At 52.2% G+C, this 105,985-nt stretch overlaps 6 protein-coding genes, 1 long non-coding RNA gene and 1 pseudogene across 22 annotated transcripts; 4 read left to right on the top strand and 4 right to left on the bottom strand.

Moving 5' to 3' along the window:
- The first annotated feature begins 1,688 nt into the window (after window positions 1-1,688).
- Window positions 1,689-3,407, top strand: LOC110348224 (uncharacterized). The gene is made up of 3 exons (XR_002393257.2): window positions 1,689-2,060; window positions 2,793-2,909; window positions 2,982-3,407. It is a non-coding gene; the product is annotated as an uncharacterized LOC110348224 (long non-coding RNA).
- A 4,855-nt stretch (window positions 3,408-8,262) lies between these two features.
- On the top strand, window positions 8,263-38,523 carry Rasa4b (RAS p21 protein activator 4B). Of its 6 annotated transcripts, none has more exons than XM_087196306.1 (21): window positions 8,264-8,418; window positions 12,904-12,960; window positions 14,065-14,178; window positions 14,539-14,600; window positions 15,461-15,590; window positions 17,890-17,971; window positions 18,618-18,749; window positions 18,967-19,058; window positions 20,756-20,873; window positions 21,071-21,221; window positions 21,444-21,508; window positions 21,885-21,997; window positions 22,223-22,415; window positions 22,564-22,701; window positions 23,389-23,533; window positions 23,762-23,931; window positions 27,587-27,724; window positions 30,315-30,450; window positions 32,135-32,255; window positions 34,876-34,940; window positions 38,419-38,523. In XM_087196306.1, the coding sequence occupies exons 1-21, from the start codon at window positions 8,354-8,356 to the stop codon at window positions 38,424-38,426; spliced, it is 2,295 nt and encodes a 764-aa protein (XP_087052432.1). In that variant the 5' UTR covers window positions 8,264-8,353; the 3' UTR covers window positions 38,427-38,523. The 6 variants fall into 6 exon arrangements, 5 of the variants coding, with proteins under 5 accessions (XP_021110107.2, XP_087052432.1, XP_004840166.3 ...); XM_004840109.3 differs by lacking the exon at window positions 38,419-38,523 and adding an exon at window positions 35,028-35,494; XM_087196307.1 differs by lacking the exon at window positions 32,135-32,255.
- On the top strand, window positions 38,425-43,224 carry Polr2j (RNA polymerase II subunit J). The gene is made up of 4 exons (XM_004840113.2): window positions 38,425-38,522; window positions 40,410-40,499; window positions 42,001-42,175; window positions 42,781-43,224. Exons 1-4 carry the CDS (start codon window positions 38,470-38,472, stop codon window positions 42,814-42,816), a joined length of 354 nt encoding a protein of 117 aa, XP_004840170.1. The 5' UTR covers window positions 38,425-38,469; the 3' UTR covers window positions 42,817-43,224.
- Lrwd1 (leucine rich repeats and WD repeat domain containing 1) lies at window positions 43,182-50,311 on the bottom strand. Of its 5 annotated transcripts, XM_013070522.3 has the most exons (16): window positions 50,126-50,311; window positions 49,362-49,596; window positions 49,166-49,282; window positions 48,107-48,247; window positions 47,829-47,873; window positions 47,661-47,741; window positions 47,056-47,178; window positions 46,868-46,982; window positions 46,373-46,482; window positions 45,901-46,108; window positions 45,345-45,417; window positions 45,113-45,253; window positions 43,996-44,084; window positions 43,708-43,863; window positions 43,521-43,633; window positions 43,182-43,441 (listed from the first exon to the last, which is right to left on the bottom strand). In XM_013070522.3, the coding sequence occupies exons 1-16, from the start codon at window positions 50,203-50,205 to the stop codon at window positions 43,301-43,303; spliced, it is 1,968 nt and encodes a 655-aa protein (XP_012925976.1). In that variant the 5' UTR covers window positions 50,206-50,311; the 3' UTR covers window positions 43,182-43,300. The 5 variants fall into 5 exon arrangements, with proteins under 5 accessions (XP_012925976.1, XP_012925977.1, XP_004840168.1 ...); XM_013070523.3 differs by lacking the exon at window positions 47,661-47,741; XM_004840111.4 differs by lacking the exon at window positions 47,661-47,741 and having other exon boundaries at window positions 47,769-47,873.
- Window positions 50,312-50,382: 71 nt separating this feature from the next.
- Window positions 50,383-64,989, top strand: Alkbh4 (alkB homolog 4, lysine demethylase). Of its 3 annotated transcripts, XM_087196310.1 has the most exons (4): window positions 50,447-50,575; window positions 53,259-53,432; window positions 54,906-55,103; window positions 56,406-64,989. In XM_087196310.1, exons 3-4 carry the CDS (start codon window positions 55,044-55,046, stop codon window positions 56,991-56,993), a joined length of 648 nt encoding a protein of 215 aa, XP_087052436.1. In that variant the 5' UTR covers window positions 50,447-50,575; window positions 53,259-53,432; window positions 54,906-55,043; the 3' UTR covers window positions 56,994-64,989. The 3 variants fall into 3 exon arrangements, with proteins under 3 accessions (XP_004840610.1, XP_087052435.1, XP_087052436.1); XM_004840553.4 differs by lacking the exon at window positions 53,259-53,432 and having other exon boundaries at window positions 50,383-50,575; window positions 56,406-57,213; XM_087196309.1 differs by lacking the exons at window positions 53,259-53,432; window positions 54,906-55,103 and having other exon boundaries at window positions 50,383-50,575.
- Window positions 58,546-70,091, bottom strand: Orai2 (ORAI calcium release-activated calcium modulator 2). Of its 4 annotated transcripts, none has more exons than XM_004840114.4 (4): window positions 69,926-70,091; window positions 68,140-68,248; window positions 66,130-66,367; window positions 58,546-61,359 (listed from the first exon to the last, which is right to left on the bottom strand). In XM_004840114.4, exons 2-4 carry the CDS (start codon window positions 68,145-68,147, stop codon window positions 60,826-60,828), a joined length of 780 nt encoding a protein of 259 aa, XP_004840171.1. In that variant the 5' UTR covers window positions 68,148-68,248; window positions 69,926-70,091; the 3' UTR covers window positions 58,546-60,825. The 4 variants fall into 4 exon arrangements, with proteins under 4 accessions (XP_004840171.1, XP_087052437.1, XP_087052439.1 ...); XM_087196311.1 differs by having other exon boundaries at window positions 66,130-66,532; XM_087196313.1 differs by lacking the exon at window positions 68,140-68,248 and having other exon boundaries at window positions 66,130-66,532.
- Window positions 70,092-72,044: 1,953 nt separating this feature from the next.
- LOC101722952 (heterogeneous nuclear ribonucleoprotein A3 pseudogene) lies at window positions 72,045-80,664 on the bottom strand (annotated as a pseudogene). The gene has a single exon (XR_015445465.1). The product of XR_015445465.1 is annotated as a heterogeneous nuclear ribonucleoprotein A3 pseudogene (transcript).
- Window positions 80,665-80,840: 176 nt separating this feature from the next.
- Prkrip1 (PRKR interacting protein 1) lies at window positions 80,841-105,739 on the bottom strand. Its single transcript, XM_004840117.4, has 6 exons — window positions 105,541-105,739; window positions 104,741-104,819; window positions 104,311-104,411; window positions 96,803-96,888; window positions 95,370-95,437; window positions 80,841-82,171 (listed from the first exon to the last, which is right to left on the bottom strand). Exons 1-6 carry the CDS (start codon window positions 105,664-105,666, stop codon window positions 82,062-82,064), a joined length of 570 nt encoding a protein of 189 aa, XP_004840174.1. The 5' UTR covers window positions 105,667-105,739; the 3' UTR covers window positions 80,841-82,061.
- Window positions 105,740-105,985: the final 246 nt, after the last annotated feature.

Consider the following 105,985-nt stretch of genomic DNA (forward strand, 5'->3'; position numbering starts at 1 on the left):
GTACCGGGGATCGAACTCGGGTCCTTGCACTTGTGCAGCAGGTGGCGAAACCACTGAGCTAAATCCCCAGCCCTTTCAGTTTTTATTTTGAAATACAAATTTCCCTACCTTGCTCCCTGCCCAGGCTGGACTCCAACTTCCAATCCTCCTGCCTCAGCCTCCCAGAGTGCTGGGATTACAGGCAAGTGGGCACCTGAGAACCCGTCACCCACCCTGTGCCTTTCTTTGGCCACCTTGGCCAGCACTGAAGACCATTCTCAGCTCCCCCAGGGATTCCTGGGGACAGATTCCTTCCCTTCCATGCCACCATAGTGTAGGGTCAGGAACACCCCGCTCTGCCCTGTGTTTGCATTCTGATCTCTCCCCCTCTTTCCTTGACTGTCTGTGGTGGATGAACTAATGGTCAGCTTGTAAGACCCAGCTGAACTGAATAGAGTGGTCTGGGCATGGAAGATCCACCTGAGGTTTGTTGCCAATAGCTATAAAAAGAGAACTGGCGGGGCTGTTGATTTTCTATTAGAAGCTTGCTGCAGGTGGTCCGATGTGAACTTGCTGAGGAGGAGATCCAGGCCTCACTGTCACTGAGAATGGCTGCTGTTCTCATCAGGGCGCTCTGATCTTCACTGTGAGCATCATTTCCTGGCTCCAATGTGGATCCCTCAGCCTGCTGGCACAAATCCTTCACCCCTCCAGCGTAGATTTTCTGGCTTCCACCACTGCCTTTGGGCCTTCTGGGTGCAGATCCTCAATACAGACGAGTGTGACATTGCCGTGGGCTCTAGGCCTTCAGCCGGACTTGCGTGGCACATTGCTGTGGGATCCAGGCCTTGGGTGGATTCTTTGGGCCTCTGGTATGTGGCTAATCTCTTGCACTCCTCTGCATCTGACTTTTTGGGTAAATATCATAAAATAATCCTGTAAATTATGTGTCCTATATTAAATGTATTCCCTTGCCAAAGCCCTGACTACAATACTGTCTTTCTCCATGCTTCTCTCTGTGTCTTTCTCTCCCAGCATGGTCTTCTCCATCTTTCTAGGGAAGCTGGGAGACACATTAGGAGTGGGTGACTTTGTCAGGGTGTGGAAGGGCACACAACACCGGCATTTACTTCCAGAGTTTGGGTGTGGATCCAAAACATCAAGGCAGGGCCTATGCAGGGGTGGCCTTGTCCCATGGGAGGGAAGTCAGGAAAACAGCCCTGCTCCAGCAGGGCTAACCAGGGTTGTCCCTGAAGCACTTGCATCTGAAGGTGCTGTTTGCAGCCACCGTCGGCCCACTTTACAGATTAGGCAAACGAGGCTCGGAGAGGCTGAGTATGTTGCTTATCGTCACACAGCAAATTCTATGGTACTAGTGGAGCCAGGATTTGAACACTGTCTAGCTCCAGACTCCACATTCTTTACTGTGGGCCTGTTTTTGTTTTGTTATTCTTATTTTTCTTGGGCTAGGGAATAAACCTCAGGGCCTTTGCACTGAGCAACATCCTCAGCCGTTTTAAATTTGTATTTTGAGACAGAATCTTGCTAAATTACTAAGTTGTCGTCCAGGCTGGGCTTGAATTGCGATCCTCCTGCCTCAACCTCTCGGAGTGCTGGGATTACAAGTGTGTGCCACCATATCCAGCTTGTAGGCCTGCTTAAAAATGCTCTCTGTCTAACTGTCGTGGTGGTGGGATTAGGATCTGTGGGGCAGCAGAAAGCTGGGGACAGAGGTCTATCTGGCCTACAGGTGCTTCTTGGGCCAGCCCTCCCGGCTCCTCACAGTCCTGACTTCTGGGCACAGGGCTGTTACTCGCCCCACAGCCAGCCGGGCTCCCTGTGTCCTGGGCCCATCCAGAGCCCTGGGACCAGCACTGGCACTCAGAGCCGGCCCTGGCCTCTGTGGGGCTGCTCTCCCGCCTCAGCACTTGTGCTGGCCTCCTCTCCTCCCTGCCCCTCGCTCCTCTGCCGATACCTTCGGTCCCTTCTCTCAGGACCTGCTTCCTCCTGGACATCCCTCTGGGCCAAGGCTGGACACCGTAGGACCGGCACCAGGAGCCCCTGTCTGATGGGGTCACCAGGTGGGTGGCAAGGAGTCTCCTCTGCATCGGGGCAGGTTTTCTAGTAGGATAAAAATCCTTGCAGTCTGAGGAGGGGAAGGGCATTGGCTCCAAAATATTAAAACTGCAAAATAAAATTGAAAAATATTTACTTAAAATTTTTTAAAATGTTTACTTAAATGTGGTCCAAATGTAACCTGGTGTCAGCTTCACCCACTGTTACGTTTAGCATTTGTCGTTGCACATGGAAACATTTTGTAGCTCACAGCTCACTTTGAAAGAATCCCAAGATTCCCAGGAACACACGATGTTTGTGGAGAAATCCAGGCCAGCAGCAAATCAAATGAGTCCCTTGTACCTAAACATCTTTAAAAGCTAAGGTACAAAATCTTTTTCAAACATTTTTACAGCTGAGATATATGCATAAAGTTGGGGACAGAGCTCCAGACAGAGGTGTATTGCTTTAGGGTGATAAAAATATGTAGCATAAAATTCACTATCTTGTTTTCTTTATTTTTCATCCCTGGGGCTTGGGCTTTGGGCTTAGAAAACAACCACTCAGACCAGTGGCATTTGGATCTCGGGAAACTGAACAAGTTGAAATTTTACTATTCTAGATACCTCATAAAACTGGAATGGTGCAGTATCTGTCTGTTTTGATGACTGGCTTATTTCACCAACCATCATGTTTATCTATGTTGTAGCCTGGGTCAGGATTATCTTCCTTTTAAAGCCAGAATATGATTCCACTAGGTGCAGGTGGTGCATTCTGCTTACCCAGAAATTGGCATTTGGTGATTTCCTCCTCTCGGCCATGGTGAAGAATGACGCAAGTACAAATGGCCTTTGGAGACCCTGTTTTCAACTCTGGTATGTATACCTAAAAGTGGGATTGCTGGATCATACAGTAATTCCATTTCATTGATTATTTATTTATTGCAGGACTGAGAATTGAATCCAGGACCTTTGCACTGAGCTACATCTTGACACCTCTGCCCCCAACCCTTCACCCTTTTTTTTTTTTTTTCTGGTACCAGGGATTGAACTCAGGACCTTGCACTTTCGAGACAGGCGGTGGAACCACTGAGCTAAATCCCCAGCCCCACTCCTGTCTTTTTGAGACAGGGTTTTGCCAAGTTGCCTAGACTGGCCTCAAACTTGTGATCCTCCTGCCTCAGCCTCCCAGAGGGCCAGAATTACATGCATGCATGCACTCAGGGCTTTTTTTTTTTTTTTGATACAGGGGATTGAACTCAGGTCCTTGAGCTTGCAAGGCAGGTGGCAGAACCACTGAGCTACATCCCCAGCCCTGCACCCAGGGTATTTTTAAATGTTTACTGGAGCAGAGTGTGGAGCCCTGACCCACACTAAACCAAAAATAGTGCTGTGTTATGGGTAAGGAGTGGAGCACACAGGCTTGACTTTATTTTCTCCAAGTAAAGCTTTATTTTTGTCTCACTCAATTTTATTGTGATTGAATCCTCACCTTTACCCCAACCAATTCCACGTCTGGTCCTGTGCATGTGGGAGCATTGAGAAGCTCACCCTGGTCTCTGAGGCTCTTTCCCATTCCCGGGCAGGGGCTGGGCTGGGGCAGCTGCTCCTGGAGGTGCCAGCAGGCTTCTTCTGATGTCAAAGAGCAGGATTCCTGCAGCTCAAACCTGAAGTCTTTTTCTCATTGTTATCGTTCTTCCACGAGCTCCAAAACCACACACTGATGAGCTGCAAGAGATGCCTCCTGTCCCACGCCTGGTGCACTGTGACCTTTGTGGGTCAAGATACTAACATCTGCCAGGCGTGGTGGCCCACGCCCATGATCCCAGCCCTGTAGGAGGCTGAGGTGGGAGAATCGAAAATTCAAGCCCAGCATGGGCAATTTAGTGACTTAACAACACCTTGTCTCAAAATTTAAAAAAAACACAAAAAAACAGGGTGGTAGCTCAGTTTGAAGGTCCTGGGTTCAATCCCCAGTACTGACAAAATACCTGGGTAGTGGTTGTGTAACTCTTATATTTTAGAACTGCTTTGGCACAAAGATGCGTACTATCCAGGATCATTACATTTTTGTTACTGTTGTATTCTTCTTCCCCTTCTGGTTCTAAAAGAAATGAAAACATTTCTGTGGGTCCCTAAAACACATAGGCAGGGACATTATTCTGCCCAAGTGGGTGAGGGGCACAGGAAGTGGGAGGCAGGAAGCAGCCACAGGATAGGATTTCAAAATGTGCCACGCATGGTGTTTCCAAAACCTGAGACCCTGCCACTAGCTGGTTCCTGTCAGTGTCCCCAGTCACATGTGGCACGAGCCTCCTGTGCCTGCTCTTGCATGTTTTCAGAACAGTCTCCATCATCCCCATACCCCACCTCCTGCTTCTGCCTCCACATTCCGTCCTGTCTTAGCTGGTTTGCTGTTGCTATAACAAACACCAGAGACTGAGTACTTTATAAAGAAAAGAGGTTTTGGTTAGCTCGTCATTCTGGAAGCCTGAGATTGAGGGGCCACATCCGTGAGAGCCTTCTTCAAAGTTCCAGGATGGCCCAGGGCACATACCTTGAGACCACGCAAGCCAGCCAGAGACTGCTCTCTTTACTGCCAACCTCCTTTCCCAAAACCCATTTCCCGAGATCCACGAGCAGTGATTCCATTCATGTGGGCAGAGCTGCCCATAGGTCTCACCTCTCAAACACCATTAGCAGATGACTTTGAGATTCAGTGCCAACTTACGGCGGGGTGCAGTTGCCCCTGCCTGTAACCCAGCACTCGGGAGGCTGAGGCAGGAGGATCATGAGTTCAAGGCTGGCATGGGCTAGAGAAATCCTGACTCAAAACAAAAAAAAAAATTGCGGGGGGGAAACATTCAAACTGTAGCATTTCCCCATCACCTAGACCTGGTCCTTCCAGAGCCGGTCTTGGGAGACCTGGGAATTCCCTCTCTCCTCCTCCTTCCTCATTCATTTCTCTTGCCTCTCCCCTCTTTTTTGCAGTTCTGGGGATTGAACCTAGGGCCTTTGCACTGAGCTACATCCCTAGCCCTTGTTTTATTTTAAGACAAGGTCTAAGTTGTCCAGGCTGGGCTTGAACTTTGACTTTCCTGCCTCAGCCTTCCAGAGTGCTGGGATTACAGGTGTGTGGCTGGCTCTTACCTATCCTTTTACATCCATCCTTTTTTGGTACTGGGGATCAAACTTGGGACCTTGTGTACATCCATCCTTCTATTCAGCCTCTTGAGTGCAAAGATGCTGGCTGTTCTCTGGGTTCCCACTGCCCAGGACAGGGCCTGGCATACAGTAGGTATTCAATGAGAGCTTAGTAAATTGCTGGGTGATTCAGTTGGTAAATGAGGGCATGAATGAATGAGGGAGGGGGGACAGGAAATGAGAGCAGTGGTCTCCTCAGCAAAGGGGTCCCCTCTGCAGGGAGGCTGTGGACAATGCTGGAGCCAGAGCTGAGCTCTGGTCCTGGCACCACCCACTGACTCAGCCTCCCCAGAGACCGGTTTCTGGGAACTGGTCCGGTGCTTGTCTCTGGCCTGGCTGGTTCTGTGTTCTCAAGGTTCTGCCCTGGGAGTCCTCATGCTTAGGGCCACATGGAGGGAAGGGTTTTGTGTCTCTGGGGGCTGGCAGGATGGCAGGTGCCACAGGCAGAGTCTGGGGATACCCCTCCCCTCTGAAGTGGACCCCGCTGCAGGACACCTGTGTTCACGGGCACAGGTTGTCATGCGAATCAAAGGAGGGGATTATGTGGGCGCTCAGAGTCCAGGTGACATCCGTGGCTGTCATCTGGGTGTGACATGGAGACAGTCTAGATCCTGAAGTGACTGAGCTCACTCTTCCAGGTGCCCAGCAGAGGAGCCCCTTTCCTTCCCAGCAGCCCACTGTCCACCTCCCTGCTGACCACTAGAGCTGACTTTTGGCCCCATGGTGACGAGGGGTCAGAACTCGGGTCCTGTGTCTGGTGTCCTTGGGAGACGAGGGGCCTAGCACCAGGCCCCTTTCTGTTTAAATTAGAGCCAGTTTCTGTTGCTTGGAAGCAGAAACAATGGGAACATGGGCAACACAGCTCAGGAGACTGAGCGGCAGCCCCGTGGACCCGAGGGGAGACTCGGTCTGTTCCTGTCCGCTCTGTGCAGCCTGAGCACAGTAAGGGCTGGCCCCCACTACAGGAGCCACACTCGAGAAAGGCTGATGACACATCGGTGGGAACAGTGAGCAGGTCAGTGCGGCCTTGGACTCATCCTGGGTTGGAGTAGAGGAGGCCGAAGGCTCTGGGGGAGCCACTGTTTGTTGGTGGACTGGTCTATGGGAACAACCACCAAACTGGGACATCAGCAAATCCTCTAGAAGCCCCACATGTAAGTGTCTGCTGGGTGGGAATTTACCTTCAATGACATTCGTTCACATGTAAGACATGAGATCCTCCTGCCTCAGCCTCCTGAGCTGTGGGATTACAGATGCACACAACTATACTCGGTTCAAGCATGCTTTACGTATGGATATACACAGCTCCCCAAGATAAAAGAAGAGAAAGTGTAAGTGTAAACAGTAACGACTGTGTATAAAAGAAAAACATGTCTGCTGATGTATTATAGGCAGAGACTGTCTCCCGACAGATGGACAAGGGACTGGGTACAGTAAATGCCTCCAGGAAGGGAATGTGGCTTCGAGACAAGAGATATCTATCCATCCATCCATCCCATCCATCCATACCCCACACATACTTTTGTGGTACTTGAGATTCAACCAACGGCCTCATGCATGCTAGGCAAGTGCTCTACCACTAAGCCACATCCCCAGGCCCCTCCTTTAAAAAAAATTAAGTTGCCCAGCATGGCCTCAAGCTTGTGATCTTCCTGCCTCAGCCTCCCCAGTAGCTGAAATCACAGGCATGCACCACCATGCCCTGCTGAACCTTACTTTTTTTCACTGTAAGCACTGCAAATCTTCAACATGTTTGAGTATGGTAAAGTGTGTGTAGTGTACAAATAACAGATAAAGGAAAACAGACTAGGACAGGAATAGAATCCCCCTCCCACCGCACGCAGGTGTCCCTGCTGCTGCAGATCCTAGATGCACCGGAAGTGGAAGATGCACCGGGGCCAGACAGCAAGGAAGTGCCCAAGTTGGATCCGAAACCCAAGTCTGGGAGAGGCGGAGGCTGGGAGGGAAGCTTCCTAGGCCACTTGCTGCTGGGTTCAGAGCTGTGGCCTCCAGACCAGGCAGGCAACCTGGGAGGTGGAGAACCCCAGACCCCCACTCTGTACTGAGTCTGGTGGAAGCCACCGCCCCAGGAGAAACCCCCGGGGTACGGTGTCCGGGGAGGCCCTCCTGGTCCTGCCTGGGCCATCCGTGTGACCTCCGGACCCCAGCAGGTCATCTTCCGGCTGAGGCCCTCAACCAGGTACCCACCGCGCAGGGAGCAGGGGAAGTAAATGAAATGACGAGGAGAAAACTCTCAAAGCAGGTGTTTAAAAAAAAAAAAAAAATCCAGACTTGGCTCCAAACCCTCAGGGACTGCCCCTTAGGCTCTCGCTGCCTCCTGGATCTAACACGAGCGCTACATTAACGTCACGTGATCTCACATTCTTTCGACTCACACCTACTCAGGGCTAATCATGCAGATTCGGTGGACCAGAGCGGTTCTGGCACTGTGGGTGTGTGCTTCTTTTGTTTGTTTTTTGTTACTGGGGATTGAACCCAGTGTCTTCAGACTGAGCCACATCCCCAGCCTCTTTTTTTTTTTTTTTTTTTTAATTTATTTTGAGACAAGGTCTTGCTAAATTGCCCAGGCTGGGCTCGAATTTGGGATCCTCCTGCCTCAGCCTCCCATAGCGCTGGGATTACAGGCCTGCGCCTACCTGCTTCCTTTTGCAAGGCCCCGCCCCCGCCCCCGCCCCCGCCCGGGCCTCTGTGTCCTGGAGCAATCAAGCAGGCCGCCCCCGCGGCTTGCCCAGAACTTGCACTGTGATCACGCTTGCCGCCTCCAAGGTTTCCACGGATTTCCCAGCCCCACCAAGCCCCGCTGGCGGGCCTCGAGCCCTCTGCGGGTAGGCACCTCGGTGCAGGTCCCACCCACCCCGCCCCACACAGCCAATGAGTGACGTGGTGCAGGCCGGCCCCGCCCACGCGGGGAAGGCCTGCCGCTGATTGGCTCTCCCCCGAGCAGTGTTTTCCCCCCTCCGCACGTGGGGCGGGGGCGGGGGGGATGGAGTGGAAGCGATTCCCCGCCCCCGCGCTCCTCTCCTGTCAGCGCCACCCGCCGCCGCCGCCGCCGCCGCCGGGAGTCCGCTGTCTTGTTCCCGCGTCGCGGAGCCGCGATGGCCAAGCACAGCTCGCTGTCCATCCGCATCGTGGAAGGGAAGAACCTGCCTGCCAAGGACATGTGAGCGCGCCAGGGGTGGGCGCCCTAACTTTATGGGGAAGGACCCTGCCCCTCTCGACGCCTGACCTTTCCGGGGTCCCCACGGCCCGCCCACAAGGACAGCAGAGGCGAGGGTGTGACGAGTGGCTGGGAAAATGGGAACAGTGAGATTTGCTGCAGACACTGGACAGGAAAGAGGGGTTGCAGACCTGCAGGGGCTCAGTGACCCGTGGTTCAGAGAGGAAGGGGCTCGACTAGGGCAGGGCCTGGCGCGGGTGACATCGCAGGGAGCAGGCCCTGAGTGTGGCTGGAAGGGGCAGGATCCCCCTAGAATCGAGGTCGCCTCAATGGCTTCAAGCCCAGCCATCTGAAGTGTGCACCTGAGACTTCGGGAGCCAGGGGCTTTCCCGGGACTTCCTGCCTTGCACCTGGCAGTGTGGGGGTGGCAGAGCATGGGTGAGGTTGGAGGCCAAGACGGCACCGGCAGAGTGGGGCCACGGGTGGTAGTGTGGCTGTACCCATGCTTTGCCCGAGCCATGGCCTCAATCCCCACATCCATCCAGCACCCATGTCTCACCATTCCTGTGTGTGTGTAGTACTGGGGATTGAACCCAGGGCCTTTGCACTGGGCTATATACCCAGCCCCCACCTCCCTATTTAATTTTGAGACAGGGCCTCCCTAAGTTGCACAGGTTGGGCTCGAACTTATGATCCTCCTGCCTCAGCCTCCCAGTGTGTGCTGGAATCACAGGCGAGCACCACCACATCTGGCTTACCGTTCCATTTTACAGATGAGAAAACTGAGGCTCAGAGGCCTACAGTGCTCTCTCCAAGGGGGCAGAGCAAGGGCATGAGTCTGGGGTAACAGGCGGTAACATCTTCAGGCCATCCCTGGCCCTGCAGGATTAGGAAGCAGAGCTCTTAGGAAGAAGGGGTCCTTTGACCCCCTTCTCAGTAGGTCCCAGGCTGACCTGCCTGTGGCTCCCCCTCTCGGCTGAGCCCCTGCTTTCCTTATGTGCAGCCTTAGGCAGCTCCTTGCTGGGGAAGCCTCAGCTTCCCTTTCTGTCACCTGGGGTTGGGGGGGGCGGTCTGACATCTCCCTAGGGAGTGGTGGGAAGCACAGTTCTCTGGGCATGCTGGCTGCTCAAGGGAGGCACAAGGTCCAGAGTCCAGCAGGCTGCAGTCTCCCTGGCCGCGGGGCCCCCAGCGGGCCTCCGGGAGACAGACAAGTGGCCGCCAGAAGGGGGGCCGGGAGGGGGCCTGAGCATCTCTCAAATGCATGCACCGCTCTGGAACAGTGGCCCCAGTGAGCTTCCCAGCACACTCAGCACTCAGCGCCAGGAGTGGTTCTAGTTCAAGGCCCCCCCCCCCCCCGCCCCGGCCTGCTGAGGCCAGCTCAGCGGTTGCCATGGCAATGGTTCAGGAGGGCCGGGCCATCTCAAGGTGGGTTTCTGTGATGGCAGAGAGGGTAAAGCTAGGGAGGAGTTCTCCGGAGTGGGAAGGCAGAGGAGCTCCAGGGAGGGTCGCAGCCCCCAGGCCCAGCCTTAACCACCCCCCACCCCACTCCTCCCCACCCAGTGCTCTGTAACTAGGTCATCTTGGCCTCCTCTGGCTGGTGGTGGCTGGGAGGAACGGCCCCTCCGTCTGTCACCTCCCTCCCCAGCCCTGCAGCAGCTGGCTCTGGTGCCTGTCTCCAGGGCGCTGAAGCTCTTGGGCTGGACCTACCTGGGGTGCCAGGAACCGTGCCCTCTGTCTGCACAGCCCAGGGAACCAGCAAGGGGACTTCATCCCCTGGACAGCACCCCCCAACTCTTCCTGCCCTCTTCCCTTCTCCTCACCCCCTTGCCCCCTCTCCCCTGCCTTCCCCATGGAGATGACTGTATGCAGCTCCCCTTGTCCACTATCACTTAAGCCACTTCCTAAGCCCCAGCCCCCACATTTTGCCAGTTCCCCTCACAGCCCGCCTTTGATGTCCTCCAGAAAACTCCTGTGCATCCTTCAGGATCCTTCTCAAACTTCTCTCCTTTCCCCGGTACCCTCGGGCAGGTCCCTGGCTCCCATCCTGTCCTTGCCCTGCAGCCTTGGGGAGGGTGGAGGCCTCAAGTGTAGCATTTGACCTTTCAGGGACTGGCACTCACTGGTTAGGGACCTGGGAGAAGAGCAGTGAGGGCCTTCACAGTTTGGGCTGGAATTAGCTCTCTAAGGCAGACCTGTTTGCTTACAGGGGCCCGCTGCCTGCAAGCTTGCTCTGGGGCTGCTTAGGGCTGAGCCTCCCGATCCGTGCAGGGGCTTGGGAGGCCTCATCTTGTGCCCATGGCAGGGATGGAGAGGAGCCCACCTTACTGTGCCTCAGCAGCCCCAGGCTTATCTGCTGAGCAGCAGCAAGTATGGGGAACTCACTACTTCTAGTGTTGGGTCTTGACCGAGTTCTGAGGAGCGAGCCCTGTGTACCCAGCTGTCACCTGCCTCCTGCCACTTCCACTCCAGGGTTTCCATTCCTTTTTGAGGCTCGGAGCACCCCTATGCCCCTGCTCCGCCCCTGTCTCCCATTCCTGTACCTGGCTCAGCTGGGCAGGAGCTGAGTCCCACAGTGACCAGTGACCCCTGGCTCCCATGCCCAGGGCTATTTCAGGGTCTGCCCTCTCCTTCCTCCTAGACACTGCCAAGGCCCTAAATATAGAGGCCAGACCAGGCCAGTGGTGACTGGGTATTTATTTATTTATTTCAGTACTGGGGTTAAACCCAGGGCCTCCCACCTGTGCTACATCCCCAGCTTTTTTTGAGACATGAGGTTAAGTCGCTCATCTGCCCGGGCTGGGCTAGAACTTTCCATCTTCCCGAGCAGATGTGTGTGCCCTGTGCCGCCACACTCTCAGCCCTCTCTTGACATGCCCCAAGCCCTGCTGTCCTGCACACCTGGGTCCTGTTCATTCACCGGGTGGGAGCTTAGCCCTGGGCCATGCTTCGCTGGAAGGAGGAACCGGGTGGGAGCTTAGCCCTGGGCCATGCTTCACTGGAAGGAGGAACCGGGATTCCTGGCCAGAGCCCCAGGCCAGGAGGCTGTAGCAGGGCAGAGGGGATGCTGTTGAGGGTACAGCCCAGCAGGGTCCCTGATACCTCAGCTGCCACTTAACCTCTCCCTGCTTCCCAAGAGCTCCTTGTACAATACATGATCACCTACTGGGTCCTGCAGCCCAGCCCAGCTCAGGGGGTGCACAGAGGCCCGTGCTTCCCCTCCCTGCTTTGGCTTTGGGCTGGGGTCCCAAACGGTGTTCCCAGGAGGCTCCGTGGAGGAGGAGGCCTTTGGGTCATGGCGCACAGTTGGAGGTCTTTACAGGCAGTGCTCACATTCACTGAGCGCCCCTCCCGTGACATCTTAGGGACCCAGGGCAGCTGGGCTCACAGTTCCCACTTTACAGAAGCCAAAACAGCCTTGGGGGAGATTTCCTGTCTGTGTCAGGAGGGCTTTTGGAGGTGGAACCCCGTAGCATCTTCGGGAAGAGCCCTCTAAAGGAATTGAGAAGTAGAAGCTAGAATTCCCCAGCTGTCTGCATGTAAATGCACTTCCTTTTTATGGAGGTTGGGCTGGAGGGACACTTCTAGACACATACACGCACACCTACCCTGCCTGGAGCCCCTCAATCCCCCCGAGTCCCACCACCCTGAGATAGGCAGACCCCAGAGACCTGGGCAGCAGGTTGCTGGACTCCTTCGTTTATTCCTTCATTCAGTCATTCACCCAGTAAGCACTTAGGGGACCGGTCTTGTGTCAAGCCCTGTCCTAGGCCTGGAGGAGCCAGAAATGGTCTCCACCCTCAAGTAGGTGAGGGAGGCAGCAGGTGACAGCCTCACGCTTCAGTTCCCAGTCCCAGGATGGGGAGAAACAGTGGGGAGAGGGATTTGGGGGAGCCCTTACTTCCTGACTCAGAGGCTGGGGGTTTTACCTTTTTTCTTTTTTTCAACTGTACTAGGGATTGAGCCCAAGGTGTCTGCACTGAGCTACATCCCCAGTCCTTATTTTATTTTATTTTTTTATTTTGGGAAAGAGTTTTGCTAAATTGATAACTTGCCCAAGCTGGGCTGGGATTTGCGATCTTCCTGCCTGCCTGTGCCACCACTCCTGGCTCAGGGGAATGTTCTTAAAAGAGGGTGCAGGGACAGCAGAGGTAAAGGCTCGGAGGGGCTTGTGAGAGTCTAGACCTTGGAGTTCAGGGTGGAGGTGCCCAGGGATGCCTAGGCTGTTGCTGGGACACAGTCTTAGGGTGGGGCAGGAGTGGGGAGAGTGGGCAGGAAAGAGGAGCAGCAAGTGGTGCCTGTACCTGAACTCCTGCCCATGGATGAGGAGCACCTGCCTCCCCCCACCCCGCTGAGGGTGGGGCACATATTCCAGCCTGAGGAGCCTTGGGGCTCCAGCCTAGCACCCCATGCTGCAGCCTTCACTATCTTCTTCTCTGGGGTCCTGGGACCCCCCCCACCAGCCCTGCCCCTTGCCTGTCTGTCCTACAGCACCGGAAGCAGCGACCCCTACTGCATCGTGAAGGTGGACAGTGAGCCCATCATCAGGTAGGAGCCCACCCGGGCCTGGGGCCGCCTCCGCTCACCCAGCCACCTGCTGTTCCTGGAGGAGCTAGGCAGTGACCCAGGCCCCTGTGTGCCCGGATGCACCCGCTAGGAGGTGACAGGGGCCAACTGTGTGTGGGGGTGCAGTTCGGTGGTAGAGTGCTTGCCTGGTGTGTGCGAGAGCCTGGGTTCCGTCCCCAGCCTAAGGAAGGAGAGACCGGCCTGTAACATCTTGCTAATTACCGACCTTAATGCCCATCCAGGCATTAGCTCTTGCCTGCTGGGCGCCCGGCCAAGGGCCTCTCACCTGCCTCTGTTCATCTCTGCAGCCTTTGCACACCCCCACCCCCTGAGAGACAGATGATGGTGATTAGTCACCACAGCTATCATTTACGGGGCGTCGGCTCCGCTAGGCCAGTGCTGACCCTTTGCTGGCCCGTTTCATTCATTACAGTGAGCTGCACACGTTGTCATTAAACCCCACCGACAGACAGGAAACTGAGGCTCAGGCTGAATAACTTGTCCAAGGTCACACACTCAAGTAGTGGCACAATCAGAACTCAAGTCCCTTTTCCTCTGCCTGGCGAGTCCCACAGTGATTACCCCTCCGGCTGTTCGACCCTTCTCCTCACCGAAGGCAGCAAGTGGGGTCAGGGCATGGTAGCTCTGATCTTAATACAGATGGAGAAACTAAGGCCCCAGAGCCCACATGACCTGCTTGAGCAGCAGCAGGGGTGAAGGTGACCCCCTGCACCTTCATCTGGGCCCTTGGTGGCTTCATCTCCCCCAACGCATGTCCTACTGAGGCCCATGCCTTAAAGACTGATCTTGGGGCTTTGACTAGAGCTAGGTGAAGCCAGGGGGCCAGGCTTGTGGTCTTAGCTCTTCTACTGTCCTGCCCTGTGACTTGAGGCCAGTGCCTCCTAAATGTGGCCTTAGCTTCCCCAAGTGTAACATGCCCCATGCCCCATCTGCCCAGGGCAGAGAGGAAGAGCAGGAGCTGATGGATGGCTCCTGGGGATGGTGGGATCTGGGGTGGGGAAAAGCACCTCACAGCCAGTTGTTGCTGGGGGTGGCCAGGGCAAGTGCTGAGCTCCCCTCTTGCAGGACGGCCACTGTGTGGAAGACCCTGTGCCCCTTCTGGGGCGAGGAGTACCAAGTGCACTTGCCGCCCACCTTCCATGATGTGGCCTTCTACGTCATGGATGAGGATGCTCTCAGGTGGGTGTGTGGCCCAGGTGTGGCCGCCTGTGCCCCCCTGCTGCCTCTGGTCCCTGGGAGGGCTGTCACTGTGTGTGTGTGTGTGTGTGTGTGTGTGGACTTATCCACACGTGTGCCTGTGTGTGCAAACAGGCGCAGGTTTGTGTGGAAGCTTGAGCTGTGGAGTGACCCCCAGAGGGTGTGAGCTTGGCACATGTGCGGGCACGCATGCTGGTCCGAGTGCAGAGCCGCCCTGTGCCTGCGAGTGTAACAGTCCAGGACCGACAGCAGCATCATGGCTGGAGCTGCTTTGTGAGGGCAGGGGCCCCTGAGCAGTGGGAGGGCGTGCTGGGACCCCCCTGACTCCGCCCCTGCCCCCAGCCGGGACGATGTTATCGGCAAGGTCTGCCTCACGAGGGACACGCTGGCCTCACTCCCCAAGGGTAAGATCCCCTCGAACTCCCAGGCTCTCTGTCTGGCCTCCTGGTCCCCAAGCCCAGGGAAAGCCTTCTCTGGGCTCCAGGTGGGGATTGCACCTCCCTAGGGGGAAGAGGGGCTGCTAATGGTGGGATCTGAGGTTCCTGCAGACAGGAAGGGTCTTCCTGTGTGCCTTGCTAAGGTGGAGGGAGCCCTCCCAATCGGGGCCTGCCTGGGGCCCCGGGGCCCATCTGTCCTGGGCCTGAGGGGCTGGTGGCATTGGTCCAGGCTGGCAAGTCCCTTGGATTCTTCCAGGAACGCTCACCTTGCCTTGCTGTATGACCTTGGACAGGTCTTTGCCTTCCCTGGGCTCTGTCTTGGAGCCTGGGGACCCTCTTGTCAGCTCCCAATGCACACCTGCTCCTGTGTGTGAGGCTGGGCCTGGCATGGGAGCTCGGCGGGCTCTGCTGACTCACGGAGCCTCTGTCCTGCCATCCCTCTGGGGTGCAGGCACCCCAGTGATCATGTTCTTTGGCCTCCCTGGAACCTTCCCAGCCTGGGCATCAGGCCCTGCTCCCAGCAGCCCCGGCAGTGCTACTGGCCTCCTGTTTTGAAGTGGGGAAACTGAGGATAGAGAGGGCAGCCCCATGATGAGTTAGGGTCAGGGCATCAAGTGCAGCACAGCAGGACAGTGGGGCACAGGCCAGGGACCCAGATTCAGATTCTAATCCCAGCTGTTCTCACTGCTGCTGCTCTGGGCCTCGCTGTCCCCAGTGATAGCACCCCTTCACTCATAAGTGCTCGGGAGGGTTCCTGGAGTGGCAGAGGCTGGGGGTAGAGGATGTGTGGGGGACCAGCCAGGTCCCCCTGAGCCGCAGCCCTGCAGGTTTCACCGGCTGGGCCCACCTGACTGAGGTTGACCCGGACGAGGAGGTGCAAGGCGAGATCCATCTACGGTTGGAGTTGCTGCCAGGGGCCCGGGGCTGCCGGCTGCGCTGCTCTGTACTGGAGGCCAGGTGAGGAGTGGGGCCTGGGGAGCTTCCTCCACTTCTGGGGCCTAGGGCCTCTCCCCACCAAGAGAGGGTCTGGGAAGTGGGTGTGTTCGTGCACACCTGTTATCCCAGCACTCTAGGGGAGGAGGCAGGAGGATCCCAAGTCGAAGCCCAACCTGGGCAGCGTAGTGAGCCTATCTCAAAGTATAAAAAAGGGCTGAGGATGTAGCTTGGTTCAAAGGCCCTGGATTCAGCCCTGGTAAAACACACACACACACACACACACACACACACACACACACACACACACACACACACACACACACACACACACACACACACACACACACACACACACACACACACACACACACACACACACACACACACACACACACACACACACACACACGGCCCAAGGAGCTTGTCCTGACTCAGACCTGTTTGGGGACCTCTGTTCAGGGACGTGGCCTTTGGGGAGGGCATGCTGTTCTGATGGTGGAGCTGCAGGTACACAGGGCATGGGGCACGGGGTGCAGGGGACCCTGAATTGTGTGAATACAGCTCCACTGCCTTCCCCTGGGTTAACCCCAGTGTAACCCTGGGGTGCATGTGTGTGCTCACACGTGTACGGATCCTTGGGGGTGGGGTGTAGGGTGAAAAGAGTTGCTGAAAGTCTCCAGCCTGGGGTTGGGGCAGTGGCTTCCATGGCTCTGTGGGCCTGAGTCACCTATGACAGGGCCACCCTCAGCCCCCAGGGTATTTTTAGCTACAGCCCCACTCCTGTCTGGGTCAGGGTGTGAGTCATACCTTGTCCGTGAGAGGCGCCTTCCCTTCAGGCTCGAGACCCCCTCCCAGGCCCCCCTCCCAGCCAGCACCCCTGGGGCCAGTACCCCTCACCCTGGCACAGTTACCCGTCCAGGAGGAAGATGTCTCCCCTGCACATGCGGAGTGTGGGGTGGGTGATGGATGTCTTGAGCGTCCTGTCTCCTCCCCACCCTTTACTTTCTGTCTGAAGGCGGGGTGGTGGAAACCTCGGAGCTAGGGCAGAGCGGCAGTCCCACCCCCATGCTCTCCGGCCCAGCCCTGCCCTTGGCTCCCTGTTCTCAGCCTTGCCTGGCACCGAAGTGTCCGGGGCATAGGTGTGCACAAGTGTGCACACACTGCGGGGCCCTGGCACCATGGAGATGGGACTAGAGCACACTTGCCCCAGCCTCCCCTCCTCCAGGACCTCCTCTCTGCCCTCTTCTCTCAGCACCGTCGGGCACACAGTGGCAATCTGGCCTCTCCTGAGGAGCCCTGGCCTCTCCTCAGGGCGAGGGGAAGGGGGACTTGTTCCCTGTCGTCCTTGGCCCTGAGAGCCTGCTGGGACCTTGAGAAACTTCATTTGAGAAACTTTCATTGAGAAACCTAAGAAACTTCATTTGCTGTAAAGGAAGCAAAAACACTTTCTCCTGACCATTCTTGGTCAAACTGCCTGAAACCAAACCTTGAAGGTTTTTTTTTTGGTACTGGGGATTGAACTCAGGTCCTTGCACTTGCACAGCAGGAGGCCAAACCACTGAGCTAAATCCCCGGCCCCTAAACCTTGAAGTTTTAATAGTTGGGTGTGTGTGTGTGTGCGCGCGCGCACGCGTGTGTGTGTGCAGTGCTGGGGATGATCTCAGGGCATCCTGCGTGCTAGGGAAGCATTGTACCACTGCAGCCTCAGCCCCTTAGACAGTTTTAAGGGAGGGAAGAAAAAGCCAGGCGTGGTGGTGCACACCTGCCAGCACTCTGGGAGGCTGAAGCAAGAGGATCACAAGTTCCAGCCCAGCCTGAGCAGCTTAGTGATTTAGTGTGACCCTGTCTCAAAAAGGGGCTGGGAATGCAGCTCAGAGCATAGGGCTCTGGGTTTGTTCCCCAGTATCTGGGCAGGGGGACGGGGGCTGAAAGGCAAATGAGCAGCTTAAATTAAAAATATGGAAAAGGAGGGCTGGGGATTTAGCTCAGTGGTTCCGGCATCTGCCTCGCAAGAGCAAGGTCCAGAGTTTGATCCCTGGTACCAAAAGAAAGAAAAAAAACCCCAAAAAAATATGGAAAAGGAAATGGTCAGAAAATAATAGAGATAAAGGCAGGGTGGGCTGTGTTGCTTTTCCTCAGGGGGCTGCTGGAGCCGATTTGGACTTGGCAGACACCCACCCCTAGCGGGGACACTCCTGGGTTAGCGCTACCTCCATAAACCTCAGAGGCGGAGGGATTATCTTCTCCATTACACTGAAGGGGAAACTGCCAGGGGCCCCAGGCGACAAGCGGGTAATCTCTGTCCCCATCATGCCACCAGGGACCTAGCCCCAAAGGACCGGAATGGTGCATCTGACCCTTTTGTCCGAGTGCGCTACAACGGCCAGACACGGGAGAGCTCGGTGAGGGGGCTGGTGGGCTGGGAGGGGGCACGAGCCCCGGGGACCCTCACCCGGCCCTGTCCTAGCTGCTCACCTCCTCACCCTCGCCTGCACGGTCGGGGATCAGGTTGGAACCACAGTCTTTCGGAGGAGCCCTCTGGCTCCAGCCCTCTTCTTGCCTAGCCATCCTGGAGGGGCAGGGAGAGGCACAGACAGCTGGAGCGGGGGTCACCTGCACGGCCCAACAGCTCCCCTCTCATCACTTCAGGGAACAGCCTGGGCAGTGGGCACAGTTGCAGGTGGGATTGAGATATAGGTTCTCAGTGGAGCTGCTGTTTTGCTGTGCCCTTGGACAAGTCTGTTCCCCACTGTGGGCCTCAAATTCCCCATCTAAAGCTGGGCCTGGTGGTGTACACCTGTAATCCCAGCACTCAGGAGGCTGAGGCAGGAGGATTGCCACGAATTGAAAGCCAGTCTGGGCTACATTGTTCAAGGTTCAGCTTGAATTACCTAGCCAGACCCTGTCTCAAAAAATAAAAAGAGTCCCTTTATGAAATGTGTGAACTCCTCGCAGAGCCAGTGGAGGTGTTTTGGGGACTCTGACCTTACCTGGGCTCAGGGAGCCTAGTGGAGTGAGTCCTAGTCCCACCAGCCCCTCTCTGGGCAGGTGGTAAAGAAGTCCTGCTATCCACGCTGGAACGAGACGTTTGAATTTGAGCTGGAGGAGGGGTCCACAGAGGTTCTGTGTGTGGAGGCCTGGGACTGGGACCTGGTCAGCCGAAATGACTTCTTGGGGAAAGTAAGCAACACCCCACCCCCACCCCTGCATGCAGGCTGCACCTGCCACAGCTGGTGTCCTCAGGGACCTCCCTCCATTTCCCCTGAGGACACTCAGGCAGCCTGGCCCTCCCAGGACTAGCAGCGGTGCCCCACTGCCACCTGGGCTCAGGGGCCCTTGGAAGGTGCCCTTCCGCCTTAAGAGGTCAGCGTCCCCACCCTGTCCGCCTTGCCTGCAGGTGGTAGTCAATGTCCAGAGAGTGCGTGCAGCCGAGCAGGAGGAGGGCTGGTTCCGGCTGCAGCCCGACCAGTCCAAGAACCAGCGGGCTGAGTGAGTGTGTGGCTTGTCAGCGGGCCCGGGGTGGAGAGGGTGAGGCTTGAGAGTTGGCGGCTGGTGGGGTCAGGGGGCAGGGGTTGGAGGTCAGGCATGTGGCCCTATGTTTCCTGCAGCCCTTGCTTGGCAGGCCAGTACCCTTCTCATGCAGCTGGGACCCACCTGTCTCCTTTTCCACAGTCCCACTGTATCAGCCTTGTCCTCTGAGCTCCAGGACCATGCTAGTCTGGTTCCTCCCTTCTGGCAGGTTTAGAACAAGCCCTCAGATGCTTTCCGTCCAGGTTCCCTGCAGACCTCAGAGCCAGGGTTCCCTTCCCAGGGTCATTGTCTCTGAGCATAGCTCTGATGCTCCTTCCCCGAGATTCCCCAGGAATAGGGCTGCCAGGTGAAAGATGGGACCCCCAGTTAAAACAGTTTCAAGCCAAGTGTGGTGGTGTGCACCTGTAATCCCAGGTGCTCTGGAGGCTGAAGCAGGAGGATCACAAGTTCAAGGCCAGCCTGCGCAACTTAGCAAGACCCTGTCCCAAAATTTAAGAAAAGGACTGGGGGGTGTAGCTTAGTTAAAGCACTTGCCAAGCATGTGTGAGGCCCTGTGTTCAATCCCCCGGGCTGTGAAACAAAACAAAAACCCCTGAATTTCGGATAAATACTTTCTCAGTGTAAAATGATCATGCAATATTTGAGATGTACTGGAAACGTTGGCCTGCTTATGTGTCCCCATGTCCCCTTAGATGGTTTGGTTTTGGCTTCTTGTAGAAGGCCCCAGGCCCCCATCACACCCTTAACAGGGCAGGGGTGGGTGGCCGGGTGTGGGTCCCACAGAAGCCAGCTCTGAAGAGGCAACCCAGGGCCACCTTGATGGCTTGTGGCGTGCATGAGCTCCTGGGATGTGTGGAGGGGAGCAGGGGTAGTGGGGAATGGTGGCCTTGGACACCCTCACCCAGAGGTCAGAGCAAGGAATCCTGCAGGTTAGATCTGCTGTGGCAGGTTGCTTAGCCTGCCCAAGACTCAGTTTCCTTGGCAGGTTTTCCTTCTCTTTGTTCCCTTCATCCCCTCCCTCCCTCCTTTCTCTTTTTTTCTTTCAGTACCCAGCCCTTCCCCCTCTACTTTTAAAATTTTGAGACAGGGTCTCACTAAATTGCTAAGTTGTCCAGGCTACACTTGAACTTGAGATCCTTCTGTCTCAGCCTCCACGGGTGCTGGGATTACAGGTGTGCACCACCATGCCCAGCCCTGGCAGGTTGTACAAGGGCTAGGAAACTGCATGCAGACAAAAGGGTACACAGGAAGGTATTGTTCTCTGGGAGCTTATTTTTTGCAGTCTGAGGATGGAACCTAGGGCCTCTTCCATGCTGGGGAAGCACTCTACCACTGAGTTCCACACAGTGCTGCCCCATCCCGCTGTTTACAGATCCAAGGTCAGGGAGCCTTGCATGCCCATTGGAGTCAAGCTTGGGGTCCACAGGAGTCTAGAGGCAGCAGGGAGCCAGGCCTTGAAAACAGATGGAGTTTCCATGAGCCCTGAGGCAGGAAGGGCCTTCCAAATAGAGAAAGCAGCACAGCAGGGCAGCTGGAGGGCAAGAGAAGAGATGCTCTGAGCTTGGACGGAGGGGTGAAGACCAGGGGAGTTTGAGGGGGCGAGCCCCAGGGCGGCCTGGGTCCACGGTGGAGAGGTCATGGGCTGCCTGTTCCAGGGGCAACCTGGGCTCCTTGCAGCTGGAGGTTCGGCTGCGGGACGAGACAGTGCTGCCCTCCAGCTGCTATCAGCCCCTGGTGCAGCTGCTGTGCCGGGAGGTGAAGCTGGGCACCCAGGTGAGGGTGCAGTGGGGGCAGGTGGGAGGGCCCAGGGCTGGTGGACCTGGCCTCCCTCTCCTTCTGAACCCATCCTGCAGAGCATCAAACAGTTGTAGGCCTGGTAAGGCACTGTCCCAGTTCAGGGCCCTACCCCTTCCCATGGTGCTCTGAGATCCTCCACAGGGGGCCGCTTCTCTCCCTGCTGACTCCTGCAGGGTCCAGGGCAGCTGATCCCTGTCATCGAGGAGACCACCAGCACTGAGTGCCGCCAGGAGGTGGCCACCAACCTGCTCAAGCTCTTCCTGGGGCAGGGGCTGGCCAAGGAGTTTCTGGATCTGCTCTTTCAGCTGGAGCTGGGCCGCACCAGTGAGGCGGGGAGCGGTCCCGGGAGGGTGGAGGGGGCCTCCTTAGAAGGCTGATGGTTCCCCTAGGAGTGAGGCTGGCAAAGAGAAGGGGCAGAGGTGGGATAGGATGAGGTACTGAGGAGGGCCTTTATGTACTGGGGGGCTACTTAGAACCCCCAAAGTCCTCTGTCGTCCTTCCTGGAAAGCCTTGCCTAGCTGCCTCTAACTGCTCCTGTGCTTGTAGGTGAGGCCAACACCCTGTTCCGGAGCAACTCTCTGGCCTCAAAGTCCATGGAGTCTTTTCTGAAGGTGAGGTGCATGGTGGATGTTACCCCTCCCTTATAGATGATGACACTGAGATGCAGAGAGGCCCCTTCTGTCGCAGTGTCCAGAGCCCTTGAAGGCCAAGGATTTCATTCAGTATGGAGAAGCAGTTTGTTTCTTTATTTGTTTTGGTACTGGGCATCAACCGCAGGACCTTGCCCTTTCGAGGCAGGCGCGGTGCCACTAAGCTAAATCTCGGCCCGAGAAGCAGTTTGTTGAGGCACCTGGTTGTGTACCAGGCCTTGTCCCGGGCGGACACTGCAGGCAGATGGTGCACGGTGCGGCTGGGAAGGTCAGCTGCTGGGAGGTGATGCACAGGGGAGGCGGGAGACTGACTAGTGCGGCTCGCGGTGGCCCCCAGGTGGCAGGGATGCGGTATCTGCACGGCGTCCTGGGCCCCATTATTGACAGGGTGTTCGAGGAGAAGAAGTACGTGGAGCTGGACCCCAGCAAAGTGGAAGTTAAGGATGTAGGGTGAGCCCGTGGTAGCAAATCAGATTGATCTGCAAGTGTGTGCTTCTGGCTTTCTGCCTGGGTTTACCTGTCATTGCTTTGCCCACTTTTGCGATGTCTGTGTCCGTGTCTTAGCTAATACCTTTCAGCGTTTGCATCCCTGGGAGCCCTCATCTGCTACGACGTGTGTGTAGGCCCTGATTGCGCACCTCTGACCCCCCACCCCACCCCACCCTTCCCGCGCAGGTGTTCCCGGCTGCATCGTCCACAAAGCGAGGCCGAGGTGCTGGAGCAGAGCGCGCAGACGCTGCGCGCCCACCTGGGGGCACTGCTGAGTGCTCTCTGCCGCTCGGTTCGCGCTTGTCCAGCTGTGCTCCGCGCCACCTTCCGCCAGCTGTTCCAGCGAGTGCGCGAGCGCTTCCCTGGCACACAGCATGAGGTGCGCCCCCTTCGGGCGGGGCCCGGGCAGAGGGGCGGGCGAGGGGTCCCAAAGGCGAGTGGAGCCGGGATCATTCAGAAAGGTGGGGAGGAGGCTGGCAGGGACCCAAGCCTGGGGGATTCCAGCCTCCCTTTCCGCTCCCCTCCAGAACGTGCCTTTCATCGCTGTTACCAGCTTCCTGTGCCTGCGCTTCTTCTCTCCCGCCATCATGTCGCCCAAGCTCTTCCACCTGCGCGATCGCCACGCAGACGCCCGCACCAGCCGCACCCTGCTCTTGCTGGCCAAGGTGCGGCTTGCGGACAGGGCTCGGGTGGCCAGCTGCGTGTAGCACAGGGGCCTGGGCTGGACTGCTGTGCCCGGCTCTGCAAAGGCCTTGCCTGGAACTGCACTTTACAAGGCTTTCTCGTGGTTGCCTCCGCTAAACCCGTCTCAGAGATAAGGGAACAGGCTCCCAAGGAGACAGAGGTAACCCTACGCCAGTCTGGTGAATCCGGGGCCTCCAACCTCGGGCTCCAGACGCTCAGGCTGCACCTCTTTGCCCAGCACCGGGATGGGCTCCCCAGTGCAGCAAAGTCTGTATTAAACCTGTGGAGGAGCTGGGTGGTGTGCACAGCTGTAATCCCACCAGTCTGGAAGGCTGAGGCAGGACACTTGAAAGCCTGGGCAATTTACTGAGACAGTGTCACAAAATAAAAAATTAAAGTGCTGGGAATGTAGCTCAGTGCAAAGGTCCTAGGTTCAGTTCTCAGTACTGCAAAACAAAATCCTGTAGAGGAAGGTCAATAGGTTGTGCTCAAATGACCTCATTGATCAGATCGCATTGAAGGCCTCAGTGCCATGATCCATTCATTCCTGATCCCCTGTGGACCTGGGGATATGCCTATGGGGAAGTGCTCTGCTGCCTCTGCCTCCATCTCTATAGCTGGGGTGCAGTGCACCCACAAAGCCTGGTCCTTACGGTTGTCACCTGCAGGCAGTCCAGAATGTGGGCAACATGGACACGCCGGTTGCCAGGGCCAAAGAGGCCTGGATGGAGCCGCTACAGCCTACTGTGCGCCAGGGTGTGGCGCAGCTGAAGGACTTTATCACCAAGCTCGTGGACATCGGGGAGAAGGAGGGTGAGCGCATCCCTGCACAGCCCCACCCCAATGCCTCTGTTTACTGGGTTATGGCTCCACCAGTCTCCAGTTTGCTCTGACTTGGCCCATGGCTCCTCCCACTTCTGTCAGTATCACTCATGGGTTGGCCCACCCACTGCCCAGGTCTGCTGTTCAAGGTTGCTTCGACCTGGGCCCCTCATCCTCACCTTCTTGGCTCTCATTCTGCCCTCCCTCCTGGGCCCACAGAGCTGGACCTGCAGCGGACTCTGAGTTTGCAGGCGCCCCTGGTGAAGGAGGGGCCGCTCTTCATCCACAGGACCAAGGGCAAGGGCCCCCTTGCATCCTTCTCCTTCAAGAAGCTCCACTTCTCCCTCACCACTGAGGCCCTCAGCTTCGCCAAGACACCCAGCTCCAAGGTGGGTCAGGAGGGAGGCTGGCTGATGGGGTGTCCAGCCGTAGCTCAGCCATATGTATATGGGGAAAGTGTCTCCCTTGTAAATGTGGGTTAGGGGCCCCCACTTTCCATGCTGCTGACACTGAGTTGAGATGGTCTTTGTGCATGTCCTCAGCCAAGGCCTGGCACATGGCATGAGCTAGACACATGGCATTGATGGAGGCGCTTTGTCTCCAGGCTGCTCCCTTTTGAGCTCTCTTCCCAAGAAGGGTGGGGACCTCTTTCTGGGCTACCTGGACCCCAGGCGTCTAGGCTTGGGGTGCTGTGCAGTGTGCTCAGCCCACCTGAGCAGGCGAGTGTGGCACGGGAGAGGTGAAGGAGCTAGCTTGTCAGCCCCTGGTCTCAAGCCAGCCTAGGGGTCCCGCCAGATGAGGGGACCCCTCGAGCTGCTGTTACACAATTTTGCCACCTAGGCATTATTTAATTCTGGCCCCCAGTTGCCCATCATCAGTCTGTGAAAGCCAGTCAGGTATTGTGACTAGGACACTCGAGCCACTGTTGTGATGTCCACCCTGCTGCCACCAGGGGAAGCCCCCCTCCTGCAAGGGGCTCCAGTGTGACCTGCTGGGAGCCGCAGCTGTCCACTCACACCTGCTCTTCCTCTCCTGTCTCACCAGATTGCTCGTGTCATTCCCACACACAGGAGTGCAGTCACATGCCAGGTTCTCCCCGAGTGCTGCCTGGCCTTGGGGTCCCCACAACTGCCAGGGGAAGGAGGAAGCCTGGGGCCACCAGGGAGGCAGGAATCCCGAATCCTAGTGCTGGAAGGGATCGCAGAGATCTTGTCTGGGTCGCAGATCACCTCACCAAGATTCCTGAAAGTCTACATCTCTGACGACAGGGCGCTCACTATGGCAAACATAGCTTATTCCATCTGTAGCTCTCTGTTAGAAAGTTCTTTATGCCTAGCATGGTGGTGCCTGCCTGTAATCCCAGCACTTGGGAGGCTGAGGCAGGAGGATTGTCAGTTCAAGGCCAGCCTGGGCTACATAGTGAGACCGTGTTGAGAGAGAACAGAAAGAGATTGATTTACCTTGAACTGAAGTCAGCTTTCTGTGGTTTTCTCCTCTGATCTCTGCTCGGCTCCTCTGCCCTCATGTGGCAGAGACCACAGGCCCAAGTGTGGTCTCCAGAACCCCAGAACCCCTGAGCTTTTTACTTATTCCCCTAGGGATGGATACCAAAGCCCCTTTCTCTGTCTTCCTGGCCTACTTTAATTTTCCAAGGCCCCTCTTAGACTGTGGTCTCCAGAACCGTGCACAGCACCATGGGCATTATTGGAACACTGAATAGCAGGATAGGCCGGTGGTAGTGAACCTATGGCATGAGTGCCACAGCAGGCTGTTTATTATCATTGAAAGCTGTAAAAGTTTTGCCATCACTGGAATAGGCAGTCACTTCCCTGCTTCCGGTCACTATACTTGTGTTAATATAGTATCTTTTTTGTTACTATATCTCACAGTGGAGTTACATTCAGTCTTCTAAAGCCCAAGTGATTTTTTTTTTTTTGGTACTGGGGATCGAACTCGGGTCCTTGCACTTGCGCAGCAGGCTGCGAAACCACTGAGCTAAATCCCCAGCCCCTCAAGTGATTTTTTATTTTTCTCTAAAAATAGTAGTTATGGTGGTGCATGCCTGGAATCCCAGCATGGGGGCTGGAGGCTGAGGCAGGAGAATTGCATTGAGTAAGACCCCATCTAAAGAAGAAAAACCTCAAAATACTAGAGCTTAGTATTTGTTCCTCTTATTTGTTTTCTGGTATTAGCCCTTCACGCTGAGCTATATCTCTAGCCCCCTATTTTACTATTTATTTATTTGTTACCAGGGATCGAACTTGAGACCTTGCGCTTTCGAGCCATGTGGTGGAACCACTGAGCTAAATCCCTGGCCCCTTACTTTTTATTTTGAGACAGGGTCTTGCTAGTGGCTCAGTTGCCCAAATTTCCATCCTCCTGCCCCGGCCTCCCAGAGTGCGAGGATGACAGGTGTGGACCACCGCATCCAGCTGTAGCTCCAGTATTTATTTCTCTTAAACTTGCTCTTGTTTAAATCAGCCCCCAGCTCTGCTGGCTGAGATCTGGCCAGGCCACACCCCGGGTCCTTCCCAGGTCACAGATGAACCTGGTGCTTGAGGCGGAGCGCCATCCTGTCACCCTTCATGGTGGTGCACATCTCCACGGTGTGACTTGGCTGCAAAGGAAACGTGCTTAGGGGAGAAGGCCCCAAGTCCCTGTGAGTGCTCACAGCCTCCCCTCCAGCTGTGTCCCCTTGGGGAGTCACAGGTGTATTTGCCCAGCTCTGGCTCATTCTGCACTTCTCCCATGCCTGCGATTTTTTGGACTGTTTTTCTGCCCCCACATATGAGTGAGAACGCACAACTCTTGCATCGTATCCCATTGTAACGGCCTCTCTATGTCAGCACAGCCTCCCCCTCACCTCTGCTCACCTCTGGTCCCTCACTGTGTGCTCGCCCCTGCCCCTCGTCACCCTCCCCTGGCAGCGCTCTTCCCAGGAGTCTGGTTGGAAGCAGGTCTCTGCTGGTCCTCACGGGCTGACTGCTCACTGACCAGTTCTTTAGTGCAGGGTCCCCTGGGTACCTTCTGCATCCTCAGCCGAGCCTCATCCCATGATAGTGCCCTGTCCCCCCAAGTCTGGCCCACCTCGTGCTCCTTGGCATGAGCTCTGCCCTTCCCTGGACACGTCCTGTGGGTGCCTGTGCAGCACTGCCCGTCTCTTCTGCCTCCCCTTTGTCCTTTGGCAGATCCCACCCCAAAACAGCTCAGAGGTGTGCCCCACAGCTTCCAGGAGAGGGTGCCTCTGCTTGTCACTGAGGCCTGGGGGCCCATGAGCCTGGATGGCAGGCTGGGGAGCATGGTGTTATCCTTAGGCCCATAGGGACCCCTTGTTCTGATGGGAGAGTATTCAAGAGGCAAGCAGAGGCCAGGTGTGGTGGTGCACACCTGTAATCCCAGCACTTGGGAGGCTGAGGCAGGAGGATTTCTGGGACTTCAAGGCTAGCCTGTGCTACATAGTAAGTTCAAGGGTACCCTGAACTACAAAGTGAGACCCTATCTCAAAAAAACAAAAAGAAGAAAGAGGCAAGGTAAGGAAGGGGTTTGGGCTAAAGCTCAGTGGGAGAGCACTTGCCTAGTATTTTGATCCCTGGGTTTGACCCCCAGCACTGCAAAAAAAGGAAAAAGGGAGAGGGTTGCAAGGGAGACATTGATTTGGCTTTGGCAAGTTGGGGGTCCCTCAGGAAGGGGGGTGTTTCGATCCACAGCATCTTTCTGTCATATGACTTTCAAGCCCAGGAAAGCAGAGGCCAGTTAGAAAATTAATCAGTGCACAGGGACAAGCCAGGTCCCAGCAGGAAGGGCTTGGAGACCTGGGAAACAAACCCAGTGTCCTTCCTCATTCTGAAGCTCAGGCCTCTGGGGCCGGCTCCACCCCTCCCAGGGCCTGGGCGCTTGGTCACCATCTGTCAGGGCTGTGTCCTGGCTTAGGTCGCTCACAGAGTCCTCTGGGTCCCCAGCCAGGCCGGGTGCTGCCGGGAAGGGGAGCCTGAGGCCCAGAGGCAAGGGGAGCTGCCCTGAGCCTCCCCTCCCCTGCTCACCCAGAAAAGCATCTTCATCAAGCTGGCCAACGTCTGTGCAGCAGAAAAGGTGGAGGAGAAGAGCTTCGGCAGCTCGCACGTCATGCAGGTCATCTACACGGACGACGTGGGCCAGCTGCAGACCGCCTACCTGCAGTGCAAGGTGGGGCGGGCAGGGGCCTGGAGGAGGAGCCGTCTTCCACCCCCTGCTGGCCACACTGGGTACAGCAGGGTGTATCTGCTCCCAGTGTGTGGTCTGTGTTTGTGGAGGGGTAGTCTTTGTGTGTCCCAGTACCTAAATGCACATGTCCCAGTGATTTGGACTTTGCATGTTGCACCATTTGTGAGAAATTGTATTTCCAAGTGCCCGAGCCAGTATCCGTGTTTCTGTGTGTGTACCAACATTAATAATCACACATTCATGCTTGTGTGGGGCTCTGGTATGTTCCCAGATAGCCTGCTCCTCTGCTCATCACTGTTGTTACTCATTCATTCATTTAAGACTATCCATTGAGGAGCTGGGTGGGGTGGTGCAGGCCTGTAATCCCAGTACTCTTAGGAAGCAGAGGCTGGAGGATCACAGGTTTGAGCCCACCTGGGCAACTTGGTGGTTTAAGACACTGTCTCAAAATACAAATGAATTTAAAAAGAGCTGAGAGTGTAGCACAGTACAAAGGCCCTGGGTTTCATCTCCAGTACTGAAAAACAAAAAAATTTGAGGGTTTAGGGATATAATTCAGTAGCAGAGAATACGTTTATCATGTTCTATTGCCGTCACTCAAAAACATAGATGTGCACACAAATATAGATGTTCCTCGTTTAATGACCTACCTGCTTAATACTGTTCAGACTTGCGAGTGAGACAGGCTGTTCAGATTTATAACCCATCTTTTCTTTTTCTTTTTTGGTACCCGGGGTCAAACTCGAGACCTTGAGCTTTTGAGACAGGCAGTGGCACCACTGAGCTAAATCCCTGGCCCTGACCCACCTTTTTTTGGTACAGTTGTGTAGATCTTGTTTATAGACTCTCAATGTCCTTTCTTATACCTAGTTTATACAGTAGTAATTTTAGCTACTGTACAGAACTGTGGTGTTTTTTTTTTTTCAGTACCAGGGATGGAACTCAGGACCTTACACTTGCAAGGCAGGTGCGGTGCCACTGAGCTAAACCCCTGGCCTAGTACTGTAGCTTTATGTCCTGTTATACATCACAGTACTGCATGGGAGAGATAGGCAAATAAAAGCAAAGTCATCACGTTGGAGTTTCCTTTGACCATTTGTTCTGAATACTGTGACATATGTACTATATACAGTTCCTTATGTAGTGGTCCTCATTCGATGACCTTTTCATAGGAATGGAACTTGGTTGTTAAATGAGGAACACATGTGCTATGCATATACAGAGTCCACCAAAAAATATATCAGGAAAAGAAAAACTTGTATAAATAATTTAATACTAAATCTATTGAGGCATGACGAGATTAATACAAGTTACTTTTGGCCTTTACAATTACAAGAGGTGCTCAAAGTGGTGGCCGTTAGCTTCCAGACATTTATTAATATGGTGAACTGCTGAAGTTGTGTATACATATATATATCTTTGTGGATTCTGTATATACTTATACAGTGGTACCTTGGTTCACACACACTTTTGTTTGTGAACAATTTGGTTTCCAAGGGCTGGGGATTTAGCTCAGTGGTTCCGCCGCCTGCCTTGCAAGCAGAAGGACCCAAGTTCAATCCCCGGTACCAAAAAAAGAAAAAAAAATAGGTTCGCAAATAGGTGTGTGGCAAAATTTTGTTTTTGTTTGCAAACTCTGCAATGGATGACAGACATGACTGCTGCCATTTTTCTGGCATGAACACAAATGTGGACATCTTTTCCAAAATCGTGGAACAAATTATGTTCATGAATCGAGGCACCACTGTATATGTATACACATATGTATATATAAAGAAGCTGCTAGGTTCTGGGCACAATTCTAGGTGAGGTATGCAGTGGTAGAGTCTCTGCCCTCATGAAGCTTGTATCTGATGGGAGAAGATGGACCAATGAATACTTTGGGGTTTTTAGTATATGTGCTGCCGAAGCGAGCACAATATTTTGGGGTTTTTTTGTTTGTTTTTTCCAGTACTGGGGATCGAACTCAGGACCTTGTGCTTGCCAGGCAGGCGATGTGTCACTGAGTTAAATCCCCGGCCCCTTGTTTGCTTTTTGAGACAGGGTCTGTCTGTATAGTTCAGACTGGCCTTGAATTCACCATGTAACCTAGACTGGCCTTGAACTTGGGGCAATCCTCCTGCCTCAGTTCCCTAAGTATTTTGGAAGAGACCAAAGGGTACTTGGGGGGGCTGCCTTAGGGTGGGCAGGGGGGACTTCTGATATGTGGCATTAGAACGGCGACATGGTGAGGGGTGAGGCAGGCATGTATCTGGGACAAGGACAAGGACAAAGAAGCAGGAAGGCTGAGGCAGAGGGGCTTGGCTTCTTCCCAGGTGTGACAGTTCCGGGCCCTGGGAGAGGAGGTCACTGACTTTGGGGGACCCTGACTGCTAGGGCTTCCCCTTGGGGTCAGAGTCCAGAGCCACAGAGAACAGGTGACAGCAAGGCCACCACATGCAGCAGGCAGGTGCTGGGGTGCCCGGAGGCTCTGCTTACCAGGCTGTGCCCATGGATTTGGAGCCATGGAGGGGTGGGGGGGGGTGGGCTAGGAGGGCAGCTTCTGGGGGTGGTGACCATGCTGTCCCCGCAGTGTGTGAACGAGCTGAACCAGTGGCTGTCTGCACTGCGGAAAGTGAGCATCAACAACACCGGCCTGCTGGGTTCCTACCACCCTGGTGTCTTTCGTGGGGACAAATGGAGCTGCTGCCACCAGAAGGACAGGACAGGTGGGAGCCCTGGGGACCCAGGCTGAGGAGAGCCCGCCCTCCGGGTACTCTGGGCACACGGGCTCCAAGCTAGGCAGAAACAACATGTGCAATGCGCATGAGTGAATCTGCTGAGGCCTGAAGACCCATTAGAATCCCATTTTGAAGGCTTCTCATCCAGCATTCCCAGATGCATCTGGCAGGGCCCCTGGGGACCCTGATCTTGCAGAGAAGCTTCTTGTGTGACAGGTATTCTGAGCAGGGCACTTGAGGGAGACCTGGCTAGTGGGCCCCAGAGCACCTATGCTGCCACAGTCCCGCATTGAGACAGGGCTGGGCAGGAGGGCACTGTGGGCCATGGGCACCAGAAGTTGGGAGGAAGTGGCTCCTGGAACTCTTGGTGGCAATGGAAGTGGTGGACATTAATGTGGTCTGATATTCTAGCCACTTGCACGCCTGGCTTGAGTGTGTCAGTGTGTCTTGTGTCCAAGGAACTGGGATCTAAATTTTCTAAGTTTTAATTTAATTTTTTTTTTAATACCAGGGATCAAACTCAGGACCTTGTGCTTTCAAGACAGGTACTGAGCTAAACCCTGGGCCCTAGTTTGAATTTAGTTTTAATTAAATAGCTTCCAGTGGCCAGAGGCTACCCTGTTGGACAGTGCAGTTTTGGAACTTTTGATACCTGCCTCACCTCTAGGAAGCAGAGGCAGGAAAATCGCAGCCAAGCTTGGGCACCTCAATGACTTAGTGAGACCCTGACTCAAAATAAAAAGTGGAAAAAGGCCTGGGATGTAGCTCAGTGCAAAGGCCCTGGGTTCACTAATATGCCCCACTTTACCCCCACCTGCTTTACAGAGTAGACTGAGCTCTTGGATCCTAGGCCAGGCCTCTGTAGCCAGAGCCCAGCGTGAAAGAGGCCACACACCCTCACCCCCACTTTCCAGCCCTGCTCTGGATTTGCAGTTGAACAGAGGTGGGGACTGGTGGCTTTTACAAGGATGTTGCTGGCTGGCTGTCCCAACCCATAGCCTGGCTGTGACCATCACGGCGACACTCTTGTTCCTGGTGAAGTGGAACTCACCATGGCCCAAGAAGCAGGGCCTGAGGTCCCATTTTATAAGGGAGAAACTGAGGCTTAGAGAGGGCAGGTGACTCAACCAAGATGGCAAAACCAGCACATGACAGGGCCACCTTATTCTGAGGCATACACCCCCTGGTGGCCCACTTCTCCATGACCTGTGTTTGTTTTTGTTTATTTGCTTGTTTGTTTCCAGAGATAAGTTCACATCAGGCAGGACTTGAATTCACTATGTAGCCCAGGCTAGCCTCAAACTCGTAATGATCGTCTTGCCTATGGGAACCACCATACCTGGCTGTTTGTTTTTGCAGTACTGGGGATGGAGCCCAGGGCCTCGGGCATGCTAGGCAAGTGCTGTACAGAGCTCCACCCCAGCCCTCTCCCCAGTCTCATACTTTACCCTTAGCGCCCCTGAGTGGTGCCCTACACAACATACGTGCTGAGTAGTCAGGATTCCCATGGTTGAAGCCAAGCTGAGCTCCTGCATCCAGAAAGGTGGGGAAGGAGCCAAGGCAGGACCTGAGTCCATCCCTGTCCCACCCCAGGCCTCAGTTTTCCTATCTGTACCCCCAGGCAGTTGGACATGGTGGTCCCATAGTAACTCCACCCTCTCTGTGCCATCAGATCGGGGCTGCGACAAGACCCGGTCTCGAGTGACACTGCAGGAATGGAATGACCCTCTGGACCATGACCTTGAGGCTCAGCTCATTTACCGGCACCTGCTGAGTGTGGAGGCCATGCTGTGGTGAGGAGGCCACACCACGTCCCACACAGGACTGCCAGGCAACCAGGCTGGGTCAGGCTGGGATTCGAGCTGGGGCTGCTGGGTGGTGGCTATCACTTCCCTTCCTGTGGGGCCCAGCACCTCACCACCTTCACAGCCACATCCGGCGAGGCTCTCTGCAATGCAAGCCCCACAGATCAGGCTGCTTCCTGCCTGGCCTCAAGGTAGGCCCAGCCCCCATGGTGGCCTCAGAGTGGACTGCAGTGGGGCTGCTTTCTTCCCACTCCCCACCCTGGGTGGAGGCCGCAGAGGTCCTCCTTGCTCCTCACTGATTCTCCTGGGGTTCTCACTTCCTGCCAAGCCCTCCTAAGCTCATGAGGTCCAAGCAGAGACACTTCCTCCCCTGTGGGCTGCACTTGCCAGCAGTCTGCCATCACTTGGTGGTGCCTCCTCTGACAGCATGGTCCTGGCCCACTGCCCACCCCACACTCCTCCCCCCAGTCAAAACTGACAGACTTCCTCAGCTGGACCCTAGCTCGGTGGCTGTGTGGTGGGTGGGGACGGGTGGCTCTTTACTAGGGCATTGGTGGCTGATCGGACCTGCTGCCTGTGCCATGACCGTGGCATCCAGGCCCTGGTTTAGAGTCTGGAGGCTGCTGGGGATTGAACCCAGGGCTTTCTTACTGAGCTGCATCTTCAGCTGCTTGTTTTATTATTTACTTTAAGACAGGGACTCGCTAAGCCTGTAAGTTGCACAGCCTTCCAGAGTGCTGGGGATGATGTGTCACCCCCCCCCCGAAGCCCACCCCATTACTCTTTTTTTTTTGGTATGGGGGGGGCCGTCGAACTCGGGACCTTGCTCTTGGGAAGCAGGCAGTGGAACCACTGAGCTAAATCCCCAGCCCCTCCCCATTACTCTTGAAGCTCACGGGACTCCTCACCCTCTGGAGCGGTGACACATCCCCTCAGTGCATGTTGTGGCCTCATTTCTGGCCCATCCACCTCACTGTGAGGTTGAGGATGAGACCCTGGTGAGCACTGAGCAAGTCTGCGTCCCCAGCACTGAGTCCAGCACATCCCAGGCCCTCCGAAATGCTGGCTGGGCAGAGAGCAGAGGAGATGGCTGTAGAGCTGGTCTGTGAGGTCTGACAGTGTCTCAGAGGAAGCAGGGATGGGTGTGCCAGGCAAGGGCCACTTGGCAAAAATATGGATGCTGTCCCAGCAAAGTGGGAAAGCATGCTGGGCTGGCACTGCAGGGCCTGGAAGAGGAGTTGCTAGGCCATAGCAGAGGACACATCTGTCCCAAAACAGCAGGGATAGGGTAAGAGGGAGGAGCCCCAAGAACCTTGGAATAAGTGGCACGTAGCCTGAGACCATACCCTGCTCACCGTCCTCCTGGAAACACAGAGCAAGATCTGGCAGGCTCCAGGATCCCCGTTAGAAACTGCTTAAGTTGGGTGTGGTGGTGCATGCTGGTAATCCCACCATTCTGGGAGGCTGAGGCAGGAGAATTTCGTTTGACCCCAGCCTGGGTAATTTAGTAACCCTGTCTCAAAATAAAAACGAATTGGGGATGTAGCGCTGTGCAGAGACCCTGGATTGAATCCCCAGGACTGAAACCAAAACCAAACCAAAACTAAACCTATCTTCTACCCCTTAAGGAAATTTAGCCTAGGAGGCATCATGGTGCATGCCTGTATCCCAGTACTCAGGAGGCTGAGGCAGGAGGAAGGATCACTGTGAGTTCAAGGCCAGCCTGGGCTATGTAGCAAGATTCTGTCTCAAAAAACAAACAAGGGGGCCGGGGATTTAGCTCAGTGGTTTCACTGCCTGCTGTGCAAGCACAAGGACCCAAGTTCGATCCCCGCTACCAAAAAAGAAACAACAAGAAAAAACAAATGAGGGGGCCTGGGGATTTAGCTCAGTGGTGCCGCCTGTCTTGCAAGCTCGAGGTCCTGAGTTAGATCCCTAGTACTAAAAAAAACAAACAGGGCCAGGGATTTAGCTCAGTTGCACCACGTCTGTCTGGCAAGCACAGGGTCCTGAGTTCGATCCCCTGTACAAGAAAAAGAAAAGAAAATTAAAGGCTGGGGATTTAGCTCAGTGGTTCCGCCACCTGCCTTGCAAGCACAAGGTCCCAAGTTCGATCCCCAGTACCAAAAAAAAAAAAGGTTAAGAAAAAAAATTAAAAACAGAGGAACTTCAGGGCTGGATGTGGCTCTGTGTTAGATGACACACTTAGCATGTGTGAGGCCCTGGGGCCTATCTAGCACCCCCAAAAAACCAATAGGCAGGGCCAGGGATTTAGCTCAGTGGTGCCACCGCCTGCCTCAAAGGCACAAGGTCTTGAGTTCGATCCCTGGTATCCAAAAAAAAGAAAAACAACACCAATAGGCAATTCATTCCAAGGTGAGTTGAGATGAGATGGGGACTTTGAGATCCCCACTGGCCCCACAAATCCCAGCAATGAGGTTCTGGCTTGGGCTGCAGAGAGGCTGCTAACTGACCCACACTTACGGGGTAGGGTCATGAGTATAGATCACGAGTCGGCACTGAGTGGGCTCAGAAGGCCCACACGGGGTCACCCTGCCCCCCAGCAAGCCCGGCTGTGGCCATGGCCGTCACCCTGTCCTCCCCACAGGGAGAAGCACCGGGAGCTGAGCAGGACCTCAGAGACAGGCACAGTGCCCGCAGGCCCTGGTAAAGGTAGGTTCCTCCCAGCCGGGACTCTCTTGGGGGGCTGGGGGGCTGTGGGAACCTTGCCAGCTGCCCTCACGGCCCCTCTGCCTCCAGCCCCTGAGGACCCCCTGGTGGCACTGCTTGGGGTGCTGCAGGACCTCCGGGTGTCACACAGCTTCAGCTGAGCCCACCCACCCTCCTCAGAGCCCCACTGTGCCCTGGAGCTGCAGACGTGAGCAGGCACCAAGCCTGACCCTGCCAGGCATCTGAGCTGCAGGGTGGGCCTGGGTGTCTCCTGGGGAGGGCTGTCACAGCCACCTGAAGTCTGAGGCCGTAGGGGGCTTGTGGTCCTCTAAGAGGCCTGGCTGCTCCCTGCGCCCCTGCTGCCCTTGCTGTCCCTGACCCACAGTCTCCAGGAAACGTCCCAGGCAGACCCAGCCCACAGCCACTCCTATGACGGTGTCGGCCCAGGAGACTGGGCCTGCACCTCACTGCCCCCTCACTCCTTCCTGGCACTGCCTGCCCCCAGGGTGCAGTGTCACAGTGCTCCATTAACCACAATAAACCTGCTAGACTGCCAAGGCTCTGAGGTCTTGAATGGGGGTCCAGGGGAGCCCAGAGGCTGCTGGGCCTGCAGCCAAGGACTGGATCCAACAGAGCCTCTGCATCTCTCCCCCACCTTTGCTTGTCCTTTCCTGGTGCCAGAGCTCCTTTCTCCTCCTAGCTGTGGTCAGTACCTTGGTCCTACATCTGCACAGGCTATTGGGCTCCACGGGTCTTCCCAGTGCCACCTCTCTCCTTGGAGCAGCTGTCACACGAGGCCCCCCTCCCCAGTGGCCCTGGAGACGTCCCCTTATACCCTGCTGAGGGTGGGCCCGGCAGAGTCGCCAACACTGAGCTCCCAGCTGTGACTAGTGACTAGTCTCAACGTGCCTTGGCCAGGCCATCCCCTCTGTCACACCTAGACCCCAGAGCCCATAGCCAGCCCTGGCCCACAGGATGTGTCTGACCCCTTCCTTGCTAGACGCCCCACAGGATGTCTCTGACCCCTAGTCCCCTCACCTGGAGGCTGGGACTCTCAGGGCTTCGTCCCGGGCAGCCTGGGAGTGGTCTGCTGGTCTTTGGCCCCCCAGTCCTCTGAAGCCACCCACAAGGCCCAGGTGGAGCTCACAGCCTCTGCCTAGCAGTGAAGACCAGTCCCCAAGGACACAGCTGAGGGGCCTAGGAAGGCTGAGCAGCAGGTGATGGGGGTGGGGCTCCTGTCCCCTCTGCACCCTGCCCCTTGTGGCTGATTGGCTGCAGGCCCACAGGATGGCGCTGCTGGGGAAGCCTGGGGGCAGGGTGGGTGAGGCCTTCATGCCTCTGAGGGAGGTGCCAGTCTACTCAGCCTCCTGTCCCAGTGCCCCCTTGCCAAAGCCTGGCTCCTAGCAGCAGCAGCTGACAGACAAGACCCCCTGCAGGTGGGCACTGCTCTAATGTGTTCTCTACATCCATTCATTTCTTTCTTACCTGTCAGCCTATTAACAGCATTAAAAAAAAAAATACTAGGCAAGAGTAGTATTTTGCCCAAGGTCAGGAAAGTAAGGCACATAGAGAGGAGTTGGCCCTTCAGTTCAGAGTTCCAATCTGGATGCTTAAAACCACATTCAAGCCCTGCATTACACCTGTAATCCCAGCGCTGAGGGAGGCTGAGGCAGAAGGATCATGATAAGCTCAAGTCCCACCTGGGCAACTTAGTGAGATCCTGCCTCAAACAATAAAAAAAGGGGCTCTGGCCCTGGGTTCATTTCCTAGTACTGCAAAGTGTTGGGGAAAGCTGATTCATAGAGCATTTTGAGAAGAAAGCTAGGATAAGACTGTGCTGCTAGATTGAAAACTGGTAAATAGTTTGCTTTAATGTCAGTATCTGGGGTTAACTGAATAAATAGCAAAGCCAAAGATAGGCACAGTTCCCGAGATTAGGATCAGCAGACTGTAAAGGGTCAGGCAGGCAGGTCTAGGTCACACCTATTCTACCACATGGCACAAAAGCAGCTGCAGACAGTGGGGAAAGAAATGCAGGTGATGCATGTTCCAATAAACTATTTACAAGAACAGGTGGAAGGCTGGCTCTGGTCCTGTGCAGGCCCTGAAGTGTGCCCACCTCTGCCCTATAAAGCGGGCAGATGTGTCCAACGGTGTCTCTGGTGTGACACTGATAATACACGCCGCACACTCCCCCCTTCACCTTCTTTCCAAGGTGATGCAATTTTTCTAAATGTTGTATGCACCAGCAGCCTCTTCTGTGGTTGTGCCAAGCAGACCTGTCTCTCCTTGTCTACGAGAGGATGGGAATGCTCACTTGGCCTTGTAGAGCCACTGGAAATACTGTAGACTGATGTCTCTGGGAAACCACATCTCATTGATCTGGGAATTAAGAGGCGGGTGTTATCAGAACTCTCTATGATAGATCAAACTTCCACAGAGCCAGGGACGGAGAGGCCCCTGGTGGGCAAAGTCCAATGGAGGGTGGTCACTGTCATCACCTGCAGGCCCCTGCAGCATCCCTGACTGCAGTTCTTCCAAGATGACCCGCAAGGATGGGGGTTACACTGGGGCATCCTCACCCGCATTGCTTTCTACTGCCCACCTCTCACAGAGCTCCCATCACTTGGCCTGTGTGTGCTTCCTTCAAAGAGTGACACTTCCTCAGCCCAAGGCTCAAGGCTTCAAGAGAGAAACGGAGTTAGTGGCGTAAGCTCCAGATTCCCTTGGGGGCTGCCTGGCCTGGAGCAACAGTCGCCAGGATGTTAGGGCTCTGTAGCTTATCTGAGCTCCCAGCTCTTCTTCTTTTTTTTTTTGGTACCGGGGATCGAACTCAGGTCCTTGCGCTTGCGACGCAGGCGGCGGAACCACTGAGCTAAACTCCCCACCCCGGCTCTTCTTGTTTCAAACAGCTCAGTTAGAGCCTTTAATACTAAACTTTATACTATCCAGCAGTCGGACCGAGGGTAATACACGTATCGCTCCAAGCACCTCTTACATTTGTATACGCTTGCCTCCTTCCCCAACCTTCACCCAGTTGTCCGCTACGGCGAAGCCGGTGACACTCAGCCTGGGGTCTTGAAGCAGATGGCACAGGTATCCATACACATTCCCCTGGCCAGGAGGGTGCAACTCCCTGGACTTCCTGCTGTCAGCCACAACTGCCTTTTACCCCCTGGCTCCATTCTCTATTCAGTTGCCACTCCAATGCACGTTTTCAGAGAGATCAGGGTATGAGAAGCCGAGAGGTACACAGCTTAGCTTGAACCGACGTCTCGGCAGAAGCAGCGCCGCCCCTCTAGTGCTCCGTGCATGCGCCAAAAGCACCCACTGGGGAGGCCGCTGCAGGGATGACCCATGCGCAGAGCCCGCGGCCACCCTCGGGCTTTCCCGCGCCTGCGTAGAGTCCTCCAGTCCGACAGGAGGCGATGGGGCGGTGCTTGAACTGCGCGGGTTTAACCGGAAGGAAGTTGCGTCGTAGGGCTGTGACGTCGGCGGCCTTTTCGAGAGTGGAAGGTCCTGTGGCGCCAGGATGAATGCCCCTCCAGCCTTCGAGTCGTTCTTGCTCTTCGAGGGCGAGAAGAAGTAAGTGGAACCTGCTGGGGCGCGTAGAGGCGGACCGAGTCTCTCGGGCCTTGCCCGTCGGCGGTCGGCTTCTGCGGTTTCTGGGGCTTCTCCTACCAGGGGGACCGAGCAATTTGTTTTAGGTACTGGGAATTGAACCCAGGGCCTTCGCTACGTTCCCAGCTCTTTATTTTTTTATTTTTTAAATTTTGTGACAGGGTTTCACTCAGTAAGTTGCCCAGGCTGGGTTCGAACTTCCAGTCCTCCTGCCTCGGTCTCCCGTGCTGGCATTACAGGCGTGCGCTACTACGCCCGGCTGCAGAGTAGATTTGGTCCGGCCCGTGTCTGCCGAATTTAAGGCAGCCTAGGAAGGCAGTGTCGACTGCACCCATTTTGCTCATGAGGAAACTGAGGCACGGGGAAGTTGAGTAACTTTCTGTGAGCTCCTGGGAAGTGGCGGAGCCTGTACTGGAACCCAGAGTCTGGCTCCAAAGTTCTTTTCCTCTGAGACCTGTCAGCCGCCTCTCTTGTCTCCCACCACCTCCATCCTCAGTGTAGCAGCCAGCGATGGCTCCGGAGCTGACCCCTGTGTGTCATTGCTAATGTAAAGCCTGTAGTGATTCTGTTGCCCGCAGGTTGAAGCCCAACGGTCAGACAGCTTGGGCTTGGTTCTTGGGTGCCCTGTTTATGGACTGTTTCTTGTTTTGGCTGAGATTTAGTTTCCTTATTTGAAAAATGGACTTGTTACTGGTTTTGTTGTCCTGTTCCTTTTTTTTTTTCTTTGAGACCAGGTGTCATTCATTATGTAGCCTGGGCTGGCTTTGAACTCTCAGTGATCCTCCTGCCTCAGCCTCTGTAGTGTTGGGATTACAGGTGTGTGCCACTATGGCCAGCTCTTTATTTACTATATTTACTCACAGAATTTTCTACAAGAGATTAGAGGAGGTAGTTTGAGTCTAGGATTGAGCACATTGGAAACCTGTTGAAGTATTGGCCTTCCCATTCTTATGATGTTCTGGCCCGTGCCAGCACTGCAGCCTCCTTTAGGGCAGAGGCGCTCAACTGGGACGCATTTTGTCCCCTCGCGGCTGTTTGGGAATGTCTGGAAACATCTGTGGTTGTCACAAGTGTCAGCCTTGTTTTTGGCATCTAGTGGGTAGGGACCAGAGATGCTGTTAATGCCCCACATTGAATTGAGTGCAGCTCAAATGGGAGGATTAAAACCACATTCAGGCAGTGCACGGTGGCTCAAGCCTGTAACCCCAGGACTCTCGGAGGCTGAAGCAGGAAGATTGCCAAGTTCAAAACCAGACTGGGCAACTTAGTGAGTTGGCAAAACCCTAATTTTTTTGTTTTGTTTTGGGGCAGGGTTTGCTTTTAGTTCAGGCTGACCTTGAACTGTGTGTACCCAGGCTGGCTTCTAACTTAGTGATCCTCCTTGCCTCAGCCTCCCAAGTACTGGGATTACAGGTGCGTGCCACCACACCTGGCCCCTGTCTGATAATTAAGGGTTGGGGAAGTACCTCACTTAGGGCCAAAAAAAAAAACCAAAAAAAAAACCACACCAGAAATCCTATAAGCTAGCTCCCTACAAGAAAGAGCGAGCTGGGTAAAATGTCCATAGTGTTGAAATTGAGAAGCTCTTCTTTAGAAAAAGGAGCAATGCAGAGTAGGCAAGGTTCTACCAGGTCAGCAGGTGCCAGGGGTACAGACACTGTGCTGTCTCGGGTTGGTTGGTTTGTGGTGCTGAGGATGAAATCAGGGCCTTGTTCATGCTCTTCTGCTGAGCTACACCCCAGCCCTCAGAGAGGGACAGATGGAGCAAGGCTTCAGGGAGGAGGCAGGCTTTAGATATGGGGGAGCAGCAGGGGAGCCCCGTCCTTATCTGCTGTCTCTGCCACTTCCTAGGATCACCATTAACAAGGACACCAAGGTACCCAATGCCTGTTTGTTCACCATCAACAAAGAAGACCACACCCTTGGGAACATCATTAAATCGTAAGTTCCAGGACAGAGGGGGTGGTGGTGGTGGGGTTTGTTTAAGGGGTCAGGTACAAGTACCGAGAGTGAGAGGAAATGCTTCCTAGTGCCTGCTCTAGTATTCTACAATTTCACAGTTGCCTTTCCAAAATGCTATTAACCATGTCACCTCACGTAGGGCTTGGTGCTTCATTGGCTCATCTGGGTGACTAAAGCGAGCGACTGTGCAGCAAGCCGTAGGAAAGAAGCCTACTCGGGTGTTCGTGCTAGTGGGCATCACGAAGTAGTCAAAATTAGCTCCCCCACCCCTCCCTGTGACAGTGACCTCAGTGACAGCTAGCACTCTGAGATGTCTGTGGCAGTAACTGTGACTTCTGTAGAACAAGGTGAGAAAGTTGAAGGACATTCTGAGGCTATCCAGTGTCTCCCCTGGGTACTCCACGGAGGCTATGGGGTGTTTGTTTATACCAGTGAAATCCCAGCTAAGTCGACAGGGGAGTGTCCTGAGCCCAGGACATCATTTCCTTGCAAAGACTGAGCTCTTCCTTCTAGATGTGGAGGCATCTAGGGTAGAGGAGAGGCGTGAGCTTTCCCAGGCTGCCCTGTTGGAGGTCGTGGGCAGCAGTGCCCATTGTCCAGGGCCTGGGGATGCCCGTCTTCTGCATGCCTCCTGCCCTAAGCCAAGCCACTGCGGTGCCCAGCTCTTCCAGGGCCTGATGTGAGCCAGGTCAGGGTTCCCTTCTGTGCAGAGACCTCCTTTTTCTTCTTACAGTACTAGGAATCGAATCCAGGGCCTTCACACTGATCTTCATTCCCAACCAACCCTTTGAGACCAGGTTTCACTAAGTTCCCCAGGCTGGGCTTGAATCTGTGATCCTCCTGCCTCAGCCTCCCAGAGCACTGGGATTATAGGCCTGTGTCACCACTCCTGGCCAGAGGTCTCCTTTGTGTGCTCCCACTTGGCCTTGAGCTGCCCTGGGCTCTCTGCCATGCTCAGGGAACAGAATATGGGACAGGCTTCAGTTCCCCCACCTCCCTGCTGCTTCACTGAGCAGGGCCTGCCTAGTGTATGGACAACACTGCCAGCTGTGAGGCCTGGGAACCCCATTTCCATCTCATTGGCTGTTTGAAGCTGCCGCCCCCAGGTTTGCTGTGCTGATGCTTTTAGGACTGGGGATGGGGCTTTGTGTTCTCTTCCGCTGCTCTGCTGGGTAGTTGTGGGGATAGAGGCAAGTCTGCGTTTGCCTCAGAGAAGGTCACCAGAAGCCATTTCCTAGCTGCAGACCTCACGCCCCGTAGATGCAGGGTGTGTGTTGTGGAGGGGTCCCCAAATGTTGTGTCTTGAGACTTTTGGGGAAAGTCCTGGCCAGAAAACCAGGTGAGTGAAGAGCCCTAGGGCTGGGGATTTAGCTCAGTGGTTCTACCACCTGCCTTGCAAGTGCAAGGTCCCAAGTTTGATCCCTGGTACCAAAAAAAAAGAGCCCCAAGGCTTCCTTCACATCACCTGTCCCTGGCTCAGGCAGCTGCTGAAGGACCCACAGGTGCTGTTTGCTGGCTACAAAGTCCCCCATCCCTTGGAGCACAAGATCATCATCCGTGTGCAGACCACCCCAGACTATAGCCCCCAGGAGGCCTTCACCAATGCCATCACTGACCTCATCAGCGAGCTTTCCCTGCTGGAGGAGCGGTTCCGGGTGAGGCATAGTGCCCTGTGTGGGCTGGGTGGGTGGGATGCTGGCCGGCAGGCCCCCACCAAAGACAGCCCCTGGGTGGCTTCCTTGGTTGGGGGGTGACTGGCGGCTGTGGTGAGCTGAGGCCTGCTGTCTGCTACCCAGTCAGGTACCTTCCCTAGTAGCCAGGGTCTCCTTGTGTTCCCTATGGGCCTGGGCACCTCCTGCCCTTGTGGGGTGCTCTCGTTTGCAAGGCTTGTCTGCTTCTAGGCGTTGGTCTAGGGGCCAGCTCATCCCAGGGTGGGAGTCACATTGTCTAAAGCAGGGGGCCACAGAGTGTAGAGCTGCTCAGAGTGGGAAAGAGCCACAGCTCGGAGACCTCCACCTAGTGTGTATGACATGTGCTCCCCCCAGGCAGGCCCCCTCCCCCTCCTGACTTGGGCAGTATCAGCAGGTGCTGGAGGAAAGGGGCGCTCAGGGCCAGCTGTGGGTCCCCTCCTGCTGCTGGCTCTGCTCAGGTCTCATGGTACCCATTTCCTGGTGGACCCTGGGCAAGGGACACTGGAGCTGTTTGCAACACCCTTGCTCTGGCCATTTCAGCTAACTAGTGCCTTTTTCCTATTCCCCAGGTGGCCATCAAAGACAAACAAGAAGGGATTGAGTAGGTGGCTAAAGTTTCGTGTGGCCTGGGAGCCCAGTCCCTGCCCCTACCAGACCCTTGCTCTAGGCACCATGCAGAGGACAGCAGCCAGGCCCAGCCGTGAACCCAGCCCTGACGGGTCCTGTTTCTACTCCAGTGGGGCATGAAGTAGAGGTGACTTCACGGCAAGTGGACCATGAGGTCCATGAGGGCAGATAACCTGTCACATCCTGATTCTGGAACCTGAGGGCTGCTGGGGAGGTGGTCTGGAGTAGAAGGGACCCGAGAGCCTGTGCTCACTGTTCTGAAAGTACAGCAGCCAAGCCCGCCTGACTTACAGCAGGAACCAGGATGGGCCTGCAGGACGCCACGCACTTCTCCACAGGCTGCTTGGCTATAGCAGAAAATTTAATAAAAAAACCCCTCAAAAAACCCTCACTGTAAGCCACACACTAAATGAGTTAAATGTGTCCCTGGTCCTGTGCCACAGAGGCAGGCGTCCTGCCCTGCTAACATCTCCTCCAGATGGCTACAATGTTGGAGTCCGTCAGAGCCGCAAGGTAGGTGAAAGCAGTGTTGGCCACCACCATGTTCACCATAGTCTTGGTCACTGGCTGGCCGTCGGCCCCTGGCTGGGGCCACTTAAGGATCTGGTGGGAAGAGAGGGGGCTGGACACCAGGGCCCTGGCTGTGCCCGCCCCAGCCTGGGCCGGTGCCCAGGGACAGTACCTGTGTGGGGGCCTGCGGGGGTGCTGGCGGTGGAGACAGCTGCGTCAGGAGGTGCCTGACATCATAGACCCACACGCTGCCCTCCTCATCTCCGCAGAGCACAATCCCTTGGTCTATGGGACAAGGGGGCTTAGGGTGGGGCAGTGGTGGGCAGTGGTGGAGGTGGGAGCAGGGCGGGCAGGCTCACCAGGGCAGGTGCTGAGCGAGAAGTAGGCCAGCTCGGTGGGTGACCACTGCAGCCGAGCCAGGACAACCACAGCCACCAAGGACTGGCTGCCCCGGTGCAGCCATGTCTGACTCCAGCTCCACAGGCAGATGGTGCCTGGGCTGTTCCCCTTGGAGGCTGTGGGAAGAAGAGACTCAGGCCTGGGCTGGGTCATCACCACTCTTCCTGCTCCCCTTGAAGATGCCCCAACCCAAGAAGTGACCCATGTGTGTCTCAGAAGCCAGGCTGTCCTAGGGTGGGTGCACTCACCTATGACGTCCTCATTTACAAACGCCAGCCCATCCACTCTGCGTGCCGGTGCGGAGCCCTCGGAGAAGACGAACTCCACCTCACACCCCCTGTGGGCAGCAGAAGGCAAGGCTGGCTGCTCTGCCCACACAAGGAGCTACTTAGCCACCTCTGGGTCTGCTGGGCACCTACTGTGGGCCCTGCCTTGGACATCAGCAAAAGCTGCATTTCTGGAGTTCAGCCTCACCCTGAAGGGGAGGCAGCACCTGGGCATATGCTAGGACAGGAGCAGAGCGGGTGGCTGTTTTGTGGTCACACCTGTGCCTGCTCAGGGCCTTGGAGAGGCAGCCTAGCACCTAACAGGGTGGGCCTGAACTAAGTACCAGAGGACACAAGGAGATGACACATCTGAGGCAAGGGGAGAGACGGCTTGGAGGCAGGGCCAGGGGTAATTCCAGGTGGGTCAGGGACAGCTGGCTGAGAACAGCAAAGTCCACAGCCACCACAAGCACTCAGCTGCTACTTGTGGTTAGGATAACATGCAGAATCTAATGCCAGCTGGCATGCCCCTCACTGGGGCCATGCTGCTCCCACTGGGCACCCCCCCCCCCCAATACACCTGGCTGATGGACTCAGGTGCCCTGGGAGCAGCCTGAGAACTGTCTACCACCTGTCACCTCAGCAGTCCCCTTCCAAGGGGACCTCCACGTTACTTTCCCTTTGTTGCTGATGGTATCTGTAGGGTTTTGCCACTGTTTGATGCCTGTGTCTCACTATCCTGTGCTGCTGAGGGCAGGGACCCACATGCTAGGACCAGGGACAGAGGGGACTGAGCCCTGGCCAGGAGCTTTTCAAGGGGTACAGATGAGACAGTCTCCACCTGGCCTTCTACAGCCCCCTCACCATCTCGTACCCGCCACTAATCCTGGGATGCAAAGTACTCTTCCCTCTTTACAGATCAAGGAGGACATTAGGCCAGGACAGAGAAAGGTCCCACAGGAGTAGCACTGGGCTTGGTGGGCAGGTCACAGCAGTGTTTGTGAAGTGCCACATTCAAGGTGAGAGAGGCCCCAGAGGCTGCCGGGAGTCCAAGTGGCCGACTGCCCAGCCTGGCCCTCCAGTTCCCCACCAGCCTCACCTCCTCTTTTGGGGCTGGTCCAGCCGCACATCCCAGCAGCAACAGCCACCCTCACAGCCAGCCAGCAGGTGGGCATCAGGGCAGGAGGCGACAGGGCAGAGGCGCAGGGGAATGGAGGTGGAGTCGAGTGTGAGGAGCTGACTGCCAGGAGGTGAGGGACCAGCATGAGTCCTGGTGCCCAGGTAACCTGCCCCAGCAGCTGGTGCCGCCCCAGGCCTGCCCACAGCCTCACCTGGCCTGGAACTCATAGTCATGGTTGGGCACACCGATGTCCCAGAGGATGATCCGCTTGTCATAGGAGGCCGCTGCAGGGGGAAGCAGTCCTGAGGAGGCCCTGCTCCCTCCCGCAGGCTGCATCCCAGGTAGACTGGGGTCTTGGGCAGAGAGGGCAAGGCTAGGAGATGGGGTGACTGGCTTACAGTCCCCACTGTCCTGCTTGGGTAATGGGCCCAGCACTGCAGCTGCCTTTTGCAGCTCACTCAGTAGGGTTCACCATAGCTGGAGAGGCCAGGGGTGTCTCTCTCGCAGGCTGCTAACAGGAACAGAATGGCCCTGGTTCCCAGGAAACTGCAAGGCCACAGATAAGTCCTGGAGGATAAAGCTGGGATCCAAAGCCCAGTCAGTCAACCATGAAGCCACATCGTGTCCTACCAGAGCTAGAGTTGAATGCAGAGGCCCAGGCTGGGCCAGTGGTCACCTGAGCCCCCTACCACCCCAGGGAACACTGAGCCCCATCAGGCAGCAGGACTGGGGTACAGGGAAGTCTCAAGGCGGGGAGAGCGTCTTACTGAAGAGGTGGGTCTCATGGTTGGGGCTGAAGCAGAGGGTGGCAATGGCCTTCTTGTGGGCCCGGATGACTCCACAGCAGAAGCCGGCACGCACATGCAGTAGGCGGACCTGGCCTCGAAGGCCTGCTGCTGCCAATATGCTCCAACGTTTCTTGTGGCCAGCCTGTGTGACCACTGTCAGGGCTGTCCAGGCCACTGAGAAGAACTCCTGGGGGAAAGCGGGAGGAGCGGTCACCAGAGCAGAGCTACAAGTGTGAATGTGCCTACAAGACAAGGCCTTGGGAAGGGAAGGTCCAGCATGAGCCAACAGCCATGGAGGACTAGGATGTGGCTCAGCAATGGAGCACTTGCCCGTATGAGGCCAAGACTCACTTCCCAGCATGACAAAGTGTCCTGACAAGTAGGTGGCTGAGCCTGACCTCCAACCCTAGACCAGGGGCTCCCATGTGCAGGAACAGGGCCCTGCACTCACCTCCCCAGGAGCCTTGTACTTGTGGAGGACAATACCCGTCTGGCAGTCAATCACACACACAGCCTCCCCGCCACACGTGGCCACCGTCTGGGATGTGGCCTCGGAACACCCTGTTTTGAGGGGTCAGCAATGTGAAACCTTTCCATAAAGACCCCTACAGCTCCCTCCTCTTGGCCTCAACGACACTTTTGTGGTGCTGGGCACTGAGCCCAGGACCTTCATGCTGAGCTACATCTCCAGCCCCTTTTATTCATTTTTGAGCCAGCGTCTCCCACAGCTGCTCAGGCAGACTCCAACTCGGGATCCTCCTGCCTCAGACTCTCAGAGTGCTGGGATTACAGGTGGTGCTATAATCACTCACTCCTGGTTCTCTATGACACTTTTTAGGCTGTCGCTCCCAATTTCCTTTCCGTCCAAAGGTGGCATCCCCATGGCCCCACAGAGAATACTTGTGTGGTCCTCGCCCTCCCAGTACCCATCTGGCCCAACACGCACCCTCCTCCCAGGCGGGCTCGAAGGCGCAGGCCCATAGCTGGGTCTTCAGGTCCTGAGGGCTGTTGTTCCTGCTGTGGCACTGCAGGAAGTGCAGGGGCTCCATCTGCAGGGCAGGCTGTGGGTGCACAGGGGGTCAAGGCTGTCCCAGCACCTGGTCTGACACATTCCCTGCCACCTTACCAGCTTACTTGGCTGTCACTGAGGCCCGCTGGGCTGCCCTCCACCTGGGCCGGCAGGGAGGTACACATCCGCTTGGTGGAAGAGAGTCTGAGCGGCACATCACCCAGCCGCTTCACGGCTGCTAGCCTGGCCTGTGGAGGGAGCCTCATGACCATTGGACCCTCGCCGGGGCCGCCCCCTTCCTGATTGCACACTGGACTGTGCCCTCCCCTCCCGGGGGCAGACAGCAAGGGTTGGTTCAGGGGCAGGGAGGGAGCCTGCACAGTGTTGAGGTTCGGATCTTTTAATGTCCCCCGAAGGTCTGTATGCTAAAGGCTTGGCTGCCAGCCTGTGGCACTAGGGGGAGGTGGGGCCTCGTGGAAGAAGTTAGGGCACTGGAGTGTGCCCTTGAAGGGGTACTGGGCCCCATCCCTTTATCTCTCTCCCTTTTTCTCTGTCTCTCATTCCTGGCCACTTCTACCACATGCACCTGCTGGGACATACTTTGCCACCACAGGCCCAAACTGACAGGGCCAAGTGACCATAGACAAACTGTGGGCTAAAATAAATCTTTCCTCCTCAGAAGCTGGTTATCTCAGGTGTGTTATCACATCGACAGAAAGCTGACTGACACCTGGGCAGGGGGAACTCCTGGGCTCATGCTGACTTCTTGATTTCCAGCAGCTGCCACGGGCAAGCAGGACCATGAGAGAACCTGCCAACCACACAGCACCATACTCACCCTGGGCCTGAAGGCAGCCGCCACGCCTAGGGAACTCTCTGGGGTGTTAGACTCACTCACCCTTGTCCCATGGGAAGCTGCCAGCTCCTCAGAGATCATCTGCACCTGGATGAGCCAGGCCTTCAGGCTGCTGGGCAGTCATAGGAGCCCCCAGCCCCTCCCCAGACACCTGGTCACAGGGAGCGTGTGCCTCTCAAGTTAGGAAAGGACCTCTCCAGCCAACAGAACTACCTCCCCAGCTCCCCCACTGTGGCCAGAGACCTCTAGGGCAGCTGAGAACCACAGAAGCCAGCAAAGACTAGAGAAAGGGACTCCCGAACAGTGGGGTGAAGACGTACCCGCCACTGGGTGAACTCGCTCAGGGACTCCGGTCCATAGTGCACGTGCCTAATGGCAGACTTCACAAAGTCTGCCTGGACTTTCTCAGCCTTCTCTTCGGGGCCCAGGGCAGCCATGAACTTCTCCCAGTGAGCTGTGACCTGGTATGAGAGGGACCAGATAGATCCTGGCCACCCAGCTCTCTTGGCACACAGGCTCCTCTAGACCTCTCTCCACAACCATAGGTGTCTGAGCTTTACCACCTGTAGCACACATCCCTGCCCAGTACTAGCAGGCCATGAGTGGCACCTGCTTCTTGTTTTCCATAATTCGGCTATATTGCTTTATATCAGGAGTCAGACCAAAGTGCTACATGACTCAAATGGGCATGTCAGATGGTGGACTGGGTGAGTATGGCCCCTACCCTAATGGCTGCCACGGAAACCTAGGCCCTGGTCTGTGAAGTGGCAGGGCTCCGCTGAGTTACGCACAGCTGAGGTCATCGTGACCCCAATTAAAATCCTTTCCCCTGAATTATGGCTTCTCACTGACCAAATGGGTTGCTTGCTAATTGCACCAGGTCCCAGTACTGGTTTGTTCTATCCAAGCAAGATAAGCAGTGCTTCCTCCCTAACAGCCCTGCCTGATTCCATCATGCCAGGTGTTCGTTAGTAATTCACTAGATGCCTTCAAAACGTACCTGGCTCCCTATTCCTTCCCATGATTGATTCAATAAATACTGGATCCATTTGGGGGCCTGTCTTTGCTATCAGAAGCACTGATTATGCCTCAAGACTCAGCTTTTTCACTCTAAGTCTAGTTTCTGTCTTATTATTTAATTCGCCTTGTGCTATAGTGGCTCACAAGGATGCACGGCAGAGGTTGTGGTGACATCCTCTTCCCCTGTTTCCTATAACCACCCACTAGAAGCCTTTCAGGAACACAGCCTCTTTGCTACAGCCGGGCAAACCAAAGCACCACTCACATCTGAACTGTCCTGGGATGAGTGACCCAGCTGTCCCTGCTGTGACACCTGCACACTTAGAGGGTTGTAAGGCCCAAGAGCCCCCTGCCCTTACCCTGATGGTCAGCTCCTGGTTCAGGATCTCCACCTGGGAGCAAGTTGAGGAAGCATCCTTGCCATTGATCTTCCGTAGCTTGGGCAGCAGAAAGGAGACCTTCAAGTTGTCATTGATCTGCGGGATGAAGAAAGAGTGGAGCCTGAGTTCCACAGAGCCCTGGCTCCGGGAAATGGGACTGGTTGGGGAACCTCACTGTCAGAAAGGGGTTGCCTTCCAGGCTCAGCTCCTCCAGCTTCAGGAACTGGCGCAAGACGGTGACGTCCCCTAGCTGGTTGTTGGAGCAGTGGAGGATGCGCAGGTGGGACAGGCCCAGGTTGGCTGGCAGGGTCTCCAGCTGGTTGTTGGAGAGGTCAAGCTCCTGCAGCTTCGTCAGGCGGCACAGCAGCTTCGGGTCCAGGTGCTCGGAGAGCAGCTCCATTCCGGACAAGCTGGGGTGGGGTGGGAGGGCTCAGGGGGCAATCAGGCCAGGCCTCCCAGGCTGTCTCGAAGCGTTTTCACCTGCTACACCTGCATGCACAGCCTCCTCTTAACTACTTTAGACCCAGGCTCTTGGCGCCTTCCAGAGGGCTCCTGCTGGTCCTCTAGGGGGCTCTTCTGTGCGGCCCAACCCCTCTGAATTTTTTTTTTCTTTTTTTCGGGTCCTTGCACTTCCGGGGCAGGCGGCGGAACCACTGAGCTAAATCCCCGGCCCCCCTCTGATTATTCTAGCCCTGGGAGGTCCAAGGTCACTTCGGGCCCACCCTGGCCAAGGTGGGGCTGCAAAAGTCCCGCGCATCTCTTAATGAGATGTTTGGCGCCAGAGATTAGAGACTCCGCGGGGGCGAGGGAGGGATGACGGGGACCAGCAGGGTGTGGGGAAGGGCCCCAGATTTTCTTCCTTCCCCCCGGGAGACCCGGGCCCGAGAGAGGGTCCGGGGAGCCCCGCGGACACAGCCCTGACTCCCGCCAGATTCTTACTCCAGGCTCCGGACCCTCCCCAGCCGGTCGCTCTTGGGTACCCCACGCTCCAAGAGCAGCCGCGCGGTGAGGCGACCCATGGTGAGGAGGCGCGTCTAGTGCTGGCCTGCTGGCGTTTCTGCGTCCAGTGGGGGCCGGAGCCCGCGCCGCCAGCCGTCAGGTACCAGCCCTCACGGGCGAGGAGCTTAGGAAACAGCACAGCGCAGTTTCACCGCAGCTGCGACCGGAAGGAAGCGGTGCGGAAGCCGCCTTATATACATGGACTACAACTCCCGGAAGGCCTCGCGCAAGCGCACGCGTCTTGGCCTCCCGAACGGCGAGATGACGGCTGCGGCGGCAGCAGCCAAGGCGTCTGAGGTGTTCCAGGAGTGTGGCTGCAAGGGTATCAGGACCTGTCTGATCTGCGAGAGGCAGCGCCAGGTTGACCCTCCCTGGCAGCTCTCCCCGAAGGTGAGGACTGGGAGAGGGATTGCGACCACAGATGTGGGAAAACTGAGGTCCAGTTTGACCCTACGCTCGGCCGGGATCAAAGCAGGTTGGGGTCTTCGCGGTGGTCACGCTGCGGGATGAGGGCTGTGAGGAGGGATCTCAGGAGTAAGGAAGCTGCTGGGACGTGGGCGAGTCCGCCCAAAGCCCACCTTTGGGGGAGTCTCAGCAAACCTCGGCTTAGCCGCTTGGGTCTGATTGTGGGGGGCTTCACTGCCACTAAGAGCCACTGTACGGAAAGGGTAGAGGGCTCTGAGCACTAAAGTTGGCCGAGGCCCTTGCATGGAAATGAGCAAGGAGGTAGCTATATATGAATGAAGTAAATGAAAAAGACCTTGGGGGCCTGGCAAGGTGGTGCAATTTGTAGATTCCAGCGACTTCGGAAGATCGCTAGTTCGAGCCTAGCCTGGGCATCATAGTGGATGTTTTGGGGAAGGGGAAAAAAAGAAAGAAAGAAAAGAAAAAGAAGGGGCACTAAGGGGAATGATGGGATAAAATTAAATTAAATTTTTTAAAAAAGAAAAGAAGATCTTGGAGCCCTTGCACTGGCCTGGCAGTAGAGAGGTTGGTTTTAAGGGTGCTGCAGCCTGGGCACCTGAGCAGGCGTGGGGTAAGTGCATTGCTTGGAAGGTGGAAAAATGCTGTAGGTGAGGGATATGAAGCTAGGGAGGTCGAGGGGGCCTGACCACACAGGACCCAAGTGTCCACTGAACAGGCCGGACTTGTCCTGAAGGCCACAGAGAGCTCCTGAGGGTTTGAAAGGCATTACAAAGTCAGATGTGGATTTTAGAAAGATTCTAGGGGATAGGGGGACAGATATGAAGGTGTGGAGGCTAGGAAGCCCATGGGGAAACTTCCCCTGTGTGTGGTAAAGTACCCAAGGTCCTGTGGAAACCAGTGTGGCATGCCTGACAAATTAACACAGACTTTACATATGATCTGGCAATCCCTTTCCTGGTCTGTATCCTAAAGAAATGAAGGCAAGATCTCCAGAAACTGTTCACTAGGCTGAACGTGGTGGCACACGCCTATAATCCCAGCACTCAGGAGGCTGAGGCAGGAAGATCACCATGAGTGAGGTCAATCTGAGCTACATAGTGAGTTAGTTCAAGGCCACCCTCAACTACATAGGGAGACCCTGTTTCTAAAAACCAAACCCAAACAAAACAAAAAAAAGATACTGTTCAATATGTTCATACAAAGTGGTTTATAGTCATACAATGAACTATTATTCAGCTATAGAAAGGAAGGAAATTCTGACACATGCTAAACATGCATGAACCTTGAGGATGCCAAGTGAAATAAGCCAGTCACAAAAGAACAGAGACTACACAATTCCTTTTATATAAAGTCCTAATGTAGTCAAAATCATAGAGACAAAAAGTAGAATAAATGTAGGCCAGGTGCTAGGGGAGAGGAGAATGCTTAAGAGGGACAGGGTTGTTTTGTTTTGCTTTGTTGAGATAGGACTTGCTGTGTAGCCCAGGCTGGCCTGAATTCTGGGATTTTAGGCTTGAGCACCATGCTCGGCTAGGGACAGGGTTTTATTTTATTTATTCATTTATTTAGCTTTCGAGGCAAGCATGGTACCACTGAGCTAAATCCCCAGCTATTTTTGGTTTTTTTTGAGACGGGTCTCACAATGGAGTTCAGGATGCCCTTGAACTCACAGTGAGCCTCCTGCCTCAGCTCCCAAGTGCTGGGATTGCAGCGTTTTAGCTTTGCAAGATGAAAAGAACTTTGGAGGTGGAGGGTGGTGTTGGTCGCACAGTGATGTGAATACACTTAATGCCACTGAACTGGACGCTTTAAAATGGTTAACAGTAAATTTTATGTATATCTTCCAGTTTAAATGTGTAGAAAGTTGGGCCAGGGATTTAGCTCAGTGGTTCTGCCACCTGCCTCGCAAGTGGAAGGTCCCAAGTTCGATCCCCTGTACCAAAAAAAAAAGTGTAGAAAGTCTGAGCTGTCCTAGTAACCATGGCTGTGGGAGGACAAGGCCTGTGGAGGTGGCACCATCCCAAGTGATGGCTGTGGGACAAGGAGAGTGAGATGTCCAGGAGACTGTCCAGTCTATCTTGTCCCATGTGGAGGGCCCAGGACATGGAGGAGAGGCTGGTCCAAAGCTCAGGAAGCTGTAACCCCAGCCAGCCATGGAGCCTGGGAATAGGAGTGGAAGGAGAGAGGCCACAGAGGCCAAGACTGAGTTCTAGTGGCCTCTCAGGTCCCTGCTGGGTGGCTCTGGCTGGAACTTCCACAGGCTATGCCTGTATCTCCCACACGGGTGGCTGTGGTGCCCTCCTCCTAGGGTTGACCTGAGATTAAACTAGTTAATCCATACAAAGTGTTTAGTATTGTGGGAGCAGATGGTAGCTATTTCATTAACTCTTTTGATTTTTTGTTTTGTTTTGTTTTTTGGACTTTGTGCTTTCCAGGCAGGTGCTGTGCCACTGAGCTAAATCCCCAGCCTGTTTGGTTGGTTTTTTGAGACAGGGTTGCACTATGTAGTCCAGGCTGGCCTTGAACTCACTATGTAGCCCAGGCTGGCCTCGCTTATGGTAATCTTCCTGCCTCGGCCTTCCAAATTTTGGGGTTAAGGTATGTGCCACCATGCCCTGTTTTATTATCTTTTTTTTGTGTGTGCCAGGGATTGAACTCGGGTCCTTGTGCTTGCGAGTCATTATCTTTCTTAATAAGAGCCAGGAAAGTGTATCTGAAGCCAAGGTACCTTGCTGAGGAGGAGCAGCACTGGCAGTGTGCCTCGGGGTCAAGGGTGACTGGATGCAAGCCGAAAGGAGGCAGCTAGAGAGAAGGAGAGGAGGTAGGGCTGGGAGGCTGCAGTGACAGCATTTGGGAGGGGCTGGTTTGAGAATGGTTTCTCACAGGAATGGTTTCAGGACTTTCTTGGACCTGAGAGTACTGCTGGGCCTCAGGGGTGGTTGCAGAGCAGAGACACATGGAGGGGTGAGGGGAGCCTGGGCACAGGCGAGGAGACCTGGCTGCTGGGCTGTGCAGCAGACAGGAGTGAGGACAGGCAGGGTGTTCAGGAGCTTGAGGTGAGGGCCCAGCTCAGAGCAGAGCAGGGACTGAGGCTGGGGGCAGGCCTTCTTGAACAAGACTCCAGACTTGCAGATGGGGGACTTTCGCCACCCTGGGCAGACATAGCCCACTCTTCAGGGCGGGGAGGGGATGGTGGGGCAGTATCCTTATCCAAGCCTACATCTGGGGAGAGGTCCAGAAAAATGCACCGTGGCTTGGGGAAGCCAGGGCATCTGGAAAGGCCCTTCCTGGCTCTCTCAGAGGTGACAGGCTCAGGCCTAGGAAACTAGGGTGCAGTCAGCAAGGGCCTTAAGAGATTGGGGGTGCAAGATATGGGGAGGGCAGGGGAGTATAGTCTGGGTCCTCCTGGAGGCAGATGTTGGGACAGAATTAAGAGTATGGGAACTCAAGTATGGTGACGCATGCCTGTGATTCCAGTACTCCAGAGGCTGAGGCAGGAGGATTGCTGTGAGTTTGAGGCCAGTCTGAGCTGCATAGTGAGTTCAAGGCCAGGCCAGACTGAACTACATGGTAGGATTGTCTCAAAAAATCAAAAAAAAAAAAAAAAAAGAAAGAAAGAAAGAAAGAGTGGAGAGATTGGTGGCAGTGATGGGTACAAAACAGAAAGGAGGGAGCAGCAGGATCAGTTGAGATCTGAGCATCACAGCCCACCCAAACTAGCTGTCAGGGCACAGGGACCCTTAGGGGAGCCTGGGCTGGGCAGAGTGGCCAGGCCCAAGTCCAGGCCTTGTGCAGTGGCAAGGCCGACCCTTTGGGAGGGAATTTCTGGTGCGCACCCTTGGGCTCAAGAGTAGGGCAGGTGTGTGGCGGGGAGGACACGTCCCCTGTGGCTCCTGCCAAGCGCTGCCTTCCCCCGGGGCCCAGCCCAGGCCCAGCTGTAGGGTTAGCTTAGCATACGTCTCAGACTCCGGCCCTGGGTGCGCTCCCGCAGGCCCTGTCTCTCCTCCGGAGGGTAGGGGACAGATGACACCCATGCTCACATGAGCTCGTTCCTCAGCTCTGCTGAGCCTCCACTGTGAAGTGGAGAGGGACCGCAGGATTGGGGAGGGAAGGGAAAGGAGCAGGAATTCACCGCAGATTTTGAGGGCTGTGGCCTCCCCAGGCAGCCCACTCTTCCCCCAGATGACAGCCGCCTTCCCAAGTGGCTGCTGGGGATGGAGGAGCCACTGAAACCTCCGAGGCTGGGGCAGTGGTGCTCGGGGACACCATGCCAGGACCTGTGTCTCTTTTGCAGAAAACACACCGCTTCCTTTACTGTGTGGACACGGGCTGGGCCGTGGGGGCTGAGGACTCTGACTTTGAGGGCTGGGCCTTCCCCTTTCCGGGGGTGACACTAATAGAGGACTTTGTGACCCGGGAGGAAGAGGCCGAGATGGTGCGCTTGATGGACTGTGACCCTTGGAAGCTCTCTCAGTCTGGGCGGAGGAAGCAGGTATGACGGCCCAAGGACCGTGATGCTGCGGGGGCCTTAGTTACCTGCTCTGCAGCCACCCTCGGGGGACCCTGGTGGGCATGGGCGGCTGGGCTTGCTGGGGGCTGTGTCTGGCATTTGCTTCACAGGGCACAGCTACCTGGCTGTCCATGCCCCTCTCCACAGCTGGCTCAGTGGAGGGCAGATTCTAGACAGAGATCCCCATCCTCCAAGGCTGCTGGAGGCTGCCAGACACCAGCCCTCTCCATTCTCTCCCCATCATGTCCCTTGTCCTCTTACATGCTGTGCTCTCACCAAGAACCAGTGTCTCTTCCTCTTCCTCAAGGTCCACTGCTGTCTGCTTACAAGACCTGGGACCACCCACCGGCCCACCCGCCCTCTCTTCCCCTCATCCAGCTTCCACACAGTCCCTCACCCTCTGTCCCTCAAGTCTTCAGTTTTGTCACAGCCCTGGTGGTATCCAGCCAGCTGGGAGGTTCTCTCCTACTCCGCCTCACGAGGCCTCCCCAGCCACCTGTCTGCTGCTCCTTTTGTACTGGCGTGGTCCTGGGGGGACACATCCCTCCCGCTCCCTCGTGTGCTATCTGTCCACCTCCTAACCTGTGCCTCCCCTCCTTCAAGAACAGTCTCCTGCCCCGATCTCTCTCCTCTCCTTCCTTTTTGGTTTTGGTACCGGGGATCGAACTCAGGACCCTGCACCTCCAAGGCAGGCGCCGGAACCACTGAGCTAAATCCCAGCCCTCGAACTTTCCATCCTTCTGCCTCAGCCTCCCAAAGTGCTGGGGTTACAGATGACATGAGTCACCACGCCTGGCTTGTTTCTGCTTTTTGGCTGTGAATAATGCAGCTGGGAACATGTGTACAGGGTTTTGCACATACATAGGGCGCAAGCACAGGTGAGGAACCGTGGGTCAGAGGCTCCTTCCTGAGGTTCTGAGGCTCAGCCGACCTCGGTGTTGACTGGCTTGATGCTGCTGCCTGGGCGTGGCCTCCCCCCGCAGGGAAGAGATGCTGTTCTCTCCCCAGGTCCTACTCCTGGGGATCTCCGCTTAACAGATACACTCCCTACATGTCTCCAGCTCTGCCTGCTGGGGTACAGGGCTAGGACATCCAACCTCCACCATTTTCTCATTCCCTGCCTCATCTTTCCCTTAGCGTTTGCTGCCAGTGCTGCTAGCCATTCATTTCCGGCCCCTCGCGTCTGCCTCCTTCCAGAATGTCCCATATATGAGGCCAGGGACTCAAGCATGCCTTGATCCTTTTGACTGAATTTCATGGGTAAACTCGGACACCTCTCCACAGGACTATGGCCCCAGAGTCAACTTTCGGAAGCAGAAGCTGAAGACGGCGGGCTTCCTGGGCCTGCCCAGCTTCAGCCGGGAGGTGGTGCAGAGGATGGGCCTCTACCCCAGCCTGGAGGACTTCCAGCCCGTTGAGCAGTGTAACCTGGACTACAGCCCGGAGCGTGGCTCTGCCATTGACCCCCACCTGGATGACGCCTGGCTGTGGGGCGAGCGGCTGGTGAGCCTCAACCTCCTGTCCCCCACTGTGATGTCCATGTCCCAAAAGGGCCCTGGCAACCTGCTGCTGAGTTCGGCCCCTCCTGCCAGCCCCAAGGACAGCGTGGATAGTGCGACCGCCCCCTGCCGGTCTGTCCCGTGCCAAGACGTGGAGGTGGCCATTCCTGTCCCGCGCCGCTCCCTCCTGGTGCTGGCTGGGGCCGCTCGGCACCAGTGGACACACGGCATCCACCGGAGGCACATCAAGGCCCGGCGTGTCTGTGCCACCTTCCGGGAGCTGTCGGCCGAGTTCCGGCCCGGGGGGAGGCAACAGGACCTGGGATTCGAGCTTCTGCAGATCTCATGCTCTTTCCAAGGGAGACCCGTGTGAGCTGCCTCCCTGGGGACAGGCCTGTGACAGCCTGGCTGGAGGCACCAGGGCCAGCTCTCATCCCCTGGTTGGGTTTTGGGGGACGCCCCCTGACCCTGATGCTGAGGGTAGCGTGAGCCCTGTCGGGAGCTGGGTGATGGGATCCCGCACAGGGTCACTCCCTCAGACCTGTGCTGTGGCCACTGGAGGGAGTGGGAATTTAACTTTCAAAATGCTGCTATATGTGCGAAATGACATTTGCCTTTACCCATCTCCTTGAGGTCTCCAGATACCCGCCAGTCAGGCCCGGGAGCTGGGGAGCTTTTGTGGGGCCAGGGAGAGCGAGGGACTGGTGGCGGATTTGCAGTTCAGGCTTCTGCAGCTGGTGGCAGCTCCCAAGTCAACTCAGCCTGGGTCACGCTCGACCATAGGGTGGGGGGTGTGATGGGGAGGACAGTGGAGAGGCTGGTTCCTCTCTCCTTGCCAGAATGCTGTTAGGAAGTAGGAAAAAGGTTCTGCCCCTCTTGGACACCTTGAGGTCCTTCCTCGACTCATGCTTCGGAGGGTGCTCACCTGGAAAAGGTGGCTGCCCTGGTCACCTCCAGCTGAGAGGGGGAGGCAGGGTGCCTGGACCTGAGACAAAATACACCCAGCTCAGCGCCACCTGCCGAGGGCCCCTGGGGGGAACAGGCCTGCATCGCCCCCCCAGGAAAGGTCACAATCAACCTGCTCTTCATGTCACTGCTAAAAACTGCTAGGAGCCACCAGGCACCTGCATCTGCAGATCGGCTTCCCAGCCACTGGCCAGGCTTCATCCTGCAAAGACCCCATGAGAACTGGTAGGCATGGTAACTTGTGCCTGTAATCCCAGCACTCAGGAGGCCAAGGCAGGACTCTGCTACTTATCAAGATTCTGTCTCAAAACACAAAACAACCCTGTGAGAGGTGCCCCACAGATGGGCATGGGCTCCTGGGCCGCCACAACTGCTGCCTGTGTCCCTCTCCTGGAGCACATGGGTGGGGAGAGTGGCTTATCAACCCATCCGGGTCCCTCACTGGGCACTGAGACACTGGCTGGCTGAGCTCTGGCTGCATCTAAGCAGCCCAGGAGGCTGGGGGAGCCTCTGCCCAGCGGGCTGTGCCTCTGAGCTGCCCCCTGGTCAGAGCCTGCAACGTGCAGCCGAGGAGGGTGATGGGACTCGGGGAGCCAAGCAGGAAAGAAAACCCATGCTTGCCAAACAGGCCCTGGCCCGGCCTGCAGTTCTCAGAACACATGTTAGGAAACATCCCACTAAATGACAGTCAAGTTGGTCCCCAGAGCTGAGTGTTCATGAAGCTGATAGCCCTGCTATCTCCCACAGCCACATCTTAACCCAAGATGGGCTGTTCCTGAGCCATGCACAGTGGCACCTGTCTGTAATCCTAGCACCGAGGGAGGCCCGAAGCAGGGAGACTGCAAGTACAAGTCCTGCTTGGGCAACTGAGACCCTGTATCAATAAAAAAATAAAGTGTTGGGGATGAAGCTGAATGCAAAAGCCCCCCTACGCACACATCCCACCAAGAGCACCAAGATTGGAAGAGCTTTACTGGTTTATTCAGTTCAATCCAGGGCAAGTGTTAAAAATCCACACGCAGGACAGGAGTTACATCTGCCACCTGCACGATGTCGTGCATACACGATCCATGGCACCAACAGGCGCCACCTACAGGAGAGCCCTGATCCACCAGTCTCACAGTTTTTCCTGAACAGATCTTCCTTGAAGATGCTAATCCCATCCTGCCTTTCGTTTCTAAAACAGAAACACCTGAGCTGTGAGATGGGACCAGGTGCACGTGGGGGCCACAGTGCATGGGAACAGCCCGGCGTGTCTACTGCACCTGGTCCGCGCCCCAGGCTGCAGAGATGAAATGAGGGCTTCTCCCCTCACACTGCAAAGTCAGGTTATGCCTCCAGAAGCTTTCCTGTGCCCCAGGCTGACCTGAGTGTCTGCCACTCCCAAGGGCGGTCTGGCTCCCAACTGGGGTGGCCCGAGGTTCCCCAGAGCAGGGTCATCTCTGTTCCTGCAGACTAACTGCCCCATGCCTCAGAACATGCAAGGCTGGAGCTGGGTGCGTGCGATCATGGGCATCACTGACCAGCGCGCTGGATGGTGATGGCTCTGCCCACTGCTGTGGCACCATCACCAGGCACCTGCTGTCTGGTGTGGATTCTGCCGGCCCAGACACTGCCTGTGGAGTAGGTGTAACCCCTGGCTCTGGGCTGGCACAGGGGTGAGCTTGGCACAGTCCATGCAACTGGGTACCATGGGCAGGAGCACCAGATGATTTGGGGAAGTGGGTGGCAGGAGTGGGTCCAATCAAAAGGCTCCAGGTGGAAGAAGGGCCCCGTTCCCTCCCAGCCACAGAGCTGCTCATTCAGAAGGCCCAGCCTGTCTTGCCCCTGCCAGGACACGAGCAGCCATCCTGGAGTGACAGTGACATTATTTAGCAAAGCACACACACATTAAAGCAGACAAGCCTTCGCCAAAGCTCCAGAGAGGCGAGCACACACCAGAAGGCACTGGTTCCCTTCAGATGTCCTCCAGGGAGGTGTAGGACCCGCCCCGAACACGCAAGGCTCTGGCCCCAGGGGACCGGATGTCCAGGCTCCTAGTAGATAGCACAACCCACAGGGGAGGTTCCCGCAGTATCTCAGCGTGTGCTAAGATTTGACACAGCATGTCACATTCCCAGAGGCCACCCAGTGTCCCTTGGCACACAATCCAAACCACAAAGACAGTAATCTGCTAGAAGAGGAGCACAAAGAACCGAAATGACCATTTATATACATAGCAAAAGACAAGGCATCTGTCTAGGTGACTTCTGGAAAACAGAGTAAACAGGGTCTTGAAGCAGCTCAGGCTGCAACGTGCTCCCACCTAAGCCTCAGGTCTGCCACACACTCAGTGATGGTGCCAGAACCCTGCTGCACAGCTTGTAAACATGGGTTGGGGACCCTGTGGTGCTCAATGTCATGATGAGCATTTGTCTACCCCAGCCCCAATACCCATGGGGCTGATCAGTAGCCATGCTGAGACAGGAAGCTATCTCCTCTTGACACCAGGGACCACAGGCAGCAGGAGCTGGGCTGGGCTGGTGTCCTGCCCTGCTGTTCATGCAGTCCAGTGGGGTGGAAACTTAGGCTCAGAGGAGGACGCCCTGGACTGTGGTCACCTCCAGCTGGTGGCTCGGTGAGTCAGTATGGCCCAGGCCCCAGGCTGGCTGGAGGGGGATCTGAGCCTAGTGTGAACGCCCCTCAACTAACTCAGCCTCCTCAACCTCACCCAGGCCTCCCTCCCGGGAAACCTCCCACAGAGCCTGACAACTCTGATGCCCACCGCAGCACCTACACCTCTCGAGCTGACTGTGACCCTGGCTCTTGCCTTCCCGCCACAAGCCAGGCCATTCAGCTCCCTCCGGGGCTGGGAGGAAAGCACCAAACCGGGCCAGCAGCCCTGCTAATCACATGGGCCTGGGACCCAGCAGGCAGCCACGAAGTCCAGTTTTGGATCTGGGGGCAAAACCTCGAACTCACAGTCCTGGTTCCAGGCCACTCTCAGAGCCCCCATGAACACTGGTGCTGCCTGGAGCCTTGCCAGGGACAGGGTTTCTTGGGCTTTCCCCCAACTGAGGAAGTGCCCAGGGCCAGGGAGGTGGCTCTTAGCCACGGAGCCCCCGAATCACCGAGCTGGCTCTAGGGACCAGCATCCAGGTTGTTATGGCACTGGAACAGCAGGAAACTTTGGCCTTGGCCCATGTGGCAGTGTCTAAGCAGCCTGCCGCACCATCTGCCTTCCCAGAGACCCCAACCCCTCACACCACCTGCAGGCTGCGCTCCTGCCCATCCAGCTGCACCTTGAGCTTGTGCAGCTCCTCGATCTCTCGGTTGTGGCGCTCAGTCTTGTGGCGCACCAGTGAGCGGTAGAAGTGGATGGTGAACACCACGAAGATGAGGCCCACAGGCACCATGATGATGGTGGACACCAGGGCGGCCTGCCAGCCTGTGTGATTGCTGGGCGTGGGGCTGAGTTGGTGCCTGGCGTCTACAGGGAGGAACTTGATCCAGCAGAGCAGCACCACCTCAGCCAGGAAGAGCAGGATGCCGAGCACAGTGGAGAAGCCCCAGGCCAGCTCAATGTAGGGGTGCATGCGCTCATGTGGAGATTCACTGATGGAGTTGAGGTTGTGGATGTTGCTCACAGCCTCCACGTTGGGCAGGATGCACGTGCTGATGAGAAGGGCGAACAGGTGCACAGCCACGAGCACTGTGGTGCAGGCGCTGAAGGCGATGAGCAGTGGCCGCGGGTACTGGTACTGTGTCTCCAGCTGCACCTCCACCATGGCCACCTGTGGGTGAAGAGGGCGGGGTGGGGCAGGGTGGGTGAAGCTGCACTTCAACAGGGCCTCAGGTGTCCTGGAGGGAGGGGGCTGGCCCACACTCAGAGCCTTCAAAGTCCTGAAACAAAGGCTCCTGCAGGTCTCCCGACTCAGGGCTGCGCACCTGGACAGCCTCTTATGGGCCACAGATGCGTCCCCCAGCTGAGACCCAAGGAGGGGGAGGTGGCCAGCTTCTAACGCCCAGAAGTGGGAGCCATGGAAAGGAGGCTAGGCACCAACAATCAGAGGAGCTATGGCTGCAGTCACAGGGCTGGAAAGGGTCTGAAATGCACACAGGGAAGGGCAGTCTCTCTGTGCAACTCAGGACCATGGAGGGGGAATCAAGGGGCTGCTGGGTTTAAGTCTTTCAGCAGTTCTTTTGTTTTGAGATATGGTCTTGGTTTGTATCCAGGCTAGCCTTGAACTTGGCAGCAATCCTTCTGCCTCAGCCTTGTAAGTACTGGGGTTACAGGAGTGTGCCACCATGCCCAGCTTCAGCTGTTCTTTAAGGGTTTATTTCCCTCTCTCTCTCCTCGTTTGCTCCTCCTTCTTCTTTCTTTCCCTTTCTCTTTCTCTCTTTCACCCACACATTTGCCTCCAAGATCTGACCATCCATTTCCCAAAATCTACAAGAAAGCTGGGTGTGGTGGTGCACACCTATAATCCCAGCATTTGGGAGGCTGAGGCAGGAGGATTGAAAGTTCCAGCCCTGCCTGAGTTACCACCTGAGTTAGGGTGGGTTTTAGGCCAGCCTGGACTACCAAGAGAGACCTTGTCTCAAAAAATACCAAGTAAATAAGATTTCACAACTTTGCTTAACAACTACCACATCTTGAGTGAGATCTTCATCCTTTTACTTCACCTTTGCTGGTGATGGAACATTTTGGTAAGGAAGATACTACAGTCCTAGTGGACCAGAGCTGAATGGCAACACAGCAGCGATGATGGCTGGGGCTTTTGTGAAAAGAATCCCCCCCAAAAACAGTGACATGACATGCGCTGACGGGTGGCCTTTCTTCAGTGCCCCAGTGGCCTGGGTAGACTCTTGCTACCCACAAAAGATATGGCCCAACCAAAGGATACTGAAAACTGGAGGCCTCCAAAATAGGAAACACAGCTGGTTAGAAGGCAGGAGAGGGCTCACACAAGCAGTTGTGTTCCGCCTCCAGGGAAGAAAGGCCAGGAGGACATTTTTCACTGTGTTTATGCAGAGATTTTTATGGGGTGGCTGCGGATCACTGATCTCAGTGTTAAGGGAGGATAAACATGAAGAAATGAGCTTAAGGTTGGGCACCAGCCCCTGTAGTTGGATGAAAGAACAGCTTTGCAATTCCAATCAAGGAATACTAATAAAAACAAGGGACTGGGCCTGGGAAACTGCCTGTTTCCGTGGGTCCCCATCCTTGCTCTGACTCAGCGACAGCCTTGGTTACTAGTTTTCCCTTTAAGGGTGGTGTACTAATCTAATCTAATCTAGTCTAATCTAATTGCGAAGGTGCACTAATGGGGTCGCCTACCCCAAGCCTCCCCACTGTTCCATCCTTTTGCTTCCCACCACCCTAAATAGGTGTACAGAACACAGTGGTCTGTGGCTGCCGCCCTGAGAGAGAACCTGCAGACGAGGCTGTATTCCCTAAAAATTCTGAAATGTATTCCCTAAAAGTTTAAGAAAGCCCCTGCTGGTACCAGAGATAGAGCAGAAACGGGGCAGAACTGAATTGCTACTAGCAAGCGCGCCTGCCGTGGCCACAGTGAGGACAGACAGCACTCCTGGGGCACTTGGGTCTCCGTCTCTGCCTCTCAGTGCCTGCCACCTTGAAGGCTGCCATAAAGTCTCAGAAGGCCTCCACTTCTCCAGAATTCTCACTCCCTGTTAGATAACTTTATTCCCAAGGCTTGTCTGCAAATCTCCATTAGTGGTTTTGAAGCCTTCACCTTGGCTGAGCATTTTGTTGGATGAAACACAAGGATGCCAAGGCAGGAGGAGGACTGCCAAGTTCAAGGCCAGCCTGGGTAATTTAATGAGACCGTGTCTCAAAATATAAAATACAATGCGCTGGGGCTGTGGCTCAGGGGTAGAGTGCCCCTGATTCAATCCCTAGTGGTGCAAAAAGCAAAACAAAACAAAATGACCCAATAAACAAAAACAAAAAAAATGAAATCTCCCAAAGTTTGGAAAGCCAAATGTTTGGAAGGGCTGGGTCCAAAAAGATAACTGCAAACAGGGGCCAGGGATTTAGCTCAGTGGTTCTGCCACCTGCCTCCCAGGCACAAGGTCCCAAGTTCGATCCCTGGTACCAAAAAAAAAAAAAAAAAAACCAAACAAAAAACTGCAAACTGGAAGTAAATTCCGAGAGTAGGGCCTCATATGGAAAGGAAACTCTTACCATACTAAGTCCTATGATATTTCTCAGTTTTCCAAAAAGTAAAAAACCAAAAACTAAAAAAAAAACAAAAACCCCACAAGGGCCAGGTATTTAGCTTAGTGGTTCCACCGCCTGCCTTCCAAGTTCAAGGACTCAAGTTCGATCCCCAGTACAAAAAAAACACAGGCCAGAAAAATCCAATGCAATCCCACAATTCTGTGAAATGAGAAAATAAGCTCCAGGTTTTTGTTTTCTTTTGTTGTATAGTACTGGGGATTGAACTCAAGGCCCTTTGTTTTTTTTGTTTGGTTTTTTTTTTGGTACCAGGGATCGAACTCGGGTCCTTGCGCTTGTGCAGCAGGCGGTGAAACCACTGAGCTAAATGCCAGGCCCTTTGTTTTTTTTGGTACCGGGGATCGAACTTAGGTCCTTGCACTTGAGAGGCAGGTGGCAGAACCACTGAGCTAAATACCCAGCCCAGCCCTTTTTAAAAAATTATTTTATTTTGAGACAATCTCACTAAATTGCCAAGATTGGGCTCGAATTTGCAATCTTCCTGCCTCAGCCTCCCAATTGACTAGAATTATAGTCATGTACCACTGTGCCCAGCTGATCTTCAATTTTAATAGTGGCATCTAAACTAAGCTTGAAAGGTTTTTTTCTTTTTCTTTTCTTCTTGTGGTAATGGGAATTGAACCCAGGCTGGGCTTGAATTTGTAATACTTCTGCCTCAGCCCCACAGGGTGCTGAGATTGATTACAGGTGTGCAACACCAAGCCCGGTTGAGAATATTTTTTGTTTATTTTTTTGAGACAGGGTCTCGCTATGTATCTTAGGGTGGCCTCAAACTGTCCTGTCTCAGCCCCTCAAATGCTTACAGGCATGCCCCCCCGCCCAGCATGAAAGTATTTTTAACATAATAAAAGCCATGGGAAGAAAATCACTAGTTGCCAAAGCTGTGCACTACCTGATTATATACTTTTGTTATATGCCGCACTAATGGGCTTATATTTAAAAAATTAAATGCAAAGACCTCAGTGTGGTGGCCACATCTGCAATCCCAGCAACTTGGGAGGCTGGGGCAGGAGGATTATGAGTTCAAGGTCAGTCTGAGAAATTTAGGAAGACCCTGTCTCAAAATGAAAAAGTAGGAAAAAGGGGCCGGGGATTTAGCTCAGTGGTTCTGCTGCCTGCCTCACAAGCGCAAGGTCCAGAGTTCGATCCCCAGTACCAACACCCCCCCCAAAAAACCAAAAAAACAAAACAAAAAATAGGAAAAGGGCTAGGGATGAGCTCAGTGGTAAAATGCTTGCCTAGAAGGTATGCTGGGTTCCATTTCCAGTACTACAAAGAAACAAAAAGCAAGACCTAAATAATAAGCCTTTTCTTCACACTGCAGAACTAAACACAAATGCACCGCCTCCAGGCTGGTGAGCTCTGCCCACCCTGTGCAAAGTCGGGCCTCTCCTGCTCTCTAGGCAGGAAGCACCTGTCTCCAAGCATGGCTTCAGCCAGCCTGATGACTGCACAAACCCGGGTGGCCACAGTGGTTCACTCTGCTGGCTTTTTAGTTAAATTTGCACTGCCAATTTAACAACCAAGGCTGTGGGCTACAGAAGTATGATTGTTTTTATATAAAGAAAGAAATCTGGTGGTGGATGCCTATAATCCTAGCACTCTGGGAGGCTGAGGCAGGAGGATTGTGAATTTGAGTCCAGCCTGGGTGACTTAGTGAGACCCTGTCTCAAAATACTGTAAAATATATTAAAGGGGCTGGGAATATCTGGTACAGGGAAGGGGAGAAGAGGAGCAGAGGAGGGGAGGGAAGGGAAGGTCCAGCCCAGCAGGACCCCAGCACCCAGCATCGAGGGCCTGAGCCCTGACATGCTTGCTCTGGGGCGATTCCCTGAAGGGCTGGGACGGGGACTTTGGAGTCAATAGCAGACGTGGCTTTACCCACATTGACTTGTGCTGGGATGACTCAGAAGGAAAGTGGCAGCCGGGAGCCAGGCCAAAAGCTCTCTGGGTCACCCTGGATGAAGCCACATTTGGCAATTGTCTGCGTCCCCAGCTGGGCTAACCCAATCCATCCCTGAGTTCCTGCTGAAGTCTCCAGACTGTTGGGTGGTGCCAGGATAGGACATATATGAGTGCCTGTCCACAAGAAACCCTGTCCCCAGAAGCTCTTCAATTTCTCCCATGCCCCTCCTTGCCTGGCAAATGCCGTATGTGAACATAACAGCAGGCTTCTGAGGACTCTGGGGCTTGGGGCTCTCCTGGGTTCCCCCCAGCCACCACACTGTGGACAGAGCAGGGTGGTGCTCTTGGAGGACAATACCAGGGGGCAGAGGGAGTGTCGCTGGGCTGCACTCACCATGGCGAAACCGGAAAGGAGGGCAGAAGTCCTGCTGGAGGCCTTCAGCTTGGCCCTGCTCAGGTATAGCTTCCTCCAGGACAGGGCCTGCACCGAGTGATGGTTGGAGGTGACAAGTTCCAGGTAGCTTCGACGGACCCAGTCCCGGTAATCCATGCCCTTATGGCCAGGCTCAGGGCAGGCAGGGTTGGAGGGGTCCACAGGCACATTGAGCTCAGCGCTCATGGTGGGAGCCAGGCTGGGGGTGAGAGAGACAGCTCAGGCATCCTAGCCAGCATGTGGCCTTGCAGAGCCAGACTCCAGCCCATTTCACCTTCCCCAGGGCCCAGAGAACCCTGGTGTCCAAAGGCGGCATGCCTGTGGGGCCCTGTGAGGTTGTCCATAGCCAGAATGTGGAAACCACCTGCAGAAGAGGGGGGTCAGGCATGGATTCCCAGACAGCATCACAGCCAAGTTGTTCTGCAAAGCTGGAATCTGCCCCCAGTCCATGCTCAAGGAAGCCCAGGCTCCAAACCGGCATGGCTCCCAAGTGCATGGAATTCAAATGTTGGCCAAAAGTATCCAGCACCAAATCTTTGGACTTATCTATTAGGACAGGGAGCTACAGCAGTTCAGAAAGAGCCTGGGGGCTGGGTGTGGCTCTGTAGGAGCACAGCCCTGGCTCACTCGAGGCCTGGGTTCCATCCCCAGCAGGGGGAAGTGGTGAGGAGCCTGGAACCTAAGCTTTGGACGCTTAGATTTGACTCCCTCATGAGATTCTGACCCTGCCATCTACCTTTCTGATCTCATGCCCTTATTTTCAGAGTGAGAATTTCCCACCTACAGGACTCCTCACAAAATAATGCAGCCATGGGCCAGAGATTTAGCTCAGTGGTTCCGATGCCTGCCTCGAAAGCTCAAGGTCCTGAGTTCGATCCCTGGTATCAAAAGAAAAAAATAATGCAGCCAAAGACTCAAAACTGTGTTCAATGTCCAGATGCCAACCACAGAATGAATGCTTGCAAGTAGCAGCTAGCTTCTCAAATCCAATTTAGTTTTAATTAATTAATTATTTTTTGTATTGCTTGAATCCAGGGCCTTCACACTGAGCTACATCCCCCATCCCCAGACTTTTTTTTTTTGGTACCGGGGATCGAACGCGGGACCTTGCTGCTTGTGAGGTAGGTGCTGGAACCGCTGAGCTAAATCCCCAGCCCTCCCCAGACTTTTTTAAATTTTGAGAAAGAGTCTCGCTAAATTGCTAAATTGTCCAGGCTGGGCTTGAACTTGAGATCTTTCTGCTTTAGCCTCCCAGAATGCTGGGATCACAGACAGGTGACACCATGCCCGGTTTCAACTCAATCAGTATAGTTCCCCCTAAAATCAAATACTTCATGTATGTAACTCAGAGCCAGTTCCAGGTTGTAATGGGAAACCTTTAGCAAAATGAAAAACAAAATCCACCAAGTGATGTGAGCACATTTTAAGGGGAAAAGGATGCTGGAGACCCCGGAGTCACCTCTGCTAAACATCGAGTTTGACAATAACATGGATCAGAAGGACTGATGTGCAGAGATCTGTGAAATTAACCCCAAATCCCCAGTAATAGCATAGGGGATTGGTGGGCTCCTGTGCAGCCGAACGCTGGGAGGGATCAGCTCTAATTAATCTTCAGGGTGTGCTTCAAGGGCACAGGCACCTTGCAGCTGCCCTGATGTCACATAGTAACTTCTCTGTTCAGGCACACCAGGCCCCATGGCAAATCTGCCTAAAGCTATTAGGAACATATTGAGTGCCTAGGTCCCAGGAATGTGGCTGGGGTAGAAAGGGGTGTTTACCAAGGTCAGCAGCGAAGGAAGTGTCTCCCACTTCATGCATCTACCCCAATTCCCAGCAAGCTCCTAAGGGAAGGCCTGCAGGTTGGCTTCCTCTTTGTTCCCCATTGGGCTATAGCGCCACAGTTCTTACTGGACAGCCATCAGGACCCCCAGGGAACAGCCCCTTCGGTATCTACCAGGGGATGCCAATTACCAGGTCATTTATAGGATTGCCAACTGGGGCGCCTGGGTCACATCTCCTCGCTCACATCTGCAGCCAGCAGCACTGCATCCAAGCACTCCATCGCTAGAATGTCCCTTCCCTTGGGGGAGGAATTCAGAGAAATGTTGCTCACTAACCAATCAGTTGGTTAGCTTCAAATAACTGAAAATGTCATAATCTGGAACTGTACTTTCTCTTTTCCTTTCCCCTACACAGAGCAGAACTGAGCCAGCAGGACTGAGCAAGTGGGGAATAGGGGTCTAACCCTCGTTCTCTCAGCATCCCATCCCACAGAACCTTACTATACTTGGTTCCTAGCACGAAAAGTAAAAGAGGCAGAATCTCCACCTGCAGGGAACTCACTGCCCAGCAGAAAAGCAAGACAAGGGGGTGACACTCACCTGGTGAGCTAAGGTACAGGGGAGGGAGAGGAAGCAGAGAAGGCCTGACTTCCTCCTGCTAGGCAAACCAAAGGTACCCTGCAGGAAGCCCCCAGGAGCCAGGTTAGGGGACTCAGATGTGGGTGGTGAAGACAGGTTGGCAAAGAGGAATGCTCCCTCAAAGACTGAATGCTCCCCACATGGAGGGTCTTTGAGGGTCCCAAAGACCAGCTCCGGGAGCACAGGTGGGATGACTCCCATTCTGGGGGTCAGGGAGACCAGGGTGGAAGACACTTGGAGCCCAGGGCAGCACGGCTACACTGGATTTTTTCTGGCTGTCCCTGCTTGAGGGGCATGGAAAGAGCTGGTGGTGGGAACAGTCCAGCACTGCTGGGTCCATTTGGGCTGGGACCACCACATATCCCAGTGAGAGGACTGGGAGACTGAGGAGGGCCTGGTGGGCTGTGTGGGCCAGGGAGGGAAGCCCAGGGGCCACCAGGGTCGGTGAACTATGCCAGTCTGCCAGAGACTAGAGATACAGAGCTTCGGGGCCATCTCCAGGAAGTAGCTGGGCCATGGATGTCCCCGAGTGGGTGGGGACAGCAGAAAGGGCTGTCTGTCTGCCTGGGGCTGGGTCTTACGACAACCCTGCTGGTCCTGAAGTGACCTCCTCTCAAGGGACCAGCTGGGATGGAACTCAAATCCATCCTCCATCCTCCAGCCCAGGCCTACCCAGCCTGAGGGGTGAAGCAGTCTGGTCCCTACTCTCCAGGCTCAGCGGGGGGTGGGATGGGACAAGATGGAGGCGACATTTGTCAGATAGCCCTGGCTCCAGAGGATGCTCTCCTGGCTATACCTTCTGGGTTTTTTTGCTTTTGTCTTTGTGAGGAGCACAGAAGAGTCTTGTAGAAAAACGGTGACCCTCTCTCTCTCTCTCTCTCAAGATTAGGGATTTTCCGTGGCAGGCTGGTTTGAAACAGCTCCAGGAGACAGGCTCTGGAGTGCGTCTGTCATGACTTCCTCTGAACATCTGGGGCACGGGAAATGTCTGTCACAGACCGGCGTGGGGGAGGGGGGCTCCTAGGGACGTCCACCTGCATCTCTGCCTCTTCCCTTAGAGAAGCCTCAGCGGCCGCAGAGCTCAGATTCTGTGGGCACCGCATTGCGCCCGGGATCCCACGGGACTAGGAGACGCCAGGTGCCATCCTCTCCTCCCCTGGCCATCTTTTCCTCTATCTGCTCCACCGAAACCGCCCAGGACCAAGCCTCGTTCCTTTCCGGTCAAGTATCCCCGATCCACCCCACCCCAATCTGTGCGGGGATCCCCCCTCGAGCTCTCCCCTGCCTGCCTCCCTGCGGCCGAGGGATAGGTGGGCGCATCCGCCCGGAGCACTCACCGGAGCTGCGCTAGTTGCCGTGCCCGGCTTCAGCTGAGAACTCGCAGCAGGCGGTGGCGGGGGAGTGTGGCTGTGTGGCATTGCGGCCCGGCTGGGGCGCAGAGCGCGGCCCCCCCCTCTTCCGCCCGGAGCGCGGGGTCCCCCTCGGCCCCGCCTTCGCCCTGCCCCCGCCGCTGCCTAGGCAACCGCGCGCCTCCGTCACGTGACCAGCTCGTGGGGGCCTTGCGGGCCACGTGACCCGACGGGCCCGGAAGAGCTGGGCCCCTCCCCCGGGATCTCCGGGGTCCTAGCTTGGGTCCGGACCACCCAGGGCGGCGCGCTCTTTTGCTGCGAGCCAGAGGGCGAAAGCGGCGAGGCGAGGATGCGCTAGGCCCGGCCGCCGAACCACGAGCTGGGCTTTCTCCGACCCTGGGTCAGATCACCAAGGACAGGGGCAGGGCCATCCTTGCTGGGCCCGCGGTGGGTGGGTTGAGTGTAGAAGGGGAGCGCCGGGGTTCGCAGGGTAAGGCTCGGAGGATGCCCGCGACGGTCCACGTCCTCGGCCCGAGAAGGGTGGGGTGGGAGCATGGGTGGAGGGAAGGCTCGGTCTGGCCACTCCCATTCCCAGGCCCCGCGCGCCCCCCGGGACCTAACCCTGCGCCTGGGCCTGGGGACGCGCGCCGAGAACCGCTGCTGCAGTGAGCTCTCACCCTTGCTGGTGAGCTCTGCGGTTTACGACCGGGATAGTTAAGCAGGAACTTACTTTCCAGGAAGTGCACATGAATAATTCACCGAGAGGTGAGATGGGTTCATATCAACCCATCGGTGCCAGACAGCCCCTCGGAGTCCTTCCTACGTGCCTGATAGGCTGCTGCGTGCCCTACATAGGATTTTTCCATCTGTCACAACGGCATTGTGACACATTTACCCAAATGAAAGAAAAATTCCACTTGTGTCCAAGTTTGTTTTTTTTTTTTCCCAGAACCAGGGATCGAACTCAGGAGGCAGGCGCGTTGCCAATGAGCTAAATCCTTGGCTCAGTCTTGAGTTTTTTGACAATGGGCAGGGTATAGATGTTGCAGGTGCCAGACTATGTTTACACTTCCGGCTGCTTTTCAGAGCCCACTGCTGAGCTGGAATGGTGCCTTTTAATCCAAGAGGGCACTTAAAACCAGACCGAACCAGTTTCCCCCTCCTGGAGGCAGGTTAGGCCCTAACATGGCCATAAAAGAATCCGAGGGTGATTACAGCCTCCCTCCCGCCAGGGATGCCTATAGGAAAGCGAATTTCAGGAACCAGTGTCCTCAAAAAACAGTCATGCCTTGCCTTTCAAACCTCAAATTCTTGGTTAAAAACAGGAAGAAAAGACTTTGCAAACGACAGCAGTTGCATCACAGATGAAAATCTTTCAGCGAGGAGCTCAGTGCAGTCTCTCTCAGGAAGCCTGGCTTTGCTGTCCTGCAGGAGGCTTCTAGCACCAGTCAGCGAGGTCTCCACCCAAGCACAATTATCCAGCATGCCCAGGCAGAAGTGAGTGCCAGCCGTAATTGCCAGTGCCTTTCGGAGCTACTTTCCTAACCAGACAGAAAATGACAGGGTGTTTTTACCCTTACACACACACACGCACACTTAAAACACACACAGAGAGATGAAGAGAGAGTGGAGCCAGGTGGTGGTGCAGCCCATAATCTCAGCAACTGGCTCGGGGGTGTGGGGGGCCGCTGAAGGGTTGCAAGTTTGAGCACAGCCTAGGGAATTTAGCAAGACTCTCCAATAAAAACTTTTTTTTTTTTTTTAAGAATTTTGAGATTTTTTTCATTTGAAAGTAATCTTAATGCTATTAAATTCACAAATATGCTAATTTAAACACTCAATCCTATTTTATCTAAAATACACATTGCAAACATACAAATTATTCTCTCCACGTGTCAGTGCCCATTTGTATCATGGTTTGAAATGGGGAGAATAGATTTATTCCCCTTTATCTGCAAGTCAGTAGGTGTTTCTTTACAGTTAACTTTAGCAAAATTCATACAAAATAGTAATTAATGATCTTGTTAACTCACAAGGAAACACCTTCAAAACTGCATTTTGTTAAAGTTTCTATACTAAAGTGTAGAAAAACTGAACTACACAAATATTGAAAAGTTAAAAATTCCTTAATTTTTTATTCCTGGTACCACTACTACAATTTACAGGGCAATATACCTGATGTAATGAAAAGAAAAAGAAAAAGACAAAGCTACAACAGATAAAAGACCTCAGGAATGTACATCTAATTGACACTACATTGCATTAATCAATAGCTGCACTTTTTGTAAACTGTGGCTATGACAGTCCTGAACCAGAAGGGTTTCCAGTTTAAGCTGCAGTATCTTTTCTGACTATGGATCATCGTTCCTTCTGTGGCAGATTTTTACAGTTCCGCTAATGCATTTGGGACGACTGTCTCAGAGTAACCTGCAGATTTCCTGACAACTCCTCGATCTCCTGCTAAGAACTGTAGCCCCTTTCGGTTGTTTTTAAAACCTTCTGCTACCATATCCACCACTTCTACCACCAGATCCATAACCACCACCATAAGGACTACCAGAGCTTCTTCCACCAAAACTGCCCCCTTCGTGGGTCTGTAATTTGATTGCTGTTGACCACTATAATTTCCAAAGTCATTATAGTTTCCACCACCACCATAGTTACCACCACCAAAATTTCCTCCTTCATTGTAACCATCATCTCCTCCTCCTCCACCATATCTACCACCCTGATTTCCATATCCTGGTCCACCACCACCGTAGCCTCCTCTACTGCTATAACCAGGACCACTGCCACAGTTCCCACCATCACCTCCAAATCCATTATATTCACCATCACCTCCGTAACTACCTCTGTTGCCACCACCTCCACCTCCACAGCCTCCTCTTCCACCAAAGTTTCCACCATGGCCAAATTCCCTCCACCACCTCCAAAGTTTCCTCCACGACCCATAAAGTTGCCAGATCCACCTCCACGACCTCTTTGTGATCCAGCAGACTGCATCTCTTGTTTAAAAGGGGCCTTTTTCACTTCACAATTATGCCCGTTAATAGTGTGGTATTTCTGAACAACAATTTTATCAATTGTGTCATGATCATCAAAAGTTACAAAAGCAAATCCTCTCTTTTTCCCACTCTGCCTGTCTTCCATAACTTCTATGGTTTCAATCTTGCCATACTTTTCAAAGTAGTCTCTCAAATTACATTCTTTTGTATCTTCTTTAATACTGCCAACAAAGATTTTCTTCACTATTAGATGGGCACCAGGCTTTACTGAATCCTCTCTAGAAACAGCTCTCTTTGGTTCCACTACACGCCCATCAACTTTGTGTGGTCGAGCACACATTGCTACATCCACCTCTTCAACACAAGAGTAAGTCACAAAACCAAAGCCCCTGGAGCGTTTTGTTTGGGGATCTCTCATTACCACAAAATCTGTGAGTGTGCCCCATTTCTCAAAATGTTCTTTTAAGCTATCATCTGTAGTTTCGAAGCTCAGATCACCAATAAACAGCTTCCTCAACTGCTCTGGTTCCTCTGGATCATGGCCCTCCTCCCCCCGGCAGTGGAGGCCGCGATGGCCAGAGTCCGTCGGGCTGGGGGTGACCGGGCAGCAGCTTTACCTCCATTTTGAGGCCAGACTCGCCTCTTCCAACTCAAGTTCAATATGGGACTGAGAGGAAGAGGCCTCTCCAATAAAAACTTAACAAATAAAAAAGCTTGGGGATGTAGCTCAGAGGTCCAGTGACCCTGGTTCTACCCTAGTACTGGGCCAGGGGGAAGGTTGAGGGGGTCGAGAGCACTGTGTTGAAAGGAGATGTAGTAGTCACAAAACCGATGTGTGGAGGACCCCCTCAGGTGCACAGGTAGCTGAGTGGTAGTTACACAGGCACCAACCCTTCCACCTTCTGGCCAGGGAGCACCGTGCATCCCTGCCAGGACATTGGGGTGCAGTTCAGGCTGCATCCTGGTTGGCTGGCCTTGGCAAGTCGCTTCCTCTGCTAAGATCTCAGCTACCATACCTTTGAAAAGACCAATTCTTTGAGGCACACATCCAGGATCAAGCACCTGCTAGACCTGTTCCTCATATTCCCTTGTTCAGTGAACCATGGTACTTTTTCCCTCTTGACTTCCAGACTACTGAGGATGACCAAGGTGTTCAGTCTCCTGGTGCCTCGCTTCTGTCCCCTCTGCCATTCACTCCTATGGCCTAGTCCTTTTCATCACCCACAGCAGCTCTGCAAAATCTTAAAGCTAACTATCTCACTGAATCAGCTTTGCATTACTGAAACAGAATACTTGAGGCTACTTTATAAAGACAAGGTTTATTCTGGCTTATGGTTCTGGAGGAAGAGGTCTGAACAGCATGGCCCAGGCTCTGGAGAGGACCCCTGGGCTGCATCGGGTCATGGTAGGTGCAGGTGACATTTTTGTGTGGTCTCTCCCTCTCCTTATGAAGCCAACAGGATTTAATCACAGGGGAACCACCCTAATGACCTTATCTGGCTGCTCCCCAAAGGCCCCACCTCTAATATTATTAACACAAGACTTTGGAGATTACACTCCTGCATGAATTTGGGAGGGACAGACTGTAACACCCACCTTCTCACCTTTCCACTCACTCCACAGCCCACCCTTCCTCTTGACCTTCCCGAGACCCATCTTTCTCCCTTCCAGCCACCCTTCTGCCTCTCATCTTTAACCTGTTCCCACACCATGGCAAATTCTCAACAGAGCTGTCATTGCTTCACCTCCTCCTCAGCTCTCTGCAGCCCACTGACATTGTGTCACTGAACCCGAGGCTCTTTCAGCCATCAGCCCACCTGTTCTTGGGGACCTCTCTTTTCAGGAAATGCCTTGGTGACTCTGTCTGGCTCTTTCTTGCTGCCACAGTCAGTCCCCTAGATGTTCCTCAGCTTCTGAGTCCCCTCTTTGCTACATTCCTCCCTAGCTTGTTTCTTCTGCTCCACTGCTTCAAGGACCATGTGCAGCCCAAGGATTCCCAAGTGTCATCTTGAACCTGGATCTCTCGTCCAGACCTGGGCTACATCTCTGCCAAGGTTCCAAGGGCCCCTGACCTCACCGTGCCCCACCTGAACTTACCACCTCGCCCTCACACACCTGCTCCACCTCCAGGCCACCTGTCTCAGGGAATGTTCCTTCATCCACCCAGGTGGTGACATGATCAGTCTGGTATCATCCTAGACTCCTCTGCTCATTCAGTCCTGGGGGTTCTCCTGCCAGAAGGTTTCTGGACTCTTCCTCCCATGCCTCTATTCAGGCCATTGTCACCTCTGGCTGCACTACTGCCTGCCCTTCCCACTTGTCCCCTTCCAGTGTGTTCTCTGCACCCAGAGTGAGGGCTGTGCACGGCAGCACCCTGCACTGCTCTGGTCAGAGCAGAGCTCCTAGAAGGTGGGCTTCCGGTGCTCCGCTCAGGACACTTCCTGTGCACGTCAGACACCTGTTCTGGAGTCCCTGGGGTCGAGCCCTTGGCAGGTGTTCCATAAACATCTGCTACACTCCACGGAACAGCAAAGCTGCCAACAGCCCCTCTGGACTTGCTCCAAGTTAATCTCTAAGAGTGTGCTCCTTATGGAGATACATGTTAATATATGCTAATTGTAGCTCACTTTCATCAAACCTGCCAAAGAGTAAACATAAATTAACTTCAAAGGAAAGAAAGGAAAAATGTGTTTGTTTCCACAGTTTTTCTTTCATGCAGTGTTAGGGACTGGGATTAAGTGATATTCCTAAATCCAAGTCAATAGAACATCACTTCTCTAACTCAATATAACAATTTATTTCCAAGATATATGATATAATGGTGCACGCCTATAATCTCAGCACTCTGGAGGCTGAAGCAGGACTGTAAGTTTGAGCCCACCCTGGGCAATTTGCCAGCTTAGTAAGATCTTGTGTCAAAATAAAAAAGGGATGCCGGGCATGATGGTGCATGCCTGTAATCCCAGCATTCAGGAGGCTGACACAGGCAGATTGACACATAGTGAGTTCAAGGCCAGCATGAACTCCACAGCAAGACCCTGTCTCAAAAAAACAAAACAAACAAAACAAAACAAAACAAAATAAAAAAGGGCCCAATCAAAATCCCAACAGAATATCTCACAGAATTAGAAAAATCAATCCTAAAATTCATTTGGAACCAGAAGAGACCTAGATTAGCAAAGGCAATTCTGGGCAACAAAGGCAAGGCCGGGAGTATCACAATCCCTGACCTGAAATTATACTACAGAGCTACTGTGATAAAAACAGTATGGTACTGGCAAAAGAACAGACCTGAGGACCAATGGAACAGGCTGGAAGATGCAGGAACAACTCCAAACACACTCAGCCACCTTACCTTTGACAAAGAAGCCTCTTTAATAAACGGTGCTGGAAAAACTGGCTTTCCACATGCTGAAGACTGAAACTAGACCATATCTTTCACCACACACTAACCTAAAATTGAAATGGATGAAAGATCTAAATATTAAAACAGAAACACTAAATCTGCTGGAAGAGAGAATAGGTAGAACAGTTGAGGACACAGGAGTAGGCAAAGACTTCATGAACAAAACCCAGACCACACAGAAAATACTACAAAGAACAACAACTGGGACCTCATCTTACTAAGAAGCTTTTGCACAGCCAAGAGAAGCCACCAACAGAATGAAAAGACAACCCAGAGTAGGAAAAATTTTTTGCCAGCTCTTCCGATAAAGGACTATTATCTAGAATATATAAAGAACTCAAAACATCAGATACCCCCCCAAATTTAAAGACCCAATACAAAAATGGGCACCAAGGGCTGGGGGTTTGCCTCAGTGTTCCACCGCCTGCCTTGCAAGCACAGGGTCCTGAGTTTGATCCCTAGTACCTAAAAAACCAACCAACCAACCAACCAAACAGAAAATGAGCACCTGAAATAAAGAGTCACTTCTCAGATATAGAATTAGAAACGGCAACTAAATATATGAAAAAATGTTTAAACATCACTGGTCATTCAAGAGATGCAAATTAAAACAATGCTGAGATTCCACCTCTTCCCCCAAAGAGTGGCTGCTATCAAGAAATCAACCAATAACAAATGCCAGAGGGGCTGTGGGGAAAAAGGAACCCTTCTCCACTGCTGGTGGGAGTGTAGACTGTGCAACCACTGTGGAAATCAGTGTGGAGATTCCTCAAAGAACTAAAACTAGAGGCTCCACTTGACCTAGCTATTTCCCTTCTTGGTATCTTCCTGAAAGAATTAAAAGCATCTCAACTGGAGACTGGATAAAGAAGATGTGGTTTTTCTGTAAAATGGAGAACTACTCAGCCATAAAGAATGAGAAAGTAAAAAAAGAGAAATTAGAGACATTTATAGCTAAATGGATGCACATTGAGGCCATACTCTTAAGTGAAATAAATAGGACACACATGTGTAAATACCGAATAGTTTCTCTGGGGTGAAAAACTAAAAGTGTAAATAAGGTTCAAAATGTATAATTGATAATGTGAAATAGGAAGAAAAGGTTTAAAGGAGTAGGGGACATGGGAGGGGTAGGGGAAAGGAAAGGAGGGAAAAGAAAAAATATGAGAAAAGGAAAAATGGAAACAAAGTCTTTGTAAATAGGGAAGGGTGGAGGGGGTGGAGGGGGTGAAGGGAGGGCAGGGGAATGGGGAAAAAATAAGAACCAAGATACATCATGTAAAGGTACAAGATCCCAATGACGAATGTAACTGTATTGTCTACCTAAAATGTACCAACAAACTTAATGAAAAACAAAAAGAATTAAAAGCATCATACCATAGCAATAAATGCACACCCATGTTTATAGCAGCACAGTTTGTAACAGCTAAATCTTGGAAACAGCCCAGATGCCCATCAGCTGACAAGCTGATAAAGAAGATGTGTTTTTTTGTTGGATTTTTTGGTACCGGAGATCGAACTCGGGACCTTGTGCTTGTGAGGCAGGCAGCGGAACCACTGAGCTAAATCCCCGGCTGCAGCTCATATTTTATTACAAGTCAGGGAAGCCACTGGGGACTTTACACTGGCAGTCACAAGATCTGGTTTCCATTTGTAAAGTGTTCCCCTGGCTGCTGCATGGAGGATGGGGTAAGAGCAGAGGTGGCATTAACTACCGGGCTACAGAAGCCAGTGGTGTGGACTAGGGAGATGGGGCAGACACCTCAAGAACAAGAAGGTCCAGGCCTTGGTTAATGGAGGACTGAGGGGAGGGGGAGGAAAAACAGGAATCAAGGGTGACAAGCAGTTACTGAGGTAGAAAGATGGAGGGGGAAATGCTGGGGCTCAAATTCCCCTTTCTCTTACACTAAGTTCAAGGTGCTGTCAGACACCCAAGGTTGTCAAGCAGGTGACAGAACCCAGGCATGCAGGGCTCCAGGGGAGACATAGTCCCAGACAAACACAGAAGGTACCTGGGAGGACAGCACTGAAGCCAGAAAGGATCTCCCAGGCCTGCTGTGAACAGAGGACAGTGTGCTGACCACTCCCACACTTAAGGGAGGGCAGGAAGGGGCAGGAAGGGATGTTGGGGGTGTTAAGTGGGAAAGGCTGTCCACCATGCCACCGAGGGCTGATTTGGTGAGGGAGAACTCAGTGGGCAATGGCTCAGGGAGAGGTGGAAGTAAATAGGACCCTGGGATGGCCTGGGCGGGAGGACGAGAGGGCCCTTGTTTACTATCATAACAGCGGACTCCCAGGCTTGTCTGTTGGCCTATGGGGAGGTGGAGGAGCCAGACCTTCAGGGGACCTGTGGGGTCTGCACCATACAAGGGTGGAGACAGAGGCGCCCAGGTGCTGTGGGCTGGTATACAGCGTGGGGGCAGGCCCAAGGGCTCTCTGCTTTCTCCAGGCTCTGCAGTGGTGAGGGCCACAGGAGGGAGCGGTGGAGGTCTGAGGGGAGGGGAAAGCAGAAGTCTGAGGACAAGCGACCAGGGCTGGGTTGCAGTGTGACATCTGTGGGCCCTCATTCAACACAGGACTGAGCGGAACAGCTGCCGGCTTCTCCCAGTGAGAAGAGGGGCTGGGTTCAGTTCCCTGCTTTGGGAAATGCCTCTCTGTGCTCCCAGGCTGTTCACCTCACTCCAACAGCCCAAACTCATTATCCACAGTAGCTCTGTTCTGTGAAGCCACCAGACACGACGTCAGCTAGTCCTGAACCCCTGCTCCTCAGGGAACAACTAACTGGGCTCCTGCGAGCCTCTGACCACATTTCCAAAGCTGATCTGTGCATCACCTTGTCTAGTGTGTTTGTTTGAAGGCACCTTAGGCACTTCCTACTGCTGACTCATTAACCCCGGGCTCACAGCCAAGAGCACTGTAATGCAGGTTTTCTCCACAAGGCGCACCACAGCCTTCCCCCACTCAGAAACACTCGACAGCACTTCAGCACTATGCCTGTGCGACATTAACAATCTCCAAGACAAAGCAAAAAAAATGCAGAAAATCTGCCACTAAACACACCTCGAGGACACTGTGTAGGATGAGCTGATATAAGCCAGCCTTGCCTTATTTGACCTCAGGTGGGGACACACGCCATGGTCAGGCAGCTCAAACTTCCACCAGTGTGTCTGCAATGACTATGAAAGCAAGGTGAGTATGGATTGTGGGGTTACAAATTAATTTAATGAACAAATTCACAAATATGGGATCCATGAATAGAGAATCAACTACACACTTTATGATATACTGCGCTGTACTATTAGTCACGCACACAGGCACCTGTGTTCATGCCAGCTCACATGTCCCCACCCTGCCAGTTTGAACCACCAGTGGTACACGCGTGTGTCCCATCGGGCAGCTGGTACCACTGCTGGTAAAAACGGATCTAATCATGTTTATTGGTGTTTTTACTAATAAAATGAAAAGCCACCCGAAGGGACAGTCATGCATATACCACTGTTGTGAACCTGTGAAAGGAGGGTTCTGCAGCCCACAGACCTGGCAGGTACCCCAGGTAGCCCTCCCTGCCACGCTTCTCCCCAGGACAGCACATCCATATGACAGACTCTAGTCATTCTGGTTGGGTTCAAATCCAAGCTTTGGCACTTACTTGCTGGTGGATGAATCTTGTAGTAAAAAATATGAACAGCTTGGCCTGACACGGGGTGCTATATAAAGTGCTTGATACATATGTTAGCGATGAGGGAACAGAGGCCTACCTTGTTGGTGAATCAGAATCCTTACACAGAAGTTTTCTCCCCTCCAGGCACTAACTAGGCTGACCCGCTTAACTTCTGAGATCAGGTAAGACAGCGTGTTCAGGACCGATGGCTGCACACTCCTGAGGTTTTATGACAGGAGAGTATGTTACATGCATTCCTGAGTTCTGTCCCAGACTAGTCTCCACCCACAAGCCATCAACAAGACCATGATTTCATGATTCTCCCCTAATTATAGTTTCTTTTTGGGGGTGCACTCAATCTTACCTACTCCCTTCTTTATGATGACATCTAACTATCTTCTATTCCCAAATAATACCCTGGAGATGGAGCATCATTAAACTGTGGGAAGTACCGATGATCCCTAACAATGGCCAGAAACTGCCGCAGCACATTTTCTGCCTAACCTCAACAGCTACTCGCCCGGCCACTCACCACACATCTGCTGAATGTGCCTCTCACTCAGGCAGCCAGGTGACCTGGAGGAGGCAGGAAGGGACTTGCCCCAGTCACTTACAAGAGGCCAAGCCAGGACTCAAACCCAGGCCTCTGGGTACCCAAGTGGGTACCCTCAGTGGCCTCTGGGTGAGAGGAGGCTGACAAGGTCCTGGCTGACACACATTTGAGGGTAGGGGAACGGAGATGAGGAAACCAAGAGTCCAGAGAGAGAACTAAAAACAAGTCACAGACAACCAGCCAGTCCCCGACACAAGAGAAATCCAGATTCCAAAATGTACGGCCAGGGTATGTGTTAATTTATTAAGGCTGATGCTTCATTTTGGCTTTTTGGGGAGGAAAATTTTGGGGTGACTTAAGCTACCAAAGGGACAGATTATCAAGAGATATCATGTGGCTCAGGGCAGGGTCAGGGAAATCTACGGTATAGAAGTAAAAGAAAACGTCCCTGGGTTTTCCATCACTCAAAGTAACTATTTCCTCAATGCCATTCCAGTCCATAAAAGGCACACATTGTACTCAGCAGTTGGGAGATAATCCAAAACTGGAGCAAAAGCTCTAACTTGAAACCGACTCTGTCAACCATGTTTGCCTGCAGGCACTGAGGTCAAAGCTGTCCTGGGTCACCTGCCATGCCCCCTGGCTCCCAGCACAGTGCCCTGCACTCTGGAGGTCCCGGTTCCATTCTGGCCAGGGCACACATGTGGACTGGAAACACAGTGGAGTGCCGCCTCTGCCCCCAGCGCCCATGTGACCCAGGCAGAGAGCAGTCCCTAAGGGTTCCACCCAACTGCCAAGTTTGGCCACTTTCAGTCCCCGTTCTGTTTAGACACCCCCCACCTAGCTTCCGGATGAAAATGCAGCTCCTGATGGATACCCAGCCCCTCCAGTTTGGCGAGGACCCCTCTGGGCTTCTACCAGGTTCACCCAGCCTGGATTCTCTCCCTGCTTATTTCTCTAGCCACCCAGCTTCCCCAACAGTTCTTTCCACACAGCGAGCTCCCTTCACGTGTCTGCACCTGAGTTAACCCTGGTGTCATGGCTGCATCCTGGCCTGAGTCTGGGAGCAGGTCCGCCTCACAGGACCTGTTGAATCTTGAGGCCTTGTCTCTATCGTGTCATTTCACGGCCTCTCTACAGCTTTGGTAATTAGTGTTTTACAAGTCTGAACAAAACCTAAAGGTTTTCTGTTCTTTACTTAGAAAAATGTTCCCTTCCAAAAGCCAGCCCCAAGCTCATCGCTGTCTGTGAGAACAGGTGCCAGGTGCCGGTGAGGCACTTTCCCCCTTCCAGCAGGAACGTGGCGGGGGGACACTGCGAGGCGGTGTCTAGAACAGTCTCTCCGTCCCCCCAGCCAGGCAGGACAGAGAGCACTGGGGCTTCCATGTGCTCCCTAAGCGTCAAGTCTGTGGGGACAGAGGCAGACAGCCTTCTTCCCTGCAGGCTGCACTGAGGTCTTCTGAGGCTCTGGACAGGCTCATGACAGCTGTTGTGCAACCTCATCGCCCCATGATGAAGCTGGGATTGTCTTCCTCCTCCTCTTCCTCCTCCTCCTTTCCAGATGCCTCCTCAGAGCTACTGGCCTGCTGCTCCTGCGAATGACTGGGTCCTGTAACCATACAACACTGGATTACAGTCACACACACACAAATCTGCCCGGAGAGCGAAGGGCACTCTAAAAAAGGAGAGAGCTGAGGGAGCACAGCGACTCTTCCAGACCGCACAGCCAGGGGCCAGAGGTGGTTCTCCAGCTCTCACCAAGAGACCCAGCAGCACTCAAGATCCTGACACCCCACAAACCAGGTCTGCTGCTTTTGTATGGCTCCCACCATCTACAATGCCCACTACTGCCACAGGGCGGCTTCCCCACCTGGCCCCTCAAGGTTTAACATTGGGCTGTAACAGTCCTGCTGGAGTCTCAAGTCAAAGCGCTGGAAAAGGAGTGCCGATAATTGTGCAGCAGGGGCTGGGGACAGGCTCAGAGACAGACTGTGCGGCTCGCATGTGCAAGGCCCTGGGCTTGATCTTCAACACACAACACAACACAAAAAACCCTCTGTGGCTGAAGGTTCTCCTGGCTCTTCAACACAGGCTGGAGCCCTCTCCCCAACACCCCGAGGGCTGGAGAGGAGGACCATGAGTTTGAGGCCAGCCTGGACCACACACCGAGACCTGTCTCATTAAAAGAAAAAGAAAAGCCTAGACATGTGGTGCAACTTTCAAGTCCCTGAGCAAAATTAATCCACCTAATTCATTCTTTCAATATAGTAAGCAGACAGTAATCAATAATAAAGTGCTTACTTCTTGCCAGCTACTATGCTTAGTCCTGGGAGTGTAAGAATTCAAAGATACTAAAATTAAAACAAGAAACCACAACACATCTATTAGAATGGCTACAATTCAAAAACCTGAATGTAGAGAACTCAACTTGCACCCCTCCTCAGGGGGAGTGCAAAACTGTACAACCACTGTGGAGAACTTTGGCAGTTTCTTAAAAAGCTAAACAAGATTAATCTTATCATACAATCCAGCAATCATATTCCTAGGCGTTTACTCAACTGATCGGAAACAAGTGCACACAAAACCCAGCACCCAACTGTCTGGCACTGCTTTATTTCCAGTTGTTCAGGTTGGATTCCAACTTGCAATCCTCCGGGTTCAGCCTTCCAGAGAGCTTGGATTATAGGCATGTGCCACCCCCCTGTTAAGAAACTGATAAATCTTTAAAAGTATTCTATGAAGCGAAAGAAGCCAATTAAAAAGCCTGTGTACCACGTAACTCCAATTCTGCAGCACAACTACAGAGATGGTGAACAGGAGTAGGGGCAGGGAAGAGGGTAAAGAGGTGAAGCCCGAGGGATTTTCAGGGTGTGAAAGCATTCTGTGGTACAGTACCACAGTGGAGGATGCATGGCGCCACCCATGTGACAGAATCCACAGAGCTACAACACAAAGAACTAAACCGTAGTTATGCAAAATTGTAAAAGCCCAAATTTAGGAGGCCACAGACCCCAGGATGGAGAGCAAAAGCTCGCACATGGATTTCACTGCACTACAACTGTCTGAACAAGCTCTGTGAAGGGGTGAGGGGAGGAAGGTGCTGGTCTGGGTGGCTGTGCAACAGCCCACAGCCCTGGACCGCAGCTGATAAGCCTGTTTCCCACAGGGTAATGGTGATTCTTCAGCCACCATCACGTATATCGGACTGAACAGGGAAGCAAATGGATGGCGGGGTTATTCACACCAGAGTAACTGAGGACAGAATGACAGAATGGATTAGAGGGGGCAACATTGGTATCAGCTCATGCTTGGCTTAGTACGGATACGGATGACCATGCATCAGTACTTACAGATCTGTATATATACACTGCTTAGTACATATAGGGTCATGTGCTGTATGATGATGCTTTTAACAAAGACGGTCCACATATAGCATGGAGGTCACATAAGACCATGTCATCTCATGCTGTCACAAAGTGTGTAAGCATGCCCAGTGATGCTTGCCACAAAACCACAAAACCGCTCCAGAGCGCATTTCCCAGAAAATATCCCCACTGTTAAGTGACGACTGACTGTTATCTCCTTATTGTCAATGAAAGAGCTTAAAAGCACCACCCCACCCCAGAAGTGAGGTGTACCCCTTGTCACAGTCTTATTGCTAACACCACTCCTCCAACAAAGGGAGCCAGGACTTCTCGGACAAATGGCCGATTCTACGCCTAGGGCAGGACATATGTAAGATGAGTCTGGAATACCTTGTAAAGCTGGAAAGTAAGGAAGTGTTAGAAAAAGAAAAAGCCTACAAGGATGGGACTTTGTCAAAGGGAAACAGGAGCCAGGGGAGAAAGCTCCTGGTTGGTGGCCAGAGCTGAGACAACTTGAAGGATGAGATAAACAAAGTAGTAGGAAGTATAAAATAAGCACCTTCATGATGTGACTGTCACTTTACCTCTTGTTCTTCCTCCCAAAACCAAACAACCTCAGTCTAATTATGAAAAAACACCAGACACAACCACTGTGGAAATCAGTGTGGAGATTCCTCAAAAAACTGAAACTAGAGGTTCCACTTGACCCAGCTACTCCCCTTCTTGGTATCTTCCGGAAAGAATTAAAAGAATCATACCACAGCGATATATGCGCACTCATGTTTATAGTGGCAGTTTGTAATAGCTAAAGCTTGGAAACAGCCCAAATGCCCATCAACCAACAAACGGGTAAGGAAGATGTGGTTTTTTAATACACTGGAGTACTACTCTGGCATAAAGAAGGATAAGCTTGAGACATTTCTAGCTAAATGGACACACCTCGAGACCATACTCTTAAGTGAGATAGAGCGGACACAAGTTTAAATACCATACTGTTTCTCTGGTGCGAGAAACCGAAAGTGGAAATAAGGACCAAAATGTATAATAGATATTGGGAAATGGGAAGAAATTGTTCAAATGAGAAGGGAAACAAGGGAGGGAGGTGGAGGAAAGGAAAGAAGGGACAAGAAGAAAAAGAGAACAGAAGGAAAAAATGGAAACAAAGCTTTTGTAAATAAGAAGAGGGGTTGAAGGGAGGGAAAGGGAAATAAAGCAGCAGCAAGATACATCACGTACAGACACAAATTCCCTATGCTGAATGTGATCATCACATATATCTAAAATGAATCAATAAAGTAAAAAGAAAAAACACCAGACCAACCCCAACTGAGGGACACCCTACAGAACCTAACCCAAATAAAGTCTGTGAAACTGTCATAGACAACAGTGACTTGGACACACAATGATTAAATGTAATGTGGTATCCTACATTGGATTCTGGAAAAGGCACAGGGCATTAGATAAAACTAAAATCAGAATAAGGTCTAGATTTTAGCTCCTAAATTGTTCACACCAGTTCATCAATTGTGACTAATCCACCATATAACTTGTTAAACCAAGGACACTGGGTCTATGAGAACTCTCTGTACTATCTGCCATTTTTCTGTAATTGTAAAGCTATTCTGAAAAGTTAAAACAAAAAAAAAAGAGCCAAGAACTAAGATTATAGCTGAGGAGATAAGCGTGTTATGGGATTTAGCAGATTTTATACACTAACCCTACAGGCTTGGGATGAGGCAGAGGGCAAGGCCACCCCTGCAGTGGGTGGGCAGGAGGAAGGTGGGGAGGAACAAAATTCTCCAGGCCCCTGTGAAGTCAGGGAGTGGGAAAAGGAGGAAGTCCAGTGGCCTGAGCACAGCTGAGACGCTGAAGGGCAGGGATGCGGGTGCAGCAGGGCAGAGGGTGTGTGGAAGGCAGTGGGCAAACCAAAGTGGTGCAGAGACAGGAAAGCCGGGAGCAGCTGAGCAGGCTTCAAGCAGGGCCGCCTCACAGTAAGTATGGGTACCTGGGATCAAATGCTAGCCCATCAGCCACTCCCTCTGCAGCTCTGAGGGTGCCATCGACACTTGGTGCCTAAGGTCTGTCATTTGTAAAATTTAGGTAACACCACTGACACAGTGCTACGGTGAGGACTCAATTTATAGTTAGTGTGTGCAAGGCATTTAGGACTATGGGTAAATAATAAATTTTTTTTTTTAATACCGGGGATCGAACTCAGGTCCTTGTGCTTGCGAGGCAGGCGGCGGAACCACTGAGCTAAATCCCCACCCCTAATAAATGTTCAATCAGTGTCAGCTACTACTGTTCTGTAAGCAGAATGAGTGACAATTATTAGAAGAGCTTTGGAGCTGGGCCTGGTGGTGCACACCTGCAAACACAGCATTCCAGGAGGCTGAGGCAGAAGGATGGAAAGTCTGAGCCCAGCCCAGGCAATTTAGCGACTTAGCAGCAAGGTCTCTGTATGCACGCACACACACACACACACACGCACTTTGTGGCTCTGGGGATCAAACCCAGAGCCTTGCACATGCTAGGCTTATGCTATGTTGTGCTACTAAGCCACATCCCTACCCCTCTATATTTTATATTTTACCTTAGAGGTCTTATTTCTTCCTCTATTATATTTTTAAAGGCTTTCTAAATCCTCAATTAGACCTTGATTCCTCCACTAATCTGCATTATTTTGTCCACTTAGAGGAAGAATAATTTCTAAAAGCCACCATTGACAAAGACACAGAGAAAGTATGCACTGCTGTGCACTGTTGATGGCCATATAACCTGGTACTGGCTGGCGTGGAGACTCATAGCTGTAATCCCAGCTATGCGGCAGGGCAAAGCAGAATGATCACAAGCTCAAGGCCTGCCTGGGCAACTGAGCAAGACCCTGTCTCAAAATTTAAAAAGGACTGAGGCTACAGCTCAATGGTGGAGCACTTTACCTACCTACCTCATGTGGGGCCCTGGGTGCAATTCAACAAAACCTCCCCAAAGACAGTATTATTCCTTCAGAAAGTAAGTAGAAATACATTTCAAAAGCCATGAGTTGTTTTTATGCTGTGTGATCTAGTAATTCCTATGACTGGAAATTTATTTTAATTTATGCCCTCAGAGAGAGGGAAAAGAGACAGGCACATGCTATTTACTCAAGTGTCTCCCACGGAAGACAAAAATAGGAATCAATCCAATGTCTAATGAGAGGAGGACTGGATATGATACCGCATGTCAGCTCTTGTGTATCATCATGACATGCTTACGAAGAAGATTAAAACAGACCGAAGCCAGGCATGGTACCATTCACCTGCAGCCTCAGCAACTCAGGAGGCGGAGGCAGGAGGAAGAAGGCTTCAGCCCAGGAGTCTGAGACCAGTCTAGGCAACATAAGTGGGACCCTGTCTCAAAAACAAAAACAAAAACAAAAAAAACCCCAAAATAACAAATGGAAAGATGATCTATACAGAGATGATATTTGAGCTTTTTTAAATGATGTCCTTCCATTATTCTTATTCTACCATTTATATATTTTAAAATATAGGAACATGATATTTTATTCACAGATTGCAGGTATACAGGATAAAATATTACTGACTCTAACTGAAGCCAGTACTGTTTTCCGCTGGTACTGGGGACTGAACTCAGGGGCTTACACATGCTAGGCAAGTGCTCTACCACTGAGCCTCAGCCCTAGCCCTGTTACTTAAAAAACAAAAAAAACCCCAAAACCACCACCACAACAACAAAACCCCCTGATGAATGAATATAAAAAACACAAATCCCTCATACCATGGAATTGAAAGGTCATGGGACCTTACAATATTAAGGGTTACAATTAGTACAACTATAGTTATGGTATTAACATAAATAAAGCTTACATATGAAAAAGTGAAGTTAAAGAAATGATGTCAGGGCCAGGGATTTAGCTCAGTGGTTTCGCCGCCTGCTGAGCAAGCGTAAGGACCCGAGTTTGATCCCCGGTACCAAAAAAAAAAAAAAGAAAGAAATGATGTTAAAATGTTACACTTATTTTTACTAAGGAATATAGATTAAAATTTTGACTTTATTCTTTTCTGGATATTTCTAAAATGATAAAATACCACCTTTTCTCTCAAAAGACACAAAGGTGAGCTGGAGTGTAGCTTAATTGTACAGTGTGAGTGTGTAATGTGCACAACCCTGAGTTCCATCCCCAGCACCACAAAAGAAAAAAAAAAAAAAAGACAAATGATACGGATAGATTCCCAATGTAGTGTTGTAGGGAAAGGGGGGAGACAGGCAGGGAAATAATAGAATGAAGCCTCAGTAAGCTTTCTGGCAAATCCTGACTAGAGAGTTACACCCTTGCTAGGCTGGGGATGGAGCTCAGTGGGGCTGCGCCTGCCTCACAAGCGCAAGGTCCTGAGTTCAATCCCTGGTACAAAAAAAAAATAGAAACAGCAAATATATGAAAAAATGTTCAACATCACTGATCATTTGAGAGATGTAGATGAAGACAACTCTGAGATTCCATCTCATTCCAGAAAGAATGGCTGCTATCAAGAAATTAACCAGTAACAGAACACAATTGATGGCCAGCTGCCCCTTACTGCCTGAGTGATGGATCCTCCTCTACTCTATTAAGAACCCAGTAGTGCGCCAAGTTGTTTTGTGGCACAACTATTACATTAATTCCTATTCATTTCAACGGGACAACCAGAAATCATGTTACTCTTTCACAAAAAGAGAAATAAGGAAAGAAATGAAAAAGATGAGGTAAAGGTAATACAAACCATTTTTATGACAGTTGTTGCTATAACGCACTCTCTCCTGCTTACTGGTACAGAGCACTAAAAACTAGTTACAATATGTACAGTGCTACCTTCACAACTGAGCAGGGCCCTCAAACTATACCAAAGATTTGGACATGTGTTTGACTGCAGCCCAGAGTCCACAGAGAAACTGAAGGAAATTTTCAGAAAATAGTATTTATTCAGAATGTAATATTGTAATATTAACACTGTAATATTTTCCAGCCTATTTTATCCATATTTTAAAAATATAGCTACAAAGTGAATTTATGCCTTAGTGATGAGAAAGGTTCATAATCCTCATTTTGATAACACCATGGTGCAACTCCACAATGGGACACGCACACAGACATCTTTCTGACAGAACTGTGAAGCACAAGGCAGGAGAGACACAGGGCTGATTGAAACAAGGTGCAGGCCATAAAGGAAGTCTACTCAAAAGCACTAGTATGAACAGGCTGGATGTGGTGGCACAGGCCTGTGATCCCAGCACTCGGGAGGCTGAGGCAGGAGGACTGCCATGCGTTTGAGGCCAGCCTGGGCTACATAGTGAATTCAAGACCAGCCTAGGGCTGGGGATTTAGCTCAGTGGTGCTGCCGTCTGCCTCACAAGTACAAGGTCCTAAGTTCGATCCCTAGTACCAAAAAAAAAAATCAGCCTGAACTACGTAGCGAGACTCCGACTCAAAAAAAAAAAAGGGGGGCCGGGGATTTAGCTCAGTGGTTCCACCACCTGCCTCACAAGTGGAAGGACCTGAGTTTGATCCTAGGTTCAAAAAAAATAAAAAGTACTAATATGATCCCAAGCATTCTTTATAGCTTTGGGCAAATTAAAGAAGAGTGACTAGAAGCTGGGCTGGATTTCATGTGCCTGCAATCCAGCACTTTGGGAGGTAAGGCAGGAGGATCACAAATTCAACTTAATGACTTAGTGAGAGCCTGTCTCAAAAAAAAGGACCAGGGATGTAGCTCAGTGTGAAGGCCCTGGTTCAATACCCAGTACTACAAAACTGGAGGTGGGGGGGCTACTGAAAACTGTGTGATCATGAAAGGGTTAGGAAAAGGGCATTAAGGAATTCCAGCACATGGGACATAGTGGTGCACACCTATGATCCCAGCATATGGGAGGCTGAGGCAGTAGGATTCCAACTTTGAAACCAGCCTGGGCAACTTAGTGACTTAGAGAGATGCTATTTCAAAATAAAAGGCAAAAAAAGGGCTAGAGGTGTAGCTCAGTGTAATAGCTCTGGTTTCAATCCCCAGTACCAGGGGGGAAAAATAGTAATCTGCAATTCCAAAGAGCCAATATAAATTCAGTAACTATAAACTCACAGCAAATTGATCTCAGTTTCTTGTTCTGAAAAGGTTCTTAAGGAACTCCCTGAAACCAGAAAGTGTGAGATCCTGGAGCGGGAGAAGATGGGAAGAGACATCAGGCCATTGTTTGTGACCTCCCGGGCTCCTGCTGAGCAGCATATGCCTGGATCTGGCAACCTTAATCTGAATCACCAAGCCAAAAACACTCTGAGAAGGGAACTCAAAAAACTACACCTAGACTGGCCACCGGGTGGCACACATGGGACACAAGTGGAGAGCACAGCGAAGCTCTGGAAACTGACCTGAAGGTGGAAGCACAGTCCACAGAAGGTGGGTTAGAGCACAAACTGACTGCCCACTAGGGAAAGATCAACAAGACTCAGAGCATCATGGTAGTAATAGTCAAAGAGTCTGTGTTACAGGAGAAAAATACTCAGCTCATAAAGAATCAGGAACATCAACTTGCATAGGAAAAGTCAATCAACAAAGGCTGAGACAGCCCAGATGCTGGAATGAGTAAACGTTTTACAAGCATGTTTTTAAAAGCATTCAGGAGGGTGGATACTGTTAAATGAAAAGGAAGACAGAAGACAGAAGCTGTAGCAAAGAAGTGGAAGGCTGTACTCCCAGCACTTGTGGAGGCTGAGGTAGGAGGCAGGAAAATTTTTTTGTTTTGGGTACCGGAGATCAAACTCAGGACCTTGTGCCTGCAAGGCAGGCAGCAGAACCACTGAGCTAAATCCCCTGCCCTAAAGTCCACAAATTTTGTTTTTTGTTTTGCATACCGGGGAACGAACTCGGGTCCTTGCATTTGCGAGGCAGGTGGCAGAACCACTGAGCTAAATCCCCAGTCCCTAGGAAATTTAGAGATTCTGTCTCAAAAAATAAAGAGCCTGGGGATGAAGCTCAGTAAGAAGAGTCTGGGTTCAACCCCCAGTAGTGCAAGAAGAAAAAAAAAAAGAAGGTACAGAGAACTGAATGGAAATTTTAGAACTTTTCTAAAGAACACAAAAATTGAAATAAATCAGAAATTATTAAATTTGATAAAAGACACACCTACAGATTCAAAGAACTTTAAAAACCCCAAACAAGATAAACTGAAGGAAATTCATGCACAGACATATACTCAAACTCTGAAATCTAAACACAGGCCCCTAGCCTCAGGGGTGTTGACAGTCTGCGGATGCCCAAAACCCTGGACAGCATGGAGCCCTATGTCTGCAGACTGTGTTTGCTCCTGTTCTTCTGTCATAAAGTTCAATTTCAAAACTAGACACAAAGGGCTGGGGATTTACCTCAGCGGCACCACACCTGGCGGGCAAGCGAAAAGTCCTTGGTAGCCCCCTCCCCCCCCAAAAGAAAAGAAATTATAGACACATGAAGAGATTACACTTGAACTTAGCCAAAAGGCCGAGAAGCGATACACATGAAGAGATTAATAATTACTACTAATAAAATAGAACAATTACAACAATATAGTGTAGTCAGAGTTATTAGAACTTACGAGTTGTTTATTTCTGGAATTTTCCATTTAATATTTTCAGACAGTGAGGAGCTAAAAGTGCAAAAAGGGAAGTTATGGATAAGAGGGGATTACTGTACTAAAAAATCTCAAAAGCATCCAGCAAAAAGCAATGATAGAACAATCTGAACAACTACTGATTTATTTATTATCAGACACTATGGATGCAGAAGACCATATCCACAGTGTTGAAGGAAGTGCTAGCCAGATTTCCATATCCAGTAACACTGAACTATGGGGACAAAGGTCAATAAAGATAGGAAGAGGAGCTAAAAAAATTCATAGCCGCTGATCTTTCATGGGAGTCCTTCTGCCTCAGCCTCCCAAGTGCTAGGATTACAAACAGGAGCCACCGCGCCCAGCTTGCTGACCTGTTCTGACCTAATCACTAAAGAAAGATCTTCAGGCATAAGGGAAACATGCCAGGAAAAAGGGAAGAGCAACAGGAACAGTACAAATCTGGTTAATATTTGAGGCTGTTCTCTTGAGATCTTTAAAAATATCTGATGTTTGAAAATAAGCAGAAAAAGAAAAAAGAAAAAAAGCAGAACACTGGAAGTTTTCAACATTTGCAGGTGTTATTTCATAAGACAAATAAAAGAACCCACGTGGTGGGAAGTTCCAACATTCCACCTCCACTGGTGGATACAGACAGGAAGCAGGCTGCAAAGGCAGTAAGTATATAGCAATCTCAGAACAAGCACATGAACACTATAAAAAGATCAAAGAATTAAAGACATAAGTGACACATCAAAAGAGAACAAAAAATGTTCAAATAAGCCAGGTGTGGTGGCTTACGCCTATAATTCTAGCACTTGGGAGGCTGAGGCAGGAAGATTGCCATGAGTCCAAGGATAGCTTGGGCTACATAGTGAGTTCAAGAACAGCCTGAACTGAACTACACAGTGAGACCCTGTCTCAAAAAACAAAAACAAAAACAATTCAAATCATCCAAAAAAAGACAGAAAAGGAGAAACAAATGAAAAACAGAACAATAAACAAAATGGTAGCCCTAAATTCAACCATACTCATAAAAAGACAGCTTGTCAGAATGGACTAAAAAAAATAACCGAGGCTGTGCGCAGTGGTAGAGTGCTTGCCTAGCAAGTGCAAAGCCCTGGGTGCCATTCCAGCGGTGCAAAAACAAAAGCCTTTTTACAGCTCATACACTTCAAACGTAATGACAGAGGCAGTTAAAGTCAAGAGGGACTGAAACACTTCCAAACTGCACAGTCAGGACCTGTACAACCTAGAGAAAACCTCTAGAAAAGCTACAAGACCCCTGGCAAAGATTACAAAAATCAAACCTCCAGAATTGTGGACTGGCTCCCTGGCTTGTCTGAGAAAAATACCTGGATCCCAGTAGTAAGAGTGAGATCTGTGGTGCTTTAATGTCCCCTACTCCTGTCCCCTCTCCCCAACTCTGATGCAGGCCCTGAATCCAGGAGCCTCCCAAACATAGTAGCTGTGGAAACCAGCAGCCCCCGGAGGAGGCAAGCATGCTGGGAGTCGTGTCCCTGTGTGACTGGTCTGGCTCCCTGGAAAGTTCTCACAGCTGACCGAACTCAGAGCACAGCGGGTGAACAGCATTTTCCCCCAGGGTACTTGTCAACTACAATCAACCCCAACAGTTTACATGGCAGGCACCAGAGGTGGCAGGAGCAGCTGAAGCAGACAAGGAACTGATTAAAAAGCTGTGGAAGGGGCTGGGGATTTAGCTCAGTGGTTCCGCCGCCTGTCTTGCAAGCGCAAGGACCCGAGTTTGATCCCCAGTACCAAAAAACAAAACAAAACAAAAAAAGCTGAGGAGGAAAAGCTGGGACACACGTGTAGGGCTTCGCGCATGCCCAAGAAAGTCTTGCAAAGGCCCCAATCTCTCAGCTCTGCTGCCCTCCAAGCTCTATGCAAGCAGGAAGTGAAGCTGAGAAAACGGCACATGGCCAGCCGGGGTTGATGCCGTGCTCCAGAGTCCCTTGGCAAAGTCCGAGTGAGGCATTTAAGGAAGTCTCTACTTTAAGGAAATCACTAACTAAGCCTATCAAGCAGAGACTTCAGTGGCCATGAAACAAAGAACACCGGCTTTACCCAGCTCAGGAAAGTCAGTAAGCAACTTAGAAGTCAATGAACACGTAAGCAACAATGACAACAAGCAGTATGAACAGTGAACGCTGACTGGGGAGGGTCAAGTATGCCAGAGCCCAGGAGACCTTTCTATTTCATAATACATGGGGCCAAACTAGAACATCCTCTCAACAGAACATGACCCTTGCTTTTACACCCAATCCCATGTGCAGGTCAGAGAAATGACCAAGTGGTCTATTTGAGGGATGAGATCCTAACATTTTAGCAGTTTCTAATAATTTACTCCAGGAAAGGGTGAGGAACAAAACCATCTACAATGTGCCACCTAGTAAATCCACAACTCATGAGGGAGCTGGTTCTGAGAGGGGCTGATATTTCAGTAACCAAGGGAAGCCCAATTTTATCCTAAATTCAAAACCACAACCACGCACCTAGAAGCCAACCCCAGGCAATGGGAACAGCCACTGATTCAGCCCAGAGGCTGACAGCTGGGATCTTCCAGTCTCAGCATCCTCGGCCTCTTAGCTTATCCTCAGCCCCTGGGCTGCCTGGATGGTTCCCAGCTTCATGGTAACTTTGGAGGTGGTAGGATGGGAACACCACGGAATGCTGATCCCCAGCCCCCACTCCTCCTTATCGAGAGACCCTCAATTTGGCCTAGGGCAGCAACGTACCAGCTCCCAAGGAGGGACTGAAATAGGTTTAAGATGGTTGTGACAATTCTATTTTCTATTCTTCTAACCTGTGGCAGGTAGGGACGGCCAAGTGACCTAGTATATAAGGTTACACCTGCTGCACACTTCTGGGTAAATGTTTGCTCTCCAGTTTTTTTGTTTGTTTGTTTGTTTTTGGTACCGGGGACTGAACTCGGGTCCTCGTGCTTGTGCAGCAGGTGGCGAAACCACTGAGCTAAATCCCTGGCCCTGCTCTCCAGTTTTAAAAAAAAAAAAAGAAAAGACAGAAGCTGGGCATGAGCGAACATCAGTAATCCCAGCACCCTGGGAGGCTGAGAGAGGACTGCAAGTTCCAGCCCAGTCTGGGCAACTTAGCAACTTAATGAGACCCTGTCTCACTATGACCCTGTTTCTTTTCCCTTTTTCCTGTTTATTTTGGTACTGGGGATTGAACTCGGGACCTTGTGCTTTCAAGGCAGGTGGTGGCATCATTGAGCTAAATCCCTGGCCCTTACTTTTTCCTGTTTTGAACAACAAGTATGATGGCCGGAGCTGTGGCAGCCATCATACACTCTGAAGGTAAGGGCCAAAAATCTGGGCTTGATGCTGCTGAGCTCCTGAACCCACCAGGCTTCTTTGTCACATAAAAGCAGCAAATTCCTCTTTGTTTAAGCATTGTGAGCTGACGTTTTTTTGGCAGGCATATTCTTAACTGACTTGGCAAGTGACTCAATCAAAACCAAAGAGACACAGTGAGACTTCTGCTAGGAATGCTGGGACAGCTCCTTAATCTTTCCCTCTGGAGAAGAGTAAGGCTGGATGCAGCCTGGGGAACAGTTGCAGGTGCCTCCCAATTGAAGCCCCGCGAGAGGCCAGGAGGTGGGGGACGGACAGGGAGACAGCAGCAGTGACTGCACCGCCACTGACTCCCTCACCAGCCCTGCCCAGAAAGAGCCTGTCCCGGACACAACGCACGACAGCAGCTTTCTTTTCTGCTGCAGCCAGCGTGGCTTCCTGATGCTTGCAACCAGGAAAGGCTACTCGGAGAAGGATAGGCACCACTTGCCTTCTTTTTGTTTCTTCTCTTCAAGTTTTATCTTCTTTGCCAGTAATTTCTTCTCTTTTAACTTCTGGCTACAAAGGTAAAACATATATATCGGTTCCTTAAATATGGTGTTGTATGTTTTAGAAAATAAACACCTACTATTGCACCCTTAAATACTTTACACTACGGTGGGGCTGGCGGTGCATGGGTGTAATTCCAGCTACTTGAGGGTCCAAAGCAGGAAGATGACAAATACGAGGCCAGCCTGGGCAATTTGGCAAGGACTCATCTTAGAACACAAATAAAAAAGGGCTGGGAGCCGGGCATAGTGGTGCAGGCCTGCAATACCAGCACTCTGGGAGGCTGAAGCACGGGGATTCCAAGTTCAAGCCCACCCTGGGCAACTTAGCGAGACCTATCTCAAAATAAAAAATAGGTCTAGGGATGTAGCTCAGGGAAAAGGCCCAGGGTTCAATTCCCAGTGTCACTAAAAAACAAATACAAAGAACACTGGGACATATCTAGGGCTCTGGGCTCAATCCCTAATACCATAAAAACCAACAAAAACCTTTATACTAACACAAATACTAAAAAAAAAGAAATACTTTCTCACAATTCTCTTGTTCTGACATTATCAAGCTGTTTTCATTATGAATCAAGATCAAAGTCTGGGGAGGCCTGAGGTAATTAAAGCAATCCCCAAAATATTACAGATATATTCATTCTCTTTCTCTTGTGGTATTTGGGATTCGACAAAGCCTTCACACTGAGCTACATCTCAAGCTTTTTATTTCGAGACAGAGTTTCACTAAGTCACTAGGTTACCCAGGCTGGGTTTGAACTTGTGATCCTTCTGCCTCAGCCTCCCAGAGTGCTGTAGAGATGCATTTCTTTTTTTTCTTTTTCTTCAGAGATGCATTTTCATCCTACAAGTTGAGTGCCCATTTATTTAAAACACACATTAAGTGCACACGCATATGTGTGTACAAACACAGAGAGCCCGTGTAACCATGTAGCAACTGGAGGAGGTCACAGACTCTTATTGAAGAGGCCTATTAAATAGGATGTTTAGCTACAGCACTTCCTGTAGAAAGGCTGATGTGAAAGACACAGAAATCCTTACTCCTAGGCTCTGGGGAATCTGTAACAAGCTGCAGGAGAAGGGACTTGCTCTCACCCCAGTTACAGGAAGAAAACTCACTCCCTGGTTGTGCCACCTAAGGTGCTCACACCCATGACCTCTGCAGGTCACATGGGGACTTCTGACTGCAAGGTCTCGCTCACTAAGCATCCCTCACTTTCAGGCTGGCGTCGTAGCTCAGTAGTAGGAGGCCTGCCTCACGCAGAGATTCAGTCCCCAGCAGCCCCGGAACAAAACAAACAAAAAGCCCCACACAGCCACCTCACACTCATACCTCCTGCCTGTCGGCCTGTTACAGTTAAGGGACTCTTACCGCTTTTTCCTTCGCTTTGCAGTCTGCTCCTCTGCAGCCAGTTTATTCTTTTCCAATCTCTTCTGAAACTCTGCATCCAATTTTTGCTGCAAAACATTAAAAAAAAAACAACCAACATATCATTTAGAAATATACTCCAGACTAGCAGGCTTCGGGCAGTTTCACCTGGGCAGGATATGAGAGTTCGAGGCCTCACCATTTGGGGGACTTCAGGCACCAGCCAGGTCCCCAGGGTCACTTTATTTTAAAAGGTTCCCCTCTAGGCAGGGCAGGTCATCAATACTTAGCTCTCTGATAGCAAAGTAGCTCAGACCACTGCCATACACACAACAAAATCTGCAAGGGGAAATGCACAGGGAGCACACAGAGGCCTCCTTGAGGACAGAGGCAGGCCTGACTGTCTGCTTAGCCAGAACCTATGACCTACGAGAGCGCATCACACGGGCTGGCCAGAGGCCCAGAGTGGGAATTTTCAAGTCCTAACCCTAGCTACAGTCACCAAGTGCCTGGTCCTAAAGCAGCCAACCATGCCACCTGCTGCCAAACACACATACACACTTCCTGCACCCACGTGTGTATTGCAGTATTTCTTCCTGGCAGTTGTTTCCAAGCCTCAGTTTGCTTATCTATTAAAAGTGTACAAGACTACTGTATAAGCCGTAAGTTTTGTTTGTCTGTTTGTTTGTTTTTGGTACCTCGTGTTTGAGGGCCAGGCTGCAGAACCACTGAGCTAAATCCCACCCCTTAAGCCAGAAGTTTTAATTACTCCAGAAAGTTCCCTCATACTTTTACCCAATCAGCCTCTGACCTGACTCAGAGATAACCACTGTTCTAATTTTTTTCTCACACAGAAAACTTGTTTCTGTTTTAGGGTTTCATATAAATTGCATCATATGATATGGTCTCTTTTTGTGCAAGACTTCTTTCACTCAGCATGGTTTTGGTTTTTGTTGTTTGGTACTGGGGATCGAACTCAGGACCTTCCAGTTGTGAGGCAGGCACGGCACCACTGAGCTAAATCCCCGGCTGTTGTTTTTTGAGACAGGGTCTTGGCTAAGCTGCCCACACAGGGCTTGAATTTGTGATCCTCCTGCCTCAGTCTTCTAGAGAGCTGGATTACCAGCACCATGCCCAGCCCACTCAGCATGTTTTAAAGAAGCATGCAGCCAGGCGCAGTGGCACATGCCTCTAACCCCACTACTCAGGGAGACTGAGGCAGTGCAAATTTGAGTCCTACCTGGACAATTCAGCATGACACTGTCTCAAATTTTTGAAAAAGACTCATGCGGGGCTGGGGATTTAGCTCAGTGGTTCCACCACCTGCCTCGCAAGCTCAAGGACCCGAGTTTGATCCTTGGTACCAAAAAAAAAACAAAGAAGACTCATGCAAGTTGTTGCATTTATCTGTACTTTAAACGTCCCCCAAAGGCCCGTGTGCTGAAGGCTTGGTCACCAGCCTATGGCGTTACTAGGAGGTGGTGAAACCTCAAGGGGACTGGGTCCAATGGAAGAAGGGCAGGTCATTTGTGTCGCTGAGTTCTGGGCCTCTCTCTCTCTCTCTCTCTCTCTCTGCTTTGCAGCTGGCATGAAGTGTGCAGCCTCCTCTACCGTGCATCCTGCCATGATAAGGATGCCACCACAGGACCAAAGCAATAGGGATACGTGGTCAGGGACTGACATCTCGGAAAGCGTGACCCAAAGTCTATCTGTTTTGGTTTTTTTTGGTACCGGGGATTGAACTTGGGTCCTTGTGCTTCCAACTTTCATTCTTATAAACTGACTATCTCAGGTATTTTGTCACAGTGATGGAAACCTGACAGAATAATCATCTATTTTATCAATGTTGTTTAAATTTTTTTTTTTTTGGTACCTGGGATTGAACTCAGGTCCTTGCACTTGTGGTGCAGGCAGCTACACCACTGAGCTAAATCCCCAGCCCAATGTTGTTTAATTTTTAAAAGTATTTGTTATATAGAAATTCTCTAGGGCTGGGGATTTAGCTCAGTGGCGCTGTGCCTGCCTTGAAAGCATAAGGTCCTGACTGAGTTCAATCCCTGGTACCCAAAAAAAAATTCTCTAGCCTCTGATTTTAATAAATTATTGGAAAGCCAAATGTTATTGGGTAAAGTGGCTTCTTTTCTCATAAAAAGCAGACAAATACAATTTGAAACTATCTGTGTCTGAGTCTCCCTAAACTGCACAAATATTTTTTATGAAATTAACAGGTATTGGGCCCGGTATTTAGCTCAGTGGTTTCGCTGCCTGCTGCGAAAGCACAAGGACCCGAGTTCGATCCCCGGTACCAAAAAAAAAAAAAAAGCAAAGAAAGTGAAATTAACGGGTATTATGGCTACACTGAGGAAAAGAACTTTTTGTGTGTGTTTTTTTTTGGTACCGGGGATTGAGCTCGGGTCCTTGCGCTTGTGCAGCAGGCAGCGAAACCACTGAGCTAAATCCCCGGCCCCTTTTTGTGTGTTTTTTGAGACAGGATCTCACCACGTAGTTCAGATTGGCCTTGAACTCACAGCAATCCTCTTGCCTCAGCCTCCCAGGTACTGGGATTATAAGCATGTGCCTCCATGGCCCCCTCTAGGAAAAGAACTTTTTGTTGTTGTTATTTTTTGCTACTGGGGATCAAACTCAGGACCTTGCGCTTGTGAGGCAGGTGGTGGAACCACTGAGCTTAATCCCTAGCCCTGGAAAAGAACTTTTTTGTGGATGCTCTAAAAATGAATAACATGGAAAAATCCCTCTGTAGGGTTAGAAGTCAGATGTATACTTGGAAAATCAGTAATTGGTCACTACACTGACTTGCGTTAATATTAAAGTGGGCAAATATAGGCACACTCCTTCCTGGGATTCCATGCTGTGCGTCTGTCCTCTGGGGCAGTGGCTGTTTGTCTCCATCTGCATTCTCTCCCACCTATGCTAAGTGCATGCCACCACCCCATGGAAGAGCCCCTGAACATGGACATGGATACCCTGAGGACCCAGAACTATCTTTTCAGCTGTGAACTAAAGGCCAACGGAGATTATCACTTTAAGGTGGATAATGATGAAAATGAGCATCAGTTATCAGTAAGAATGGTCAGTTTAGGGGTTGGTGCACATTGTCAAAGCAGAGGCAATGAATTACATAGGCAGTCAATTAGAGTAACAACGGCAACTTTGAAAATGTCTATACAGCTAATGGTTTCCCTTGGGGGCTTTGAAATTACACCACCTGTGGTCCTAAGGCTGAGAGTTAGTGGACAGCACTTAGTAGCTGTGCAGAAAGATGCAGAGTCAGAAGATGAAGAGGGGCCAGGAAGGGTGGCACATGGGTGTAATTTCAGTACTTGGGAGGCTGAGGGAAGAGGATCACCGTGAGTTCAAGGCCAGCCTGGGCTACGTAGTGACTTCAAGTCCAACCTGAATGACATAGTGAGACCCTGTCTCAAATGGGGGGAAAAAAAAAAGAGGAAGAGGAAGAACAGGTAAAACTCTTAAGTTTATCTAAAAACCAATCTGCCCCTGGAGGTAGTAGCAAGTTTCACAAAAAAAAAAAAAAAAAAAAAGGAAAACTAGCTACTAATGAAGATGAGGATGAAGATGACAGAGATGATGATGGATTTTGATGGGGAAACTGAAGAGAAAGCTCCAGGGAAGAAATCTATACAAAATACTCCAGTCAAAATGCATAAAAATCGAGCCAGAATGCAAGACTCAAGAACCATCAACACCAAGATCAGAGGGCCAGGAATCCTTCAGAAACCAGGAAAAAAATTCCTAAAACACTCACAGGACCTAGTTCTATAGAAGACATTAAAGCAAAAATGCAAGTAAAGAAAAAGCACACTGAACAATCCTGCATACTGACAAGTCCAAAGATGGGGAGAGAGGAAAAGAAGAGACACACAGCCCACACTGAGTATCATCACAGTCCACACCCAGGTCTTCCATTTTAATCTCAACCCCCTCCCCTGATCTGGCGCTCACAGCCCCTTCCGGGCTGGACGCAATGTCCTTCCCACAGCACTCTCACTGTTGTGAGTCAGTGAGCCTCACACGCTGCTTTCTATTACTCGTGCCTATGCCTCTCTCGACAATGTTTTAATTACTCAGTATCTCTTTAGCTGCTCAATAAATATTTGAATGAATAAAAAAATATATAGGAGCACTATACAAATGTCAGTATAGTTGCTTGATTTCCATTCATAGCCAATTAAAATGTTACCCAGCACCACTGCAATTGAAAAACTTTGAAACACCTTTAATATATGTGATGAGAGACATGCAAAATCTCCACAAATCATCAAGATACAAAAAAAAAAGACTTAACCAAACAAACAAACAAAAAAACCCTACAAAATTTCTTGATGAGCTAGTTAAACACAAAAGCCATTCTCATTCAAGTTACAGACTCAACTCAATTTTAGCCAAAAATGAAACAAGATCTTTGGGGGGTGGGGGCATTAAATAACTCAAAATTGAGTTATAAAAGAAGTAAAATGCCCTAAGGAGTTCCTCTTCAGTGGTGCCTCCTCTCTGCTCTTACCAGCTGCATATAACAGAAGCTATTACCTTAACTAAGGGAGTGGCTTCCTTAATTTGGAGAGATTAAAGACATTCTTAACCTGCACAATGCTTTCAATGCCCTTTAAAAAACATGTGGACGAGCCAGGCATGGTGGCACAATCCTGTCATCCCAGCACTCTGGGAGGCTGAGGCAGGAGGATCTAAGTTTGAGCCTAGTCTAGGCAACTTAGTGATAAGTGTGACCCTGTCTCAAAATAAAAAATAAAAAAAGAGCTGGGGATGTAGCTCAGTGCAAAGGTCCTGGGTTCAATCCCCAACAGCACCAAGAGGGAAAACAAACAACCACAGCTACATCTGAAGTCATTTCAGATAACTTTTTTTTTTTTAACACATCATGGCACCAAAATACAATGGAGAGAGCTTCTCCTTTGCCTTGAGGATTCTGCTACAGACACAGAAAGGAAGCTGCTTTTCCCTTTGCTCCCATTACAACGACCACCTCTAATTTTAAGGCATCAAATATAATTGTGACTCAAGCTGACAGAAGGGCATCTTTTACCCAAAATAAGCCCAAGGCTTTAGAAATTAATCACAAATGATATTTCAATGTTGAATGCTGCCTCACAGCTAACTCCAAATCCTCCTGGGGCTCTCCAAGTACTGTATTTTGGATTATATTGACAAGATTAGACATTCTGTCAGGGCTTCTTCTTGGAGCATGTGGCTACCTGCTACAATTTCAAAGAAAAAAGTTTTACTTATGTTTACTGATTTTCAGTGCCTCAAAAAATGGCCCAGCGCGGAGCAAAGCTTATTATAGGTATTTTGAAAAATGTGCCCTCTAGTGGTAGGTATATGTGCAAGCACATTTCCATCAAATAACTATACCGTACAAACAGCTACCTAAAGGGAGCTCTAAACCCACCACTTTCTTTCTCATGTAACACTTGATTGGCAGTGGTTATGTAAAGAACTGTTGCCCAGTTGGTCTATGTGCTACCATGACCCTAAGTAGTTTTGGTTTTTCCAGTACTGGGAATTGAACCCAGGGCCTTCACATTCAGCTACATCCCAGCCCTTTTTATTTTTTGAGATAGGGTGTTAAGTCACTAAATTGCCCAGGCTGGCCTCAAGCTTGAGATCCTCCCACCTCAGCAGGATTATGGGCCTCTAGCTAGATCCTAGTTCTGAATGTACACCAGGGTCTCAATTTCTGTGCCGCTCAATTTCTTTTCTTTTCTTTTTTTAAATTTTCTTAATTTTATTTTTAACTTAAATTTATTTTTTTTTTTGGTACCAGGGATCAAACTCAGGACCTTGCACTTGCGAGGCAGGTGGTGGAACCACTGAGCTAAATCTCTGGCCCTAAATTTATTTTTAACTGTTCATAAAAACAAAAACAGCTCCGGGGTAGACCTAGCATGTACAAGCCCTAGGTTTGATCCCTAGCACTGAAAAACACACACAAAAAAATAACAAAAAATTGAAACTATTTGATACATGTAATGTTTAAATTAGGCTAAATGTGTCTGTCTCTTCAAATATTTATTATGTATCTTTGGTGAAAACATTCAAAATACATTGTTCTACTCAGCATCAGGAGAGTTTCAGGCCCCTCCAGCCAAATATAAAAAGTCTATGGAGGGCCGGGAATTTAGCTCAGTGGTTCCGGCGCCTGCCTTGCATGCAGAAGGAGCTAAGTTCGATCACTGGTACCAAAAAAAAAAAAAAAAAAAAAAAGGTCTATGGAGGCAGAGTGCCACAGCTACTCAAGAGGCTGAAGTAGGGCCTGGGATTTAGCTCAGTGGTTCCAGCACCTGCCTCACAAGGACAAGGTCCCGAGTTCAATCCCCGGTACCAAAAGAAAAAGTTGTCTAAAAGAGGCTGAAGTAGGATTGTAAATTTGAAGCCAGCTGAGGCAACTTTGTGAGAAACTGTCCCAAAATAAAATGTTTCAAAAGGACTAGGGATGTACGTGAGGTACAGCACTTGCCTAGCAGGCATGTGGCCTTGGGTTCAATTCCTAGCACCAAAAAAATAAAAAACAAAAACACCAAAAAGCTTAATGTTATTTTTTTCTCTTGAGACAAGGTCTTGCTACACTGCCTAGACTGGCCTCAAACTCTTGGGCTCAAGCAATCCTCTTGCCTCAGCCTCCCAGAGTAGGTAGGACTACAAGTGTGTATCACAGTGTTCAGCTTTTAATGGTTCATGTACATGCAGTTTACAAACATCTTGGGAAGGGGGTATACATATATATAACACAGCTTGTTTCTTTTTCTAATCCCCTTCCCTATCTCACTTAATGGTTCTTAAAGTACAATTTTTCTGTCTCTGTGTCTCTCTCTGCCTCTCTGTCTGTCTGTCTCTTTCTTTCTTTCTGAGACAAGGTCTTGCTATGTAGTCTAGGCTGGCCTTGAACTCGAAGCAATCCTTCTGCCTCAGCCTCCGAGTCCTGTTATTACAGGTTGTGCACCACGCCCAGCTAAAATATACTTTCTTAAGCAATTCTCAAGCTTGCAAAATAGTCAATTATTTCACACCTGTCATGAGAAGATGCCATTCCCAAAGCTAGAAAATAAAATCTGCAAAGCAGCACACACACTGAAAGCATGGCACTCACTACTTGTACCAAATACACAGCTAACTGCGTTTAAGCATGCAGCCAGAGAGAGAAGGGGAAGGTGACACTGCAGCGGTGTGGGAGATCCTCCCTGCCCTTCTATTACGCGCCAGACGCAGATGGGCTAGAGGCCAGAGGGGACGATGTACTGCCCTTCTACACACAAGGAAGGCTCCCATCCCTCATTGTTCTCCTAGTGTGAGCATCGTGGTATGCTGGGCCTGACGGGTGTGAATGTAGAAGGCAGACCTCCATCATAACTGTATCTATTCCCCTTCAAACATTATCTTAAAAAAAAAACAAACAAAAAAACCACATTTTTTTCTCCTAAAGTTGTGAATGCTCTCCGATCTTCCTGCACACTGACCTTCTCCGCCATGGCATCCATGTAGTCCTGCCGCTGGTACTCCCTCCTTCGCAGGTGTCTGTACACATGGAACTCCCCACTGCCAGCCCCAGCACTTGAACCTGTAGCCAGAACAGTCCAGAATTTTAGACAAAATCCAGTTACCAACACAGGCTACCCTTAACCAAAAGGGACACAAACACAAAAACACAGGATCATGCCTGCCCTTTTCCCATTTGTACCCAAGAGCAAGCATAGTGCCCAGCATACTGTAGGCATCATTACATTCCTCATTGCGTAAGTACTGACTGTGGAGTCACTAAAAATTCAATTTTAATAGTATTAAAAGGAGGAAGAGACTAAGTAGTGAATTTCTTCCCTATCAAATACCAACTGCACAATTTTTATATATACCTTTAAAAATTACAGTTACACAGACAAAACACATTACCCATAACATCTCGGACAAATTCTGGGGGAGGTCGAGGTGCCCATTCATTCATTTTTTCTGGAATCGGCACAGCTTTGTCCTGCAATATTTAAACAGGAAAGCATTTGTAGGTATAAAATCTCCTGACAAAGTCACATCTCTTGCAATCAAAGACTATCGAAGAGGGGTGCTTTGGTCCTGAAACCCGGGGGTCATTTTATGTTCTACCGTATCTTGGCTTCAGTTCATCCTGTATACTTGGGTGTAAAACAGCTAAGACTTCCAAGAACTGCACTTTCCAGAACAGAACTCCGAAATCTAAGCCACCAATTATGGCTAGAAACATCCAACTTTTTAACATGAGAGGAGAGCCGACTTTTCCTAATCAAAGGTATAAAAGACCTTCTCATCCAATGGTTTTATGACCGAAAGGACTGAGGCCTGGACGGGGGAAGAAGGAGGCGAGAAGTGACTTGCCCCTAGCGTCTCGGCCATGGCTCTTTAACAATGGGAGCTGTTTAGAAGAAATAAGTCCTTTTGCTAAGCTGCAGATTCTATATTTATTTTCAGCCTACTGTTTTGTTCCCAGGAAGTTAACACAGAAAGGACGTCAGAGTGCTTCACGGCGCCTTCATGCAGGCTGGCCTCTAACATAAGCACAGTCGGAAAGCTCTCTATCTCCAGGGCAGCCTGAACCTCCCAAAGGACTGTCCTGCGGCAGGGTAAGGAGTTCCAGAGTCTGGCGACGCGGGCTGTTCGTGGACCCTCAGGGGCGCGCAATCAAAAGGTGGCTTTGGACGGGTAGTGGAGCCCCGTCTTACCGGGTTCTTCATGAGCCGCTCCAGCTTGAGCTTCTGCTCCTCCGCCGCATTTTTGGGGATGACGAGCGCCTGTGGCTCTTTCTTTGGCCTCGGTGGTCGCACCGCAGAAGGGGCCGAGCTCGCCATAGAAGCTTTCCTATTTCCCTAAACAAGGGACTAGGGGGGCGCGCCCTTATGGCGTCAGAGGTGCGCCTGGTACGCATGCGCACTGCAACCACGGAGGGCTGGGGCGGAGTCGCAAGCCAGAAAGAGATCGCTGAATATTCATGAGCCCGAGGTCGGCCGTGTTTACTTGTTTTGTTTCCCTTTTCTTTTCTTTTCTTTTCTTTCTTTTTTTTTTCTGTACCGGGGATCGAACTCAAGACCTTTCACTTGCAAGGCAGGCACAGTGCCACTGAGCTAAATCCCCGGCGCTCACCGCGTTTCCTTACATCAAAGCTGCTTG

The sequence above is a fragment of the Heterocephalus glaber genome, unplaced genomic scaffold (genome assembly GCF_053883595.1).
Source record: "Heterocephalus glaber isolate CG9 unplaced genomic scaffold, H.glaber_assembly_v1.0 deba00001610, whole genome shotgun sequence".
In the NCBI taxonomy this organism is placed as follows: domain Eukaryota; kingdom Metazoa; phylum Chordata; class Mammalia; order Rodentia; family Bathyergidae; genus Heterocephalus; species Heterocephalus glaber.

Excerpts from the sequence above, each read along its gene's own strand:
- Rasa4b (XM_004840109.3), top strand. The coding sequence starts at position 8,354 with ATGGCCAAGCACAGCTCGCTGTCCATCCGCATCGTGGAAGGGAAGAAC. Across the intron at positions 21,222-21,443 it reads GCTGGAGCTGGGCCGCACCA|GTGAGGCCAACACCCTGTTC; the intron begins GTGAGGCGGGGA and ends CTGTGCTTGTAG. Across the intron at positions 34,941-35,027 it reads GCCCGCAGGCCCTGGTAAAG|CCCCTGAGGACCCCCTGGTG; the intron begins GTAGGTTCCTCC and ends CTCTGCCTCCAG.
- Polr2j (XM_004840113.2), top strand. The coding sequence starts at position 38,470 with ATGAATGCCCCTCCAGCCTTCGAGTCGTTCTTGCTCTTCGAGGGCGAG. Across the intron at positions 38,523-40,409 it reads CTCTTCGAGGGCGAGAAGAA|GATCACCATTAACAAGGACA; the intron begins GTAAGTGGAACC and ends GCCACTTCCTAG. Across the intron at positions 40,500-42,000 it reads CTTGGGAACATCATTAAATC|GCAGCTGCTGAAGGACCCAC; the intron begins GTAAGTTCCAGG and ends TCCCTGGCTCAG.
- Lrwd1 (XM_004840110.4), bottom strand. The coding sequence starts at position 50,205 with ATGGGTCGCCTCACCGCGCGGCTGCTCTTGGAGCGTGGGGTACCCAAG. Across the intron at positions 49,283-49,361 it reads AAGGCAACCCCTTTCTGACA|ATCAATGACAACTTGAAGGT; the intron begins GTGAGGTTCCCC and ends TTCATCCCGCAG. Across the intron at positions 43,864-43,995 it reads TGTAAATGAGGACGTCATAG|CCTCCAAGGGGAACAGCCCA; the intron begins GTGAGTGCACCC and ends TTCTTCCCACAG.
- Alkbh4 (XM_004840553.4), top strand. The coding sequence starts at position 50,384 with ATGGACTACAACTCCCGGAAGGCCTCGCGCAAGCGCACGCGTCTTGGC. Across the intron at positions 50,576-54,905 it reads CCTGGCAGCTCTCCCCGAAG|AAAACACACCGCTTCCTTTA; the intron begins GTGAGGACTGGG and ends TCTCTTTTGCAG. Across the intron at positions 55,104-56,405 it reads AGTCTGGGCGGAGGAAGCAG|GACTATGGCCCCAGAGTCAA; the intron begins GTATGACGGCCC and ends ACCTCTCCACAG.
- Orai2 (XM_004840114.4), bottom strand. Across the intron at positions 61,360-66,129 it reads TCCTTTCCGGTTTCGCCATG|GTGGCCATGGTGGAGGTGCA; the intron begins GTGAGTGCAGCC and ends CTTCACCCACAG.
- Prkrip1 (XM_004840117.4), bottom strand. The coding sequence starts at position 105,666 with ATGGCGAGCTCGGCCCCTTCTGCGGTGCGACCACCGAGGCCAAAGAAA. Across the intron at positions 96,889-104,310 it reads TGGATGCCATGGCGGAGAAG|CAAAAATTGGATGCAGAGTT; the intron begins GTCAGTGTGCAG and ends AATGTTTTGCAG. Across the intron at positions 95,438-96,802 it reads GCAAAGCGAAGGAAAAAGCG|CCAGAAGTTAAAAGAGAAGA; the intron begins GTAAGAGTCCCT and ends TTACCTTTGTAG.